The sequence below is a fragment of the Tasmannia lanceolata genome, unplaced genomic scaffold, assembly GCF_043159265.1.
Source record: "Tasmannia lanceolata isolate RefF3 unplaced genomic scaffold, GAP_Taslan_0.1 ptg000016l, whole genome shotgun sequence".
In the NCBI taxonomy this organism is placed as follows: domain Eukaryota; kingdom Viridiplantae; phylum Streptophyta; class Magnoliopsida; order Canellales; family Winteraceae; genus Tasmannia; species Tasmannia lanceolata.
In genome coordinates, this window is record NW_027518693.1 from 15,862,233 (window position 1) to 15,980,629 (window position 118,397).

Here is a 118,397-nt window from a genome sequence, read left to right on the forward strand (position 1 = left end):
TACTACACGACAGAGAAGTGGAGCGCATGTTTATCAAAACACTAGAGCGCAGAAATCATTTCCCTTAATTTAATTCGAATTGAGTGTTTTTTGGGTTGCCAGATCCCATCAGATCACAATAGAACCATGTTAGTGGGCCCAACAATTGATATTTTGATTTATCTGAGTTGTCCATTTGATAGTCCTTGCTTTGGGTTTTCTATGGCCCAAAAATCACGTCGTCATCACTTGTTCAATGATCTATACCGTTCATTTGTTGGTCTCCACTATAGGTAGATCATGCCCTAAAAATGTTTCCCATTTGAATATCAAAACCCATCAAATCTCCATAAATCATAGACTTAGTAAATTAAGCAATTAAAGAGTTGTAGAAATATTTTCACCAACAATTAAACCTTTCATTTCATGATTTTTATGAGGAACTGAAATATAATTTATAAATTCGGAATGGCTATCCTACTTAGATAATTTCATCTTGAAATTACATTGATGTTCACTAATGAGATATTGAGGAATGCTAAACTGAACGGTGCTCTTGCAATAATCAGACGCAAGGACGCCCCCATTTGATCTATATATATCCACCTAGTCAAAATACATTAGTTATTCATTTACTCTTACATGTTTCAGTGCTATTATAAAAACACTCTGATTAAGTTGACCCAAGGGGGTGGTGCCCTTGCAGCTGATTTTTGCAATGACGCCCTTTAGTTTAGCATTCCCCTAAATAATTTATCCAAAAACAATGGATAATGTGAGCAGGGGAGAGCAAGCAAGAGGGCAAAATAACACGTTTCAGTGAGTACATATGCACTGGTGCATGGGCCATCACCATGTATATCATGTACGTGTGTACATGCCTTGGGCCATATGTGAGGGTGACATTTGTAGAAACGTGAAGAACGCCCCAAAGAGAGCTCCTCAATTATTATTGTCAATATTTCTCTTGGACTGCTTTGATTTAAAGCATTTATCCAAATCTTATCTAGCCATTATTTTCCATTATAGTTCTGAGGGATTTGCTACTCAATTTTGCAAAAAGCCATTTCTCCCCTATTTTTGCAAGAGGGAACGGCCACCTCAATGAATTAAATGAATAAGACAAAATCTGCTAAAAACTAAGCCTCTCTCCCGCAAAAGTGAGCCTCAAAATTGCTTTCCGCGAGATGACCTAGCAAATCCCTAGTTATTAGAAGGCTTAGTTATTAGAATTTCCTGCCATTCAAGAAAAAAGTTATTATAGTTGTCGGCATATCCACTTTGGATCGGATCGACCCATATATCTTGGCCATGATTTGGTTGGAATTGGGATCCTTTTTGGTCACTATCTTACTTTATGAGTGTTGATTACTATTTCAAATGGAAGAATCGTCAGAAAATAAGGTAGAAAGATGGAATATTGTGAGTCCTTTTGATTTTGAGTATGGTTATTTAATGCTACGAAAATATCCCTCTAGAGCCTAGACATAAACTAACGAAAGTATGAAGTGTATTTTCATACATTAGTGTAACTCCATTCAGATTTAGGACGCTCCATTAGAATTTATTTTTATTTTTTTGATGGGTAAGCTAGGGTTAGGCAGACCCCTACCAGATATATTAAAATAGATAGAAAAGTACATCATGAAGAGCAAGGAGAACAACCCTCTTAACACATGAAGGGGGATACAAGGACTCAAAAATGAACCGAACTAAAAGGAACATAAACCAATGAAAAACAAAACAACCAAAGAAAAGCAATGCTCCAAGCAACAGCAGCAAGAGAGGTCAAGCCCAAACGAAACCAAAGACCGAGACAGAGGGGCCTAAGAAAGCTTCGGTGCAAAGGGAGACTGCGCGAAGAAGATGCTAAAAGGACCAAGGAGGGGCTTCCTTCTTTGGACTATATGCGAAGGTCTAGGATCAGACGCCATGCCAAGAAATTCAGACTTCTCGGGTTGAGGAAGGTCATTGATGGAGGTGTGATCCAAATCTTGCAAAGCTGAAAAGTTGTTGATATGCACACGGATATGGGGGCTGGCTTCACAACCTTTTCCTTTAGTAATTTCTCTACTGACAATAAGGTTTTTTTCTGGGTATTAGCAACCTCTTTTGAGATTTGAGAGTTGGTTTTGGGCTGAATTGCAACTGAGGCAGCCCCCTCATTTGGAACATTATTAGAAATTCCAAACTTTTCTAACTAAATTATAGGGGCATCAATGGCTGTTGGCTTGGGTTTCCAAACTTGTCTTGGTGGAAAATTAGGATGTTCTGAGAATCTGAGATGAAGTTGCATTTATCAGTCCCATGGCTAAAATCTCTACAGTTTTTGCAAGCCGAAGGCTTCCAATCGTATTCCACTAATTGGATGTGAGTCCCTGTTGGTGTCTCTATTTTGATGGAATCCGGGAGTTTTTTATCCACATTCACCATGACACAAACTCGGGCGAACATTAGACGGGTTGAATTTGCTGTATGGGAGTCCATATACATGGGTCTTCCAAATCTACTAGCAATTTTACTGAAGCCTCTGCGAGTCCAGAATTTTAGATGGAGACCGGGAAACCTTATCCAAATAGGAATTTCAGTCATCTTTACTCCATTAGATGTTGTTGATACTTGTGGTTCACGATCTGAAATAGTTTTGGATCGTATGATATGGATCATCTGAAATAATTTCGGACATTAGGACAATGGACCCGGTTCGGATCCAGTTGTTTTGCCCAAATCCTGTCCTTTAATGTTCGGATCCAGCCTGTAGTCGGCTCAAGAAGAAGGTTATTATCAATTGATTTTGCAGACTCTCACCATCCTCAAATCCAGAGTAAGATCGAACTCTTTCAACATAAAATAACATGTGTTATCTTGGTTTCAGAAAAGGCTAAAATTGAAGAGTAAAATTATCCAGATTTTGAGTGTACTGATGTCTTAAATAGTGTTTGTGAGAAATCCCTAACCAAAGAGTAAGCTGATGCATTAAATGGTTACAACCAGGTCTCAAACTCACATGCACACAAGCTCAAAGGGTGAGAAATCCCCAACGTAAGAGTAAACTGATGCATTAAATGGTGTTTCATCTGGTCTGAAACTCACATGTAGACATCCTCAAAGTTTGAAACTAATGCGATTTTAAGTGTTTAGATGGCTGATTTCTTCTGCATCATCTCGAGAGAAATAAACCTTAAAAGACTTATATTTTTCTAATAAAAATTAATTTTAAATACATAATTTAATTTTAAATCTAATCTATATATATTTATATGTACTTGATTGTGGAAGAGTGGATACCGGGTAGTATTATAGTTGTGTCGCCACTTTCGTCTTCTTTGTTATTTGCTTTATTAGCAAGGGATACATGGGATTTGCTAGGGTCCATCGCAAAAGGCATTTCACGGCTGGTGTGTCGCATGTCAGACCAGCCAACTCGCGAATGAAGACAAACGCTAGCAATTCCCTATTTAGCAAACATAGTCCTAAAGGATATACATAACACAACAACTTATAAAATATTACGTGTGAGAAGGACGTTTTTTTTTTTTTTTTGAAATGGTTAAAAACTTCATTAGAAAAAAGCAGCTAGCCATGACCAAGGCAGTCATTGGGCGGCTGGACATATAAAGCATAGAGAACAACGGAACTACAAAAGAGAGTCCTCAAGGAGGAAGAAAAAAAAAAAACTCCAGGTCCACTCTAGACACTCCTGCATGTGCAAGGCGATCACAACTCCGTTCGCCAACCTTCTAACGTGATGAAATTGAACCAAATGACCCTCAATCCGATCCAAGATCTCATAAAAAAAACTTTGAAAATCTCCATGGGTGAGGAGAACGGCTTCCAACCATCCAAGATCTCATAAAAAAAAAAAACTCTGAAAATCTCCAAGAGTGAGGGAATTGCCCTCCGCTATAAGATTATCCAAATCTCTTGCCGACATAAACTTGATTCCTTAGAGAATATCCCTCACTTCTACTTCATTAGAATATGTAATTCCTATTTGGCATGAGAAAGCCCACTTAGTTATACTTTCCTCGTCTCTAAGAACCCCTCCAATACCCGAGGGCCTTGGATTTCTCAAACTCGAGCCATCGAAACTTAGCTTCAACCATCCAGGCTTTGGGGCATATCATCATAAACCTCTTTTGCTTGTCCTCGACCATTGCTTGTAGGGTAATTATCTAAGTCTCTTATTTGCATAACTGTTGCTATTTTTCTTGAAATTATATTGCTGTCGGTCACTCCAAGTCCACCGCTAACAAACATCCCCCTTCCTTAGCTTCTTAGTGAAACCCTAAACTTAGAAATCAAAAGTTTAGAATTGTTTTCACCAACCAAATCTACAAATCTGATCACATACGTGTGGCAGTTCTTGTGGACCAAAGTTGTAGACTCCATCCTATGAAATAACAACACGTGCCCATGAGTACATGCATGGATGCATGAGGCATCATCATGAATTCATGCACCTGTGAATGCAATGTGGCCCATCTAGAAATACATAAATAAGGGTGAAGCACACTCCTACTATTAGTATTGCCACCATCTCTTGGACTGATTAGATTTAAAACATGTATTGCAAACTTTGCTTCTTCTTTTTTTCCCCTTTTATCCACTTCCAAAAGGTGTAATCCGCACAAAGACATCAATATTTCATCAAACAGAGATACTCTTATCGGCAATTTTTCGGCAACCTTCTCGAGAGACAAGAGAAAACGCATGCTAAGATGTTTGGATATGTAGAAAATCCGTGGAAAAAAAAAATCCAATAGGCATACAGTTTTCTGATTTTAGGGATTTTTTTTCGATTTTGGAAATATTCTTGAAAAATGAGTAAAAAGGCTGGAAATTTTCTATCCCAATAAAAATGAGAAGGGCTTGAGAAACTTGACATGGACTCACCATGTGATGCAAGAAGGCTGCAGGGTCGGGTTCAGCTGGGCTTTTCAAAACCCTAGTCCAACCCTGTTTCCCATTATCTCAGCACTGACCTGCCCTGACCCTAAGCCGGGGCCTAAAAACCTCAATCCAATGCCCACCCTACAGGATATAGCCCAGCCCTTCCTTGTCCTGATTGGCCCTGATTGACACTAGTGAAAAAGAAAATGAAGAGAGACCTATCAATAGAAAACTCCAAACTATATAAAATAAAGTATACGAAGATAAGTTTGACACAGTGTAGACTGGGTCGTGCTGGGCCTGGGCGGGTCAGGGACAAAGTGTAAAGAGGGCCGAGTCGGGCTGGTCCGAGGTATCAACCCTGAGCCCAACCTCGCCCTGGGTCAAGGCCTAAAAAATGAACCCATGCCTGCCCTCAGGGTTGGATTTTCCAACCATGACCATGTTCGGGCTCAGGGGGGCCAAAGTTCACAGGGGCCAAACTTGCACCCCTAGATGCAAGCATGACACGACTGCCTGTGGGGAAAAATTATGGGGGAAAAAAAATCCATTGTCTAGTGGTTTGTAGAAACATGAAAAAAATGTAATTAGAAAGAAAACATTCATGGAAAATGAGTTTACCAAGAAAATTCTTTTTTCATGAAAAAAAAATTATAATAAAAATTTTCCATGCATCTTTAACCATTGGGTCTTTGAGCTTGATTTTCAATCCGTTTTTATCTAGTCCCTACAATCCATATGGAAGCCATTATGGTTTAAGCTATAATCCATATCGACGACATTCAGGCACCTCATTTTCTTCTCACAGTATTATTTCCTTTGAATTTTTATCTATATTTTAAAATTGAGGAATGCTAAATGGAAGGGCGCCCTTGCAAAAACCAGCCGCAAGGGGGTGGTTCCATTGGATCGACATCACCAAAGTGCACTAGTTATTCCTCTACATTTACATTTTTTAGTGCTCATTAATATAAATGAACTTTGATGAAGTGGATTCAATGGGGTGCCCTTGTGGCTGTTTTTTTTTTTTAAGATTACCTTTCATTTTAGCATTCCTCTTTAAACTTTAATTGAGGAAGATTGATAAACTGAAGGGCACCCTCGCAAAAACCTTGAGAAAAGATCTTTTACCATGTAAATCATTTTCATAAAAAACGACAAACAAAAGAGGTGAAAATGCAAAAAAGGGCCATAAATATCATTTCCCCTGGACCTGGCAAACGGGTAACCCGCGCGGGTACATGTACTGGCGGGTACGAGTAAGAAATACTGGCGCAGTTACTGGTAGCCTTTCATGAACCTGGAACCCGCCCGGGTGGGTTGAGCATAACCGTGGGTAACCCGGCAAATTCAAGGTGACTTGAGAGGTTGTCTGCTCAAAGTCAGTCTTCATGCTTAATCGAGGTGACTTGACGGGTTGTTTGCTCAAGTCAGTCTTCATGCTTTGTACATCTCATTTAAGAACAAAAACAATGAACTTGAAAGATAATGAAGCTCAAACTTCAATATAAAATTTTGGAACAAAAAAAAAGAGAGATAAAAATACAACCTGAAGATGGCTTTTGACATGAACAAGAGTAAACCCGTGGGCACCCGGGCCTGACCCGACCCGGCCCGCTGATCACGGGTACGGGCCAGGTACGGGTCGTCGTTTTTTACGGGTATTTTGTACCCGTACCCTTGGATTCCACTACGGGCCGGGTGTACCCGCGGGTATGGGTTTCATTTTGCCAGGTCTAATTTCCCATACGAAGATATGCTGCTAGGAAGACACGGTGGGCACACGAATCATTCCTAGCAAGCCACAAGTACGAACATGTTTTATGACATAAATACCCTCAACTTTGTACTAATATGACCAACATATCTCTACCCTTGTTAAAATGACCATCTACTCCATGGAGGGGTTTGCTGGGCGATTTTGCGGAAAGTCATTGGTGGCTGACTTTTGCAGGAGAGAACAGCCACCTCACATGAATTAAATAAATAAGACAAAATCTGTTAAAAAGTGAGCCATTGTGGCTGTTCTCTTCCGCAAAAGTGAGCTGCAAAATATCTTTCCATGAAATTGCGTATAAAATCGGGGTCAAAAGAATTTTCACGGGATTTGCTAGGCAATTTCGCGGAAAGCCATTTTGCCGATGACTTTGTCTGTCATTTACTATTCGTCTGAGGTGGCTGTTCTTTAATGCAAAAGCTTTCCACGAAATTGCCTAACAAATCCCAAATTACTAATACATACTTGATTAGCGTGCCGTTATGGAAACAAACGAATGCGGATATCAATTCGAAAAGAAGAGAATATCTCGATGAATACATTTTCTCCTGATAAATTGAGATGAGTCAAGCTATCAAGGGTCGGTGTTTAGCTATCTTTGATTGATCTCGCAACAGTTTTTACAAATTCGCGATCTCTCTTCTAGATTATTAAAGGACAATAGTAGAAGAAGATGCCGTGAAGGAAACACAAAGTCTCATACTTTTCTCTTGTTCTTTTTCTTTTGAAAATTCTCTTTTCTAATTCTACTGAAAGCCCAGACCAGAGAAAAGAGTGGTTTTGTTGAATATTAGATTTTGGGATCTGGGTCTTCGTCTATTATTGATTTTTCCTAAGAAAGTTTAGATTTTCGATCTGGGTTTTAGGTTTTTGATCTGGGTCCTCACTTTTTATTGAGTTTTTTAGGGAAATTTAGGTATTTTTATATGGGTTTTCGTTAATTGTCGTGTTTTTTAGGGAAAGGTTAGTTTTTTTTTCGATCTGGGATTAGAAAGGATTACTTTTTTCCGATCTGGGGTTTCTTTCAATTGAGCGTGTGTTGAGATAAAAGCAATTTTTTTATTTTTGACGTTGAGAATGAGGGAAAAGTTTGGGTTTTTGATATGGGTTTTGTTTCTCTGGGGTTATTGTTATGGTAAATTTGTGGTGGAGAAGAATAGCTTGAGAGTGACTTCTCCTGATTCATTGAAGGATGTTTATGAGTGTGCGATTGGGAATTTTGGCGTTCCTCAGTATGGTGGAACGATGGTTGGGACTGTAATGTATCCAAAAGCAAATCAAAAGGCATGTAAGGGCTTTGATGAGGTTGATATCTCTTTTAAATCTAAGCCTGGTGGACTTCCCATCTTTCTTCTTGCTGAAAGAGGAGGTGAGCTTTTTGGGTTTTGTTAATTGATGTTTATTAATGTGTTGCTTCATTTTGTAATTAGGGCAATTTGTATTAGTTTCGGTAATTTAATTATTGTTCTTAATTGATGTTTATATTTGTTGCGTCATTTTGTAATTTGGGCAGTTTGTATTAGTTTGAGTAATTTAAATAGAGGATCTTTTGGAAAATAAATTTTCCTATTCAAAGAGTGCATAACGGCATGGATAAGCTCACACCAACCTGCCAATTTTGGATCCAATTCAGGATTTTTCTTGGGTGGTATTGGGAAGGAATTGGAATGTAATAATATGGATTCATACCGAAGAAAAGTTTCCTTATTGATTTAAACCCAGTACCTGTAGGATAGGGATAGAGGAAGAGGGAAAGAAAACCCGAAGATTTCACATAGTACTTTTGATAGAAAAATCAATCTCATTTATTTCGTACCCTTCTGAACTTTTCAGAAGAGCTGTATCTGTTGTTTTTCTTCTTTTTTCAATGTTGTGATATTCTTTATGCGATTTTTGGTTGTTCTATTATTCCTCTTTGGAAGTGATGGTTGGGTATTTGATGATGTATTTGATATATGGATTTTGGGCATGTGATCGTTATTTCCTTTTTCATATCTTGTTTGCTTAGATGAACTGAGATTGGGTACCAGTGACCACCTTAATATAGTATAGTTTTCTTGTAAGTGAATCCAACAGGAGATATAAGTATAGGATGTGTCCGGTAAGGTTTGTTATTCTTTCCTGACTAAACGGGCAGGAATGGATTAATGAGAATCTTCAAAAGGGATTCTGAGTCGCGCTGAAGAATCTTTTTTTTAGGCGCACAAAAGGCAGAAAGCGGGCAAATGGGCTTTGCGGGTTGGGGTTGCCGAATGTCTTCTTTTTCGCTTTTTTTCCCGCACCTAAAAAGGTGGGGTAAGCCTTTTTAAGAATGATTTCGGAACGCAACCATAGTGTTCATGTAAATTCTGTTAGAAAATTGTATTTTTGTTGGATGTGGGTAACTGATGCAGATCGTAGGTCCAATAAGCGGCATATTTGCACATTAAAATTTTTAGGATTTTTATTTCCATAGTTTAGTTTTTAGGATTATTATTTCCATAGTTTAGTTTTTAGGATTATTATTTCCATAGTTTAGTTTTTAAGGCGTTTATTTTCCGTTGAATATTTACTTTCATTGCCTATATATAGGCCACATGTATTAGAGATTTTCAGATTTTGATGATGAATTAATGAATTGAGACAGAGTTTCTCCCCTATCCCTCTTCTTCTTTCCTTTCCCTTCTTCTTTTCTTCTATTTTTCTTCTCTTCCTCTTCTTCTCCCCCTTTCCCCTCTATCTTCTATTTCTCCCTGCCTGGATCACATCAGTAACTGTTGATTTCTGAATTCAAAAAATATGTTTTAGTGCGTAGTTTATTCTAATGTACCCATTTATGGTCCATTTCAAAAAAAAAAATGTACCCATTTATGGTCAAATTATCCAGTTGTCTGCCTCCAATGACTGATTGCTGAACTGGGATTTCTTTGACTTGATTGTGAAGTGGGCAGCATTTACGAGAAGTTATTTGTTGTGCTATTTGGGGTGACCATGTTTTGATAACAGATATTTGGTAGTAGAGAGCATGCAATTTTGGTTCATTTTTTCAGCAATTCCTTTCAAAGGCTTTTCTTATATCTTATAAATACTAGAATAAATCTTTCAAGGCTATTCATGGCTGCAACTTTTTTTGAGTGGATTTCAGCTAACTGACATGAAAACAATTGAAAACCGATATCCCAGTAAATTAGCTTCTGATAAGCGGCTTTGCTACGCTAACAGATTGTTACTTCACTTTAAAGGCATGGAATGCACAGAAGGCAGGTGCAGCTGCTATCCTTGTTGCAGACAGCAAGATAGAACCTTTAATAACAATGGACACTCCTGAAGAAGAGAATTTCAATGCAGATTATGTACAAAACATCTCTATCCCGTCAGCTCTTATTAGCAAAACCCTTGGGGATGCCATTAAGAAAGCTCTATCAAACAGTGACATGGTTAATATTAATTTAGATTGGAGAGAATCACTTCCACACCCCGATGACCGGGTTGAGTATGAGTTCTGGACAAACAGCAATGATGAGTGTGGGCCCAAGTGTGAAAGTCAGATGGACTTTGTCAAGAATTTCAAAGGAACAGCTCAGATACTTGAGCAGAAGGGCTACACACAGTTCACCCCACATTACATAACTTGGTACTGCCCGGAAGCTTTTATTTTGAGCAAACAATGCAAATCACAGTGCATCAACCACGGGAGATATTGTGCTCCCGATCCTGAACAGGACTTTAGCAAAGGGTATGATGGAAAAGACGTCGTAGTACAAAACTTGCGACAGGCTTGCTTGTTTAAAGTTGCTAATGAAACTGGGAAGCCTTGGCTGTGGTGGGATTACGTCACTGACTTTGCTATTAGATGTCCAATGAAAGGAGAAAAATACACCAAGGAATGTGCAAATCAAGTAATCCAATCTCTGGGTAGGTTTGAAATTCAAAATTCCATGTTTTCTATGTTATGTTTATCTTATTAGTTATTAGGATTGTTATTCGACAATGTTTAAAAACTCACTCATTGACGTGGAACTTTCCAATATTTGCTTATTTGGTTCTCTGGGTGGATTTTAATAGGTGTTGATCTCAAGCAGATAGATAAATGTATTGGAGATCCTGACGCAGATGAAGAGAACCCGGTGCTGAAAGCTGAACAGAATGCACAGGTTGAGTTCGACTCATTCTTTCTCAATGTGTCACGTTGTTACATTATTTTAACGTTTCTCATTTTTTCCATTTTTCTTTTTACTGACCTTGTGGCCATCATCTGAAGCTTTCAATTCTTGATCTCAGATTGGCAAAGGCTCTCGTGGAGATGTGACCATATTGCCAACCCTTGTAATCAACAACAGACAATATCGAGGTTTGCAACTGACTTTAATGATTTTGGTTGCTTGGATGCAGAGTTTTTTATGCATATTCTGGACTGGTTTCAGGTAAGTTGGACAAAGGTGCGGTCCTCAAAGCCATCTGTGCGGGTTTCGAAGAGACGACAGAGCCAACTCTTTGTTTGAGTGATGGTAAGGGATCTTTTTTTTTTTTATTGTTTTTTCTTAATGTAGATGGTAAGGGATTTAACCGACCCCAACTTGTTTGGGACAAAGGCTTAGTTGAGTTGAGTTGAGTTGAGTTGTAGATGGTAAGGGATCTGTACGCATCTCCATCATCATTGTAGCTTGTTTTTGGGAGGACCAGCCTTCATCTTTCGTTCTGAATTACCATTCCAAAAAAAAATAAAAAATCTTTCTTTCTGAATTGACTTATTCAGGAATTGAAACGAATGAGTGCTTGGAAAATAATGGTGGATGTTGGCTGGATAAGGCTGCTGCTAATGTTACTGCTTGCAAGGTATTCATTTAAGTGTGTTTATCTTCTGAAGCTTTTTCCTTAGTGTTCAATGCTGTTTTTGTGCATTCCGTTTGTTATATTCTATTATCTATACATTTGATTGTAGGATACTTTTCGGGGAAGAGTGTGTGAATGCCCTATCGTGGATGGTGTGAAGTTTGTAGGTGATGGGTACACCCATTGTGAAGGTAAAAGTTAAACTTAGAATATTTTATGTTCCAAAAATGAAAAGGAAATGTATGCATGCTGGAACTGTTTTTGCTTTGCTTCTTTCTAGATTATTGCGTATAAAAGATTTGTCAAATATTGAGTTCATGAAATCATTTTTTATGTTAAAAAATATACTAAGAAAGGGGCAAGAGCATAACGACTGAGATAGAGATAGTCATGAACAAAGACTCAAGCAAAATGAAAAAGGAAAAAAAAGGAAACAATAAAAGAGAGAGAGAGAGAGAAAAAACCCAATTTCGTAACACCCTCAATGAGGAATGTGATCTAGTAAAATCGCAATTCTCTCTTTGTTAATACCCAAGCGAGCAAGTGAGTCCGCGCCCGAATTCCGAATTTGCCAATCGTCAGATGTTTTGAATCTCAAAATTGTGTCCCTTATATTGATCTAGAATCTCCTCTATAGTATCAAATGATGGAATAAAAAAATGTTTCAAATCTCAAAAAAATATTGGTTAAATGATGGAAAGAAAGTAACAAATCCGGACAATAATATTTGAAGGTTATGGCATAAAAATATGATCAAATTTTGAAAACTTGAGATTTTTCTTGAGCAACACTAGTCACATCATTGGTCCTCATAAAATCATGCAAGAATTCAAGAATAAAAAAAACTCACAAATCTGAAAAAAAAGCAACTCACAAAGATTCTTTGCTGTTGTATTCTGACCATCTTGGTCCCCCTTTTTAATGAAATTTTAACCATTCAAAAAAAAAACAAGCAACGCACAAAGAACGTGATTCAACCCACATGCAAAAATCTCACCAGGTCTCAAATCTCATAACAATTTACAACGTGCCAATTGTAGAAAAAAAAAATCAGGTTCTCAATTTGGGCATTTGGGTTTCAAAGAAATTGGGAAATTTGGGTTATTTAAAGATTTGGAGAATTAGGTTTGGGAATAGGGATGGAAAAGGATGGTTCAAAATTAGAGATTGTGGATCCTAAGGGGGACATTGTGGATTTGAGATATAGAATTAAGGTTTCCTGAGCGGGAGGAGGAGGAGCCGGGGCGGCGGGGGTGGGGCGTGGGGGGTGTTTGGTGGGTTTGAAATTTGAATATGGGGATGTTGGGCATGGGGTTATGGTGAGGTTTTAGTATCCAGCAAAGGGGAGCTTGAGGATTTTGGTTGAGATAAGGTAGACACAGGGCCTAGGGTGAGATGAGATGGGTGAAACAAGAAGAAAAGTTTTTTTTTTGAGGTTTTAGGCAAGGAGGGGAATATTTACTGCTCCGGCAGATTTTTTGTGGTTTAAGAAACCAAGAAAAGGAAGAGAGAAAATAGGATAATTATAGATTGGAAGTAATGAAGAAACTATAACCTTATCTCAAGGCATCCAACCCAGAGTTTTCCTTAGCATCTCACTAAAGAAGAAGAAGCTTTCCTCCTAAAAAGAAACGTTTTCAATATCCATGTCAAAGTGTGTAGTCTCTTCAAATCTAAAATAAAATATTGATATCAAACATTCACATTTTGAGGCACTGCTAGATACAATGGTTACATGAATTGCAAGCCCATGCATATTATTTGATTGATTAATTGATTGGTACTATTTATTGTTATTATTGTGTTAATTTGGAAAAACATGTACATTGTTAAGATTTCATAATTACTTGCCATTCAAAGAAAAAAATTTCATTATTACATCGAAAGAGAAAGACCAACAGAATATGAAGAAACACAACAATGGCTATTAATTGTTTTGGCGGATTATTTTCTTTAAATGTTTTTTAATATTTTTTTTCCATTAATTTCAAACATGGACAATGTTTTCAACAATTTGCTTCACTTCACCAAAGACCTTATACTTCGTTTCATGTTTCATTTCATCAACGTCGGACTTATAGTATAGTTGCATTAATCTTCTACTAAGGGTGTTGTGCTTTGCTAGCGATCTAGGCAATAAAATATCTTAGGCCCTGTTCGTTTAAGATTATGACAACAGATGGTGAGTGCCAAACTGATTATTGTACTCAATTTAAACGTAATTTTCAGTCCAATAATCAGTTCGACAGTCACAATAGGTTTTTATAATCTTAAACGAACAGGCCTTATTGTCTACTTCTGTCACTCCTGATTACTGTTTGTATGGTAGCTAATGTCTGTCTTCAACTTTTCTTGGTTGGTTGTCTCTTCTGTTTCCTTTCCCGATGTCGAATAGAACCACGGGACTTTGCTCATGTCCTTGATTATCATAGCTCACGTTTGTTTGTTGCATGCCACACCCATGACTACCATTTTGACTTTGGTTTTGTACTGTAATTTGCTGCTGACTGCTCTATGAATTATCTGATTTCTCAATTGGGGGAGTGGAGGGCCTCTACCTATCATGCTTGATTTGTAATATTTTTCTTCTTCTCTAATTCGTATAATTTTCATGTAATTTTACTTGTTTGTCCACCTTGAATTTAATTTGCCTTATACTTGTTCATAACTTCATATGGTCATTATTATGATTTAGGATATTCTGCTTTTAAGTTCTCTATGCTAATGAAAGAGGAATAAAGCTATTTTTTTCACCAACGGCTATGTCGATATTGTCCAATCAGTTTTTTTTTTTGAATGCCAATGTCAGTTTGTACTGGGTTTTGGACATCATTTTTGTCAGTCATAACTGCAAATTTCATTGTTAGGTAGTAGTACTGTTGTGTAGTTGACACCCATTTTTTGTATTTCAGTTTTATACTTCAAATATTTGTATCATGCTAGAATCTTGTATAGTTCACCACATAAATTGCACCCACAAATGCTCCGTTTGGTTGCCGGAAATTTTTTGGTTCTTGGGATTTTTGTGGAACAAAAAACTTCCTGGGAGATTGGTGGGAAAAAAAACTCCCTGGAAGTATCCCGGTAAAATAAAAATCCCATATTTGGTTGACCGGACTATGGTGGGAAAAAAAATGCTTTGTTTGGTTGCTTGAACTGTTGGGAAGAAAAAAAATTCTTTTGCAAGCTTATTTTTGGTTCCTGGGAGTATTTTTTTTCCTTCCTGGGGTTTCGTGCGGGGTTATTTTGGTTCCTGGGATTATTTTGGGCCCACCAACCAAACGTGGGTTTCCTGCCAAAATTCCACAAAAGTCCCAAGAATCAAAAAAATTCCGGCAACCAAATGGAGCATTACTGATCCGAATCATTCCGTAGTGTTTTGATGGAGCAAAAGCTTCTTCTTTATATCATTTTGCTCAATGTTGCCAAACTTCAATTATTTTGATCACTTTTTTCAGTCTTTGGAGCTGACTGCAGTTATTTTGATCACCTTTTACAGCCTCTGGAACTGGACGCTGTGAAATTAATAATGGAGGCTGTTGGAAAAAAACCCAAGATGGAAGGACTTACTCTGCCTGTGTTGTAAGTTCATCAAAGAAGTTCTCTTAATCATTTTTTTTTTTTTTGTTACACTTCAATGAGTCGGTAATCAATCTTGCAGGAGGACCATGCAAAGGGCTGCAAATGCCCACAAGGATTTAAGGGTGACGGGGTGAATACATGTGAAGGTAAGTTTTCAGTTGCATAAAACAAAGAAATCGTCTCCTTTCTCCAGTTTAAGACCTTTTTTTTTTAATGGCAGTTTAAGGCTTCTTAGGCACAGTGTTTTGCATATGGGTCTTGATTAATAATCAATGATGGCAAAAGTTGTCTGTGCGACTGACTCTAACTTCACATGTTTGACCATTTCAGATATAGATGAGTGCAAAGAGAAGGCTGCCTGCCAATGCTCAGAGTGCAAATGCAAGAACACGTGGGGAGGTTATGAGTGCAGTTGTGGTGGTGATCTTCTGTACATGAGAGAGCATGACACATGTATAAGTGAGTATCTAAAAGTATTTTTTTCTTGGTTTAGATGCCAAGGTGCCAAATATTCATGAATTTTTACATGAGAAACTGCTCTTGATATGTCTCATTAATAAGAAAATATTCTACTATTTCGATCTGGCCAATTATTGTCCAGGAATGGAAATTTTCTTTTTCCTTTTTTCTTTGATTGGGTACACAATTTGAAATTTTATATTTCAAAAGAATAAAAAACATTCATGCAACAACCCTTGAAACATGGATATATTATGAATATAGTCGTGAGCATGGTTTTAAATTTCGGTTTTGGCTAAAATTTTGGACTTATCCGAAACCGAAATTTCAGTACACGCGCACGAAACTCTGGATTTTTAGGACGAAATTTCGGTAATTTCGTTCTAAATTCTTCAACGTAATAAAATATTATTATTTTAATATCAATTTCGACCAAATTCTCGAAATTTCCGAAGTTTCGAACAAAATTTGGTAAATTTCAGGAATTTCGGTTTCGGTCCTCACTGAAATCCGAAATTTTGGGTTTCGGTCGAAATTTAAAACCATGGTTGTGAGTGTCCATTCTTGAAATGTGGATATTATGGTACCCTTCTTTCCAATATTTTTGTGTGGCCCTTAGATTTCTCTCGTGGAAATGATGCAGGCAAGAATCCTACCACAGAGATGAGCTGGAACTTTATGTGGGTCATTTTCCTTGGCTTGGTTGCAACCGGAGTTGGAGCCTATGCTTTGTACAAGTACAGAATCCGGGTAAGCTATTGTCTTCTAGTACTCCTAATTTTGGCCAATGGTTCAGTGTTTTTTTTTTTTTTTGAATGACAATGGAATTTTATTAAAGAAGAAAAAACAGCAAACAGACCAAAGGACCTTGATCAAGATGATCAATGCAACAAACAAAAGTTAGAAAGGAGCAAAAAGAGAACGGACAAAAGGAAAGTGATCATAAACCGCTAGTGCTTCTCTATAATCTCCATGAAAATCATTTTCGGTCAGCCATCCATCAAATCACATTTATCCCCCTCCACGATTACTTAGTCAGATCATGATCCACAAGAAAATATTGGTTTTGAGCGACATTCCTTCTGCCCCGGTTCTGTCTACCACAAAAAGTGTCAGAGAATGCAGACCTAACTTTGACATCATAATACCTTAATATACTACCAACACAAGCAGGGTCAGGATTCCCAAAGCTTGAACCTTCGAATTAAATTTCAAGAGGCCCAACGGAGGAGAATACCACCTAAAGAGATAGACAATCACGTGGGATGTGGCTGTCTTTATGAACTCCCCAAGCCAACTGCAAGACACCCCTTTTAACTCCTTTGGACCAATAACCCACCTCACAATTGTCGAGAAAATAGGCGGCACATAGCATAGGGAGATCTGGAATTTCCTTCAAAGTTCTAATTATTCCTCTCCTTCCACACAAGCCACAGAGAGGCCGCAAGAGCAAGTCTCCAAAGCATCCTACTCCAAAAGCTAGGAGCGAACCCCCAACATTCAACCAGCTCCCCAATATGATTGGGGAAAACCAAACTTAAGTAGATTATTGCATCAAACAAGGGACCTTCTTGTTAAGATGAGCGTAGTAAGTGGTTCTCAATACCTTTAAAAAAAGTTAGTGGTTCTAAATGTTACTGTCACTTGGTTTGGGACTTCTCACTTTGTGTAAAACAACCAAACCAATTAGGGTTTTGTCTAATTTTGTATACTTGGGAGTTTGCTGCCTAATTTCATATACTAGAGCATTCGCTCAATTTAGAAGTTGATGGGGACCATCAGGCAGAGAGGAGGTCCAAAGGGCCCATGCCCTTTAGTGTATCTTGTCTGTATCGGCACATATGTGTATATGCATTTATGTGCATATATATTATGTATTGATGGGTTCTGAGTCTACTGACAATCTGTATTTATTCCATTATTGTCTGCATATTTCCACATCCATGAGTCTTGATGTTGATGTACTGTTAGTTTGTTACTGATTGACATTTGTTGTCTACTTCTAGAGACAATGTATCATATTATTTTAGTCTAGCTCTACCCAACACTACTACTGGAAGATGGATATGCGTATTTTATTTTCTACAATCCTTTCACGTTCTTGGGGATTTACACCCTTCAACATCTCATTGGTTTGCATATAATTAAACAAACAGATGTTTAATTATATCTGAAACATCCTCGTCTCGTGTTCATGGTTGTAGTTTTGTTTTCTTTATAAAGTTCACTATTTTTTTCCAAAAAAAAACATCCTCATGTTGTGAATTTGACAGAGATACATGGATTCGGAGATCCGGGCCATCATGGCGCAATACATGCCATTGGACAATCAAGGCGAGTTCCCAAATCACATTCAACATGGAGACGTCTAAGTAGCTTTGAAAGAAGAAAATGACCATCCTTCTTCCATTCCTGAGATCCCCATGTGTATTTGATAATGGGACATGTTTCTATGAGCTATCTCTGATGGTTGCTCTTTTTGCATGAATGTGGACACACAACACTCTCTCTTTATGATTGCTTGTAAATTTGAAGCTATTCCATGCTCCCACATGAGATGAGATCCATCTCTTCTCTCTCTATCTCTCTCACGATATGAAAGTTAAGTCAATGAATTATATGTTTGTATTTGTATTTGGCTGTTGCCCCTCTTTCTCATCTCTTAGACGAAACTCGTCTCTCCCAATTTTTTATTTTTTTAGTTGGTAAGATTTTGGGCTAATCTATTTGAATTTATTTTGAATTCCCCTATAATTAGAAATCTTTCTATGAGAGGATGGGAGTTTTGAAATTCTTAAACAAAAAATTAATATTGAAAGTGCCTTAATGTTTTTTTGAACGGTAAGTGCCTTAACGTTATTAAAACCTTCATTTTACTTTGCCTTCTATTGGTTAAGGGAAAATCCTATATGACATACTTGGCTATTGTCACTGCACTTAATAATTTAAGTATTACATCTCAAAAACTATATGAATTTGCTATAAAAGCTTAAAGCTCAAAGCTTATTAATAGACATTGGGGTTTTGATGTGTTGTAGCTTGTAAGGAGGGCAATCTTTTGGCTCTGATAATAGTGTGATATTACCTGCTATTACATAGTTTGCTGCACCTTTGGTTGACCAGGACCACTCAACTGTTAGGACTATTGGATTTTGGATCTTATTTTTTTTATATGAAATAAAGGGAGAAGATGAAATGTTGTTTGTAGTTTTAAGTAGAATTTTTAAATGTTATAAAAATGCACCTAATGAACAGATTTTTTTTTTTTTGAATGGTGCCTAATGAATAGATTTAAAATAAATAAAACTACAAAGACATGTGGCGCCTTCCCTTCAGATCTAGAACGCTCCATCAGATCTCGAGGTACATCCGGGCCACGATCAAAAATCATTTTGGACCTTTGGATATTTATCCAATGGACATGAGTTGATCAAAAATAATTTTGGACCTTAGGATATTTATCCAATGGACAAGTTTGGATCCAGTTGTGCGCAAATCCTGTACATTATGGAGCCGTTTGGATATGCAGATTTTAGAATCCAGGTTTTAGTTTGAAAATAGTGTAAAGGAGGGTTCATGATCAAGCTGTTGTATGCTGTCCTGACAGCGTTTCTTGGATTTTAAGTAAGAAATTCAGGTTTTAGAAATCTCTCCCCCATGCTAAGATTTCTACAACCTTGAAACATGGGACGATCTCCCACTCTCTTGCTATCGGAAAGAAGAGCAAGAAATCAGAAAACAACGTCTCTTTCTTCTCTCATCTCCCATCTACAATTTTGAGGAAATCCAAGATTCAAAAATCCGCATATCCAAACGGCCCCTAATAATCCTATCCTTTGGATCCATTGGACCGTCCAGTAGGTCCAATGAAAACCCTCTATCAGGTCAATGCTAATACCCAATAATATGTATATTTTGGGCGTTAGATATTAACCACTTTTTAAGTTTTAGTATTGTTCTATGGGTCATTAGAGATCCAACATGACTGATTGTTTGGATCAAATAAAGGTGGCCCACAAGCATAATAGTTGTATTCTAATAAGGTGGTTCTTAATATTGCAAATTATATACATTGATAGGGAATTGACATCCACACTCACAGTTTTAATAATAGCACTCCAATATTTACTTTACACATTTAATTTGTTTTGGAAGGCTTCTACAATGCTGGCCATGCTTGGTTAATAATGTGTGGTATCATTATCAAAACAGAGTGTAGCTATCATTTCCCTAGTGAAAATGGATACAAAATTTGTTTTATGTTCATTTCTACAACATAAAACAAATTTCAACGTAGAGCCTTAAGGATGGAAAGGCAAGTCCATAAATGTGAGGAATACTCTAATCAAAGTAATTATTTCTAATCTTATTGTGACTTTCTCTCTCTTCAATGACTTAAACACCTAAAAACTGGGGAAAATTGCATGAAGATTCTTGTGAACAATCCTTTCAATCTTCAACTGTTTGTAAAGGCAGCTTACAACTTCTTTCTCTGCTTCCCTTGTGGGCCGTTTGGTATGTGGATAAGAATTCTCACTTAAATTCCAACTAGAAGCAGAAAACAAGATCCACTCATAAAATGTGGATAAACAGTAAAACAGTAAAACAGATTTTGTTGGAATGAAATTCACTCACTGAAAGTGCAGATTAGAAGGAACAAAGGGGAAAAAACATTCAAACAATAAAGAACAAAATCAGGCTGGCTTTTGGTTTTCTAAGCCAGCTTATAAGTCCTATCTGCTGCAATTAACAACCATATAAAAAAACGAGTAATAGAACCAGTAACAATATGGATTAGGCCTAAAAAGTGAAAAGCTGAACTTAGTACCATGTTCTCTGGAAAAAAAAAAAGCATCTTCCTCTAAACAAAGGGAGATGTCCCTCCAATATTTCTTGTACTTGCTTCCTGTGAGGCATTCTCAGGGTTTCCAACTGGAGAAGAAAGTGGGTAAGCAACGACATTGAAGGCTTCGCTGAATTCGCCCTACTGCTCGGTTAGTAGAGAGTGTTGTTTATGGCTGGGACTACTGGGGTATCTAAAATTCCATTTGCTCCCGTAGCTTTCGTCAGTGTCAGCAGGTTTTTTTCTTCGAGTGTGAAACCCCAGGACCAGAAGTGGTAGGATTGATTCTCATAATAATAACAATAATGAAATATGTCATTTTTTTTTTGCGAATTTACCGAGCGGAGTGCATAATCCTGATAAATGATACCGATAAGTCAAGCATGGAAAGACCGATCTACAAAGCTTCGCTTCCTTATAGTCCTTAGGCATTCTGGTGTAATAGGAATACTAGTTAGATATTTATCCCTTGATTTGGCAGAGACATGCCTTGTTTTCATTGTCTAGAGAGGCTCGACTGGAACAAAAAAAGTACAAGTGAAAGCAGAATGAAAGCTGATCTGTAGGCATTGATCTTGCAGAGATTTCAACTCCTTTTTGGATCCAATAAATCAGAAAGCCTTCAATATTCAAAGCACAACTACCTGATGCATACAAAGAAACCAGAGATCTCAGAGTGTGCATACCTCTCTACAGAACATTAGTGCCTAACCAGAAAAAAATAGCTAAAATTGCAGAAACCAGTCAAAGGCCTACATTTACAAGGAATGGGTTAAACATATCGAGAAGTGATAAAAGAGGAATCATACGGTACTCAAAACCAAGCAAAATGGTATTATTTCTGTAGGTGTGAACTGTGCAAATGAGACCATCCATAGGTGATCCATTTACAACTAACATGGTGGGCCAAACCATGGCCCAAAATTCACCCCCATAGGAAAATTCTTCCAATCCAGCATTATTGCTGTTGAATCAGACCATGGACTTATTTTTCTTTCCTTTTTTAACAATCCATTAGTTGCAAGATAATATAAATTTAAATAAAAGAAAAACTCAATGCAGTAGAGCAAACTTCAATAGAACAAAATATTATCAAGAAGCCTAACGAACTGATGTTTAATCCAAAACATCCTTTCAATTCTCAAACCGTTAAATGCTTTATCACGGCCGCTATCCAAATTTAGACTGCACTGGGATCATGACTCCAAAAATACCTGCCCAGAGCCATACCGTGAAAATACAAAACGACTAACATGTGCTTATAAGAGTCATTCATCCAGCCACTGTATCTCATTCATAGTATCAATACAAAGCATACATAAGTGAGGTTATCCGTTATCTCCACACATTGTCAAGGGGAAAACGACTAGCACATGCTTATAAAGTTATAAGAGTCATTCATCCAGCCACCGTATCTCATTCATAATATCAAAACAAAGCATACATAAGTGAGGCTATCCGTTATCTCCACACATTGTCAAGGGCATTGACTACTAACCACATATATATCCGTGTGGAGTTAGGGTTAGAAGAGAGGAAGAGGAAGAGGAGTAGAGAAGATGGGAAGTCCCCACTACGGAGCTCCTCGTGTAAATGATGTATATAAAGGCCCGAAATAGGGCATCCAATGTACAATGACTACACCCCTAAGACTACAGGTAATACCTAAACTACCCTTACATGTTATTCAACATAGGGATTTGAAAAAAAAAAAAAGAACAAAAGAACTTATGGATGGAGAAAGGAAGGGCAAGAATATACAAGAGGGGATCTTTTGCTTGTTTTTTTTTTTTTTTTTTTTTTTTTTTTGTGTGTGTGTGTTTTGGAAAAATGAATGGATTTACAAATGGTATTTACAAAAAGGGGGTTGGGGTATAGGGATTCACGGATTTAGAGTTTAGGGAAGATGGAAAAGGGTTTAGGGAAAGGGTTTCACGGATTTAGGATTTAGGGTAGTGGAAAAAGGGTTACGGTTCACAAATTTAGGGTTTTGAGGGTATAGGGAAGATCGAAAAGGATTAGGGTTAGGGAAAAGAAAGAGTATAGAGATAGCCCTCATTTGGATCTACAGAAAAACCCAAATGAGGGCTATATGAGAGAGAGAGAGAGAGAGAGAGAGAGAGAGAGAGAGAGAGAGAGTGGAAAGAAGGTTTCACGGAAAACCCAAAAAGGGTTGCAAGAAAAGAGAGAAAAAACGGGGAGAGAGATGCATGGGAGAGAGATAAATGGAATGGAACGTGGGATCATGACTCCTTCATTCCTTCCTTTTTTCAGGATCTTTGCTCTGATAACATGTTAGAAATTACAGAAGAGGAGAAGAAGAATGAGGGAGAAGATGGTGAGATTCTCCACTAAGGAGCTCTCCCATGTAATATGATGTATATATAGGCCCAAGCTATGGCTACCTAGTACAAAGACTAAAATACCCTCCAATCATACACACAATGACCACAACACCCTTCAACACTCTTCAACAATAACCGTTGGGTTTATGGGTTAAAGACCATTAAAAAGGTTTATGGGTTAAAGATTGAAACGAGGGGTAATCGTGTAGGTGTTTGGATTTGATACATTTTTGAAGTTTGAAATATGGGTTTGTAAGGAAGGGATCGAAGTTTATTGGTGAAAGGAGTAAGGCATAAGTGGTGAGTAGAGGTAAGGGATGAAAAAGGTGATCAGTGGCTTTGGTTGCATGCTAGTAAGAAAAGAAACTAAAAAAGAATGATGGAGGAGAGAGAGAGAGAGAGAGAGAGAGAGAGAGAGAGAGAGCAGGGTCTTCTCCTAAGCAAGGTAACAACACCTATGTTGAGAGCAAAAATCTTCAATCTTCTAATTCATTCTATTCTCAAAAAGGCCAATGGCCTTACATTTATAGACAAAAAGTAAGAGTAGAATCGACCGGCAATTTAAACTTCACTGGAATTTCTTCTGAAACCAAGAGTAGAATCGACCCTTCTATCCCTCCCCTTCTCTGCATGATTTATCGATGGCTAAGACCCTGCCAGTTCTACTACCCACCCTTCTGAAATTCTCGTCCGTCCAAGCATGAGTTGGAATTCCTCGAATCGACCACCATGAAGCAATCAACGAGCCCGAAAATCTTGTGTACCCCGAAAATCTTGTGTACCACATTTCAAACTCCACAAATGGATTGGGTCTTTGATCCACTCGTTTTTGCTTTCCTCCGTATTCATATCTTCATCTAAAATTATAAGAATTTCCAGCTTGTCTGTCTTCTTCAAGGATACCTCACCTTGAACCCTAGCTTGAATCAAATCCTTTATTTTGTGGCATTCTTCAATTGAATCTTTCTTGAGCTTTCCCCATATGCCTCTACTATTAGTACCATGAAGAGATTGAAGTTCAATTCTTTCAATCCAAGATTTGAAGTTGCCGCCCACAACCGAATCCTCCACGGGTACCAGATCTTGATGTTTCGCATCATAATCCTGTGCAAGCTCTATGACCACCTCTTTGATTGGGGTTGCAAAAGCAACCGGCCTCCAAGTGGCTCCATTGGAAGACCTAGGAGGGACCTGCTGATTCGGAATATTCTTGCTGAAACCGGACCAGATCTTACTGCATTTTAGGCATTCTAGGCGTCTCTTTAAGTTTCTGAAATTACATCATGAGCAAACCCACAACTTTGCTCATCTCCATCATATGATTTTTAACCAGCTCCTTCAACTTTTCTAATTTATCAGCCCTAGATGGCCCGATAAACTTATTGCATGGTCCCAAAGAATAAAGGCCGTTCCATGGGTTCCACAATTGCCAACGCAAGGTCCTCAATATACCTATCTCTATACTCCAGTTCCAACTGCCGATAGGGTAGGATCAAATCCTGGACAACATTTAAACCTATGTCTAGAGAGAGTGAGTGATTGGGTTCTCCTTGAAAAAAGGATGTGACAACGTCTAAATCTAGACAAAGTGAAGGATTGGGCTCTCCATGAGAAAGGGGTGTTATATCACTTGACCAAGTAAGAGTTGGATCCTCTACCGTGACCTCTAAAGAAAAAGATTATCAAGAGAGTTAGTTAAGGGATAAATCATTATCTAATAAAAAGTAAATCAAAAAATCACAATTCTCGCAGTATTTTGAGAAAATCTGATATTTGTGACTATGCTTCTGAACATTCAATATCCTTTCCCAATGAAAAAAAAATCCAGTTCCTAAACGCTCAAAAAGAAAGGGAAAAAAAGAAACTAAGAACTGAATCCTTCTGATATGCTAAACCATTGAATAAATTGGAATTCAAATCTACCAAAGCCATCAATTTTCAACAAAAAAAGAGAAGTGAAGTTTGTGCAATTATTAAAACATGAAAGTGCCAATATCAGTATATCAGTAGCCTAAAAAAATCACAAAATTTCAACAACTGATGTTAAAAGCAATCACATTTCATATCCCAATCTATAAGTAAATACACAAAAGATCATTTCCTTATGACATTGCATTCAAACTCCCACCAAATTCAAGAAAGAAAGATAAGGGCCCGTTTGGATACCTCATGCATTTGTATTTTGATTTGGAACTGAGTTTTGGATACAAAACACATCAACATGATCATGTTTTAAGAGAGAGAGAGAGAGAGAGAGAGAGAGAGAGATTGAGGGACGTGGCCTAACAGAAATTATAAATCAACTGGTTGTAAATAAATAGAGCAAAATGAAATCACCTCAATGCAATTAAGATCCGTTCCAATTTCAATCTAATTTAGACCTGTTGAAATCAAATCCCAACCATCTTGAAGAGAAAAAAGCCGAGAAAGCAGAAGAAAATTAAAAGGAAAAGATAATCAAGCAGGATGAAAAAGATGGTAGATCCATGGTTCCTCTTCCTCGCCTCTTCAACTGGTTCAAGTTTCGCCATTGATCGAGATCGAGAGGCCTTTCGAATAATATTTTATAGGTTTAGGGTTTTTCATACCGTTAGTTGCGGAACTGATTCTCGTCCATTTGTTTTCCGACCGTTAAACAAGGGACTCATGTTTTTCACCCCCGTTTTTAGCTGATCATCACTGGGCATCAGATGGGACGTGTTTGATCTAGACCATTGATCCGGTGGGGCCCTTACAAGGCACAACCTCTTCACAATGCCAAATGTACAACTACAAAGCATTTGACTCTACTAAAATTAAGGGTTTAGAATTGTTAAACCAAGGTGGGACCATTGATAATAGGCCGAATTTGTATTTGCCTGTTCGAATATGCAAAACTTATATAAAGATCAAGACTGTTGATCTTGAAGAGAATGGTTATCTTCCACCAAAAATCATGACATACAAATTAAAAAACTAGAGGGTATTTTTTGTCTTTTTCTAATTTAAAATCGTCTTCCCTCTATATTCAATCAAGAGACTACACCTAATTTGATTTGCAATGAAAGGCCAAAATGCATGGGGTGCTTGACCCAAAAGTAGGGCTGCAACTCGAGCCGGGTTTTACCCGACCCGACCCGAAAATAGCCTGGGTTGGGTTCAGGTTTCATGGGTTTCCGGTCGAGCCGGGTTGAGCATTCAAAAGCCCGCATGAATCTCAGGTCGAGCCGGGTTTGAAGGGGCCCGACCCGACCCGACCCGAATTACATAAGTTATAGTATGTACATTTTTTTCTATTGTTGGTTAAAAGTTAAAAGTGAAAACCCACGCACCCACTGTCATTGTATGTGAGTGTAATTTCTACTTCTATGAGTTGAGTTGATTCAAGTGTTTGATTCAGCATTGTTTGATTCAAGTGTAATGTGAGTGTAATTACATCATTGTTTGATTCAAGTGTAATGTGAGTGTAATTTCTGCTTCTATGAGTTGAGTTGCCTTACCAAACAAGAATTTTCCTTAAAAAATTGCGTCAACATGAAAAAACCCGACCCGACCCGAGATTTATCATGGGTAGGGCCGGGTTGGGAATCGTGGGTTTTCCGGAAAAAAAAACCCGACCCGAGATATTTCTCGGGTAGGGTTGGGTTCTCCAAAACCCTACCGACCCGAGTTGCAGCCCTACCCAAAAGCATGGACCGACCCCCTAGGGATTTGGGGTACAGCCCGGGTCCATTTTTTGGAATTTGGGTTGAGTTGTTAGTTGTTACAATAAAATCAGGACGGGTTGGGTTAATTCTAATTCATTTCGTAGCAAAAGCTCAACCAAAATTGCACCCCCTACTAGGGAAGCGATGTTACCCTTATGTACCATTTACCTTCTTCTTAGCCTTTTCCTAGAAAAATGTACATCTAAAGAAATATATGATGCTTTGACAACTAATCGTATCTACCCATCAGTACTAACTACGTAAGCCAAACTATTCATTATAAAGAGAAATGAGATTACAAAATTGATTGCTTAGAATATTATTATTAAACAGGATAGATTCATAACAACATGGGCGCTCACTATGCTGATCCCATCTTTGAATGATTTGAACTCAGGCCTTGCTTTGTATCTTCCTACTATTGCCCAAAAATAGGTCTACGGTCTACCTATTGTTGTTGAATGTGAATAATCGCCTAGTTGTAGTTTTTAACAGGTTCATGATCAATGAGAAAAAAAAAACACATATTCTTGGATATTAGAGAAAGATATTGGCCTTTCCTCTTTCTTTTTTTGCCCGTAGAAATCAACTAGGTTTTATCTTTCAGATGATGAACCTTGTTAAGAGAGCTGAACTCACACCCTGTGAACATGTCCATAGCCAGTTTGGTTGCACATAGTTGCCTTGAAAAGTATCGGTGAAATAGAAATAAAGTGGTCGACATGCATCATAGTAGTGAAATATTCTCCCCGTAGAGTAGTGGTGTTTGGTTGCCAACTGAAGTAACATTGTGGTACGGAGTGTCATTACCAAAATAAGGGGGCAATACGGGTGTCATTAACAATATAAAAAGGAGGAAAGAGTTAAAAACAGGGAGTGCTAAAAACCAAGACTACTACTAGCAAAAAAAACCACCTTCTTTCACGTAGTTTGGTGGGGGACAAAAGTCATTGCCACATGGGCAGACACGAGAGACAAGGCAAGCAGTCTCCTAGTAGTTTGAATCAAAATATGCAACCAAACACTATTAAGAGATAAAATGGACTTGCTGATTCTTTGAAAAAGAAAAAACTACAAAAATACAACAGATCCTTATAACAGTATCGGATAGTCGAGGTTGCTGATAAACAAAGTAAAAGACAACAACATTAATGCCTATTTCACTCAAAACAGATAGAGATATCCTATATTTCTGTACTTCCCTTTCCTGTGGCATTTTGCTAGTTCTCCAGTCATACAAGTGAAACAAGAAGGAAAACTGAGGCATTCACCAGTTTTGTCAAGTAATTCAAGAAACCCTCAACATCCAAAGCTTTAACTACCTGATGCATATAAAAGCACCATAAGATTTTTTTATTAAAATGACAGCACCACACACACACACGCACACACACACATACCTGATGCATACAAAAGCACCATAAGATTTTTTTTGAAAATGACAGCACCACACACACACACACACTGCCTAAATGGGGAGAAAATATCTAAGTTGCAAAAAAAAAAAAAACACATGCTTAACTTGATAGATGTAGCATTTTTGTAAGCGCAAGTAACCTGGCTTGAACACAACCTCATGTTGCCAACACAAGAGACCTTCCATCTGGATCACTTCATAAAGCTTTTATATGGTGCCCAACCGTCATGTACTGTGCTAGCGGTACCGCCCTTGATATTTGATACAAGGGCTGACCACTTTTTAAGAGGCTGTTGTTGGAACAAATATCAAGGATGGTGCTTCCATCATACCTCCTACAAGGGACTTGACGGTCGGCCACCGTATAATAATAGCTTAATATATGTATAAAACAATCAAACAATACATTATGCATATAAATTTAGAAAAATGGTAAAAAAAATAAAAAATAAAACAAATAATATCTGATTTTTTTATTTTTATTTTTTTTGAAAATGAATATCTGAATAAACACCCAAATCTCCTCAAGTCTTGTTGCAAGCATGCACATCTAATAAACTATGCATTTCTTATGCATTACAACTAATCCATAAGAGAGATAGAGATGGGGATAAAGACTTTACATCAAATGGTAAAATCCCAAAATTTTATGGATCTGATTTCGATCCATTGATTCACGCTTCAAATGTTTTTTTTTTTGTTTGCAGTTATATCTACTCTATGCTGATTTAGATCATAGAAGCTTAAATGAAACATGACCCGTTCTAAATTACAAAAAAAAAACAATTCGAAAAAAATGAAGATTGAAAATGGCGCGATACAAAACCCTGTATCGGCCCCATATTCGGCCGTCACATCTCGCATAGTGGCCAATCCGCTTGCATTTTTGAGGCCTTATATGGGTTTTTTTTATGTGGTGTGGGGGAATCCATATTGTATTGGACCCCACGGATACGGATAAACATCAGTATCACGTATTCAACATATCAGTGTCATGTTATGACCGATATTTCTAGCCTTACAGAGCCCTACTGTATGGAAGAAATCTGAGGCCAGGAACTCATCGGCCTATATCGTTCCTTTTTATAAAACGCATTTTTGATATTTTTTTAGTACTACTGGCATAAACTATGAGGAAAAAACAGCAATTGAAAGACTAACCTTTCTCCAGCTCTCCAAGCACTAGTTTTCCAGACCCTGATCCAAGCTTGGACCTTTCTTTCGGCCGTACAATAGGATCCTATATACGTAGAAAAGTACCATTCCACCGCTGCACAGAAAAATCACCAGTAAGATGATTGAAAACTGATCAGAGAAAATAAAAGCCAACTCAGAAAATGAAAGAATAGGAATATCAGAAAATCAAATCAGATTTATCACAAGAGTTCCTGACTGAATGAAATCGTGAGGTCAGATCATAAATTGCAAGGTTTACTTTGTAACAGCACTAGAAACATAAAATACTGACAATGTTAAACAAAATGATGGCCAAGTCAACCATATTTTAACATTCACATCAAATCTTTAGTCAATTTTTGAGATTTCATCGCATTTCTAAGCACTGTTTTTTTTTTTAAAGGTAACAAAATTTTTATATGGTGTAGTCGGAACATATCAGCAGGGACAAGGTGTCCCCCAAATGCATCAACATTTGCATTTTGTTAAGTGTATTTACGACAATTAAGGGCAGATTGGACATTTGTATTATGTTTATATAAGCAAAATCGTGAGGGGAGTATGCGACTTTTGCTTCTCTCTCTCTCTCTCTCTCTCTCTCTCTCTCTCTCTCTCTCTCTCTCTCTCTCTCTCTCATCTTCTCTTCCTACATTCATTCAACCATGTAGAAATCTAACATGGTATCAGATCTAAAGGTGGAAGTCAAGTCATTCTTCCTTGTTAAAGGTACCATTATTATCTTCCTCTTACTTCTTCTTTTTTCTTTTCTCCTTTTCTTTTAAACCCTAGACAAACCTTTTGGGTTTTTCAATAAAACCCTAACTTTTCTTTCCCTCACATCACCCTAACCCTCACCCTCTTCCCAACCGCCCACCCTAAGCTCCCCAAACCCTAGCCGCCGATAACACCCCCACGCTCCCCAAATCCCTTGTTTTCCATCCAAAAACCCAACCGCAGATCCTAGCCGCCCCCCCTATTTACACTCCTTTTGGATTTTCACCCATTCCTATTCCACTTTTTCCCTCTCATAACACACTTTTGAATTTTAACCCTAACCTTAAAAGTTCCCAAATGTAATTTTCCTCTCCAACCTAACCCTAGATCCTCTCTCACATTATTTATATATCCTTCCTGTGTTGCTATCTTCCCTTAACCTTGTGTTTTTCTTCAAATCAGTCCCTAATTCTCCCTTTCTTTATGTTCTAAACCTCTTTCTTATTCTCTTTTATTTTGCTATCGGTTCCGGGACATTGGTTGGTGGTCCCACTTTATTTCTCCTATGTTTGTTAGGTTTTCTTGACCCTTTTTTTTGTCCCGGAACAGCATTTTGATGAATACGAAAGTGGTTATTGGTGGCTTGTGAGGATTTGTGGTAGTTGTTACTTGTTGGTGATTGTTAGTTGTTAGTTATTCGTGGTGATGGTTGATTGTTGTCGGTGGTGGGTTGGCACTTGGTGATTGTTGGTTGGTTGAGATTATTGTTGGTGTTGTTGGTGGTGAGATAGTGGAGATGAAAATTGGTTGGTTAATTGTTTTGTTTGTAACAACAAATCATATACTCATGGGTTTCAATAGGCTAATGAAACACTTCATTCACAGTGAATCTAGTTGTTAGCCCTAGGCTCCCATCAAATCTGGCTAGGTCTTCCATTGTTCAGCCAAATCCACGCACACTAGCACAAGAGCTTGTGGTCCTTGTCAGGATATATTTTTTTTAAAAATTGACAAATATATTCATACCAATAAAATTTACAATGGGGACCAGTAGTCCCACCAGATTTACATAGTATGAATTGCCCAGGAGCATTCTCCTTGTCCCAAAAGAAAACCAATTACGCCTTACATTACCCAATAGCCTCAATTGTATCGAATCCAACAAAAAGTGCCATATTGTAGGGCCCACCAAGTCAAGATCGTGACCTGCCACGTCACGCAGACTTCTCCATCACATTCTGAATTCGATTTTCAAAAATCCCGCTTGAAAGCCCAGAGCTATTGTGCGCCCCTAACCGTGCACGATAGCCAACTACCCAACACCGTCAGATCTCCGATGGCCTCCACCTCGTACCACCACCAAAACCCGGTGGGTCATCCTCCCCGCCGACAACCACCTCCTTCTCCACGGTCACCACCTCCAGTCCCTCCTACATCTCCTCCACAAAAGTCATCTCCACGTGGGATCTCAGCCGCCGCCACCGTCATCAAGAATCCGGCAACCTCCATTGCCACTGGCCATCACGTCCGTCCTCAAGCCACCACCCACGATCTTGTTTCCAAAGACCATAGCCTCCTACGGGCAAACCAAGCAACCCTATTGCTAAATCCGGCAATCCACAGCCCCCCAAGTCCCCACGGCCTCCAGATCCGATAATCCACGGCCTCGAACCGCTTATGGCCAGCCTTCCACGGTCCAGCAACCCAAGGCTTTTCAAGGCCTCCGGCAACCTCTACGGTTTTCCTCGGCTCCAGATCCAGCTTCACGACCTCTATGGCTTCAGATCCGGCCTCCACGGCTCCAGATCCCGCCTCTACGGCCCCAGATCCTGCCACCACAGCCCTAGATCTAGCCACCACGGAAGAGCCATACTCCAGATCTGGCCTCCACGGCTCATCTTTTGCCAGCAATGGGGAGGGACGAGAAAGAGAGGGCGAGACTCAAAAGAACAGCGATGGGGAGAGATGAGGAGGTCAAGATTTAAGAGAGAGAGAGAGAGAGAGAGAGAGAGACCGCCTCCCTCCCTAAGGCTTCCGTCGACCTAGGGAGGGAGCACTTCGAATCTCCTTTTTTCGCCCAAAGACTCAGTTTTTTGTCCTTGTCAAGATATACTTCTCCTTTCTATTTTTATCCATGTTCTTGTCAAGATATACTTCTCCTTTCTATTTTATCAAACCATATTTTATATTATGTTCCACTTAAGTGCTTTACAGTTTACACAGTAGTAACCACCACCAGAAACACACACAAAAAAAAGAGAGTGCACATTGAAATCATCCCTACAATTCATAGAGGGAAAAAAAGAGATGAGATTTTAATATAAGTATATACAGAGAGAGCCATCCAAAAAAAAAGTACATACAATGAAAGATCTTAATGTGCATTTTGAGTTTGACAAAAAAATGGAGCGGTTAATAGCTTAAAGAAAAATATTTTTTCCTGAGCTATAAAGGAAGGAATTCAAACATTTTTAAGAAATTGAGAAATACAGAGGAATAAGAACAGAAAATGAAACTGTATAAAAGAGAGCAAAAGGTCTAGAAGTGTAGGAACCTGATAAGCGTCTTTAAAGAACTTGGAGGTGATGGCCTCTGTGAGGAAAAATAAATGGAGAATCAGAAACTGCTAGATGACACTGATGCGGTCAAAGAAACTTCATTAATAGAACTAGTTCACTAACATATGATTCCATAAAAAAAATATTAATAGACAAAAACCACTTAATAAAGAACCCTTTACCTGAGAAAGCAAGCTAAACTCTCTCACAAAGATTATAACCGCAATAGCTGCAAGCAATACCCAAGTTTTAGTGAAATATGAGTTCCAGACAGTGACACTCAAATATCAATTACAATAAGCTATCTCATATTTGTATCACATTTCCAAAAGCTTTTCTAGTCAAGAATATATAGATACTCTGATACTCAAATATCTAAACCAAAGAAGAGATGGTTGCAAGTTGCAACGCATCTTTATCCAGAAATCGATGCAATACAATTCCATAGACAACCAAAATAACCCTTTTCAATTATAGCTAAATTATTTCTAATATTAGTTTGTCACCATCATTTCTTGCATTGGAGTTAAATGCTAAAAAAATAAGCCACCAAAAGGTGAAAATACACATCATATCCTGTTACCAAAAGGTCACCTACTCCCAGCACATCTTCAAAGAAATTCACATGATAAAAGGCTGAACGTGGTTCTTATGGATGGTTTAACAAAATATGTGCCAGTTAAAAAACCACTTTTTTTCTTAGGTACACTTTTTGTTTTTAGTATTCCTCTTGCTTGTTTTTGGTCCAAAGATAAAATTCTTAACATTGGTTGATTGTATTCACCGATTTTCATGATAGTAGCTTGTTCCACAGCAAGATTAACCATAGTTACCGGAAACCTCCTAGTTGGATGGGAAGCTCACTTCCCCATAATCTAGCTTCAGAAGCCAAGTTCTTCTCATGGTTATAAATTTCCACTGAAACAGACACAAAATGACTGCAATGTTTCTGTTTCCATTCCCAATGAAACCAAAACTGAAAAGACCGAAATGCATAAACCAAAATCATAAGTGTGATTGTGGTATACTATATTAGTGTGCATTACATAATTACATTTCATGCAAAATGTGATACATGCATTATGTAAAAATATTTGTAAGAATTACATGTGAAATTTGGCATGTACTAAATTATTAGACATGCGCGACAATACATGTCATTACGTGTTCGATGTTTTTAAATCATTATGGATGGTTATTTTGTTTATGTGATTGTTTCTAAGTGTGTATTTATGCTTATTCTAGCATTTCCTGAAGTTTTTTTTTTTAAGAACGGGGTTTTTTTCATATGGTATCAACCAAAATACATGCTATCGACAGCTATGCCAAATTCCTACATGAAAGAAACATGCATCACCAGCCCAAAAACCAACTCCCACAAATTGTTTCTAAGTGTGTATTTGTGCTTATTCTAGCATTTCCTGAAGTTTGGGGTTTTATTCTTGGTATCAACCAAAATACATCAAGGGGGGGACGAGGTGTCCCACCTATGCTATTGACAGCTATGCCAAATTCCTACATGAAAGAAACATGCATCACCAGCCCAAAAACCTACTCCCACAATAGGATCAATGGCTACGGAACATAGCTCGCCAAGAAACAGTATCACCCTTGGCAGAATGGACTGAATCCAAGCAGACTAGACGAGAGCCTTTCTCCAATATCCTATCTCCTATAGAAAGAGAAGCTCTTTGTGGATGTGATCATACATTTTCCATAACCTCTACTTGTGTGAACTCCACTCCCGGTTTTGCAAAAATGCCCGCTACTTCGTTTGCCGATCTCCTCATGTGTTGGATTTGAAGATTAGCAATTCGAATAAGGTCAATTTAAAAAAAAAAAAAAAAAACAATCCGAATAAGGTCCCTGATTTCAGCAATGGGACCTTTTGTTTCCTTGGATGCCCATGCTATTACATTTATTGAATCACCCTCAATTAGAATAGGACAAATCTAAGCTTCCACACACCATTTGAGGCCCCATAGTAAGGCCATTGCTTCTGCTTTATCTGAGTCGCATATCTCAGCTCGTCCTGAGTACAACATTATTGTTCTTCCATTTGAGTCACAAATGATTCCACCAATCCCTACTGGCCCCAACTTGCCTCTGGCACTTCCAGCAAAATTCAATTTAAACCACCCGTTTAGAAGTAACTGCCATTTTGGAGAGACCTTGGATCTTGATCAATTTTCTTGCGCTATCACTTGTCACTTTCTCAACATGTTTCCCACTTGATAGCCTGCTCCTGCATTATCTTTTTGCCCCCATGAGATTATATCAATTTTAATATCTAGAAGGATCCTACCCTAACTCTTTCTTGCCCTTGAATATACGATTGTTTCTTACCTACAAAATATGCCATGTGAGAGCATAAGGGACTGCCTTCCAAAGAGATTGTCCCGTTTCACCAAATGGGCCAGCACACCAATTTAAAAAGACTTTACTAATCGATCTTTGAAGCACACATGAAAGCCCGAGCGATGATAAATTCGCACCCTCTGCAGGATAATTCCCACCCCTTTAACGTGAAAAAAACATTAAAGTCTACCACATCAATTCACGTCAAAGGGGTGCGAATTATCCTACAGGCTAAATGGGGTGCGAATTTATCATCACCCTTTATCAAAGCTGGCCACAGACGATAGGAGAAGGGGCATTCCACCATGATGGGATGCAGTGTCTCTTTCAGTTTTCTACAAAAAAGCACACCTTCTTACAATGTGGAATCTTCTTCTTTTGGGCATGTCACGGATGTTGATGTTCCACATAACCATAGGCCATAGCCCAGGTGAAAGCTGTAATTCTTGGAGGTGCTAAGGATTTCCAAATTTTTGCACGTCAAGTAGCTCTCCCATTGCTTGCATTAAACCTATAAAATAAGGAACGAACAGAAAATAATCCTTGAGGGTCTGGGTCCAGACTCTCTCATCAGAAAGGTAGGAGGAGAAATAGGACTGAAGGGACTAGAAGGGCCGCGAAGCTCTTGATTTCCTCATCGTTTAGTTTGCGTCTTGAGTCTAACATCAACTCTCCTAACCATGGCCCATGGGTCTACCCCAAAGTCTCGTACTCTCACCTTTTCCCACCCTATATCTAACAAGGGGTTTATACAAGAATCTTGATGTACAAGTGGACCTCCATGCTCCCAAACCTTTTCCTACCCCGAGGTCCCTACTTTCCCAATCACCCCACCACCCATATTTGTCCCCAATTATCTTGTGCATAGATCATTTTTTTCCACCCCATATCTCCATAGTCATTCCCCCAACAAAGCCTTACTGCACAATCTGATTTGCCGATCCACTGGCCAGCTTGAGATTTAAGCCTACAAACTCAACTCCAATTAGTGAGATGCTTAAGCCTTTTATTTGATTCTTTTCCTTCCCATAAAAAAGTCCCTTTATAGCTTATCTATCCTTTTAGCTACCTTTACAGGAGTTTTGTCCAATGACATAAAGTATACAAGTAAGTTTGCTAACATTGTTTTAATAAGAGTAATTCTTCCCCCAAAGGAAAGATATTTTTTTCTTTCAAGTTCCCAACTTTCTTTCAATTCTTTCTACCACGGGATCTCATAAGAAGGCTCTTGGAATCCCATGCCCAATGAAAGTCCAAGATATGACAAAAGCAATTCTTCTTTCCCACATCCAAGAATAGATATCCAGATCTCCATCTCTTCAGGCCTCAGATTAATACCCAACAAGGAACTTCTTGAGAAGTTGATTTTCAATCCTGAGACAAATTGAAACCATCTGACACACTTTTGAGGTTCGCCATGTACTCCGCCTTTTCTTCTCTAAAGATTAAGGTGTCATTTCAAACTGAAGATGGGTAATAGGAGACGAATTATAAATTATTACTGGGTTTCAAGCCCTTGATGTAGCCTCTTTCTTCGGCTCTTGAGATCAAAAGACTGAGAGCTTCCACTACCATAATGAACAGATAAGGGGAGAGAAGGTCCCCTTGCCTTAAGCCTCTTGAGTTAGTAAAGAACCCTACTGGTGACCCATTCACAAGAATAGAAAATGATGGTGTTGAAATGCAATTTGAGATCCACCTTCTCCATCTACGCCCGAACCCCATCTTCTCTTTAATGAAATCGAGGAATTCCGAATCCACGTGATCGTAGGCCTTTTCTAGGTTGATTTTGCAGACTATTCCTCTTTCACCTTATCTTTTCTTGGTATCCAAGACTTCATTTACTATCAGTATTCCACCCAATATATCTCTCTCATTCACAAATGCTCCCTGAAACTGCAAATATAATGTTTGCCATTACCTCATTGAATCTCCTTGCCATAAGCTTTCCCCGCATTTCCAAGACTTCATTGCTATCAGTATTTCCTTGTGTTTCATCTTCAAATTCTATCATTTGCATATGTTTCCTCGATTTTACAGGATTTCACCAAAATTTCCAACCGAAACATATGTTTCGTTTCCGTGGAGACCGAAACCGAAATGTTTTAATTTTTGTGGAGACCAGAACCGAAATTTAAAACCTTGGTTCTTCTCGCTTCCCAAATTTAACGGAACCATGTTATCTAAACGTTTCCTATGCATTTCCTCTTAATTGATTGTGTGCTTCATATTTAGGTGATTATTTCTTTCTAAATGAATATTTTCTCCTTTTGACAAGGCTGAAGGAGCGTATATAAAACAAGAGTGCATTTAAAACCTGAAAAACTCATCTTAAGTTTCAAATGAAAATTATGTTGATATTTTTCCAAAAACTTAATATTAAATATACACGAATAAAAATGTGAAACTGCAAATTCCTAAAGCTTGTAATTCTAATTAGTCGAGAAGTCTTCTTTCCTATCTATAATCCTTGTCGGTATTAACCCTTCCTCCCTGAACTACTATAATCCTACTATTTGTATGTCCTTGTTTGCTTCCAATGAGGCTTATTATATGCTTCATGTTGACTTTCAATGAAGTTCCCACATTTTCTCTTTGCATCCTTCAAAGTTTTTTATTTCTCACATTTTCTCTTTTCTAAACCCCTCGCTTCTCGCTTCCGGCATCGCTTCTCGCACTCGCTTACCACTCTGACAATTAAGATATTAACAGTATTTTATGTGTTTCGGACATATTTATAGGCAATTACACATTCATTTAAAAAATGACAATGGCACTCAAAATAGCTCATTCTATTCACTATCTATACGGAGAAAGAACGAAAACTAGTTAACAGATTTATTTTTTTTATCAACAATAAATAATAGCGAAAAGGTTTCTTTCTTTCGAAGAAATATAAAATAGATGGAATATATGAAAAATAATGCGATCCTTTAGTACTCATTTTAGCAATAAAGACGTGTCCATGTATCCCCATGAATCAAACAAGACTACGCTATTGCCTATGATTGTCATGGCCCTATTACTTAGCTGGTTGGATTCATAGGAATTCCTTTTGAGTTTTGATCAAGGAGTCATGGATTTTGGTATATTATCAAAATGGTTGACTCCATTGATAAACCTTTTACACCAAAATTCGAACTATTCTGTGGATTGGTATGAAGTTGTGACGAATGCAGTTTTCTAGTCAGTATAGCCATTTTGGAATATTCAGTGCCTCTTTCATATGGGTATTTTTTTTACATCTTATTCATATGGGTATGCTTATCCATCTTTTCTGAATTTGGACTTAATCAGTTTATTTGAAAGAATAGGTCCTACGAGAATTTTCTTAGACCAAATAAGAAATGTGATCTACAAATGGCCACATGATCAGTTACATAGACATTTTTAATGCGACATCCTTAACTAAGGGTATAAGAGGATTAGCCGAACTCACTCATTTTTTGACAGACGAGCCATTGACGGAATTACAAATGGGGTTAGTGTTGAAAGTTTATTTGTAGAAGATGGGATCATGTGTCACTACAGCCTACGTTAATATTTTAGGGCAGATGTGCTTGAGAAGCAAAGTATCATCCGCATATTGGGGATGATAAACGTGGTCTCCCCAATGTAGAAAGCTTCAGTCATGCCGCAAGAGCTTACTTTATACATTATCCTACTGAATACATCATTCATGATTGTGAAAAGGAATGGGGAGAGGGGTCCCTCCCCTGGCATAAACCCTGCAAGTTTTGAAGAGACCTCTAGGCAAACCATTCACTAGGATTGGAGGGAATGCCCATCTACCATTGTCTTCCATGCCTTTCCCTCCAAAGGCCATTTCTCCATTGTCGCTACCTCCTTATAAGATCTACCAAGACCAGGCACAATACAAGTTTGAAGGAAAACATATGGGCGTACATGCAGGTATAGACAATGTAGCACTCAGTTTCACACCCACTTCAAGCAACCATCTCTTGAAGCAGAAAGCCATAAGCCTGCAACCCTAGTAGTGCCAATCAGCTTTTCTCCAACCATGAATCATTTGTGAGAAAAAGATACATCCCCTCCATTTCCTTCCTTCTATGGACCAGAATCCTTTATCTTCCCCGCCATTTTATGCCGTCTTAATTTATAACTAGCACTTCTTGCTTCTCCTGTTACCACTACTGGCTTAAGGAAATTGTTCAAATAATTCTATTCAAAATACCAATGCTTTCTGACATTTTTTAGGGTCCAATTGAAGGATGCTCCATCATAAATCTAGGAGGATTCCACAACTACAACTAAAAATTACATCCCAATGCCATACTCCTCCACAACATCCAAGTCAATGTATTTGAACATCTTGAAATTATCTTGCAACTTAAACAAAACTCAAAAGGTGCACACTCTGTTTTATACACAATCAACAGTTCTGCAGCCAAGAAACATGCAAACCGCTTCAACGGCTCGTGCATGGTTAATACGAACCTGCAGTAGCTACGTTGACTTTATAAATGGTCATGTTGCAGAATCAAAGAAAGAATACCTTATTTCACATCTCAATTGTGATTTATATAATTTACAGTACAATAACCAATTCAAAGGAACATATAGTCTATCAGAACTTTTTAATGATTTTTTTTTTTAAACGTCGAACTTTTTAATGAATTCAAATGCACAAAGACATAATTTTGAATGCAACAATATTTGCTGCTTCATAGAAATTGATAATGGCAGAATTAACATGGTGCAAGAATGTGTATTCAGAAAACTTCTATTCTTTCATTATATCTTTCTTTTATTGAAAGAAAAAAAATGCACATATAGAAAAGAACATGAGCAGCATACCATGTTTGGACATTAAATAGATGTCTGAGATACTATAAAAACATTTCATAGATAATGTTCTGCGACGTGGCAAAACACTAACAATAAACTGAAACTTGAGGGATGCACTGACCTGCTTGGCCTTTCAAAAATGGACCAGCTGATTCTCCACGTTTCCATGATCTTAGACTTGATATACTCAATGCCAAAAGAGCACCACCAAGGATAACACCAAACCGAACCGCAGCAATGCTTCCAGTTAGCATGAAGGAGAGAAAACCACCGATTGAAAGAAGTAACCCTGCACAAAATAAAGAGTTTCAATTGCAACAGAAAGAAGAAAGTCATACGCATCTCCATGCATCAATCTAGACAGTATAAATGCCGGCGAAGCAAAAGTAAAGCCATCAAATAGAAAATAGAGAAACATCAGATATTTGCATAAAACTTCCATGTCTGACATACATACCGTATGGAATCCCAAGGTAGAAGTCACGAACTTCAGAAATTTCTCTCAATTCATCAGCTGGGGAGCTGAAAGTTTCCACAATATCCTTAACTGTCTCGGGGGAATTCTCTACTGCTGTAGAAAGATATTCTTTCCCTTCATCGCTGATTTCTTTCGCCGCTAAATCCAAATCATGTCTAGCTTTCTCTGCCAGAACCTTCAGCTGCACTGATGTTTTCATCAAAACTTTCATTGCTTTTTTGGAGTTGACTTTATATGCTTCTTGTGACATGCCTTGCATCTTGATGGCATATTCTTTCAATGATTCAACGGTCTCTTTCCACGCTTCCGCTGATTCAGCGGCTTCAATTTCAACTTCATTCTTCTCCTTTTCCACTTCAATGTCTGAATGCTTCTGAATAACAGATATAGAATCAAACATCAGCAAACCAAGAGAGAAAAGCATAAAACTAGGAAGGAAAAAAAGTTAGTAGTAGAGGTTATAAATCTAGGGGATTAAAAAAAGTAATGAAACTGGAAATAGAAAGAAGGGAAAGAGATATGAGAGATGAGAGGGATAAGAAGCAAAAGAAAAACAGAGGAAAGGAAAGCGAATGGAAAGAGAGAATCACATATGTGGGTGTTCCACTTCTCCCAACCCCACGATCTTTTTGTTTTACAGCTTACAAGAAATGCCATTATTGAATGGGCCCAATCTATTGTTACATAATGTGACTTAGGGCATGTTTGGCAACCATGAAAAAATAATATTTCATGCAAGTTGTGAGACATGGGCACAGAGGGAGAGACTTGAAAGGGTGGAGTGAAGGGAGCATGAAAGCCCCTGAGAAACCGGGAGGGGAGGAGGGGGCAATTAGAAGTAGGGTAATTTTTTACCCTTTTTTAGGAATTTCTCATGCTCTCTCCAGTCATGATCCAATCCCACCTCTGTTCCTACTTCACAATTGGGCCCATGAATATTCCATGGAATAATTTTTCGCGGTTGCCAAACATCTCTTAAAATGTCCTAAACATAACTTTTTTTTAAAATGGAACTTAAAAATAACTTAAATCCTTAATAAGTGGGCCCAATCCAATATGACTTAATATTCTTCTACACGTTGGAGCATAAATGTCAAATATGTCCAGCTTGGCCCAAATATCATGAAGACGAGCTCTCGTTATATCATCCTACACTAAAATGTATGCAGATAAGTTAGAGCTTATTCGATTTTTTAATCTATTTGTTCTGTTCTGTTGCTGTCAGGTCAGTTCACCCCCACTACCACTACCACCACCCCTCTCTTCTCTCGTTTGTATTCTTCTCTCTCAATAAGCGTAATATTTCTAAAAAAAGTCAAGCATGAAACAGCATGAAACCATCTTGTCAAGTTTTCCAAGGTAGGACCAACTGACACCGAATCACATGTCTAGCTTATATAAGCTTAATCACTACAATTTAACATCCAAAGTCCAAACATTCAATGTATAAGACATCCAAGAAAGAAAATAAACAAACGAATGTTCATATACCACTAATATAAACAAATTTAAAACAGGAAGTTTATAATACGTAGCCCACGAAAGAGGGCCTTTTGCTTGGGCAATCCTAAAGGTGGAAAACCATCGATCGGCTATCCAGATTGTTCATTACATTCCAACATGAGTCCCCCATGTGCAAATATCTCCTCCATCGAACAATGCTAATTGCTAACCAATTAGCCTGAAAAATATAAAGTTAAAGATAATAGCCAATTTTCCACATTCAAAATGAAAACCTCCACCTATTGGATGGCTAAAAATTGACCAATGTAGGAGACTTTTGTGGTACTGCGCATCAATGGTGTGGCGAACCAGATGAATGCTCCAGATCACAAAACAATGGGCTCCACCAGTATGGTTGTTGGTTGTTGGCCCAAGCAAAATGACAGAGATTGTACAATTTCCCACTCGTACCAAAAAAATAGTTACATGAAATATCAAATCTAGACACATTTATAAGGGAATCATTGCAAATGTTCTCAAATCCAAAAAAATTATTGAAAGTAGAGGACGGATTTCAAGCCAGTCTCTTACTTCCAATCGATTCAAAGAATAAATGCTGAGTTGTCTATTTGTCCCCAAAAACTCCATTTCCAATTATCAGCTTAACCTCCTTCAGAAACCCTAATTCTGAGCAGTCAATATCAGCTTTCAATTGAAAAACAAAAAAAATCCATAAAAAAAATTAAAAAATGAAAAAGATTCTAGACATAAATTTCCAAATCACTCGATTTGAACATCTGATGTTGAAAAGGTATAAAATTTCAAGTTCCAATAGACAAAACAAAAATACAAAACACCATTTCCACATTACATTGCATTCAGACACTCGACAAATTCAAGACAAATGAAATTACGATATCGAAGTAAAAACCTAATTATCTCAAATCTGCTTACCGATTCTTCGTGAGACGATGCGAAGGAGACAATACATCGGTTCCGACCGAGCTTTGTACTATGGAATTCGATTCCGAGGAATCGATTTCCCATTCCTTTGGGAGGAACGGAGCATTGCGTCGAATGAAGGAAACGTATGGAAGAAGGCGCAGAACGGTGAGAAAACGCAAGGGACGCTGTTCTCTTCACGGAAAGACTGAGATTAGGGTTAAGGTTAGGGCTAGGGTTTCTGTGCGAAACGAAGCCCTCGAGAGCGGTCATGGCGGCGAACGAAGAGAGAGATAGAGAGATGGGTTTTGTATGTGTTTTTTGTTTGTCTGATTCGAAGTAATACTTCTTATAATACGCCTTGTGCGCAATGTACACGAATTGCTTTTCTTTTTGTTTCCGTGTAAGCAGCAACAGAAATGCACCTGGTGGGTGTAAATTGAGGCCCACAGAGTTGTTATTGTCATTTTGAAAAAGAAAAGAGTAATGATAAATTCGCACCCCTGTAGGATAATTCGCACCCGTGCGAATTTAATTTATCATCTCCCAAAGAAAATTGATAAGAAGACTCTGGCTGTTAGGCTCTTTCCCAATACACACTCTTTGATCTCATGTCCATGTGATTCGATCCTTTAGTCGGACTGGCCATGTCCGAAAACATTTCAATTCTTCCATCAACTCCCAGCCAACAAAAGATAAACAGTTGATTTTATAATCCTTATGTTCGATTTTAGAATTGATGGGTATCATTGATCCTAGTGGCTTGCGTAGTGGTTCTCTTAGAAAAGCTAAAAAGAGAGTATGTTTAGGGAGAAATTATATGATGAATCTCTTAGAAAAGCTAAAAAGAGAGTATGTTTAGGGAGAAATTATATGATGAAGGGCCGTATAAACGCATACCCATCATTTCATCCTTGATATTTGATCCAACAGCAGCTCAGTTATTGACGAGCTGCTGTTGGATCAAATATCAAGGGTGGTACTTCTCCCTCGTACCCCCTTTACATGTTTACATGGGCTTTCATCATATAATTTCCCCATGTTTATGTTATTTCCTAACTCGGGTTTTTTTTTTTTTTGGAACTATATTCAAGGTATTAATAAGAAATTACAAATTCACATTAACGGGGAGAGTAGTACCTTATTTTATTCTATTTTTGTTAAGGCTTACAATAGAAGATAAGCTAAATAGTTGACTTTTGAACCCTATATTACACATCAAGAAAAGCTAAACCGTTGACTTTTCTCAATCATCTATATATATATATATATGACTGAGATGTCTATTGACATTGAACCAAGGTCATATGGTCCTCGGATGATTTTCTACAAGATCAATGTTCTACTGTGCAACCTAAAAATCCGCAGTTTTAGTGGACTGTGTCTGTAGGTGCCCAAAACAGTTAAAGTTAGTGAGTTCCAATGCAATTAATGTTATGTAAGTCCCTAAGCTAGCTAGTGGAGGAGCTTGAACGAATTTTCTTTGGTTTTATTTTATTTACAGAGTTAGAAACCATCTTTAGAGGGGATTTTGAATGTTGATAAACTTATGTAATTGATGGAATATCAATTGGGTTGAGTTTTGCTCCCATTTTCTTCTTCTTCTCTAAGTTGTGTTCTTGTGTTCTAATTTTCTTTTTCTTCCTTCTTAAGCACCCACATTACCAACTCTTTATTTTACACGGGATTTGCAAGGCAATTTCGCATAAATCCATTTCACGGTTGTTCTTTCATGCAGTAGTGAAATGGCTTTATGCGAAATTGCCTAATAAATGTCATTTTATACAATTCACTTTATTTAATTTTACTTTAAATATGGCGGTTTTTGCGATCTTTCGATAAAATTATAAAATCCTAAATTTTTGTTGAGATTCTGGGAAAAAAAAAAGAGATCTGCATTTTTTTTATTTTATCAGGAAAATATAACAAAAAATATCACAATAAATTAATGATATTAGTTATTGATGTATTCGTTTGTTCTTAAATTTTACTTTGTACCCGTGCGAAGTATACATTGGCATTTTGGATTTGTATATTATACTCAACTCAACTCAACTAAGCTTTTGTCCCAAACTAGTTAGGGTTAGCTTAAGAATCCTTACGCAAATTTCCATGAAGACGGTGAAAGAATCTACCCAGCTCAAATTGACTAAGTTTAATCCTGACACTAGTTAGGTTCATCTACATGGATCATTTTCTTCCATTCTCTCTTATCCAAGGTCATGTTTTCTGTTATGTTCCTAGCCATCAAGTCCTTCCTCACTGATTCTACCCGGATTGTTTTCAGCTAATATACATTTGTATATTATATGCAAGAAAAATCTCGTCCAATATGAGGTAACCTTGAGAGTAAAAAAATAGAGGAATCTCAGGTGAGACATAAAACTAGATACCCGATTATATCAATTGTAATTTCTTATTGAGGAATTAACATATTCAATCATCAGGTGGTGGTCGCACTGACGCTAGGAGAGGAGGAAGTAGAATATATAAACGATCAGGTATCCCAATATAGCATATCAATTTTTGTTATTGATTAATGTTTAGAAACTCATCATCGTTTGCTTTATTTGTATGGTAGGAACCCGCATAAACGGCTTCAATAGAGGGGCAAGAAATATTGGGGCACTCCCCTACAACCTCAACATTGCCCAACCTTGATATGGATGAAGACATAGAGAGAGATGGGGATAGTGAGGATGAGGAGGGTGGAAAGGATGAAAGGAAGAGGATATCGTGGATGGGGATAAGAAAGGCAAAGGAGGCACTTAGAAAAGAGAGGGATGACTTTCAAAGGGAGAAGGAGAGATGGAGAAAAATGTTAGAAAAAGTAAGAACACTTATTTTGGAAGAAGACGAAGAAGTTGAAGAAGCCGAAGAAGAATAGGCGCAGGACACTTCGACTGGCTTGAGGCAGTGGAGGAGAAAGAGATGGAAGAAGAGGAGAAAGAGGAGGTAAAAGAGAAGGTAGAAGAGAAAAAAGAGGAGGAGAGGAAAGAAACAACATGTACTGTTACCATTCCTGATAGGAGGGAGAGGAGTAAAAGGAATAATGACCAAAAAAAGGAAGTAGGGAGCATTGAGAGATGCGTGAAGATGGAAGCACGCAATAGGAACCCGAGCTACATCGTGATCAGCCCCTACGGACCACTTTTACCCCAAAAGAGGAAGCTACTAAGGAAGAAGAAGAATGGGAAGAAAGAGGAGGTGAGAGAGGAGGACAAAGATGAGGAGAAAGTTAAGGAGATGGAGGAGGAGAATAAACAAGAGAAGAAAGAGGAGGTGAGAGAGGAGGACAAAGATGAGGAGAAAGTTAAGGAGATGGAGGAGGAGAATAAACAAGATAAGAAAGAGGAGGAAAAAGAAGAGGAGGAGAATGGGAAGGATAGGAGGACTGAATTGATTAAAAAATTGTTAAAGTAGATGCTTAATGTATAACCTTGTTTTGCTTGTAGTTGTGTCATTTTCTAACAATTATAACATTTTGCAGTCGTTGTATCATGAAGGAAGAAGGTATAGCGATATTTGTTGACGACTTAGTATGCCTGTGGAGGCGCAGAAGATACCTCAGTAATAATGTAAGTGACTTTTATTTAAGGGTGATTAGGAAAATATATGCAAGTCAATAACGATAAGAATAATCTTCTCTTGAATTTTTTTATTGAAGGTATTGGATGTATACGAAAAGTTTCTTCAGAACTCCTACAAAAACAGATCAACAAGTCCTCATAGCAAAATTATATTTGTTCCTTCATTGGTACATGTGAGTAAATTTTTGTACATTAAGAATGCTAGTTTTCCTTCATTGGTGGTTCAACCATTTTTTTACAGTCAAGGACTTTCCTTGAACAGGGAAATCTTATTTCTAGACTTCATACCATGGATGGAAAATCATCTTTGCATATTAAAGTTTGATGGGTGCCCAATTTTTTAATTATAATTGATTGGATGATCAAGATTATATCCAATCAGTGAACTTTTTGGGTGGACATGATTGAATCACAATGAGGCCCACCAAATGAACGATCTGAATCACCATACATTTACAAACGGAAAAAATGCTGAAAAATAAAGGCAATTTTGCATTCCTTCGTAAAAGACACTAATTGGGCCCTATCTCTGCCTCATTTGCGCGATCTGATCCGTTGATCTAAACGGGTTCATAAGGCTGGGTAAATGGCACCAAGATGAATGACTCTAGGCTCTTTATCAATCAAGCCTCACTTAGGATAACATTTAGAAAATCTAAACCTTCGATTTTCGTACTCTTTCAACAGCCCGCAAATTGAGGAAAGCTTAAAATAAAGAGAAGGGTGCCAATATCAAGATAAGGGACTGCAAATATCAACCCCCCACCCCCACACCCCGAAGCAACCAAAAAATGAAATAGACTGTAATGTTAAATGCTAAAGCAGATATGATATGCTAAAACGAGAAAACTGGAAGATTATAATCTAGGGAAATGATTTCAACACAAACATGTTTGGATACAAGACACTCATGTTTCTTGTCTTTTTTATATTTAAAGAGCTGTAAAAGGGTTTTTACTGTCCCCATAAAGCACTTACCTGACAATTAAATGCTAAAAGACAAGATACATGAGCGCATGTATCAAAACATAGTTGTGCTGAAATCATCTCCCACAATCTATTGTAAACTTAGGTAAGTGTTGAATAAAGTTTCAAATCAAAAAAAAAACAAGTGCAATAAAGTTTTGAGTTTATTAGAAATGAGAAACATTTCAAAGCTGGTTTGGAAGAAACTTTGGAGTCACTTTTATGAGAAGGGAGTTTCTAACCAAAACCCAGAAAGAGATCAAAGAGTATACCTATTTTATGTGAAGAAATATCACATTTAAATATACTCATGGTTACAGGTTTTCCTCTCTCAAATGATAGAGAGAAGAAATGACTCCGAAAAGAGCAGCCATTGGCTACCAAGGGACAAAAATCCACTTCATGGTCAGTGAATCAGAGTCTGCTTCATACCAATGGATGTTATGGGCATGCAACTCACCATGCATGTCTGATGAACCCATTACATGCATGGCATGACCTATTGAATGTCACGAACCACGGTTCCATGAGTTCCCCCAGCTACCAAGAAAACAGAAACCAAAACTCAAAAGAAAAACCAAACATCGAGCTTGAAAGGAGGCCGACTATTTCATGGTTAAACTGAAAAACAGTGACACTGTCTGCTTCTCACGAACGTAAACTGTTCAGACAAAATGAAGACAGAACGGTAAGCACCATTACCATGTTCACTTGATGGATGCATTGGGGATGGAAGATGTGCATGTGCCGGAAGATGTCATGAATGGTATTCCTTTGTATGTTGCCACACCCTTGTCGTCGGTGTAAAGATGCTGCATCCATGAAAGACCCATCATGACATATATGAGGATGCATCATTCAAACCATATCCAAAGAAAGATGGTAACAGATGCTACAATAGCAGGTGTTAGTAAAGTCAATCCTGGTTTTGTTTCCATGGCTGGAATTGGAAATATATTGAAACCAAGGTTTTAAATTTTGGTTTTAGTTTCGATTTCCGTCGTCACGGAGAAGGAAATATATTGGTTTCGGTTGGAAATTTTGGTGAAAATCTGTAAAATCAAGAAAATGTATGAAAACATACGCAAATGATAGATTTTTAAGATGACACTCCAGGAAATGCGAGAATAAGCACAAAATAACCATCACCTAAGCAAGACAACCATTCATAATGGTTTAACATCGAACACCTAGTGACATGCATTGTGCGCATAACTGATAATTCAATACATACTACATTTCACATGTAATTCATATAAATATTTATACATAATAAATACAACAAATTCCCCATGTAATTACTATAAATATAATTATATGACAAAGTGATGAAGTATACTACTAATACAGTTACGATTTTGTATTAGATATGCATTTCAGTTTCGTTATGTGTTTCAGTGGGGATGTAAATGGAAACATTTCGGTCGTTTTGTTTCATTTCTGTTTCAGTAGAAATTTAAAACCATGACTAAAACCCTCACGAGACCAAATAGATGTCCATCCACTTTACAGGGAAGAATTGCAACAAGTCAATTTGGCTTTACATCAACAAAAACTAACACCGTTTCTATAATCAAGGAGGTATTCTTCAAAGATAAATGAAACAAAAGACCCATAACATGTCAATGGGAAATCAATACATACTGGTGTGATCTTCTCCAGCTGTTTCTTTTTAGGGTTTAAAACATCTTCTGGCTTCCCGTCAAACCTAGAATGGAATAAAGTGTTATCTTACTACAATCTAGAACGCATAAAACAGCGAGATGAAAATAATTGAATATTATTACTGGTTCCCTTTGGTTATAATTGGTGCCTCTTTGTCCAACAAATCTAGTAATTAAATTAATGCATTCACTAAACCCAAGAGCCTATTCAAATGAACTTTGCCAAAGTGATAGGATTTAAGAATACTGGCAAGTGCCAACACGCTTGCCTATTGTCACAAGTTCTTTGGCCATATTTTGTAAAGTTGTGAAAAGTTGTATTAGCAAATTCTTAGTAAAGGATTACACCCTGTTGGCTATGACGTGAGATATAAAGCCATGCCTTTGTACACATACCCTGAAAATAAAACACGCTCTCCAAGTATAGCCCCTTCTGGAGGAAGTAAAGGCTCCACAACAGTATGATCTTGATTAGAAGCACATAAGACCTGAAAGCCAAATGGATCAGAAGTACCAATGGTGATACAATCCCACAATTTTTACAGCTATTTGAAGATAAATCCTACATAAAACTATTGCAATTGAGTCCTACTTTACAGAAACACACATGAATGGTAAAATTGACTAAAAAAATGGAAGCAGAAGGAGTTTCATGGCTGTAAATGGTTTCTAGTTTATCATGTATGTTGAAAGGGGTCAATAAATTTGCAATTTTTTTTCATTCCTCAAAGAAAAATGTAAACTACTTGCAGAAAAGAATAAAGATTACTACTTGCAAGTTCATTCCTGAAAGAAAAATGTAAACTAAGATCAGCCATTGGCCATCAAGGGACAAGAATCTACTTCATGGTTAGTGAATCAAAGTCTACTTCATATCAATGGATGTCATGGGCAAAACGTATCATGAATAATGTTAAATTTTTTGAAACAGATCCACATAAGTTTTATTTGAAAATTAAGTCGAGTTTTTAAAGTTTTAAATACAATCACTTTTTAAATACACTTGTCAACGTTACCAGAAGGGGAAAACAACTTTTTAGGACAAAATAATCACCTAACTAGGAAGCGTACTCCTCATTAATAGGAAGTGTGTAGGAAGCCCACTTTCCCTAAATTTGGGAAGGAAAAAAAATTAGCTTCCAGAGCAAGCTTCCATGAAAGCGAGCTTCCTACCCAACTAGGAAGCTTTTGGTATATATATATTGTGAATCATGGAGGAAAACAGGAAGAAAAAAACGGAGAGAGAAGAATAATGGAGAAGAAATTCATAAGGTTTTTCAATACGAAAACCCCATAGCTTTTCTCCCTTTATAGGCATCTCATCTAAAACATGATAAGCATCGAAATGTGGTGTGTTTATTATGTATAAATATTAATATCAATTAAATGTTTTTTCAAAGGTGATATGAATTAAATGTTGGTGTATGTATAATATAAAGATATTTACAGGAATTGAATATGAAATGCAGTATGTACTGAATTATCATACATACACGACAATATTTGTTCCATGTTAACTATTATGGGTGTTTTTTTACTTATGTGATGGTTTTTTAGGGTATTTGTACTCTTTTTTTGAAAGTTAGTGTGTATTTGTACTTATTCTAGTACTTTAACTTTCATCTTAAATGTCCATGATTTGCATACGTTCCCATACATTTCCGTAATATTCAAGGATTTCAACAAAAAATTTCAGTCGAAACCGACATGTTTCCATTTCCTGCATGGCCGAAATGCATACCGAAACCTGAAATCTTCGCAACAACGGAACCGGAACATTTAACAACACGCAGAAACGAAAGACTTACATGCAACAACATTTACCAAATTTGGGAGCAAGCCCCATGAACCAGACTGGTGTCAGCATAGGGCAGTAACACGCAAGCCCAAGACAGGGAGAAGGAAAAACTTTTCCATACGCCTTCACATCAGCATGTATCTCAACCAACTAATAAGCTTGTTGCACAAAGAAAAGAAGACTAGAATAGAGCATCAATCAAATTGCAACTCTTAAAGATCTGGGGAAAAAAATAAAGGTTTAAGGACACAACGGCGAGAAAAAGAGAGAGAAGAACAGGTTCAGATCAATTGCTCTAATACTATATGAATCATTGAGGGAAAGGGATGGAAGAAGTGAAATGAATAGAGGAGAATAGTGGAGAAGAAGTTCTTAGGGTTTTCAATAGGAAAACCCAACCACCTTTCTCCCTTTATATATCTCATCTAAAACATAATGGGCCCATTCCATTACATGATTGTAAGTTTGTAACACACACACATATAGCTTGAGCTCAGAAACCATTACCTAATATATTATAAGGATGATTAAATCAACCTATTGTTTATAAAACTGGTAAGTTTTTCATTAACTCATCCAAGTTAAACTCAAACCAACTCATGTCCAATTTAAGCCAATTTTTAGAACATTGGACCAACGCTCAATTGGATTTTGCAGGCAGTAACTTAGTTTTCAAAATCAAGAGGGATATCACATATCAGAATTGTAAGAAAACACACACACACACACACACAATGAGAGAGAGAGAGAGAGAGAGAGAGTTGAAAAGAATTAGGACGAATAAAGATGGCCAGTATGACTTATAGACATACCAATCCAGCTGACATCACATCCCGCAGCTTTCCAGGCTTCACATTTGCCACAAGCGCCACACGACGGTTCTGCATGCATGGATTACAGTCTTTCAAATGACTCTATGAACTACACACTCCATAATATAATTAACAATGACCAGCTACCATCGTTTCTAGTTACTAATTCAACAACAAAAGTCGGCTTTAGACCTTTTTTCAATGGTTTTGCTTCAAGTACTATTAGATTTGCAATGAATTTTTTATTGTTAAAAAAGGAATTTATTGCAAATCCAGTGGAGTAAAAATACTGGCACGGTGGCACGCACCCTTATGGTGGGTCCTCTCTTGCATACAGAAATGGAGAAGCTAAACCCAGATATTGACAGACTTATCAGTCAACAACTTTGTTCCTCCACTACCCTAAGTTGAGTACTTGACATAATGAAGAAAATATTTTGATAAATAGCACTTATGTGATGTCAGTATTTAAAACAAGCATATGCATTTGCAAAGAGCTTGACTACCATTCTTACCATTAGCTTTTCTGGGGAGCAATACTTTGCGAGACCACTGACAACTTGACGCAAGTTACCATCTCCCAAATCTATCTCCTCAACAAGTAAACTGTAGGATTTATGAAATCATAAAAACTAATAGGACAGATCCAAAAGATGAAAAAGAACAAGAAAGTTTTCATACATACCTGTCAGCAGACGGATGCTTCCAAGCTTTGCGAATAACACCAACCTGTATATTAAGGACACTAACACTAGCTTCTGTGTCCTTTTCAACGGCTACTTTTTCAGATACTTTCTTCTTCTCCTCGGATACTTTTTCAGATATTTTCTTCTTCTCCACAGTGGATTTACTATCTATTGCCTCCTTTTTCTTAAGTTTCTCAAGAAACCAAGAGACTTTTGTAAGCAAGTAGACATTATGCGAATAAATTAAAAATTGAAAAACATAAAATCCAGACCGACTTAATATAATGAAAGTAGAAACGGAAATATTAAGGAGTTAAATCTCTCTCAGACGTGGTTTTAAATTTCGGATTTCAGTGGGGACTGAAACCGAAATTTGGCGAAATTTCAAATTTCGGCCTTTACCAAATTTCGGCCAAAATTTCGAGAAAATGTAATTTTATTTTTTTTTTAAAAAGAAAGAAATGTTACAAAATTTTGGAATTTCGGTCAAAATTTCGAAATTTCAGGGGTCCGAAACAGGTACCGAAACCGAAATTTTAAGCCGTGCTCTCAGAGTATGTTGGTGTACAAAACTCCAAAAGGTATGAAAGGAAAAACAGATATAGAAATTTTCCAGGGTTAGTTTTCTCATTTCGGTAACACATACTGATCATTCCTCAAAAAATATGATTTTTAAAACGATTGTGTATATGTACGAAAGAGGAAAAAAATAGCATCTGTTATGTAACCCCAAAATGTTGTTTTACACGGAGTGTCAGGTTTTCAAGCAATCGAGTTTTAGCCGACCCCAACTAGCTTGGGACAAAGGCTTTGTTGAGTTGAATTGAGGTTAAGGGGAACTTTATTGATCAAAGGAATCTCAAATAGAGCACGCGCACGCACGCACCCAAAAAAGTATCAAAAAGACAAATTAAAAAGGGAAAACTAGGCGAAGGGAATCAGAGATGACATAATAATACCATCTTAGCCATAAATCTATTATTTCATTATCCTCCTCTGAATGTAGTGGAGTGAAACCTTGAGGGCAAGCCTTAGGTCTCAGATTCATCCAATATGTCAGTACGTTTCTACAAAGAAATTCTTTAAAAGAAAACCATCTAAAAATGTTAATGGAGTTGCCTTCCAGTATTAAAAGGTCCAAAAAACTAATCTGGGAAAATTTAAGGTCTTCCACTATTATTTGGTTAGTGCTTCTAAACAATTATGTGCTAAAATCTGAACACCGAACTAAGAACTAAGATAGATCTTCATTTGCTAACTTTATATAGCCATTACATTATGTCTGTCAGTGAAAGACACCTCTTCTAGTTAGACTGTCAAAACATAAATAAGTAATAAATTGCAATGTAATCTCCTATACCTTCAATATCATATGCACTGGTATGTGTGGCCCCAACCAGTAAGAGAAACAAATGTGAGTTAAAAAAAGGGAATAAAAACTCAAAACTACCCATCTTTTGATTGGTATACAGAAACCTCACTGTGTTATTCAGAGCAGAAAAATACTCCAAGGGTTCATTTTGCCTTCCTTTCTTTTATTTTTCCTTTTCTTTTTTTTTTTCCCATTTTTTGATCAGAAAGTTTAGCTTGAACAATTTGAGAGACTCAGACACATGACTATTGCCACATTAAAAACGAGAGAGATGATTGTGACTTTAGATTGATTAAGACTTTTCTTTTTTATCAGCAACTTTAGCTTGATTAAGACTTTTTCTTTTTGACCATCAACTTTATCTTGACTAAGACATTTTTCTTTTTTGTGTGTGTGCGCAACAGAGGATTGAGACCTTTAGTTCTAACTATTATATAACCTTTGTTGTGTTTCTCTTGATTACTACCTTTCGTTATCTTTCTTCTTTTTAAAATATAAATTATTGATTTTTTTTTCTCAAGACAGTCCATATCATGTTCACAACTTACAATTAATCAGTTAATGTGCTGGCTAGTGTTGAATATTATGTTGACCTGTTGGTTATTGTTGCTCACCCTTTTCCCTTTACCACTGCCTTTTCATTCAAAAATCAGGCAAATATATACATGGATTTAAATTTTGGTTTCAGCCTTGGCCGAAATCCAGTAAGAAAAAAATATTATTTTATTATTTCGGCAATTTTGGAAAAATAATATTTTTTTGAAATCCGAAATTTCGGTCCCAACCGATCTGCCAAAAATTAAAACCATGAATATATCTTAAGAGTACAAAGTAAGAATTGCAGAACAACTTGACAAACAGATTACCTCAGAAGCACTTGTGTTTGACGTTGAACCCACTTCTAACTTATCTGTATTCTTTGAGGCCGGAACACTTCTTTTTGAGTTCGGATCCACTTCTAACTTATTTACACTTTTTGAGACCTGCAAAACGAATCAAGAGAGAAAACAAAAATCCTAGAACCATGAGGATTTTCATATGTATAAAAAGCAATTTCTTATGAACAGAGAAGACAAATACCACTTATATTTTGAAAATCTCCTAATACTAAAAAAAATGAGAAGCATTTTCAAAAAATGAAAACTTCTCGAGAGTTCTGAAGATTTTCGACATGTTCACATTATATGTGAAACTATCCCAATATTTTCACAAGATTTCAATGTTTATTTTTTATTTTATTTTTTTTAATGGTACAAGATTACAATGTTATTTATGTTTATCTAGTAATTTCTAAAATCCATATTGTACTTTTCTTTTGCATGTTTGTTTAGTTTATTTTCCAAAGAGGTTTTCTAATAATATCTCAACAAGAAACCCAAAATCTGAAAATCTTTAAAGAAATTTCCAAACTTAAAAACATCTAAGAATAATATTTTTCATTATTCTTTTGAACAGAATACTTCTGAAATACCCTTCTTAGTCTGTAACTCCAAAACACTCATTTCAGAATAATTCCCGTGTCAATACCAAGAGTTCATTTCAAAACCCGAAACGGAGCACTTCATCAATGGATGATGATGAATAACATTTACTTGGCCAAAAATTGATGTCAGCACCAGCAATTAAGTACAAGGATGATGGCTCAATAAAGATTGGGAAATGAAAGTTCAGAGATACCATTTGAAGTGTGTAAAATACTTGACGGCAAGCATAGAAGTGCCACAGTGGCACCTAATTCGCCCATTCAGCAAGTGATTGAACACATTTTAGCAACAAACTAGCATTATGACATAGAGATTACTTATCATTCAAAAAAAAAGACAGAGATTACTTACATGAAACTCGAATTTAGGCTTCTCCACCAAAATTATCTCAAATAATTCACCGAAGTCTTCTTTGTTCTACACATACGAACAAGAGACACAAAAGCAATGTCACAAGACGACTCCTTGGTAACCACACGGACAATTGGAAACAAGAACACTTGGAAGTTCACAACAACAATACTAATCATTTTATAAGTGGTTGTTGATGATACCATATATATATATAGTTATTTAGTTATATACATATACATATAAATAACAATATATGAAGAAACTTTCAGTCCATGGAACCCAATAATGATCCCATTGACGAGAAGATAGTGGTTGTTCATTTAAAATCAAAGGAGTCCTCTAGAGAACCAATGAAAGAAACAATGGATTTTTAACTCTGAAAACCACAAACAGTAAAATAATTTTACTTTATTGAGAAATTCCAATGAAAATGCTCCTCAAGATTCTTCTGACTGCGACAGTATAAAACAAAAAATGAAGGCACAGATACGGTCCTAATCATGAAAAATAATATCAGTTCAAAATAGGAAACGATGGAAGCATAAATTACTTTTACCAGTACCAGATAGATTAATTTTTACTATTGGTGACCTGATAGGCGAAAGACATGAGGTAAATACAGTAGCCATTAAAAATGGTAAACAACAGATATTCAATGTTAACAGGATGAAGAATATATTTCAACCATTCAAAAAAAGAAGAAGAAGAAGAATATATTTCAACTACAATAAGCAAAGAATCAAATACACACGAAACGAATCAGAATGGAGAGAGTTCACTACGTAACTATCTTTAAGGATCTCACCATGGCTATTAAAGAGTTTCAAGAGGAAATGACGTTAAAACCCCGGATTACTGCTATAATCCGGTAACATTTTTCTCTGAGTGATCTAGTCAAAATGAATTCAATAGGAAGAGTAGAAAAAACAAGGTACAAATAATAACCCCACACAAGAAATTATAACAAATAAATATCTTGTTGTAGAAATTATGAGTAGAAGACCAGTCCTAGAAATTATATATATATATATGAGAAAACGGTTCCTACACATGTGTAGAGAGTTCTCTAAACACTAGCTTAAAATACAGTGGGGGCCCACATTGTTTGGGTGATCCAAGCCATCCATTTTAAAGGCCCTCACATAGATAGGGTGTCTACAAAAAAATCAGATCCATAGGATCATCCCAACCCTACGATTTGTGGAGGTAAAATGGATGTCTTTAAACCTTTACAAATTAGTCCATTTTTTGCCTCCACAGTTCGAATGGTTAGGATGATCCTACGGATCTGATTTTTTGTGTAGGCCCTATCTATGTGAGGGCCTTAAAAATGAATGGTTTGGATCACCCAAATAATGTGGCCCCCACTGTATTTTAAGCTAGTGTGTAGATAACTTATCTACACATATGTGTAGGAACCGTTTTCTCTCTTTCTCTCTCTCTCTCTCTCTCTCTCTCTCTCTCTCTCTATATATATATATATATATATATATATATATATATATATATGAGAAAAGTGTTTCTAAGCACGTGCTTAGATAAACTTATCTAAGTACATGCTCAAAAACACATGTGGCCCACATTTTTTGGGGGATCCAAAGTCATTTGGAAGGCCCTTCCATGGATAGGGGGTGTACCAAAAATCAGCCCAATAGGATCATCCTAACCCAATCAAAGTTGGAGTGGAAAATGGACAGACACTGTGTGTCCATGTTTCTGCCCATTTTCCCCTCCACAAATGGCAGGGTTAGGATGATCCCATAGGGCTGATTTTTGGTACACACCCTATCCATGGAAGGGCCTTCCAAATGAAAGCTTTGGATCCCCCAAAAAATGTGGGCCACATGTGTTTTTGAGCATGTGCTTAGATAAGCTTATCTAAGCATGTGCTTAGAAACACTTTCCTCTCTCTCTCTCTCTCTCTCTCTCTCTCTCTCTCTCTCTCTCTCTCTCTCTTATATATATATATATATTGTTGCAATCAAATATTTTGCCTAGCACCCAAGTGGGTTTACTTCATACCAATGAAGGGAATTGTGCACTTTCTTAAGCAATGTATTATTCAATGAGCTCAAGCAAAAGATGTTGAACTAGAAATACATGAAAAGTTCAAGATTTACATCTACAAACCTGAATGTAATCCATCCATCGCAACACATTTGGAAACTTTTGCTTTTCCAAATTTGAAAGATGGCTCTGCACGTGAAGCACAACTCCAGAACAGTCAAAAATTAGTCCAAGAATAGATTAATTAAGCTATATTTATAGGTCATTTACAGAAGCAATAGCAATTACTCTCTCTTATACTTTAAGGTTTCAAGAAGAAAAGAATGGGAGTTATCTCTTATACCTTTTTCACTTTTCCTCTGAGTTAGGAATGTGGCATAAACTACTACTTCTTTAAACTTCTGGTTAAGGCAGATTCCAAAGTCTATATGCTTCATACTTTCATGAAAGAATACTGAAAGGAAGTGAACCCAAAAACCCAAAATAGGGTCGAGCAATAAAAGAAGTAGTTTTGATAGGAATCAAAAACAGCCCAAGATGTACTAGAGAAGACATCAAGGACCCAACTCCAAAGCCCACAGCTAATTTGACACGAGAATGAAGAAGGAGCGCCCACATGGAAGATTCTTTAGCGAAAGGACCTTTCCTTCTGTTGTAAGGGCAGTTAGGACTTTTGTCATTTAATCGACAGTTGCCAAAGTGGGAATCGAGTGCAAGGTGACTTGTTCAGCTTCTCTAATTGTGTTGTGTTTTGCCTTGACCATCTCGGTCGAGGTTCATTGATCTTTGTATTTCTTTGTTTCCTTTGGTTCATTTAATAAAGTTTGATCCGGATTCAAAAGAAATTGTATGGCCCAATTGTAAGGGCGTGTTTTTAGGGTGCGGTGAATGAGAAATCCCATATATCCCGTTTCATGATGTTCGGTAAACCAACCCACTTAAGGCCCGATTCTTTAGATTCCGACTTTTTTGCTGCTAGGATATACGGAATAATGAGATTTTTCAAAGCGACTATAATCCGCTTATGAAAATTCTCATTATCCCGTTTCCACCCAAATTCTTGGGAGAGAATGGGAAGCCTTGCCGAACACACCCTAAACGTCCAAAAGCACTCATTTAAAATGTTTATCATTGAAAATGAACAAAGATCAGGATCACGTGTAAATGTTGTCATAGACAATAAAATAGATAAGTTGGAACCACCAAAAGGATTGTGTATTAGTACACCGGGGACTTTTTAACAATAAGTCGTTCATAACCCTATTCAAAAACGGATGATAAGAGCCATTCTTAAAAATAAAGATGTATAAGATCCACGGACACACGGACCTATCTTCACAATAGAAAACATGAGAGAAAGGCTTTTCTTGTTTGCTAATTTTGGGTGGCATACATATTTATATGGTTGAACCATATCTCCAATCAAGGAGCACAAAAACATAGCAAATCTCCACATGATACCCTAGACCCGCATGACTACACCACTAGTGAACTTTGACTCAATGCAAGCAACACACTCAAACCTTGACTCGCCTCGTTATTTCCACTCATCCCTTATGCAAACTTGCTTTATCTAATTAGCAGTTTAACTTTTTTTGGGTAGATAACAATATTTCAAGTAATAATCAAAAGAAAATAAAACTAAGCAAACAAATACTTCCATAAAATTACTTACAAAGTCCAAAAGAAACACTCGATAATACAATGGAAGATAAACAATGCAAGAGCATACCCATCTATTCATGATTAGATAAACCAATTGCACAGACTAAACGAGTCATAGTTTACTCATCATGAAATCTTCCCCAAGTACATAATGAATTGGCTTCATCCAAACGGCTTTCTAAAGTGTGCAATTGGCCTGATCAAATCATCCATAGCCTTGATTCTGCATGCCTTAGTAGAAATTAACAAGTTTTGTCCACGTTACAAAGTAAAGAAGGGTTGTCCCATTTCAAAAAATATATACATATACAAAGAAAGGGTTGTCCAGAACACCTAAGTCACCTATGAAACTGGTTGTTTACATAATGGCAGAAATAGGAATCAAGTTTGCACCCTATAGGTAGTGTGGTCTCCACCGTGTGTTGCATGAATGACATGTCGCAGATTAGGCAGGAGATGAGAGTATAATAACCCTGAGTAAGGAATTTCAACATATACTCCACACTATAAAGGTAATCATCAATAGTCTAGAACTAAATGTGTCGTAGATTTCCTAACCTAGCTCGCATAGAGGGCTTTTCCCATAATAACTCAATAAGTGGATATTCTGTAAAGAGTTGAATACTTGAATCTCAGACAACAAATATACAAGGTGATCATGATGATATACTGCATATATATATATATATATATATATATATATATATATATATATATGAGGAAAATGATTGTGAGATTGAAGCTCATATAGCTTATATGAGCTTGAGGGCCCAAACACATGGGTCCCACATTTTTTGTGGTGATCCAAGCCATTCATTTGCAAGGCCCCATCATAGATAGGGTGTGTACCAAAAATCAGCTCCATTGGATCATCCTAACCCGTCCAAAAGCAGAGGGCAAAAATGGGCAGATTTGTGGCAAACAGTGTCTGTCCATTTTGCCCTCCACTTTTGGATGGGTTAGGATGATCCTATGGAGCAGATTTTTTGTACACGTGCTATCTATGTAAGGACCTTTCAAATGAATGCTTTAGATCATCCTAACAATGTGGGCCCACATGTGTTTGGGCCCTCAAGCTCATATAAGCAATATGAGCTTCAAGCTCACAATCATTTTCCTCTATATATATATATATATATATATATATATGAGAAAACTGTTGGTGAGCTTAAGCGCACCATTTTTTTGGTGCACTTAAGTTGTTATAACGCCTCCTATTGGTGCGCTTAAGCGGGACCCAAACATTTAAATGAATCGGAGGCGTTATAACAACTTAAGCGCACCAAAAAAATGGTGAGCTTAAGCGCACCAACAGTTCTCTCTCTCTCTCTCTCTCTCTCTCTCTCTCTCTCTCTCTCTCTCTATATATATATATATATATATTAATATATATATATATATATGATGAGAGACAGCAATAATCAAATTCCATTTTTTTTTTTAAATCTAATTAATGAATGTAGACAACTGATACAAATATCAACACAAAATGACTAAAAAGACTACATAAAAGTATGCTATTAAATCTTTTCACTCTTGATACTTCCCACTTTAACAAAACCTTCTATTTAATTTGCAAAAAAGAAAAAGACTAAAGAGAAACTCTACTATTGGTGTCAAAACTTTAAATAAGTTTAAGCTGAGCAGTTACCAAAAATATTAATTACAGTCATACATGCTTTATTAGACTACAGTTTGAAAAACTATAAGCTTCTAGATGTATATTTCTTTCCTTCATGTAAATGGTGATATGGCTGCACAAAGAAATGGCTTTCACATAAAAAAATGCCGAGACTCGAACTCTCATTTATTGACGCAGTTTAACACATAGGATCAAGACTTCCCTAACTTACGTCATCAACTTTTCTCTAATAATTATCTTATAACTATTGACATTGTAACTTAAAAAATTGTCTAATCAGAAGGATACATGTTTGGGCATGACTATAGTTTTGATAAGAGGTGTGCCAAGAAGCTTTTACAATACTATCTACCAACATGACCAACCAGAAATTATGATTTATTTATTTATTTTTGGACAATGGAACCTGAAAATATGCTTATCATCTTTTTTTTAATGATAATATGTTTATCATCTTCAACTTACATAAATGCAGAATTCATCCTGGAGTTGCAAAATCAAAGCTTGAAACAATTTTAAACTAAGAATTAATATGAAAGGTGGGCATCACATACCACAAAAAAATGTAGGGCTGAAAATACTACAATATCCACTTCTGAGGGCTTGAGTCCATAACCCAAAAGAACAGATCTTTGGGTCAATTTTTCATTAAATTCTTTAAGCATTGCATGACATGTTTCACCTTCTGTGGGAAAACTTTCAGCGAATTCTACCCAGTTCATCACCTATAGCAAAAATTGAAATAGTAAAATGCAATGATATGTGAGATAACGTTAGAAGAATAGAATAATCCAACCTATCATTCCCAAAAAAAAAGAAAAAGAATAATCCAACAACTGAATAACTAAAATTACCTCATCCTTGTTTTCTAGAATGACCCCATTTTCTGATAACTGCAAAATGTTCAGAAACAAGCTCTTAATGTCATCCTGAGTAGAGCTTTCGCTTGAGAAGTTTTTCTGCACAGATTAGTCTCACAATTCAGCACCCAGATTGCAATATCAACATAAAATCTAGATTATTAGTAAGTACAGACTAAAAAATGGAACTAACAATCACCTCCAATTGCAAACAAAACCACGGGCTTGCAGGATTCAAACCGGCCAGCAGAAACAATTTAATGGTTACTTAGAATTCTGATGAATCTCTTACTATTTGGTGGGTATGACTACAAAACATTTGATTTTTTTTTTTTTTACTATAAAGCATATGACAACATTCCCAAAACTACATTCTCAGTTCTTACAGGTCTGTAATTATCTAAAACAGACACTTGTTAGTAATATCATTTGTCCAAAATTCTAAGAATTTCTATCCATGCATTGAACTGCATTTAATTACGCATAAACTGCATTTATATATAAATAAGCTCATATATGCGTATGTGTATATGTGTGTGTGTGTGTATCATTGCCAAAGATAGGGTAATGATAGATGCTTCTGTATATAAATAATGCATTCTAAGGTCGCTGTTGTGCACTGGTGAACCTTTGCCGTTTGAGTGGTATATACATATGTGTGTGTGTGTTACGTGCCTAATTGGCCATAACACAAATAAACAAGGAAATTATAGAAATAGAGAAGGGAAAGAGGTTGATTCGAGGCAACCGGACCTCCTAATGGCTCGATTCAAGAGGAACCATGATTCTCCTAGAACAAATTTTTCCTTTGTTGTAAAATTATCTTCTTCTTTTCATTGAATTGCTACTACATAAATACAAGCAAGAGGGGGTGCCAAATCATAAGCACACTTACCCACTAACAAGACACATCATAACTAACTCCCACTACCCTAAACACATTAGCCACAACTAATGGCCATTACACTAAAACACATACCCACTACTATGTACTAACCCACCCCACATACAACATAAGAAATTACACATAACAGTGTGTGTATCATAGCCAAAGATAGGGTAATGAAGTAGAGGCATCTGTATATTTGTATAAAGAATGCATTATAAGGCCACTGTTGTGTATTGTCTAACTTTGCCTATTGAGTGGTTTCATTTATTCTTCAATATTCTCATATGAGGTTGTAACTTAAAATTTACAGAAGAAAAACAAATGCACTATGTACAGTTACAAGATATTCAGTGGTAAAGGCTTTTGGAGGCCATTATCTTCTTGGAAAACTCTCACTTACTAAATGATGCAATTATATCCACTCACTAGGCAATGGATATGTTTCGGATTGCTAATTGGGGTTATTATTGAAATCACAAGAGTACTAGGCGTCTAGCAGAAAATTTCAATTCCACAAGAACCAATTAGAACAGGACGCATCGCCATTTCATCTAGGCAATGATACCCTCTGGAAAAACAGCCATGTTCTCATGTCAGTGGACGGATAAACAGCAATTATATCTCAACCATAAACCCAAAACCCTAAACCCTAAAAAATTTAAGAGAAACGAGATTGATTCATTAAACCCATATGAGTGACCCAATTAAATGTACATACTGCAACATGCAGTAGACAGCAACAGAAACATGAGTTTTTGCCTGGAGAATTTTCACATATATGCAACCAAATAAAACTAAAAGTTCACTTTCATTCCTCACCCAATCAATATCAAAAGACCCAGTTCAAGAAACTGGTATTGGTAGCAAATGAACACATTTCAACGAACAAAAACGAAGACACGATTAGAAAAATGGTGAAATTGATGAGAACCCATGGAAATTAGCAATGAGAGTTCAAACAAATTATATAAAACATATGCTTAAACGGATGAAATAATCAATGAATTGAAGGAATACTGAGAGATTTTGGGGGGATTTTGGTGCTTACAGGATCCAAAGAGAGGTGTTTGCAGAGAGCATAAACCATAGCTTTATTTCTCTTTGAAACGATGCTTTCAGTCTCAGTACCCTTGGACTCCATCTCCTCTCTCTTCTCTCTTTCTTGCTATCACAACTTCACCCGCAAACTTTTGCGTCTGCCCATATTGCTTGTTGTTTTAGGGTGCGTTTGGATTGCCAAGATCTGGAACTGGAATCGGTATCTGATTCCGATCACACTCCATTCTTGCATTTGGTTTAAGGGTGTCAATTTTGGCTCGGGCTCGGAGGCTCGCTCGAGCTCGGCTCGAATCCTTAACGAGCCGAGCCGGCTCGCCAGGCTCGTTAAGCTTAATGAGCCGAGCCCAATTTAGGCCAGGCTCGGCTCGGCTCGACTCGTTAAGGTCGTTAAGAATTTAATATATTTAAATATATATATTATATATTAATTTATACATTAAAAGGGTTGTCCAGGGAGTGAAAGGGGGGGCAAAATATGTCACTTCATTTTTGGAACCCCATTTGTTACTAGGACCACCCCCATAGTGTAAAAAGGTAGTCAAATTACACTAGTAGGGCTGTCCAGGGAAGATGAGGGGGTGTGAACATAATATAACCCGAGCTCGGTAAGGCTCGCGAGCCGCGCCGAGCCTAACCGAGCCGAGCCGAGCCTGGCCAAGCTCGGCTCGTTTACACCCCTGATTTTGGTTGAATAAAAAGGAATGGAATCAAGGGGGAGGAACTGACAACCCCAAAGAATTTTTATCAGGGGTCTGACAGAGTGAGGGTAAATTCAAGTTGGTATTCCAATTCAAAGAAACCATTTTGTAGTAATCTACTAACTTTGTATTTGGTTTACCCTCGATTTAATTTTAGTTGTTCCAATGTACATGGTAAACTTGGAGGGTATTTGATTTCTAGTGTTCCAAGACTATACATACACAGTAGGGGGTAAATGAATAACTCTTTAAACCATTCGTTTTACGGGATTTGCTAGGGACCATGCCATAAGGCATTTCGTGGGCAGGCTGTTGCACGAGAGAGCAGCGACGTGATATGAATTAAGTGAATAAGACAAAATCTGTTGAAAATGTACCTATGTGGCTGCTCTCTCATGCAACAACCGGTCCGCGAAATGCCGAAATACCTTTTTGCGATAGTCCCTAGCAAATCCCTATCTATAATGTAGAACGCTAAAAAAGTGGTTTAGATCATCAAAATAAGTGGACCCTACTGCCTCATCCATTTCATAGTAATATTAATAGTTATCATCGTATGCATGATCTTGCTTTAAAACAAAGCATGTCATAAACATCAATCACAATATTTCAAAGCAGAACACTCTATAAATACTCATCAACATACTACTAAAGAAAAATCAATGTCAAATATTCTACTAAAATCTAATACAAATTTAAAGAAAAATTAAGTGACCTAATATCAATTGATATATAATCTTATGACATCAATGTTCGATTAAAGAGTCTCCTATCATACGCCGGTCGTTCTCTCTCTCTCTTTGCTCTAAACCTTCGACGTAGTACTTCATTACCGATAAGTAGGTCGTGCAACTTTTTGAGTTCTTCATCGGAGTAACCCACCAACTCCATAACTACATTTTAACGCTTAATATCATTGACATTGTCATAACTGAATTTTTAGTGCCGTAGCTACTTCTTCCTCTTCTCAAACCCCTTCGTTTCTCTCCTTTTCTCTTATTTTTGATGTATAGGATTTTTCCCGATGGAAGAAAAAGAAGTTAAAAAAAGTGTATAAAATATCCCAAGATAGAGTAGGAAGGGGAAAAAAGGAATAAATGAGGACAAAGAAAGACAATGTCAATGATATTGAGCGAAACAAGGGAAGAGTAAGGGAAAAAAAAGCATTTTTTATACAAAAACTCTTGAAATTAGAAGAAGATGAAGGAAAAAACCTCCTAAAAAGGGAAAGAAAAAGAAGGATGGAAGAAAAAAAGGAGAAAAAGACAAGGAATAATAAAAACAGAAAAAAATCCTAAAATAGGAGAAGAAAGAAGAAGAAAATGTGCCGCACTTAAGTTTGATCATCATAAAAATTTAATCTGGCTAACAAATTTTCATGGATGAATTAGTCATCTTGAGTACTGTCCCAAATTGATATAAAATCTCCCTTGATCCAATGGTCGGATCAAAAGTCGTGGCAATTGGAAGATGAGTGTAAGTGTTTCAAATTTCCTGGGGTTCAACCTTCAAATTTACAATTGACCCTTGACATTTTCGAACGACTGTAAACATTCCCACTGGGTATCAACCCTTCTTAATAACCATGGTTTTATCTGTGTAAAACTAGGGTATCTCCTTGAGGTTTATAAGCCTACCATCGTCTGAAACTTTGAAGACCCATACCCTAGAAACCGCAAGATGATACCTTGGTTTTACACATGTAATACCTCCATTAAGAAGGTTCATTAGGGGTGCAACTCCGGTCGAGTTCAACCGAAGAGAAAAAGTAAGGCCAGGTTCGGGTTGAGGGCTTGGGCAACCTGACCCGAGTGAAACTCAACGTTTTTTATCAATTTTTTTCCTTTTATAAGGTTAAAAACTTGGATCCGGTTGGGTTCAAGCTCGCCTCAACCTGACCCTGTAAGAGGCAATAGATCTTGGCGATTGAACATTGAGAAAATTACAGAACAACAGGGATTGAATTGAAATAAAGAAAAACATACCAGAAGTCATGAATTGGGTTTTTCTTTCTCTCTGAGTTTCTCTTCGCTACACAACCGTCGGTGATGGGGACCGGTTACTTTCTCTTCAAGCGTGGATTCGCAAAGATTGAAACGAATTCGTTGTGAGCAAATAGGACCCAAGAGTTCCTTTTTATAAGCGTTTGTGGGAAGAGATGCGACTCCTCATCGCTCCGATCCCTCTCCCCAAACGTCTCTTTTTTTCAAACGTTTATACCTTTTCACACCAAATGATCTTGACCGTCGATCTTGCAACAGCCATATCCACCGTTAGGAAATAATCCTAACAAACCCAACCTGACCCGAGTTGCACCCCTAAGGTTCATGGTTTTGTGAAAATATATGTCACTAAAAAAATTTAAAGGAATGATACCTTAGAAATTCGAAACACTTATACATTCATCTTTCAATCCCCATGACCCAAAATTGTGTATTTTTGTATTTTGTATGAAAACGAGTTGAACGGAAAAAAAAAGGTGGTAGAATCGTCTCATTTCTTTCTCATAAAAATGGTTGGTCCTGACTATCTAGTATCCAGTGCCACTGTTGCTCTACACAACATCAGTCTAAAGTTTGTATTATTGGACCTAGGGTGAGGATCCAATTTGAAATGGATCCTGACCCAAATACCACATATAGGATATGAGTTCTCTTATCTGAACAGATCGCGACCCGTACATCGGCGAATCTGATCCAATTTAAGTCGGGCCATTGATAGGTTAAATGGCCACGATTGTATATTCTGTGATTTATTTTTGCTGTTGGTTGAGGCCCAACTCTTGATTGGTTTCAAGTTGCTCAAGGATCGACAAGGTTCCTCAATCAGCTATAGCTCAAACATTGTAAAAGTAAGACGATCCTAACCATACAATCGCTTAGGTGAGGTAGGAAACAATTTCGCAAAACTAGTATTGTAATCCAATTTAGATTAAGTCTGACAAGGGGACCCCTGCAATCATAGCCCAACAAATAACACTAGTCTTCAATGATTTGACACATTTATTGCATGCCAAAGCGAAAAACATGAAGATTGGGTTGCCAAAATTCGACAGTCGCATTGAGGAAATTCTAATCTACCTTGATGTAGGATAAGCTTTGGAGTGCATTAAGGTTATGGCCAGCATTGTTCTCTACAAGGCGATACCCTCTTTCATCATCCATCAACTTCTTCAATTTATCATTAGACATGATGGTTCACCTGATAATCAAGAAAGGTAAATATATTGAGAATAAATAATACTTTTATTTACTTATAAGACTTAGATTGGGGTGGACACCCATTGTTCGAATCAATCCTAACAATCAACCATTGGGTCTCCCATGATATGTATGTGTAATCAGGATCGTTGATCTAATGGACCATCATGAGGTGACCCGCACGATCAAGTCTCATGTTGAGCAAAATATTCAATCCCTAAGATAAAAGCATATAAAATCAATAAGATAATGAAGTTAGGAATATTCAAATACTTATCAAGTTGGTATTAGCATTTTTCTACTTTTAATAATCGGTTCTTTCCGAGTGGCTCCATCTGATCCGTACAATTATTGATGAACGGGCAATTGCAGTCTGGCCTTTGTTATTTGTGGGTCCAGATCGAGAGAATTTCCCTTTTGTACGGCAAGATGAACCGGTCCCGCTCTGACCGTGATGGGACCCAATTCAAAAGTGACACTTTCGTCAATTGCACAAAATCCGAGGTTATTTCAGTCATTCCATTTGTCCCAAAAAATTCCCGCCAACTTCCTAAATTTTGAATAGCGCGCTCGCCACGGCACGCCACCTTGAATTTCGTAAACGTCAACGACACGGGCAAGTCAATCAGTCGCCTATTAACTCGTTTCGGATCGTGATATGGTGAAAAACTCGGACCATCTAAACTAGTAGTTGACCAAACTACCCCTCCTCTAAGTCTCATTGTGTCTATTTGGGCCATTAGAGGTCTAATGTAGGTCCAACCAAAATGGATGGTCACGATTTATCAAAGATAGGACCCCCCAAATGAGCGTAGAGCTAGACCATTCGAGGCCATGAAGGGAGAGAGAGAAAGGAGCCGGTTATTTGCCGAGGAATTAGTGGGCGGTGAATGTACGGTCACGACATTCTTGGGAAAGCGGTAAAATCGCGGGGGTCTGTGTCGTCTTATTGTTTTTTCTGTTTTTTTTAATAGAACTCACTGACTCATTGGGTTGACTCGGTAGTCGATGAAAAAAGAAATGCAAAGCGATTCCCCTCGAAGGGGATTCGACCGTTGTTCGAGGCCCAAGGAAAGGATTTTCCGATTTTCCCACCATTTTCCAAGAAAAGCGCTGCAGCAAAACCCGTTTTGTTTTTTCCTCTGACTTTTTAGGGAACTGATATATATATATATATATTCTCCCCTTCTCTTTCCCGATCCAGCCTAGTCTAGTGTATTTATGACTACTCTTTTAAACGACAAGGGGGTGGACGGTGAAGATAAGGTGGAGAATATATCATTGCCTCTTTTTTTATTGTTCCACTGACTGACTCTAATCTTCCGCCCATCTCCTCGCATCTCTTCCAACAGCAAAACGACATTGACTTCAAAACAGTGTTACCGCCTACCGTTCTAAGAACTTACAGTAGGAAATGATATCCACACTTGCTGTTTTGATGTAGGCACCTACTCTTTTTTTTAAGCACTATTCTAATTGACTATAGGAGCTGTTCTCAATTGGGCAGCCTTGAGCTTTTTGGGAATTGTAATAGAGCTGGATAAATAATGTAAAACAAGGTTAGTTCGTCCCATTATCAGAATATGACCCTGCGGATACTGGTGCTTTAGTTTTATTACGAAAATTACATCATCATTCCTTAGTTTATTATGGACACTCAATGTTTCAGTGCATGTGGGTTAGACCGCACAAGTTTCTGACCCCATCTAAGGCACACACACAAGGAGTAATAGTCCTGGGGATGCTACCCTCATTGGGTGTCCTCTACTCACTCTCCTTACCATATTGGTTAAGTAGTTTCCTGGTAAAATAGTAGTGGTCTTTAGGTGGTCTTCATGTAGACTTCAAGAGTGTTGTTTGGCTGTCCTGTAACATGCTAGTAGACTACTGCATGAAAGGTGTAATGTATTTCATTTTGTTGAAGGTAAAGTGCTAGTAGAATGCTGAAAATTATAGAACGTTGCATTTAGTTGAGAGTTCAGGGTAGATATATATATGATATTACTGATATGGGATTTGCTAGGGTCCATCGCAAAAGGCATTTCTCATCTGGTCTATCGCACGTCAGACCAGCCACCTCGTGAATGGAGACAAAAGCTGAAATGCCTTCTGCAATGGACGCTAGCAATTCCCAATATGGATTATCAAAACAAGGGAGTTAATATATTTCACTTAATTAATTACTAAAAAGGGTTGTCCTCCCAGAAATCAGCACTCACACTCACTTTACTTTGTTTTAGGTGGGCCCGTATAGTGAGTCTCTTCGATGGGTGCAAACAGTGTGACAAATTACAATTGGGTGGGTGTCCCTACCATTCCCCAAATGGTAGCCAACACGCTGCATAAAGGGTGTCACTTTTATTGTACAAGACTTCCATAATCTCCACCGTACACGGGCTTCAGCCATTTGGTAGTGCCCACTGCGATGAATCACAATCTGAATGTCTCAATTACTTCGCTTCAAATTATTCTTATCCCATACTAATCAAGATTTCATTAAATCCAACACATTGGGTGCATTTGGGTTGCTGGAATTAGGTGTTAAAATCAAGATCTGATTCCAATCCGTCCAATTCTGGGGTTTAGTTCAAATAAAGAATGGAATCAAGGGGGTGGAATTGGCACCAGGGTAGAATTAGAGGGGGAAAGTAGAGATTTAAGGGCAGTGATATCCCCCCCGCCCCCTCTGATGATGGATATCCCCCCCTCCTAACAGATATCGTCAGGGGTGGAGGAGCCACCGTTAACTCCAAAAGGCCTAAAAGTTAACGATTTCTGTTAAAGGAGGGGAAAATATCAGTGCCGAGATTTAATCCTACAAAGATAGAAGAATCTACACATACAATATATCTACGCGAGGTTAATAACACACACAACAAAATAAAAATATAATTTATTTTATAATTAAAATAGGAATTTTTTTCCTAATCAATAGAGGTGCCATTAGATTAGAAATCTAGGGGGGGGGCGTGGATTTATTATCTTTATAAACTTGATCCTTTCTAACCCCTAGCATTTTTATTTTAGAGGTTCAACTCGGTGGGCCACTAGACTACTGATTCAAGGTTCTCCCCAAAGATACAAAGTGGCACCCATGAAAATATTTTCGTGAAATTTTCTTCCTTTCAAAGTTATTTTTCTGAGATCGTTTGCCTCTTTCTTGTGGTAGCGATTCGGATTTAGAAAAAATAAAATTATGGAATTAAAAAATTTCATGAAATTTTTTTTTTTAAAAAATAAAATTCTTAGGCTAGTCGGTTTACAATTTTCCTCAAAAAAAGAAAAAGAAAAAGAAAAACTTTTTAAATTTTGAAAAAAAATTCTATGAAAAAATGAGTTAACCAAACCCCCCAAACCCTAAAAAAATTCATTTTTATTATAAATAAAAGTTTTAGTTGAAACAACGTTTGCCTAAAAGGAAAGCTGCACTTGCCCCTAAGCCGCCTACTGTGACGTGGCCCGCCAGAAGAAAAAGGAATCACTGAGAACAATTTGACCGTTGTTAAACCATGGTTAAAAGGCATTTATGAGAAGCTGGTAAAGGAGTAAAAGCAGCTAACGCCCCGTATTCAATGGAATTTAAAGAATGAAAAAGCAAAAACAGCTACCCCTATTTTCCATATGCACACCCCTACCCTCCTCTCCTGTCACTTTTCTGGATAAAACCGCACAAACTGGCCCTTTCGATCTGAATGATTTACCAAACTACCATTGGTGGATAGTAGATACAAGGCATTTTCGAAATTCAAGGTGCCATCTCAGTAAATTCATTCAATTCCAGGGGTATTTATTAAATAGCTATAACCTATTAAGTGCCACGTCGGCATTTATGTTGGAAGTAATCCACGTGTCATCCACCTCGGATTCCATTTGACCGAAGATATTCTGCCACGTGTACGGCAACGTAATAAAGAGGCCTGAGAGTGCTCTACCTGCTTTTTTTTCGCTGCTAATAAATTTCCAATCCGACAAGCGACTACGAAGGAGGTCGGAGATTTGCAACTTCTCGGCGAGTTTTCCGGCCTAGTTTTCCGGCCTAGTTTTCCGGGGAAAAAGTAGGGTTCCGGTGGAGTTTTTCCTCGATCTATTGCTCGTTTTTCATCTTCTTTCTCAGATTTGACGGCATTTCCGCTTAAAGAAGGGAAGATCGACGAGCTGATGTTCGAAAGCTCGTATTTTGGTGATAATTTTTCCTGATAGGAGATCTGAAATCTAGGAGGCTGTTTTGAAGGCTTTTTGAAGATATTTTTCTGCTGGAGGTTTTGGCACTTTAAGGTTTTCTCTACTCGAAGCGATTTCTTTGGTTTCTTTTTCTCTTTCTGCAAGGAATCTGGTGCCGAATCCAAATGCGAGTGGTTTTTTAGTGATTTCTGTATTCTGCTAACTTTGATTTCAGATTTTGGTGTTTTTTTTGTTACTGGAAGCTCCGATTCAGCTTTATTTGCTCTCATTTCAGTCTGCGAGGCGGTTCCTAGGGTTTGTTTTGTGGAACTTTCTGTTATTCACTGATTTTCTGAAAATGCCAGAGATTTTGTCGAAGTTTTCTTGAAATCCTGCTGAAACCTTGATTTTTCGATTCCTTGTGATATTTTAGAGTCATTCTAGGGTTTTTTTTTAAAGGAACGTTTGGTCATTTTAGGGTTTCTGCGACGAATCTTGTGTTGAATGTATAATGCCAGTGATTTGGTGATGTTTTACTTGAAATTTCTGTAGAGATCTACTTTATTCAAAGTAATCCTACTGTTTCTGTAGCTATCTGTTTTACTCGAAATTTCTGTAGAGATCTACTTTATTTGAAGTAATCCTAATGTTTATGTATCTATCTCCTGCATTTTCGATCTCAGGTAGTAGATATTGAGGTTTTGTCCTTGTGAAGCTGATAATGCAAGCTTCTTCTTTTATACTTTGAACAGAGTCTGTTGAAAATCTTTTGCCAAGAGGCATTTTTCTCTTGAATCTCTGGAACTCGTAAAAGTTGGAAATCGAACGATTAGAGGTTTCTTTGGTTGTATATTTCTACTTCTACACTCATATCATATGATTCTTCCTTGTTTGAACTGTAACCAGATCCTCTAAATACTCAGGGTTTTAGCAAATTAGCCCAAGTTCCGGCCAATCTCTGCAATATTTCCTTCTATTTCTCCTCACCCCTGTTAGACATACACTTTGCCTGGTTCAAGCCCTCCAGTAATATTCTTTGGATCCCTTAATGGTGGCCTAGCATTTTACCTACTGACTAAAATGAGAAAGCTAATAAAGCTATTTGCTTTCCTGTGTGTTCTTCCCGTTTTCATTGAAGCCGTCTATCCGACTCTCAATGATGATGTCCTCGGACTAATCGTCTTCAAAGCTGATCTCCACGATCCGAATTCCAGATTGATATCATGGAATGAGGATGATGATGTTCCCTGTAACTGGGTTGGTGTGAAATGTAATCCTAGAACCAACCGAGTTACAGAAGTAGTCCTCGACGGGTTCTCCCTCTCCGGGCGAATTGGTCGAGGCCTGCTCCAGCTCCGGTTCCTACGCCGATTATCCCTCTCAAAGAACAATTTTACGGGAGCCTTGAACCCCAGTCTGACCTGCCTGGAGAGTCTTCTAACTATTGACTTAAGCGAGAACAACCTTTCTGGAACAATTCCTGACCAGTTCTTTCAACAATGCAAGTCACTGAGAGTGCTTTCACTTTCGAAAAATGGCTTCTCTGGTGTGATACCCCCGAGTTTGAGCTCATGTTCCACGCTCGCAGTTCTTAATTTATCATCAAATCAGCTCTCTGGGCCATTGCCGGATGGTATCTGGTCTCTGAATAATCTTAGATCGCTCGATCTGTCAGATAATTCTCTGGCAGGCAACATTCCGGAAGGGATTGAGCGCTTGTATAATCTGAGAACGATTGACTTGCGGAAAAATCATTTTTCAGGGAAACTTCCAGACAATATTGGAGGATGTTTGCTTTTGAAATCATTGGATTTCAGTGAGAACTCACTGTCAGGGAGCCTTCCAGATTCAATGCAGAAGCTTACCATATGCAGGTCTTTAAGTTTGAGGGCAAACCAGTTAGTTGGGGAATTTCCATCATGGATTGGGCAAATGGGAAGCCTAGAGACTTTGGATCTGTCGGAGAATGGATTTTCTGGCAGGATCCCTGATTCGATTGCGAATCTGACGTTATTAAAGAAGTTGAATTTTTCTGGAAATGGGTTAACTGGGAGCTTGCCCGAGTCTATGAGTAGTTGCAAAAGCCTATTGGCCATGGATTTAAGTCGCAATTCGTTGACTGGTGATCTTCCCTTGTGGTTTTCTCGACTGGGTTTGCAGAGAAGTTCAATTTCATGGAGTGAAATAACTGATGTAGCTGGAAATCCTCCTTTGGGATCGACAAATGCATTGTACCAGAACCTTCAGGTCTTGGACTTATCTGATAACACATTTTCTGGTGGAATTCCATCTGATATGGGGATTTTCAGCAATTTGCAGTTTTTGAATATTTCCCGGAATTCTCTTGTGGGTGCGATTCCTAGTAGCATTGGGGAATTGAAGGCCATTGCTGTTCTTGATTTGAGTGATAATCAACTCAATGGAACCATTCCTTCAGAAATTGGAGGAGCAGTTCCTTTGAAGGAATTGAGATTGGCAAATAACTTCCTTACTGGTGAAATTCCGACCCAGATTGGAAAATGTTCTTCCCTCACTTCATTGTAAGTCTTCTTTCTTCTCTATCTTGCAGTCTTTTATCATTCCTATGGTTTTATTTCATGTATATGGCATTTTGTTTGAAGGTTTAGAGACGAACTTTCTTTCTTTTCTTTTTTGGTCTAGGGTTCTCTTCCATTCTTCACTAGTTTGTCCAACCAAAGCCAATACAAATTCCCTTTTGCGGTCTAATGAACTGTTTTGTCTTAAAAATTTCAGCTTCTCAAATTATCTCTTAGTGATTTTTTTGCTAAATTTCACCTGTAATATGACACCAGCTGAAAATCAAAATGCGCAAAGTGTTCATCTTCCTGTTTTCAACCTAGTTCATGCAACTGATCTTCCTGTTTTTCCCCTTGTGAATTTTGAGGGATATTAAGTGAAATTGCACCAATATTTACAAAGTTCAAGGGACAAATTACATTTTTTTCCCCAAGGAAGCATTAAGTTTTCATTGCTCTAGGAGTGAAAGGTGTATTACCTGTTATAGTTGTTATGACAATTTGGCAAGACCTCATCTTAGTTGTGAAAAAAAACCCATATACATTGCAAAGATGGACCTAGTAGAAAGTATGACAATATAGAAATTCGGTATACATCCGAGCTAGTCGATGGGGCCATAGTCTAAATATTGAACAGATCAATAGCCCGATCTTGTGTCATCCACAAAAATTGGAGGTGAAGTCCCAAAAATTAGTCCATTAATTGGATGGTAGGACCATTTGATCAGTGCAATTTGAGACATGACCCATCACATGGACGTTCAGGATTGATAGGCATGCTAATGGGTTTGATACAGGCATGATTACTTATACACTCAGTTTTAAACCTCTTTGTTTGAATTTTATTTCAACATTCTAATGGTAACATGTTTTTTTTTTCTAATGTTTTCTTCTTTTTTGAATTCTATACAGGATCCTATCAGAAAACCGCCTCACAGGCTCAATCCCCACATCAATTGCCAACCTCACAAACCTCCAAACCCTTGATTTCTCCCTTAACAATCTCACAGGAACCCTTCCCAAGCAGCTTTCCAACCTTGCCCACCTCATCTCCTTCAACATATCCCAAAATCACCTTCAAGGTGAACTCCCCGCCGGCAACTTCTTCAACACCATCTCCCCCTCGTCTGTATCCGGCAACCCGTCTCTCTGTGGGTCCATTGTGAAACGCAACTGCCCCGGCGTCCTTCCAAAACCCATAGTTCTCAACCCAAATTCATCCTCCTCAGATCCTTCCCCTCATACCGGTCCCTTATCATCAAATCAGCACCAAAAGAAAATCATCCTCAGCATCTCTGCCCTCATTGCCATTGGAGCCGCAGCCCTCATTGCCCTGGGCGTTGTTGCCGTAACAGTTCTCAACCTAAGGGTTCGATCCTCAACTTCCCATTCCGCGGTTGCTCTCACCTTATCCGGCGGGGGCGACGACGACTACAGCCATTCCCCTGCCACCGACGCCAACTCCGGCAAGCTCGTCATGTTCTCCGGCGAACCCGACTTCAGTGCTAGTACCCACGCATTGCTCAACAAGAACTGTGAACTTGGACGTGGTGGATTTGGAGCTGTCTACAGAGCCGTCCTCCGGAATGGTCGCCCAGTGGCCATTAAAAAGCTCACAGTCTCAAGCCTAGTAAAATCCCAGGAAGATTTTGAGAGGGAAGTTAAGAAACTCGGAAAGGTAAGGCATCATAATCTTGTTTCCCTTGAAGGGTATTACTGGACGCCCTCTCTACAACTCCTCATTTACGAATTCGTTTCTGGTGGGAGTTTATACAAGCATCTCCATGAGAGCTCTGCTACAAACTTCCTCTCCTGGCATGAGAGATTCAACATAATTCTTGGAACAGCGAAGAGTTTAGCACACTTACACCAGCTAAACATAATTCATTACAATCTGAAGTCTAGCAACATACTAATTGATGGCTCCAGCGAGCCAAAAGTGGGCGATTTTGGCCTAGCGAAACTGTTGCCAATGTTGGATCGTTATGTTTTGAGCAGCAAAATACAAAGTGCACTGGGATATATGGCGCCGGAATTTGCTTGCAGGACGGTGAAGATAACAGAGAAATGCGACGTGTATGGGTTTGGGGTATTGGTTTTGGAAGTGGTGACTGGGAAGAGGCCTGTGGAGTATATGGAGGATGATGTGGTGGTGCTTTGTGACATGGTGAGAGGTGCTTTGGAGGAAGGAAGGGTGGAGCAATGTGTTGATGGGCGGCTCCGGGGGGATTTTCCGGGGGAGGAGGCGATTCCGGTGATGAAATTGGGTTTGATTTGTACTTCACAAGTGCCTTCAAACCGGCCGGATATGGGAGAGGTGGTTAATATATTGGAACTCATCAGATGCCCTTCAGAAAGCCCAGAGGAATTGGGTTGAATTTGAATTCTATTTTTTTTTCTATAGAAGAGGAAGGGAGAGAGTGAAAGAGATGGAATTGTGTTTTCCGGCGAAGAAGAATCCGGTCAGTTTGGCTATGAGAAGAAGAGAAGCGTGTAGGATGTATTTGTTGTTATGTTTTTTTAACTGGTTTGTTTCTGTTGTTTGGTTTGTGTCTTTGTTTTTTTTGAGGGAGTTGTGTTTGTAGGGATTGTTGTTTTTCTTCTCCTGATGTTGGTTATCACCGGATTCCTCTTCACCGGCTTCGGATTTTCAGACCCTTTGGAAATTCATTTCCTTCCTGTATCTTCTACTTGTTGTGGCTTCTCTGAATTTTCTTCTTTTACATTTTTTGTTGTTGTTGTTGTGTTTATTTTGGGCAGAGATTATGAACAACTTCACAGTAAAAAGCACAAACATGCAAGGCCACACTGAAAAATAGTTTCTGAATTTCTTCCCCGCAAAATCAAAGTTTTCGAGGTTCAAAACTTTTTTCAGGTAAACGATTTACATAAAAAATTAAGATACAAACCATACTTGCTGCGTCTTTTTTCCTGGAAAAAGGTATTCCAGGAAATCAGATCAAACCATACCTAGCTACCACGTGTAGCCAAACACTCCATGGAGGGCATGTTCATCTGATCAAAGTGGGGTCAACAGCAGTGGACTAAGAATTGCGTTGTCCCCACTCTCTTATTTTGAAAAGGCCACTTGTCTCTGTGCAACTGCCTTTAACAGCTAGCTACCCAGAAAGAAAAAGAAAAAGTAAAATGAAGAGAGGAGTGTCATTGTTAAAATAAGGGCGATGATATTGTCACCCCCCCTAAATTACGCATTCGCTCCCCTTTTGGCTTGATTTGACGTCAAAAAGCATTAATAAGGGGGGCGAATGCGTACGCAGGGGGGGTGACAATATCATCGCCCTAAAATAAAGGTGAACTGATGTCACTCTCCATTTGCCTCATGTTACGTTATTAAAAGTTTAAAACAGAGGAAAGCATCTTCTTATATGAATTTCAGCCTCATTTTGACTCTCAATCTTCATTTCACTTGATGGGTTTCTTAATTATTTCTGTTTCTTGGACATATCTTGTGTGGAAATGCTGAAAAAAGGGGTGGAAAGATCATTTCCCTTTGCACAAAAAAAAAAAAAACAGAGGAAGCAATGGTGATTATGCTTCTCTATCACATCATTCCAACCACCAATTTCTTTTTTTCATGCTTGCTTATAAAAATAAAAGAAGGCAAGCATGAAAGCATGGCATTATTTATTCCTAGAAGCATATTATCCCAACTCATTATTTAATAGAAAAATGATATGTGTTTTTTCCAAGTCAAAAGGAGTAGAGAGAGTGTTGGGGTGAGGGGACCTTAAGATTCTCCACACTCACCAAAGTAAATAAAATAAAATAAAAAGAGAGTAGAGAATAAAGAAAAGAGTAAATTATCAAAAGAAAAGCCCCATGTCTTACAAAAGAGTGTGTTGGAATGCATAGAATTATAAAAGTATATGATGCTGTCGGAAAGATCTCTCTCTCTCTCTCTCTCTCTCTCTCTCTTGCATTTCCCTTTTATTTACAATGATGTTAGGCACGTGAGCTGCACGTGGAAGAGGGTTGTTTTTGTAGCATGAGTGGGATACTAGTTCATGTTTGGTAATGTTGAAAAAAACATTCCATGGAAAATTTGTGGGGATAGATGTGAGAGATGGGTGGGAGTAAGTGCAGCATGAAGAGCTCCACATAAAATCAGGAAGGGATTTGCTAGCATCCATCGCAGACGGCATTTTACAGATGGTGTGTCGCATGTTAGACTAGCCACCTCGTGAATGATGACAAAATCTGCTGAAAAGTGATCCTCTGTGGCTGGTCTGACATGCGACGGACAATCTGCGAAATGCCCTTTGTGATGGATGCTAGCAAATCCCAATTAGGAAGCAAAAAACCAATTTTAAGCATGTATTTTTGTTTCACTATTTTTTAGGAATTTAATATGCACTCTCCACTTTCTCCTACTCAAGTCTCTCTATCCCTCTCCTTCTCCGTCTCTATCATTCAGTTGGGCCCACAAATATTCCAATTTTTAATGGTTGCCAAACATGGTATACGGACTGTTTGATTACGGGTACGTTTTCATGGATAAGACCTTATCTTTCTTTGGGTGCCTTCTATTTTAGGATAAGTTTTTTTTAATCCGTTATATCTATCCAAGTTTTATCCTTAAAAAACACTCCTATCTTCAAAAAGTAAGGACAACTGTTCCTCAAACTTTTGGTAGGAATCCCACTAATACTCGTTTCATTTAACGATGAAATGCTTTTTTGGGAAAGCCGAAAGCTCTTGTTATGGATAGTTGATAGTTGTGCCAAAAACAATGGATAACTCTTATCTTGAAATACATCATATCTAGGACAATCTATCCTACCATCAAAAGACCTGGGATTTTATGGGTGCTTATTAGTCTTGTGGGTATATGTGAACTTAACAACTGGATTTCTAAATGCATTGGTTAATCGAGGATTAGAGATTAGAGATTTGTGTTTGTAGCCATGGCTCAATGACACAATATTTATCTATTTTTTTGGCGTTTTATTTTGCCCTAGGGAGGTTAAGAAGACAACCTATTCTCATTATGTTAGTTATAATTATTTACCATTTTCCTCTTTATTTAGATAAGATAGGGTCTCATGACATGGAATCATAGTTGTCCATGTTGGTTGGAGACAAAATATTAGGAGACTTAGGTGTTTTAATGGGTGTTTTATTTAGGGCAGTGATAAATCGACTCCCCAAATGGATAAATCGACTCCCCATGTGTCTATCTCTCTCCTCGATTTATCACTCTTCTTTATTTATTATTAAAGTTTTATCGTAGTATGTCATTTATCATAAAAAAAAATATTAGTTAATTAATATCAAATATTGTTGTTAATATCTTTTGTGTACTTTGTCACATATAACATAAAAAAGAATATTATTTACTTGTTATGATTGATGCCCTAAGTTTAGTATATTACTATCCTATAAAGTTATTTAAATTGATGGTGTTGGGCCCAAGCAAACATAATAAATGGCAGGCATCAACCATCACATGGGTCCTAATTAACTTCTTTTTAGAAAGAGAATAGAAGTGGTCTTGATCATGGGAAATGACAAAAAGGTGGCTTTGTTATTTTGTGTATTTTTTTAATATTAAATAAACAAATAATAAAATATATATTTGTGAAATGTGGTTTTGTTGTTTTGTCTATTTTTAATTAAGTAAACAAATAAAGTCCTTATTTGTGAACATGGCACATTTTCAAAGGGAGGTAACATATCTATCTCCACAACAATTTTAGCACCTACTTAAGGGATTTGCTAGGGGCCATCCCAGAAGGCATTTCGCGCCTGGGCTGTTGCATGTGAGAGCAGCCACCTCATCCCCCTACTTAATTACAGCTAAACAATATTTTAAGAACTATAATCATTAAATTTATTTTTTGAACCGGTGGAATTTTATTAGAAAGAAAAGACACCGCATGGCCAAGGCGATCATGAAGATGAAGAATACAAAACAAATAAAACATAGAAAAAAGATAAGGAACTTCTCTTGGGAGAAGGTAATCGAAAACCTCCAAAATCTGTCTACCCTCTAATGTAGAGCAAGGCGATCCGCATCTTCGTTCGCTGACCTCCTAAAGTGCTGAAAGTTGACTATATGTCTCTCAGTTCGATCAAAGATCTCATCAAGGAGCTCCGAAAATTTCCAAGGGTGAGGAGGTCGGCCTTCCAACCATCTGATGACGTTTAGAGAGAATCTCCTTCCACTATGAGATTGTCCAAATCATTTTCTGACGACAATCTTATGCCCTTGAGGATAGCCCTCACTTCTGCTTCATCTGAGAATGTCTATTGGACCTGAGAATGCACACTTTGTGTTGTTGTTTTCATATCTAAGAACACCTCATATTCCCGTTAGAACTAGATTGCCCAAATTAGACCCATTAAAGTTTAGCTTCAATCATCCTGGGTAAGGTGGAGACCATCTAGGAGCCACAACATCTTTACTTTCCCTACTGCTAGAGATCTCCTTCCAATACCTTTTCATATCTAAGGCTGAATACATAGAAAACTTAGGAAGAGCTTTAGCCCATGAAACAACTAGATAGATGATCTTCTAAAAATGAAAGTCGCCAAAAGATGCATAGTAGTGTAGTAATTCTAACAAATGAATCATTTATACAAAAAATTTAACATGCTAATATTTGAAGATTTTCATTATTTTTTATAATTTTTATTTCCCATTTATAATTATCTTACAGAATTTCTTGCTTAACTACAAAAAAAAGAAAAAGAAGACACCCAAATGGTTCAATTTGATCAGGTATTGATTTTAAGTGGGTAGAAGTCACCCCATAAAGCTACCTTTTAAGGGGAGGTTGCCTATTCCCTTATAAGCCCTTCCACATCCACCACCCATTTTTCCGATGTGGGATAATTTGCTTTTTCGTGGAACCCCAACAATCTCCCCCTCCACGGAGAAGCAACGTGGACAACCTCGCCCCTCCATGCGGCGGCAACGTGGCAACCACGAGATCTTCTCCGAGAGACTTTCCCGTCCTTGGAGGCACACCAGGGTTATCGAGATCTTCCCCGAAGGACTTTTTTCCATCCTTGAAGGCAACACAGGGTTACCACGCCCTAGCTATGATACCATTTATAGGGATTTTAACCGCGTAGAACTCGCTTTTAAAAGCTAGCCGTCTAGGGGAGGGTGCCCAAGTCCTTATAAAGTCCATCCACATCCCCCATTTTTCCGATGTGGGATAATTTGCTTTTGCGTGGAACCCCAACAGATCAATTCATATTAATATAATCGGATTGTCCACTTCAGTAATTACAACCTCTAAAATTTCTCTAGAACTATTGCTTGTAAGCGATCTCTTTCCAAACCCTAATATTAACCCTAACCACTAATTTATGGATGATCAACTAAAGGAGGAACAAGAGAAGCAAGAACTAAGAGTAGTGATGATGCCGAAATCCGCTCTACACGATCTAGTAATGATAGAGTTATTCCTGTAAGCAACTTGCACTCACAGAAAGATATTAGTAGTATCGGAATTATGATACTTCAATGTTTAAGCTAGAAATCGGAATCACAAGTGAATTGAAGGGAAGGAAATGGGATTCATGAGCATTACCAACGAAGAAGAGGGGGAGATGATTGTGACTGAACCTGGTCTTCCCAAGCTGCCTACGTACCCCTTTTTTGAGGATCAAGTCTAACGTAGTTCCATTATGAAGGTGATGGTATCCTTTTATAGAGAATAGAGTCCATAATAATTAGAATCTTACTGTTTTAGGAGTCTTCCCTTATTGGCCGACTTTCTCGGAAGATAAGTTCATATCTACTTTCAATAGATATCCTATTTCCTATATCAGTGAGTTACTAACAATGGGACTCCTATGTTCGGAAAATCACCGCCTTAGAGCATATTGTCTCTTTGAGGGACTGTTTCCCAATTATAGATGTTGCTATTTATAAGGAGAGGATAAAGTCTCATTCCCTTATCCTGTAGGTCGGCTTCTAATTACTCGGAAGTACCAAGTGTCGTTCATCGACGGTAGGTGCTGATTTTACCCTTAACATATTGCCCCCCACTTCCTTGAGCCATGGTTGGGTCGAGGAAGTAGTTTAGAGATTTTCTGCTATGTAGGGAGTTAGTTCGGTACCGACGGATTCATGAACTTACTTTTGCAGTGACTAATCCAATTTGCAATACTCGGTCGGTTTTTTCCCAAAATGAAACTGATTCTCATATATGCAATTACCTCTGATTTCATCATTCCTCGCTGTCTAACATGGGGAACCGTCAAATCACTCTTGGTATTCGTAACATCGGCTTTTCTCATAATAACGTGACGGGAGAGGGTCCCTTTATAATAAGCGTCATTTCTTGGGGTCGATGGCGGCGTGCCACGTGGCAAGGAGGTGGGAAAAACTCAAGGGACGCTTTATAGCGTCCAATTTCTTTTTTTTTCTCTTTTCCACTTCTATTTATAGGGGTTTCCCTTTAGATTTTATTCACGAAACCTTTTTAACAGTGACTTGTCTTCTCCCTTTTTCTCGAAGATGTCAAAATCCTACGGTAGCTCTTCTTCAAATAACAAGGGAAAAGGGAAGGAGGCATTTTCCCCCAAGGTTGGGGTCTCCTCCCGCAACTCCAATCCTCAGAAGAGGGTCGTGGAGGACCTTCCTCCTCCACCGGGTTTTCCCCCTCGCCGCCCCCTCGGCACTCACACGAAGAAGAATCCCTGGAGGAGTATGTTGCGTGGAAGCGCTCCCGGTTCTCCTCTGCGCATCGTGAGGGGATGGAGATGTGTGAGAAGATGCTGGCTATGGATAGGGAGATCACATACCTGCGCATTGCCAACCTGAGTCTGAAGGAGCAAGTAGACACACCCAACAAACAACTGGCCGAGTACGAGACAGACTCCTTGGAGACTTTTTCAGAACCGATGCCTAACAACGAGGACTACTCGAACGAGGAGAAATCCTCGTGACTGGTCTGATTAGGCTAGGGAGCAATGGCTATTCCTGCATATGGTTTCCAGAATATCTTTCTTTTTACTTCTCATTTTTCATTTTACGCGTTTTTGGCCACGAAGCCCCTCTCATGTAAACAATTTTGAATTTAATGAAAAAGTCTACTCCTTTACTTGTAATTGTTGTTTACAATATTTTCGTCTTGTTTTTACCACTTGCTTGCTTTGATCCGAGTTGCATGTTTATCGAGTCGTGAACTTAATACCGTATTGTGATACATCACCCAACTCCTAAAAGTATGGCCGAATATGTAGGATCTCATGGTACCGATGGTGGTATGAACTTACTCTAATGATGACCGATCGATTTTGATATGTGATCGGCAAAGTGAAACCGAGTCTCTTATACATGGGCTACTATATTTTTCCCATTTTTCATTGCATATCATTAAGAGCTGTCAAATCATTTTTGATGAGATGACGGTTCTTATCATGATGATACGATGGGAAGGGACTCCTTCATAATGGTCGTCGTTTCTTGGGACAAATGGCAGCGTGCCACGTGGTCAGGAGAGAGAGAAAACTCAAAGGATGGATTTTCACCGCCTTTTGAATTCTATTTATAGAGAGGTTTTCCTGAGCTTTTCATTCGCAAGATCTTTTTGACAGTGACCCATATCTTTTTCTTCTTTCCCTTCTACATTTCCTTGTTTCTTCCATTGCCATAGCTGAAAATCAGGACGTAGATCTCTCCACCCCTGGGCTTTTCAGAGCCCAAATCGTCGACGTCGATGCCATACCGGAGGTTGAGGTCATGATAATGCCCCCACTGGAGTCACCAATAGAACCGGTGGCAAAGAGGACCAGGAGGGCTTCTGGAGGGACCATCTAGGAGCCACGACATCTTTACTTTCCCTACTGCTACAGATCTCCTTCCAACACCTTTTCATAATACATAGAAAACTTAGGAAGAGCTTTAGCCCATGAGACAACTAGATAGCTGATCTTGTAAAAATGAAAGTCGCCAAAAGATGCACAGTAGTGTAGTAATTCTAACAAATGAATCATTTATACAAAAATTTTAACTTGCTAATATTTGAAAATTTTCATTATTTTTTATAATTTTTATTTCCCATTTATAATTATCTTAAAGAATTTCAAAAAGACACCCAAATGGTTCAATTTGATCAGGTAGGGATTTTAAGTGGGTAGAAGTCACCCCATAAAGCTAGCCTTTAAGGGTAGGGTGCTTATTCCATTATAAGCCCTTCCACATCCACCACCCATTTTTCCGATGTGGGATAATTTGCTTTTGCATGGAACCCCCAACAATCTCCCCCTCCACGCAGAAGCAACGTGGACAATCTCGCCCCTCCATGCGGCGGCAACGTGGGAACCACGAGATCTTCTCCGAGAGACTTTCCCATCCTCGGTGGCACACCAGGGTTATCGAGATCTTCCCCGAAGGACTTTTTTCCATCCTTGAAGGCAACACTATGTTACCACGCCCTAGCTATGATACCATTTATAGGGATTTTAACCATGTAGAACTCACCCTTAAAAGCTAGCCGTCAAGGGGAGGGTGCCCAAGTCCTTATAACGCCCATCCACATCACCCATTTTTCCGATGTGGGATAATTTGCTTTTGCGTGGAACCCCAACAAATCAATTCATATTAATAAGATCGGATTGTCCACTTCAGTAATTACAACCTCTAAAATTTCTCTAGAATTATTGCTTGTAAGTGATCTCTTTCCAAACCCTAATATTAACCCTAGCCACTAATTTATGGATGATCAACTAAAGGAGGAACAAGAGAAGCAAGAACTAAGAGTAGCAAATCAATTCGCAATTTCTTTCTTCAAACTAAGACAAGAAAATAACCCCAGCTTTAACCCTAACCCTAACCCTAACCTAATCCTAAGCCAAGTTTCTCTTTCAAGTAAGGGAGCACCGAAAATTAAAGTGGAATAAAAAGAGTGGTAAAGCAAATGCTTACATGTCCTACCTAGGAACAAAAGTCGTGGGGAAACATCAGAAGTGAAGGGTTTGTTCTTGAGATGTGGGGTTGAGTAAGAAATAAGGAGAGCTTTTGTACAACTTGCTTTAACACTAGACAAAATGATACCTCAACCACTTTCACTAAGCACTCTGTGGAATGAGAGCCATACATGATGTTGTTGAAGGCTTATGGGGAACACACAGACAAGGACGCCACCCCACACAACCACTTGAATTTATTATTATGGGATAAAGTTGGCATGGCCCCTCTTTTATTACATCATGGACTAAGGTTCATATGTATAAGTTTAAAGACCAGTCACTGTGAGACTAAATATGTATAAGTTTAAAGACTCCACGTCACCTACTTTTACGTTATTAGTGCCATTATAAATGAGCTAAGGGTGACGTGATCCGATGGAGAAGCCCTTGTGTCCGGATTCTCCAAGGGCTCCTATGAGTTTAGCATTCCTCTATGTTTGAAGGCAACTAGTCAAGTTATTAATTAATTAATACAACTCAACTCAACTCAACTCAACAAAGCCTTTGTCCCAAACGAGTTGGGGTCGGCCAAGCTATTAATTAATTAATCCGCGCTTAAAATCAAATTAAATGAAGAGACTTTCCTTTACTTAATACAAACTTACACAAACTCAACATATCCTCTAATCATCGATACAAAAATCTACCCAATCTTCTATTTTTCCAAAAATTGTGTTTTAATTAACCACAATTTCTATTTCAAGGCAATTCATACTCAAGAAATAGAATGCATCTTCTCAAAGATATCACTTCTTCTATAAGTAAACATTTGGATGAGATTGAAAAATCCTATCAAACTCACAACCCCTTTCATTATTCCAAACTTACATTGAAAGCAACAAATCCAGTGGTCCTTTTTTTTTTTTTTGTATCATTTGCAGGAAAGTTTTCTACACTCAATCTTCATAGCAATTTTGACCAGTAAATATTTGATAAAATATATTGAAAAATCAAAACATCTAAAGAAGCTACTCAAAGCACCAACCCACCACTAAAAGAACTACTCACAACTTTTTGACTTTTTTCAGCATACATCAACTAAATACATGTAAAGAAGGAAAGTGATAGTAAGACCCTAATCCTCTGATCTTTCTTTTATTTTTATTTTTTATTTTTTTATTTTTTATTTTTTTAAATTGACCTTTATTATTCCAAAAAGTGCCAAATAAAGGACAAGTTGTCCTCTAAAGGGCTACAACAGGATTGCCCCCTACATACAACAGAAGTAGCTTACATATCCGTTATATGCTACCCATTACATTACCCATTCCCATTCCTAATCCTCCTCTGATCTATAGAGGACTGAACACTATGGAAACCTATATAGATGGGAGGGTTGGGATCATCCTATAGAAATGATTATCGGGGAACGACCTATTTTCGTTGTGGCCCAACAAATGAACGGTTTGGATCATCCTATGAAGTGGGTCGTATTGTATTTTATGAAAAATGCTATACTACCACACACCCTATAAAATCTCATCTAAGACCAATGCTAGCATTTACTTATCTTTTTTCAGTACAAGGTACTCTATTCCAGTACACTTGGAACATAAGTATGCAATCTAGACCGTCCATGGCGATCCTAACTTTAATAGGACACACAAAAAATCACATTTATCAGCAGTCTTTTTATCCATCCTTTCACAATCCTAAAAAATTGGACAATAAAGTTGATAGACACTCAGGCTCACATGCTCAATGTCATTTTCTGGCTGTGGTTCATCCAGGACCATCAAATGTACGGTCGGGATTACATCAGTGTTTGCAGAGTATACTTGATTCAAGCGCCCAATCTCACGTGAGATCTTTTCTACCATATTCTCCTTTTGAGTAATCAAACCTTTTAGCATCACAAGATTCACAACAAAACCGACAAAGAGAAGAAAACAGAGGAACTGTCAACTGTGAACGTGAGAAACGAAGGAGGGGAAGAAGACAAGGAAAGAATAGACTTCACAGGGGAGGAATGTCAATGGGCTGATATCAGTGTGATCTTGACCGTTCATTTTGTAGGACCCACGAGATGAGCAATATTAGGCATAAATTCGAACAGTCTTATCAATGGCTTGCAGATGGAAACAGAGAAAGAGTTATGGATGATAATTTTTTTGTTAGCATGTTGTTCATGCCAAATGACAAAAATGCCCTTGAAGAAGCTATAAAAAACTACCAAGTTTTCAAAACTTTGTTCCTAAACATCAAACACACAAAAATCCAAATCCTAAAAACCTAAATTTGATTCATGGCTAGAGGGACTTTGAAGAGTGAAATGACAAGAATAGCCCTATCTCAATAGTAAAATTTCTAAAATTGCTGCGTAGCAAAGTGAAATGACAAGAATACCCCTATTTCATGAGTAAATTTTCAAAAAGTACTTTCGCAGTCTTTTTTTATGTCACCTCTGCAAAAAAAAAAGCCCAATTATTGACATAGATAAAAATCCGCTTACCTAAATGGGATTTGCTAGCGTTCATCGCAGAAGGCATTTCACAGATGTATCTTACATCAGCCACCTCGTGAATGAAGACAAAATCTGCTGAAAAGTGATCCTTTGTGGCTGCTGTCAGATGCAACAGACCATCGGCGAAATGCATTCTGCGATGGACGCTAGCAAATCCTTAATCATTCTCAAATTTCCTAAGTACCCCTAAGGTTACAAAACTGACAAGATAAACCCATAAATAGTTTTAGGGATTTGCTAGGGACCATCACAGAAAGGCATTTCTGCAGATGGCTGTTGCATGTGAGAGCAGCCAGCTCAGATAAATTAAATGAATAAGACAAAATCTGCGGAAAGTGAGCCTCTGTGACTGCTCTCACATGGAACGGCCAGCCATGCAATGCCTTTCTACGATGGTCCCCAGCAAATCCTTAATATCAAAGAATAAATGTACTTTACGACACCCTTTAATTTCCCATATAGAAAGAATGAAACATGTTCTCTCTGTTCCTGCAATCAAATTTCCTGAAGTAATTTTCATTTTTTCTCCCTAATATGTATCTTCTCTTCTTCTTCTTTTTCCTCTCTTTACAGAGTAAATTTTTTTACTGTATATTTTGTTTGCAAAAATTCTAATCATCCCACCCTTCCCTATTAGGCAACCTTGATGTGAGGCCATTTACTAAGACATTCCCAACATGTCAGATCTCCGATGGTCTCACCGTCGACTTCTCGACTTCCCAATCATCGTCCCACCCCTGATCCCAGCTGTCCCTAGTGTCTGCTTTCATAGCTGAACTGGAATGTGGCAGCCCCATTTCAAGCTCCTGATAAGGGACTTCGCCATTTTGCCTAGCCGGCCCCTCCGAAACTTGCAGCATGCACAAATCCCTCCCACAATCAGTGGCACCATAGAGAAGGGTTATTAGATTCACATAAGAAGGTAGATTTTGGAGAATTGTCAATGTAGATTTGGGTGGCGGGTCCGTGTGACGAACACAATCTACAACTATTTCGTCTGGACCGTCTCCGGCTTTTAATAAGACATTGATCTGAAAGCATCAGATAACTCAATCAGTAAAGAAACAAAGTCAACTCTGGTTGATGGGCTAGAGTGACAGGTCCAAACTCTAAACTCTGATATGAAGAATAAAATAAATCAGCATAGAGTCTATGGAACCTATTCATTAAAAAAACCTATTATATGGAACCTACTATTAAAAAAGCAGGTGAATTCCTTATTCACTTGTTGGCAAAGTGAATTCAAAACTTTCATTCAAGCAGGTTTTGTAGACTGTTTTTAACCTTAGATTGGGGTTTTATGGGCTTTAACCCATATCCAAGTGTCACTCCTGAGTTTGGGGTGTTGTGGGCTTTAAGCCTTTAACCCATATTCATATTTGAAAAGACTATGATCACATCAACATAAAAATAATAATAGTAGAGATAAAAATAATACCTATGAGCATTTCAATCTTTTTGGGTCATCCAAATGTCAATCCAATAAAGGTAAAATACAGGATGAACTATTTTATCCAGAGTTGAAGAAAACAAGCTAACATTCAGCCTCAATAGCCATGGCAGGACTTAGTTACAAGAAGTGCTTTTAGAGGTGTAGGTGTAAGGCGAGGTGTTTTTTTTCCTCTTGAGCTGTGAGGTTTAAAAGGCGAAGTGCGAATTTTCTGAATTTTAAAATTAAAAAAATAAAAGAATAAAAAAATAAAAAATATATTAAAAAAACAAAAAAAAAGTTAAAATTTCTAGAAAAAAATATTTCGTCCGACAAAATATCATCATTGAATCATCATTAGACTAAGAAAGTAAAGCATCCAACTATCATTACCAAGTTACGAACCAAATAATACAGAGTAGACACGTGGAGACGAGAGTGTTGTACCAGTTTATAATACATTTTCTAATTTTTCATATCAAAAACACAAATACACAAAATCATAACCAATCAAATATAATAATCTATGTCATCCTCATCAATGCCAACATCATACTAATCGTAGTAGCAAATGCCACCCTCATTTCCACCACCAACATCATACTCATCCTCATCAACTAGCAACTGATGATGATGCAATACGAATTTACCTTAAGATTTACCTCCTAAGTTACAAGAAAGTCATCCGTGAAACTATAGGTTTGCATCACATATAAAAATCCAACTATTGAGAAAGAATGAAGTCATTAGAAGATGTACAATCCGAGGATGAACCCTAAACTTAGTAGAGCCTTCCATTGCCTTAAATCTCTATTCCTATCAGAATGGGAAGATGTGTGACTATTTACAGATGATATACCAGAGAGCAAATCAGGCAAGACACTTCTGGATTATCACATCTCTCATCACTCTCAGGGAAATAAGGATAATCAATCCTATTACTCTAGATTTATGAGCCTGTGGATTGAGCACTTCAGACAGTGCCGAACACTACCTATAAAGAGTTAATGAATTATGAAACTACAAGAAGGGAGTAGGGTTAATGCATTTTTTTATGGTCTTTGTCTAGAGTTCGAGACAACAAGGGCCAACATTATCGGCAGAAGGAAGCATCCAGATCTCTAGTATGCTCTGAGTTACTGGAGGAGGAGACAGTGCCTAGCACTGCCTAAAGGAGTTAATGAATTATGAAATTGCAAGAAAGGAGTAGCGTTATGCATTTTTTTATAGTCTTTGTCTAGAGTTCGAGAAAACAAGGGCCAGCATTAACAGCATAAAGAAGCTTCCAGATTTCTAGTATGCTCTATCTTAGTTACTGGATGAGGAGAAAAGTACCCACACACAAGTTACCATTGATGGAGATCCACCATCTTCTTGGGATATGATTTTTATTCCCCAATGTCATAAGGGTAAGCAAAAATTGTGAGCTTAGACGTGTTATGAATGCCAGGAGTATGATAACTTTGCCACTAACTGCAAGAAAGGAACAACTTTTCATATTATATCAGTGTTCGCAATCCAAAGGCCCGCGGAATCTCACCTCATGCTTGTCGTCAAGAAAAGGGGCCTCCATAGGGGGAGGTACACCTCATCACAATTCATCCCAGGTCACTCTGGCACCCACTGTTGAGTATAAATCAATCAACAGCTACTCATCCCACTACACACTACAGAGGCCATTCAAAAGATGATTCAAGGCACTCTTGCAAAAGCTCTTACCAATGCCCTCACCACAAGTCTTTCAGTGACGACCCTGTCAAGTATGTCTAATAGTTCTTCATCCTCTGATCAGGGCGGCCTTACAGGGCATAAGTTTGATCCATCCATCCATCATGGATACGGTGATAGTGGAGGCGGATTCCCTCCATACCATTGGATGGTTGAAGGGTGGTCTACCATTGGCTCAATGAAATTAGGGATCGAGTAGAGGGTTCAAAAATCTCCTTCCAGCAAGTTAAAAGGTCGGCAAAAACAGAGGCTGCCAGGGAAGGAGGAGCTAAAAGGATTTAGAGCTTTTTGATTTTCTTCCCCTCTGAGGGGTATTATATTGTTTTTGTTGTTATTTTCTTTGTTTCACTGATCTCCTCGATCCATGCTGTATCGTTTTCTTCTTGATTAAATATTCATTACCATTCAAAAAAAAAGTTCTTCATCCTCTACCCTTTTGGAGTATCTGGACTAGATTTTGGTGCTTTCAACAATATGACTGGAGCACACAAGAATCTCTCATATACAACACTATAATAGTCACTGGAAGACTGTCAAAGCTAATGTGGACCATTTTCTTATCTCTGGGCTTGGTTATGTATTTTTTTCTATATCCCCCGGTCATTCTTTTCATCTTGATAATGTTCTTTGTGGTTGTGCTCCTAATCTCTGTATTTCCTGGTCATTCTTTTCATCGACATATTTACTATTATACACTTTCATCATTACCTCCTATTTCATTGGTTTATTTTCTCCCTTCATATTTTGATGGTGTTAAGTCTAACATTTCGAAAGTAACTCGTCTAAAGTCCAACATCCTTTAATCACTTATCAACAAAAAAGAAAAGAACTCATCCAACCAACTGTTCCTGCAACCAAAAAAAACAAACAAACTGTTCCTGCACCGGATCTTTCTGCCATGCAAGGTTGCCTTCTCTCTTGTCAGATTCTTCTTCATTTATTTGTATCCCTTGCATAGATCTCTTTGTATTTCCAATCCTCTTGATCGTTTTGGCTTCCTTAATAAAGCTCTCTTAGCAAACTTAGACTCATATTGTACCCCTTTTACTTAAAACCAAGTTACCAATCAAGATTGTTAGAAAAAGGCAAAGAAGGACGAGTTGCATGCATTAGGTGATAATTGTACATGGGACACGGGACACGGGACACGGGATAGGTTCTTTGACATTCAGATGTTTTAGTTTAAGCAGTAAGTGGGTGTATTCCATCAAAGTCATGTTAGATGGGACTTCAGACAAATATCAACAGGAGTATGGAATCGACTATGAAGAGTTATTTGCTTTTGTAGTGAAGATGACTACAATGAACACTCTGATTGCTATAACATCTACTCGTCATTGGCCTTTATATGATACGGAGGTCAAGAGTGCTTTAAAACATGGGGAGCCCCTAGAGACAGTCTACTAAGCCGTCCTCCATGTCTTGACATTTCTTCCATTCCTCTGATATGTGGTCTTAAAGTCCCTTTATGGGTTGAAACAATCTCCTCATGCATGAATTGATAAATTCTGAGTAGCTAGTTGAGATCCTGATTTATTTGATGATGACACGTTGAATCATCTCACATGTTGTTCATATGGTGAGTCAATTCATTGCAGATCCTCGGACATCTCATCTTCTTATGAGGACTTGATTGCTTATGCCAATGTGGATTGGGCTGGTTGCCAGAGACTCGTCATTCAGCCACTGGCTTGTTTATGATTTGGGCAATCATTTGATCTCATGTAAATGTAAGAACAAGGATGTGATTTCAAAGTCATCTGCAAAGGCGAGTACAGATCCTTGTCTTCCACATCAAGCAAGATTGTCTGGCTACTTCCAAATCTGGTATACATCCTATTGATTCAACACCTCTATGCCAACAATAAGAGTGCCATATAGATTGCTACAAATCCATTTTTCCATGAGCAGACTAAACACCGAGGTTGACTGACATATTATCTGTCAATATTTCTCTTGCGAACTGATCAAATTGCCTCATGTTACATCATAGTATCGGTTGATAATTTGTTCATGACAGCTATGACTCAGACTCCCTATGACTTTCTCGTTGGAAAATTGACGCTCTTTGATTTTGTGCATCAATATGAAGGGGAACGGAGAGTGTTGAAGAGTTAGAATAGTACAACAATGCTTACATTGTTGTACTATGTATTTCGTATGCCTCGAACCACCAAAACCATAACGCCCAACATAAACTCTACCCTTACTATAGATATAGAGCACCTAAGACACGAGCAACGCACCTAGCCAACTCCCTAGATTCCCACCCCTAATTCCAGACCCACACTTCTCCAATACAATTTTCCTCCAAAAAGCTTCTTACTTGTCATTTCCGCATGCATGTTGTTTTAACTTAAATCCCTTGTTATTAAACAAAATTGTCTCCTCAATTTGTAAACCTTCTCCCCTTGAAGAGGTATTAAAGTTTACGACTATCGTCTCTCCACACAAAAATATCATTTTGCAATTTCTCCAACCCATTTGACACCACTCCAGGAATTTCGTAAAGTGATACCACCTGCATATTCAACGACAAATTGATAAGAGTCAGTCCTCCACTGGAAGAGAGGTAGAGTTCCTTTTCCATGGTGTCACATTTCTCTTCTTTCTAGCAATAACCAGGCTAACCAGCACCCAAAGCAAATTTGGAGGTACCCCAATCTCAAAGACAAATCGAGATAAGAAATCAGTAGTCCAATTTCCCACCCAACAGCCTTGACAAGTTCTACCTTTTACTCTCCACAGCCCCACCCTTAGCTCCATGTTTTTGCTCAAATTCACCTGTAATCCTACCACTACTTCAAAACACCTCAATTTTGACACTGCCTCAAACCACCCTAATGTAAATATATAATTGTATGGTTTTTTCTTAGTTAATGTCATTGCCATAAGAATTCAAAAAATAAAGATGCAAAATTGAAGAAATGTTAACTCACTCACTCCCCTATACGGCCATACCGAGAGGGATATTGCATAACCTTGCAAGGGTGAATAGCTAAAGCTCCCCGGTTGGGGCATTCATGAGATACGGCTGAACATGGTCGTGGAAACATCTTTACCCGACTAGTGTTTGCTCAATATCTGCCATGCCAGTGGCGAGCAAAAGCAAGGTTATGGATAGCGATGGGAAACCGCATTCTCCTACAAGCATTCAATCATCCCTAATTGTTATGGTGTAGCAATCAACTTGAGCAACATGTGCTTTCTTTGCAAAGGAGAGACTTCACGCTTGCTAAGATGTGCCTTCTTTGCAAATAAGATGAGGAGCACTTGAACCATATTTGTATTCACTGCAAGATGGTGAGCTTGATGTGTCAAAAGTGCAAAGATGGCTTGGCATTGTTAGAATATGTAACGTGCCTAAGGGCATAGTGGCCTTTGTACTTTGCTTCTCTTAATATAAATACATAAGTGAGGGGGAGATCACTCCAACTCACTATCTTCTTCTCTCATTCTCTGCTCTAACATGGTATCAGAGACCTGGGATTTTGATCCCCAAGGGACCACCATTGTCACCCCTCTTCTTCTTCCTTCTCCATCACCTCCATCTCTCTCTTGTCCTACCCCGCCTCCCTCTCCCTCTCAGCCCCTAACCCTAACCTACCCCGCCACCCTCTCTTTGTCTCTCGGCCCTCTCCACGGCAACCCCCTCCCCTCCCCCCCCCTCTCCTTCCATGTGACCCCCACCTCGCTGCCCCTCCACCCCTTCTCTCTCCCTTCCACCCGTTCTCCTCTTTCAATCCCGAGCCTCCCCCCCCCCCCCCCCCACCCGCCGCTCCACTCCCTACGTACGCACTCCTTTGAAAACCCAACACCAAAACAAAAAACCCCAAGACTTCAAGTTCTAAATCCTCTTCTGCCCCTTTTTTTCTTGTGCACGGCTCCGATTTCTTATTTCTCTCTCTCTCTCTCTCTCTCTCTCTCTCTCTCTCTCTCTCTCTCTCTCTCTCTGAGCAGCGATAAGATATTTGGCCCATCTCATTTTGCCCTTCTCTATTGTTTCTTAGCCGATTGTCGAGGTTGTTGTCTTCTCTATATCTTTGTCTTCATGGATCCTCCCGTCATTGAGGATCCCTCCATCGGAATGACCAATGGGTTCCGTGCATCACAACCACATTCGACTCTTCCATCTCCTAGTTACTCTTCTCCTGTGGAGGGCTCATTCCCACAGATGACGACTGTTAAATTGGATGGGACAAATTACTTATCTTGGAAAGTAGCTGTCGAGACATATCTCCTTGCTCGCAGCAAGGTTAGCCTTATTCCCCAAGATCCTCCCTCTTCTATCGATCCTACATATACTTGATGGAAGCAGGAGGATGCGATGATTCGCACACTTCTTTGGTAGAGTATGGATTCATCTATAGCTGCCACGATGATACTTCTTCCCACATCGAAGCGGATCTGGGATCATACTGCACTTCTCTATTATGGGGTCGACAACCTCACCAGCACCTTTGCCACATATTCCGAGTGGAAGCGCTTCCGCAATGGTGATTTGTCTCTGGCTGCACATTATGGCCAGTTTGTCAGTTCATTTCCCTTTGTCAACAGCTTGATCTCTTTATGCCCCCTCACTTCTAACATCACAGTACTTAATCGCTAGCGGGACCAGCTCCGTGTTGTCCACTACCTTGGCAATCTGGGTCCTGAGTTCGTTCATCTACGTCAGCAGATCATTGGTTCCGGATCTATTCCCTCCCTCACAGAGGTCTATTCTGGTGCCTAACAGTGCCTTCTGAGCGCCTCCTCACCAGCTGTTTCTGTTGATAGCACTATCCTGGCAGCCTGTGATGGTGGAGCCGTGGAGGTCGTTCAGGTCATGGTGGTAGTTCTTTTGGGCGTGACAGTGGCCATGTTGGTAGTGGCCGTGGCCGCCCACACTGTACTCATTGTCAGAGAGGATCATCATGTCGACACTTATTATACTCTTCATCCCGAGCTTTGCCAGCCTCGGCCCACACTCAGCACATCTCACTTCTGATGGTTTGCCTACCTCCTCTACTGATGATGGTGGAGGTCGTTCAGGTCGTGGAGGTGGTTCTTTTGGGCGTGGCAGTGGTCGTAGTGGCCACCTGGCCGTGTTGGTAGTGGTCGTGGCCGCCCAAACTGTACTCATTGTCAGAGAGAGGGTCATCATGTCGACACTTGTTATACTCTTCATCCCGAGCTTTGCCAGCCACACTCGTCACATCTCACTGCTGACAGTTCTTCTGATGGTTTGCCTACCTCCTCTACTGATGATGTTCCACCTGCTGATACGTTTTCTTTATCCCAGGCTGACTATGAGGAGTTTCAGCGCCTGCGCATGAGTGCTCGCCCTCCTACTGCGAGCTTTACCCAGCTAAGTAGTTCACCTGCCACACTTCTCTAGAGCTCTGACACCTAGATTAATGATTCGGGGGCCTCGAACCACTTGACTAGTAACTCTTCTCAGTTTAGCTCTTTTCGCCCTTTTCATTCTGTCACTCAGTCCATTACCCTTGCTGATGGGACCACTGCTCCCATATCCTGTGTTGGTAGTATTTCGCCTCATCCTAGCTTTCTGTTATCGTCAGTTTTATGTGTCCATAAGTTTCCCTTTAATTTGCTTTCTGTTAGTCAGCTTACTAAAAGTATTAATTGCTCTGTCTCATTTTATCCCTCTTATTGTCTCTTTCAGGATCCCTCAAATGGGAAGACGATTGGATCGAGACGTGAGGTGGATGGGCTCCACCGTCTGGATTGTCGCCTGCCTGCAGCTGCATTGCATAGTTCTGTTGACACCTATCAGTGGCACTCTTACCTTGGACACCCCTCTCTTTAGCAGCTTCAGCAGACACATATTGTTCCTGGATCAGTTTCTCATTTTCAATGCGAGTCATGTGAACTCGGGAAACACCATTTTGTATCTTTTCCATCCCGAGTAGTCAATAGAGTGTCAAGTCCTTTTTCAGTTAGTTCATTCTGATGTATGGGGACCTTCTAGGGTTGCGTCTTCTTCTGGTTATAAGTGCTTTATTGTGTTTATTGATAACTATTCGTGCATAACATGATTATTTTTACTTAAAGACTGTTCTGAGGTTTTTTCGGCATTTCCCACTTTTCATGCTGAAATTACAAATCAATATAATTGCAATCAAATGTCTCCGTACTGATAATGCTAGGGAATATGGCTCGAATGGGTTTCGGGATTGCCTCTCCACTCATGGTATCCTCCATCAGTCCTCTTGTGTCTACACCTCTCAACAAAATGGTGTTGCTGAGAGAAAACTGCGCTATTTACTTGAGATGGCCCGCACCCTCCTTTTTCAAATGCGGGTACCTAAAATCTATTGGAGTCACTCTTACTACCTGCTTCTTAGCTAACCGTCTCCCTTCATCGGTTCTTCGTGGTGATTCACCCTTCATGGTCATACACCCTCAACGAGACCCTTTCCCACTCACACCCCGGGTATTTGGTTGTGTATGCTTTGTTCACCATCAGGGTCGTGGTCATGATAAGTTGGACTCTCAATTCGAGCGGTGTCTTCCTGGGCTACTCTCGTACCCAGAAGAAATATCGTTGCTACAGCCCTCGTCTCCGCCGGTGGTTTGTGTCTGTTGATGTGACCTTTTTTGAGTCTGATCCTTTCTTCACTCAAGCGCATGAGCCGCGTGCCGATATTTTCAACTCGGAGGTTCCCCTTCCTCTTCTAGTTCTTCCCGACTCAGTTGTGCTCTCACCTCCACCTCTATCTGTGCCAGTGGATCCACGTGCATCGGACCCTACGCCTGCACATGTTTCGGTAGCTCCTTGTCCTCCTGCTACATCGAAGCACTATCAGCGACGTTGACATACAGATCACCACCACCTCCTCTCGAGCCATCATCTTCCCAGCTAGAGATCACGCCCTCTTCTTCTCAGGTATCATCTCTTCCCTCTTCTATGGAGCTTTCTGACTCTCCTATTGCTTCGCGCACTCATTCTCGTTCTACTATGCATCATATTTCTAACTTTATTTCCTATGATAATCTAACCCCTACTTTTCGAGGATTTGTTTCTTCCTTGTCTTCTACTCCTTACTGCAGTCTGTGGCCTGGATGGAATGAAGCCATGGATTTAGAGATGGGTGCTCTTCACACCAATCAGACATGGGATTTAGTTCCACTACTTTCTGGTGCTCGCCCTGTGGGGTGTCGATGGGTGTTCTCTATTAAGTATTTGCCAAATGGGGAGCGCTTGAAGGCGCTTAGTAGCTAAAGGGTATACTCAGACTTATGGGGTAGATTACACCGAGACATTCTCTCATATTGTGAAGATTCCATCTGTTCGTGTCTTACATCTCTGGCAATTAATCATGGTTGGCCGCTTCATCAGTTGGATGTGAAAAATGCCTTTCTCCATGGCGACCTCACTGAGGAGGTGTACATGGAGCAACATCTACGATATGTTGAGCAGGGGGAGATGTCCTCCTCTGTGTGTCGCCTGTGGAAATCTCTCTATGGCTTAAAGCAGTCTCCGCGAGCGTCGTTTGGGAGGTTCAGTGAGGCTGTCGTGTTTTGACATGAAACAATGCGCCATAGATCATTCAATTTTCAGTTATCAATCTACGGTTGGTTGCATATTTTTTATAGTATATGTTGATGACATTATCATACAGTAATTCATGGGGTATACATCAATTGAAGACTTTCTTGCAGAAAGAGTTCTCCACCAAGGATCTAAGTCGCCTAAGGTACTTTCTTGGGATAGAATTCGCATATTCTTCTCGAGGTCTCTCTCTATCACAAAGGAAGTACGTGTTGGATTTATTAGATGAGACGGAAAATCTGGGAGTGAAACCTGCATCTGTTCCCGAGGACCCCAATGTGAAGCTTAGGCCAGAAGAGGGTGACTGTTGGATGACCCTGGTAGATATAGGAGGTTGGTTGGCAGGCTTATATACCTCACAGTTACTCGCCCAGAAATCTCACATGTTGTAGGGGTAGTTAATCAGTATATGAGTTCTCCACGTACCTCTCACTGGGCTATAGTAGTCCATATTCTTAAGTACTTGAAAGGCGCTCCGGGGAGAGGCCTGTTGTTTAAAAGGCATGGTCATTTGAGGATTGGAGGGTTTTCTAATGCAGATTGGGCTGGATTCCCAACAGATAGGAGAGCAACAACTGGGTATTACACCTTTGTAGGAGGTAACTTAGTGTCGTGGCGAAGCAAGAAACAAGACGTCATAGCCAAGTCCGAAGCTAAATACACGGACATACACACTAGCACAGAACTTATCTGGCTACGTTCACTTTTGTCTGAGATTGATAATGTTCCTTCTCTGCCTTCTCGGTTGTATTGTGATAACAAGGCTGCAATACATATTGCTACCAATCTAGTCTTCCATGAAAGAATGAAACACATTGAGGTGGACTGCCATTTTATTCGTTAGAGAATCCAAAAGGGGGAGATATGCACAGTTTTCACTCGATCCATGGATCAGCTGGCTGATATGTTTACAAAGTCTTTACGCAGAGCAAAGTTGAGCGATATTTGTAATAAGCTAGGAATGTATGATACATACATTACATCTTGAGGGAGAGTGTTAGAATATGTAACGTGCCTAAGGGCATAGTGGTTTGTAATTTGCTTCTCTTAATATGAATACATAATTGGTGGGGGGGGATACATACATTCCATCTTGAGGGGGTGTTAGAATATGTAACGCGCCTAAGGGCATAGTGGTTTGTACTTTGCTTCTCTTAATATGAATACATAAGTGGGGGAGAGATCACTCCAACTCACTATCTTATTCTCTCATTCTCTTCTCTAACATGCATGATTTGGTTTATGCCGATGTATGCTCTTGGCCAATGAAGCACGGGTACGGGTAAGGGTACGACATGATACGGGTATGTGGATATGTGATTTTAAAAAAAAAAAGGATACGGGTACATTGGAGATACGCTGAATATAATATATTTTTATATTTTATTATATGTTTATAAAAATTTTTTTTTTTTTTGTTAAGGAATTCAAACAATTTAATTGGAGAACAATCAAATAACAATAACATCACCAAATTCTAATATTACTTCACCAAAATCTAATATTACTTCTAAGTTGTTAGGTTTTTAATTACGGGATATATATATATATATATATATATATATATATATATATATATCGTAGATATTTTGATATATTCACCCCCTATTGTTAATTAGGACAGCACCCTCTATTGTAAATCTGTAATTTTTGATTTAATTCGAACCGGATACGTACCCATACCCCCAAACTGGATTTTCGTTTTGTTTGTTGTTTGGGTGCGTACCCGGTACCCACCCAAAGAGTACCCAAGCGCACATGTACCCAATACACACCCAGTATGGGTGTGTGGGCCCCCGAAGGGTACCCGTGCTTCTTAGCTCTTGGCCTCCTTGTCGTTTGGAGATGCTGCTAGGTCGGTTTAGGGGGCAGAACCTTGTCGTTGATTGCATTCTATGCGCTTATAAGGGCCCTTTCATGCGAGAGGACATTTAGAGCCTTCGAGAACAAGGAGATGTTGGTTAGCCAAGTGCTCCGGAGCAAAGCATCAATTATTGGATGGGCTACAATCCGAGACGAGTTCAAGGGACACAATTTCCAAGATTTCAGAAGAAAGGGGATTGATATCTTAAAAGGTAACAAGCCAAAGAATAAAAAATGACTAAGTGGCTCCTCCGGCCAATGTCATCGAACATAATTTTGGCGGATGCTCAATGGGCAACCCAAGATCTGTTGAAGTTGGAGGTGTGTATCGAGATGTGGAAGAGAACATCTTATATTCCTACTCCATGCTGATCAAGAGAGTGGACTCTAATGAAGTGGAGATTAGAGCTTTGTTGTCCAAGATGAAGATAGTTAGGAGAATTTTCAATGGCCCTTGATTTCAATGTTGATTATCATTTTCAATGTTGATTATCATTTTGTTCATGAGAAACTTCTTGTTGGTGAAATCTCTCCCATTATGATCTTTACAAAAATGCAATCATGATATTGCCACCATCTTTAGTCTCCCAAGCCTTCGGCCCACTCTTTGCTTTATCAGATTGCAAAAGAGGGGTTTTTTTTTTTTTGATGCCAATCCTTTTAATCCTTTATAGCTTACATAAGGGGTAGAATAGTCCTTTATTTTTATTTTCACTCAAATTGATGATTTTTTTATTTTGTCTAAGGGGATTTATTGCCAAAACCCCTACATTACATTGCATTTAATCTTTAGTCAATTGAAGACTAAGAATTGAATCAAGATTTTTCCCCTTTGGTTGATGTCTCTCATAGCTTCATAACCAACCATGAACTATAATAGAAGATAAAACCCTTAAAGTTTATATCACCAAATTCACCACCAAGGCACACACCGTCAAAATTACAAGCCATGAAACTCTTGATCATAAAGCAATAGCCATCATATATCCAAACACTCCATCAGATTTGAAATCCACTCTTTAGAACTTGAAATGTCATGTTTTCAACTCCTCCATGGCAAACTATATGCCATCCCTTGATGTATAATGGGTTACCAATGGCCAATGGGAATTAAGTGAGGGTATAATTATCCATATCGTATATTTCCAAAGATAGTTTCTTTATTTGACTACTTAAGGGTATGTTTGTCACTATTTTATATTCTACATATTAGTACTAATGTAATCATCAATACAGATGAGCATGTAGTGTTGATTTCTTTGAGTTACTCGGAAACCTATCAAGCTAGTACAGTTGGGGTCACTTTGGCACAATTAAAACCTTAGCTGCACTGAAAGAGAAATTTTACTGGCCGAATATGAATAAAGATGTCAACAAGTTCGTACAGAAATGTGGAGCTTGCCAAGCGGGAAAAGGGCAAGCTTTGAACGTAGGTGTGTATATGCCTTTACCAGTTCCTTCCTTTCCTTGGACTGAATATCTATGGATTTTGTATTGGGGTTACCAAGAGAACTCCTAGAGGATTGGATAAGATTTTCATGGCAGTACACAGGTTTTCAACGATGGCACACTTCCTAGCTTCTAAGATCACGATGGACGCTTCTAGGATCTTTGATCTATTCTTTAAAGAGATTGCCAGGAATCATGACATCCCTAAGATTACCGTCTTCTATAGAGATTCCAAATCCGTGAGCCACTTTTGGAGAAATCTATGGAGAAAGCTTGGCGGATGCTCATTGTGCAACTCGAGATCTGTTGTAGTTGGAGGTGTGTATAGAGATGTGGGTGAGAACGTCTTATATTCCTTCTCCAGACCAATCAGGAGAGTGGACTCTAATGAAGCGGAGATTAGAGCTTTGCTGTCCAAGACGAAGATATTCAGGAAAACTTTCAATGGCCCTAGATTTCAAGGTTGATTATCATTTTGTTCATGAGAAACTTCTTGTTGGTGAGATCTCTCTCACTATGATCTTTACAAAAATTTAATCATGGTATTGTCATCATCTTTTGAAGACTGTTTTATTTTGTTTTAGGAGAATCATTGCCAAAACCCTTACATTACATTGCATTTAATCTTTGGTCAATTGACCACTGAGAATTGAATCAAGATTTTCCCCCTTTGGTCGCTGTCTCTCATAGCTTCATAACCAACTATGAACTATAATAGAAGATAATTAAAACCCGTAAAGTTGACATCACCAAATTCACCTCCAAGGCACCAACCGTCAAAATTACAACCACATGCAACTCTTAGTCATATATTCAAACACTTTTCAGATTTGAAATCCACTCTTTAGATCTTGTAATGACATGCTTTCAACTCCTCCATGGCAAACTATATGCTGTCCCTTGATGTATAATGGGTTGCCAATTGGAATTAAGTGGGGGTACAATTGTCCATATTGTAAATTCTCAAAGATATTTTGTTTATTTGACAAACATTTGTCACTATTGTTCAGCATTAGGTAATTTGGTAGGTGAGGCTTGCACCTTCAAGTAGAAGGTCCACAAACTGATTAGCTTAAGGAAAAATGGAAGAACAGACGATGAAATGAAATTCCCTAGTTGGTTTATGAGACTTCACCTCCATTTGTCTGTATGTCCTTATTGTCTAAGTGTTATCTTCTATATCCGCCTAGTAATTGGAAAAAACAAAAAAAAAAAGTGTGTACTTATTGAAGATCTGTGTTAAATCCTAGCTGCAAAGGCAATATCAATCTACTAAAAAAAAGCATGGAGAAAGGATTAAAAGAATACCATTAAAAAAAAAAAAGGATTAAAAGATTAGAAAATGAAATGCACATTATCAAGAGAAACCTAAAATCTAAATGAATTCTTCAGCATTTGAATTTGAAATTTTTTAAAAGAAAATGAAAGAGCCGAGTATTACCCTTTTTTTTTCTATCCATTTCCACAGTTCTCAACCCTCTTGAGTCCAGAAACAAACCCTAATCCCTCCGAAGAGGAGCACCAGAGCTCGCTCCCACTCTGAAATCGAACAAGAACGACATCAAAATCTCCAATTTAGGGTTTCTCTCGGCATTGGAGTAGACAGAGAGAGAGAGAGAGAGGGTTTTAGGGTTTCTTCTTTAGCTACGTATCCAAAAATACCCTAGGATCGAAGTTTAATTAACGAAAATGCCCTCCAATGCCACGCAAGAAAACGATGACAAAGTAATACGGTACAAGTGGCGTGTTGGGGATGGTGTAGATATCTCAAACGAAACGATTTTGATCTAATGGATGAAATTAATTGTTCTCCTTGAGATCTTACGTTACATGTGAAGCAATCTTATGATCGGGAGCAATTTGTACCATGAAACCTAAGATAAAAGATGATAATCAGGTGATACTAGTTTTTCATCACACCCATTTTCCACACGTGCCACTTGGATGCAATCGTGTCTCTAGATCTAACTAGTGAGCAGAGTCCACCCCCATTGCTATTGGTCATCATTTTAATTTTCGGCCGAAATCCGAAATTTCAGATTACAGTTGGGTCCAAAATCATATACATTTTGGTTTCCGCATCAATTTCGGGCCAAAATTAGGTCATTTTGACCGACAGTTTAATAAATTCGGCTGAGATGACTGGAAAAAAAAATTGGTTTCAGTGCCAAAATCAAATTTTAAATCCATGCTATTGATCTTGCCATGATCTTGTCACTTGACCCATCAAGTCTCAGTTAGTTTTTTACTAAATTAGGATGTGAGTTCAATCTCACTACAATGTAGTTTTCAACAATTTTGAATTCCTCACGAAATATGCAAATGATATTTGCAAAATTGAGGATTTATTTATCTCATTCATGTATTTCAACAAATGCAAGAATTTTTAAATTGCATCAAAAAAATTTAAAGTTTAAAATGGCTAACAAATTAATTCAGATTTTGCAAATTATTCCGAGAAATTTCTAACTATAGTACATGGATCTTGTTACTATTAGAGAATAAAATCAGATTAAGATCAAATCTCCTCATATTTGATTTGATTTGCTATATTGAGTAGTTGGGTTAGATTTGGCAACGGAATTTGATTAGGTTTATCTCTTTTCCTTCTTATCATGATCTCTTTCTATGTCTATCCCTATGGGTGTTTTATATAATCACACATTAGGGCTATTTGTAAAGCATGTAAGAAATTTCCGAATAATAGAAATTCTCTAAATTTTATTGAGTAGTTGGGTTAGATTTGGCAACTGCTTTTCGTTCTTATCATGATCTCTTTCTATGTTTGTCCCTATGGGTGTTTTATATAAACACACATTAGGCTCTTTGTAAAGCATGTAAGAAATTCCAGAATAATAGAAATTCTCTAAATTTATCAGTTACATGAGTTGGCATGCCTTGAATTTTAAGTCATTAGGATTGTGAAGATGTTTCATTTTCACCCATTTTCAAATGTAAAATAATGGAAAATGTTAAAACGAAAAGGGCTGTTCTGTTAATTGACATTTATTGGGCTCCGCTTCTTCATTATAAGTGTGATCAGATATGTTGATCTAATCAACACCATGTCTGGCCGATTGTAGATGAGAATACTTTCATTGAATAATCCTAGGCCCATGTGTTTTCTGGATTTTGAGAGACTATTATGAGTCCAAAAATGATTATTGGACTCAAATTTACGTTTTGGACTCACAATCGGTTCTCAAAATCCAAAACAAACAGGGCCAGGGTTCTGCATACGAATGCTAAACCGTTGATTTTCATAGCTATTTATCTTATGAACGAGATGTCTGTTCTGGATGGAATCAAGACCTTGTGGGTTATCTCATGATGTTGTATGAGAATACCGATCTTTATTTTACGTACCGGCGTTTGGATCTACAAAAAAAATCGTGGATTTCTATTTAGTGGGAAACAATATTCGGCTTAAAATAATTCTTAGGTTTAGGAGGATTGTAATTTTCCTTGAAAATAGATAAAATCTTAGGTTTTAAAAATAAAATTACCATAGAAAATGAGTTTACTTAACGCTGAAAAATTCATTTTCCAGGAAAAATTATAATAAAAATTTTCCATGCTTCCAAACAACACTTGTGAAGATGAGTGTGTTAGGTAATTCTAGGGTGAAGAAAGGATTTTCACTAATCTTTTTTTTAACATAATCTGTCACGCCCCGACCCCACTGTGTATATATTGTCCGGTTCTGGTTATAATCAATCCCAATCAATGTTTATATAGACAAAGAAGGATAAAGATAAATGTGGAAAATATCATTCTAATCCAACTAAGTTGCCTAACAATCCAAACTACCTAATCAATCCAACGGTGAGATCTCATCCCAATTCAATTGTGAGATCTCACATATTCTAACATCTAAGGTCTTATTACTTTTTTGGCGTTGTTTTCACATTATTAGAGAAGAAATATCTAGATTCTTAATTATGCCCCTCAAAGTGGGTTTGGTAAGTTGGCAATGTTCATTCAGTGCTCATCGCTATCATACAGTTTATCAGGGAATATGTCCTCAGCTATAATCCATACGAAAATGATATTTCCAGTCCCTTTTCCAGCATTTCAACCCCTCTTGTTTAACCTTTCCTAAAAAATCGGCTGCATTTCCACCCCAACTTTGTTTGTTTTTACGTGAAAATTTCCACCACTCTTATTTAGCCTTTCCTAAAAAAATATGGCTGCATTTCCACCTACCTTAGTTTGTTTTTACGGGAAAATCAAGTCATATTTTTAGTAAAAGATATCATATCCCATATTGATAATATATCCGCATCACTAGGGGTGCAACTTGGGCTGCACTCAACCGAACCCGACACTATCAAACCCATTTTGGCTCTGGTTGAGTTGGCATTCCCTCTGGTTGGGTTGGGTTAGGCCCTTTTTGGATTGCGAGAAAAACATTTTCAAAGGAACTTTTTACTGGGAAACTTTTTTATTTCCACATTTTTGAAGCATTTTTGAAGGAAATGATATGATTTTGGTTAATTTAGAAGGATATTAACATAAATTGAAGGTTCCTAAGTAAAAATTGAATAGAGTAAGTCTAAGTAATTTTTTTTTTATGTGTAAATAAAGTACGAAATTTTAGATATATTTTTCCTTTCCAAACTTTTCCAATAAAATACTTGCAATCCAAAGAGGGTTAGGGATCGAAAAAAGCCAACATGATTTAGTCTTGCAATTTCAAAATCTTAGGGTTAATTCTTTGACTTTTTATATTTTGTTTTTGTTTTTACCCCGGGTCGACCCGAACCCAATTCGCCAACCTGACCCAATCTAGCCCGAGTTGAAAATTCGAGTTCAGCTAGTTGCAGGCTTGCAGCCTCAAGAGGTCTGCACACTTGCAGCCTAATGCAGGCACGTTTCCAAAAACTAAGGACAATATTTTTCGTTAGGCTACTTACATCATGTTTGGAATTGTATTAACTCATCTCGACTTTAATTATTTAAACAGCTGTCTAAGGTTAGCCCAGTTCCCAAAAAGCTCTCATATGCCAATTAAAAAAAGAAAAGACGAGCTGAGTTTGTGCAATTATTAAAAATGTTAGTGACATATCAGTAGCCTATGCACATGATTTGCAGCTGATATCTTATCCGAGCTTCGGAGGCCTGATCCACACTCGTCTTTTGTGGACGGAGTGTTCTGCAGTCTGCTTGGTTGGATGACTCGCACTTATGGGTTGCAACGGGGCAGGGCGGGGCCAGATGTTGAATTCCCCATCCTCGTTCCCACCTCAAGGGAAATTCGCCGTCCCCGCCCCTCCCCGCACATTACGGGGAAAATGCCCTGCCCCATCTCCATCCTTCTATAACAATAATTTCAAAATTTTTAATCAAATCAAATAATTATTATATAAGAATTTAAAGTTCCAAACTAAAATATAGGGGAGTGATAAATCAACTCCCATATATCTTAAATCGATTCCCCATGTGTCTTTCTCTCTCATATCTGGGAAAGACACGTGGGGAGTCGATTTAAGAGGAGAAAGAGGAGATAGAAAGACACATGGGGGTCGATTTAAGATATTTGGGAGTCAATTTGTCATTGCCCAAAACATAACACTTTATGGATGTATTTTCATAATATTAAAGATATATAGGAATATTTATGTAATTTTGTAGATGGGGAATACGGGGCGGGGCGGTATGGGGCCATCCCTGCCCTGCCCCGCCCCCGCTTCAGGGAATTTTTTTAATCCCTTTCTGTTTCCGCTTAAATCGGGGAATTCCCATTTTCGCGGGTTTTAATCGGGGCAGATCCTCGTTTTCACAGGTTTAATTGCCAGCCCTACTTGCGCTCAAAGAACATGGTCAAGAAAGCTACCCTCTGATGCTTGCTACGGACGAGGCAACAATAATATGAATTGAGGAGGAAAGAAAGAGCCCGAGAGTCCTAGGTGCAAGGGGTTTGGTTATGCATACGGAGTGGGGTTTCCCTTTTACAAGCGGAGGTCCCAGGAATCATTGGTTGGCGACGTGACGGCTGGAATGGTCACAGTATGGCCTGCTCGTATGACTTTTCCAAAATTGCGGATCTCAGGATTTCCGGCCGTACTGTCGTACTCCAGGGATATCCGCCACGTTCTGGAATTCTCGTGTGCGACATGTTAGCCTATTGATGTCCCGTGTTTGCAGGCTCAGGTCGGTGCCCAATGGGTTGGACCATTCTGGCTGGCTCATGCAGTTGCTCAAGTAACCTGGACCATTATGGCAGGCTCAAGCGGACTGGGTCATATCGGCTGGACCATTATGGGTGGACCAGGACGTTTGAACCATTCTAGCTGGCTTGGGTCGGCTGGACAATTCTGGCTGGCTCAAGTTGATTAGCCGCTATTGGAAGTCGGATTTTGCCCCAATAGAAACCAAAAAGGCACGTGTCTCAATATTTTCACCTCAATTTTGTTTGTCTTCTCTAAAAGTGACTGCATTTACATGACCATTGTTTCTCCTTGATGAAAAATCTTAAAAAATGATAATTTTTTAACGCATCTCCCATCTGCTTCTCTTTTTTCTAAAATAAAATCATTTTTAAGAAAAGATAAAAAAATGAGTGGAAATGCCGAGATAGGCGTAAAAATATCATTTCTAGTAAAACATATTAGACTTTTAACAAAAAAAAAAGAATATCAATAGCAAAATTCATCCTATCTACACGATCTTGATCATTTCGTTGATCTAGTGGATGACAATTACAGATCTCTAGCATGTTGATTGGATGACAATTATTAATTTCTAGCATGACGATTTTTAGAGATCGAGTTCGGCCATGGCAGTGGATAAGTAGATAAGTGATTGCTCCTAACTGCCGGTACAGGCTTTATTGGCGGATACTTTTACTTTTACCGATGGTTAGGACCACTGGTAATGACCTTATTTCTTGTAGTGACAAGATAAGGTAAGCCATTGTTTTTTTTTTTTTTTTTTCCGTAGGCACTAAAGGTGTGTCAGACAACTATTTTAATTCTTGCAGAATAAACAGGTAGAAATGGGAGAATAAAATTGTTAGTGATTTTGGATTTTCAAAATTATGTCTTTTGCATGTTTTAGTGTTTTGGAAAATGTTTTATCAAAAGTGTTTGGGAAAAAGAAAATGTTTTCTTGGAAAGATTTGCTTTTACAAAAGGATGTAGAAGTGTAGTTGAAAAGATAGTCCCGTACCGGATGAGAGAAAGGAAAGAGAAGGGCTTATAAAGAACTACACTTTTCTAATACTTGTTGATTGCACATTGGGTTGAACCCATGGTTGGACCCGCGGGACGGTGCAACGCACCGTTCGCACACGCGCGCGCGGCGTGGGCAATAGGCGCATAGTGACGCTTTATTGGCGCACTTTGCACGTCGCGATTGGAGCCTTTAATTTTTCCAGATTTGATTTGCACCGTTGGATCAAGATGAAGGTGGACCGGTCGGATGGGTGGGTCAAATGGTTCGTAGGCCCATCAAGCCGAATGGTTCGGTTCGGGCCTAATGGTCGGCCCGTTGGGCCGGTTGGGCCCATAACTCCAACAGTCAAACAGTGTGATCAAATGGGTTGTGTCCCTTCCCCCAACGGTCAAGTGCCAAGGGGGTGCGATCCACACCATAGTTGGTTGATCTAACGATGACTAGGTTGGAGAGAGGTTTTACTCAAACCAACAGTCACCTCTAGGATCGATCAGGACTGTTCAATTTCAATGGGTGTGATCTAATGGTCAAATTTCAAACATTCTGGAGGTGCCCTGTAGAGGTGTTTTTCACACTGAAAAGACACCAGGTGGTCTACAAAATGTGCAGAATTCAGTCATTTCAATATAGAAAAACGAATTGGCAATTCTGACAGACTTTACACTCTCTTCTACACTCCTACAAAATCCTCAAGTATTTCTACATACTGTTCTTCTTTTGTTTACTGTTCTAGATACTGTTTTTCTGCATAAACAGTATCTAGGAATTTCTCTAAGGCTTGAAATTTCGGAAGGGCATTTCGGGTTTGATTCCGCTAGTGCTACGCGTCATCAAACATTAGTAGGGCTTCCCTACTAGGCTTCATTGTATCTTGGAGGCAATTCGTGGATCCCCTTTGCACACTACTAGTGGGGGCGAATCTTGTCTTAAGGAAAATGATATCACGCCTTGAAGCAACAAGTTTCTGTTTTCTATCAACAATAGTATCCTCAATTTTTTCTAACAAATATTGCCTGAAACAAGCTTCGAAAAAATGGGTGGAAATACAATTCTCTCATGCTATTTTGATGAGATTTAGATAATCAGGCTTTGAAGGTCGTATTCGAACATAGTTTTTCATTTTTCACGTTCCCCACATAGAAAAAACATAATAATTTTGGCAGTTATAGTTGTCGAACACAACCTAACATAGTGAATATGATGAAAGCATGTCATGTGACCAAGGCCGTGTATCAACCTTGTAGTAGCTAGCCTAAAAAACAACGATGCACTGAAAAAATATTAGGATTATCTGGTGTGGTACTAGATCTGGGAGGAGGTCTCTTCACGACCTACGAGAGTGACAAAAATTCAAGTCGCTCTTTATTGGTTTGTTGATTATTGATAAGAACTACCTTTTCAGTGAATTTGAGATTACCACAACAATCCGAATTCCACACAAAAAGAATGACCAGAGTTGCCACCTAGGTAAGGGACCTAGGTCCCATAAGTGTCACACTAAACTAGTTTGTGATCCCATATGTGTAGGTCTGTTACCTGGTTACGATAATGGAAGGTGTTAAGCACCATTCTCGCCCAGTAAGCCGGTCTTCAATATCGAAGAATAAATCACCTAAACTTGTTCAAAAAAACTTTGTAAAGTATAATGTACGTGGCATGCAACCTAGATATCTAGTTTGATGTAGTTCTTAAGTGACTTATTTGAATGTTTTAAATTAATTGATTCTGGATGATTTAGCCTACGTGGCATGCAACCCAGAGATCTACTTTTGATGTGGACGCTAAATATCTTTTTTTAGTGAATTATTTGAATTAAGAAATATAAAATAGCTATAACAAATGAGTGCTAAAAATAAAACCTAAAAGCGTGTGTTTTATTTGGAACTTAACTTGAGGGGCCGCCCGAGTTGCCAACGTACCCAAGCCACCTGTGATCAAGATCAACGTAGTTCGGTGTTCTTAGTCTAAGTTACATGCCTATATGTCTAAGACAACTAACTAGACTTAAATAACTGAGATAACGGGGGTTTGAACTTATTGCGACAATTGATATTGATTGGATTGATAGATGATGTTGAAGGTTCCATCTAGAATTCTAATGCCTATATGAAATGCACCTAAACTAATGGAAGTGGGCCCTATCCCTAGGTTCAACTAGGCTTGTCCTACAAGGAGACAGGGCTATCTAGTGAAACCTAAAACTGGGGTTCAGTTGAATTTAGGTACAATTGACCCGAACAAAGGTTCAAAAGTTTTCTAATGCCTAAGGGTTCTTAAAGAGTTTTGGATCTAAGGTCATTAGCAAACAGTTTCCGAGTTTGTTGCCTCTTTTAGGGTTGAAATGACTTTTACTGATTTTAAGATTGATTTTCACTTTAAATATTTACCCATTATGATAATATGATGTAAATTGATATTCTAGTGTTTTTTTGAAATTTTTGGTAATTTTCTTGTACTTTTATGAAATTTTTGGTATTTTTCTTGTACTTTTATGAATTATTAATGATTTCCATGCAATTAAGTCAATTATGACAGCTTAAACTAACTTATTTTCTTTTTTAAGAAATCATTTTGGATAGATTTTACAAATCTATTGGAGCACCACACATTTTTTAAAATAATCACAATAGCTAGATAGATAAACATACCGAATTAACTTAGCAAAACAATAGAAAACAATGTTTTGAGTGTGTATATGTAAACACGAATAAAAAACAAACAAAAGCCAAAACATCCTCGCCTTTCCCTAATTTTACGACGTATGCCACTCCCCTTTTAAGTACCTAAATACCCCCAAACTACTGAGAATGTACAAATTAAATACTATAACTAAGCCCTAAAATCGAGTTCTTCTTTTTCCCAAACGGCCTCTCTGCCCAAATCATTTTTTTGCCAAAAGAATCCTAAAATCTTTCCCCAAATGGGCAAATCTAATCAAATCGTAAATCAATTCCCCAAACGTCCCACCATTTCAGAAAATCCCAATCAAACTTGCTTTCTCCTGAATTGATGACTAGGTTTTTTTTTCCCAAAAACTCACCCAAATTTGATTATAACAAACCTAAAAATCTCCTTGATTAATTCGCCACTACGGCTCTCATTGCCTATTAAATCCCTCTCAAGGGTCCCCTCTAGAGAAGAATCTCTCACAAAAAAAACCTATAGCAAGAAGCTCTCTTCCTTCAAGCATTTTATCCTCTTTTCTTCTCTTTTTCCTAGTTTTTGCCATTTCCAGCGCTGGGATAGCAACGTCCAGCAGCATCCACGCGATTTCACACAAGGCCGCAAAGACTCACCCTGATCTATACTTTTTCTTAGTCCGGACATGAGGCATAAGTTTCGACGATCACCTATGCAAATGGGGAAGGCATGAACTTATTTACTCTTTTCTAGTATGTATTCTCATCCTTCACAATATCTGATTGTATACCTATTTGGTTTCCTATACTTTCTAGACTTCATTAAAATTGAGTTACAATTTGAATACTTCAATTAATCTTAGAAGAGAATATAGTATAAATTTTTAGTAGCCTCTCATTTAAATAGTCTTTGTTAAATTAAATTATCTCAAGATATCCAATTTTTGCTATTAAAAATTTTAAGAATAATAAAGCATTTTGAATTTAATTTCTTCTGTGATAATTCATCTTTTGTCATTGCTTTACTGATTTTATTATAGACCAATGTTAACCCTTTGGGAGCTGATATTTTCACTCCCCCTGCATTACGCATGCGCTCCCCTTATAGGGTGATTTGATGTGAACGGCATGCAACTTTAACACTTTTTGACGTCCACATCAAATCACCCTATAAGGGGAGCGCATGCTTAATGCAGGGGAGTGAAGATATCATCGCCCTAACCTTTTTTTCTCGAATAATGGACTAGTTTTAACCCTTGTCTCTCTAATATTATATTTGAAATGCCAAACTCTATGGGCATTTTCGTCCACCAGTTCTAATTGGTCATAGTTGAAATTTGGGAAATTAAAAGGGTAATTAAGTAAATCCACTCTTAATCTAGGGTTATTGGCTATAAATACCCTATAATCTCCATAAGCTATCACTTTTCCCAGAGAAAACCCTAGAAAGAGAGGGGATTGATGGAGAAACCCTAGAAAGAGAAGAAGTTGTTGCTGAGAGAGATTTTTAGCGAAGGAAGCCCAAATTTAAGGTAAGAAATTGATTTTTTGATCATTAATAGTGATTATTAATGGTGAGCTTTGTTAAAGATCTGTAATCAGTGATATAATGCTAAGATCTTCGATGTATGACCATACTTTTATCGTCGGCATCGATTCAGATGGATTTCCTGCAATCTTCTTAGATTTGTGGGGATCTTTCATTGTAAAGATTCTCTTGAACGATCATTTAGGGTTGCCTCGATGGAGAAAGATGATTAGTATTGAATACATGAATCTTCGGATGATTTTTCATAAAGAAGTCCAAAGGACATATCTCTCCGTTGCGAAAGTGCCTTGAAAGGTGAATTGCGGTACGCGTCAGAAGCGTACCCTGGTACCAAGGAGCACAATCCTGCTCCTCGTCCCCGGAGGACTCTCTCCCTGCATCCCTACTCCCTCATAAGTGGGGCCGTCGCGCCATAGTAGCTGAGAATCAAATATATCTCAAAAACGCAAAGAAGGCCGGAAAAAGAACTGAAATCTTAGAGCGAAAAACGAACTGAAACGAGTTGAAAATGAGAAAAATGAAAGTCGTATGGATATTTATATCCGTACGACAGATGGCCAAAAAAGCAGTTTTCGCCCCCCACGAAATTGAATTTCGCAGGGGGCGAAATTGGGGGAGTATTCCCTCGGTTTCGTTGATTTCACCCCCCGTTTCGGCCCGTTTTATTGTTGTTTTGTCTGCGGATCCTGAAATCTTTCGACGATGGATCAATCAACTCTTTTGAGCGTTCCTCAAAGCTTCCAAGTGCATCTATTCAGTGACCTCCCCCCGCGTCCCCCCCCCCCCCCCCCCGAATTAAACTGTTTGAACTCCTGAATAGCCAAAGATGCATGTATCTTTCCCTACGGAGTCCGTATGAAGCATTCTCAAGGCAGACAATGCCTTTAAAAAATCTTTTCCACCAGGATCCTTGGAGGTAATCCAATATCTCCTAGATCATCCCTGGCAGAGCCCAATCACTCCAAAGGAATCTCCCATCATGTCAAAAGTTAATCCAAGGCACGAAGTTGCCTCGATTTCTCCCTAGCTGAGTGTATCAACATTCACTCACCAATGAAACTATTCCAAGGCAAGTTACTGCCATCCGAAGCCTCTCTAGTAGAGCCCAATGTATTCTCCATCAAGTACAAGGTCACTTAGAGACTCTTAAGAGAGTCCTCACCGTCGTGACATGCACCCAAAAGATTGGTAAACCCTGGTTTATCTGTCGCAAAGTCAAATGCCAAGGTCCTTCTCCCAAGTAGAGTCAAGGACTCAAGGCATACAATTGTCTTTTAGGTGTTCCCTGAATGAGGACCCTTGCCTGTACAATCAAGTTATCAACGGATTTGTCAAAATCCGGTCGAACTCGACCAATTCCGACACTGTTAGTGGATGTTTACCATCCCCTTCACAGTCAATTATTCATTCTGTCGGTATAACATCGACTCCCCCGACATTGCCGGATCCCTCCCCATCAGAATCAATTCCAATTGACTCTGCCGATTTAAGGCGCTCAAGGAACCTTACTAGCTTTGTTCGCTCTTACGGTCTTCCTCACCAGGATCGAGACGACACGTTGTCATAGATCCCATCATCAGCAAACACCTCATATCCTCAGAGAGTCGGTCGTACCCAGTCCTGAACAAAGGACGTGCGTTCCTAGATTCTCCAACATGATATAACCAAACCCCCAACGAAGTCTATAACCAAATCCCCACCGGGGTCATTCAAAAATTATTTTGAGTCATCCCAACCAGTGTGAGTCCCCTGAGGCATCCAAATCAGTGTAAACCCGTTATCACATGGTATCAAATCAGAGCAAATCCGTTATCACACGGTAGCTCTTTCGTAATATGAAATTACCAATCTTGACTAGAAATATATACACACACATTATACACTCTAACATTGAAAACTAGATTGTAATTGAGTTGGAAGAGACCCAACAATTAGATTCAAATTCAAAATTTAAAATCTTCTCTCTAGATGCAAATTCAAAAGTTTAAAATTCTCTCTTCTATTACTAGATTCAAGTTCAAGCATTCAAAATTGTAAACATTTTACTTGTTTTCAGGATCATCCAAACCTACTTCACCGTGGATGAAGAAAGAGAAGGAAGACCTCCATTGCTGGAAGATGACACAAAACCATCAAGGTATGATCCTTCTATTTTGTTTGAAGAAATTCGACTAGGGGGTGTTTGGAGATGGGGAAAAGAAAATTGCAAAAGATAATATTTTCCATGGATAATGTAATTCTAGGGTCTAGTAGGTTTGCAGTTTTCCTGTAAAAGCATGAAAAAAATTTATTTTAGAAAAAATTCTGTGAAAAATGAGTTTACCACTAAAGGATTCATTTTATCTGAAAGAAATTCCCTATATCTAAAGTTAAACAGTCCCTGAAAGTTTATAATCTTAATGAAAGGATTCTATGCATGTCTGTTTGAGATTGGACAGATGGATTTAAGTAATAAAAACTCTCACAAGATTTCCATTCAATTGAAATTTATGTTTCATGGAAGGTTGCTTATTCAAGCTTGCATGATGTCTAAAAGGAACCAACTCTCACTCCTTTTGTTTGCCCATGCCATTTGAATAAATCAATTGGATTCAACTCAAATGATGGGCTGGTCTCATTGGGTTTTATTTGGTAAAAAAAAGAGAGAAAGATTTGAAATGCCAAAAATGACCTTGGGTTAAATTTCTAACAAATGACAGCAGCACCAAAGTCATCCCCAACAACAGAGTGACACCAAGGCCAACTCGAGTCTCCACCTACTCTTTGTTGGCTTGGTACAAAAACTCTATTGGGCATTAGTCCTACGCCGATTTTCCGGATATGGCTAGGCGATCCTTTGAAAATTTAACGTTAAAATGGGGTCAATTTAGTCATTTTAGTTAGACCCTCACAGGTTTTATGCGTTTTCATCTTTTCCATGCACATGTGTCATGCAAAGGTTATCCCATTATATTAACAAGTGATCCTCCTATTAGGGCTGGCAATTTCACCCGAAAAAGAGGGGATCCGCCCCGTTTGGGGCGGGGATTCCCCGATTTGATAGGGGAAGTGGAAGGAGAAGGGGAATTTAAAAATTCCCCGGTGTGGGGAGGGGAAGGGGAAGGGGAAGGGGATGTAGTTGTCCCCGCCCCGCCCCGCTCGCCCCGTTAATCAATGCCATTTTTTTGTATATTTTTAAGTGTTTTTTTTTTTAGGAAAACTACTAGAAACTCTGTGGATCGGCTACAAGATTCCCCCAAACATAAACTTAGCTTGTCTTTTCCTTTTAATTAGCTTCTGAGAGCATTTTGGAAACTATAATAACCTTTTGACAGATGTTGAAATAATAAAGACAAGCTGAGTGTATGCCATTATCAAAAAATCGTAGTGCCAACATCGGTGGCGAAAATAAAATAATAAATTGGATTTTTATTTTGGTTAGGGACTTAGGGTTTCCTTAATTCCTTCCCACGAAAGAAACATTGCTCAGGTTAGGGACACAGTTCACTTTTTGCATTTTGGTGATTCCCAAGCCTCTGAACATTGCTCAGGCATCTATTTGGGTTTATAACGCCTGTTGGTGCGACTGCTGCGAGGACACTCAAGAGTCAAGTCAATACTTCAAGGGATTTTGCTATCTTCTGAAGAGTAAGAAATATATCTCCTTCGTCTACAAGTATGTTAGTTTATAACATTTTTATATATTGAAATTGCATCAAGTTGATTAGGGACACCCATCATCAGTGTATCAATGACTAAAGAGGGGGTGATGTTGGAGCGGGGCGGGGCGGGGATTTTGTCCCCGAAGGATGGCGGTAGGGGAAGGGGATTAGATATTCCCCGCGGGGAGGGGAGGGGGATTCCCCACCATCCCCGCAAAGGGGAAGGGGAAGGGGAAGGGGGAAATTCCTCGCAAAGGGGAAGGGGTAGGGGACCCCAACATCCGGCCCCGACCCGCCCCGTTGCCAGCCCTACCTCCTATCACTTTTTATTTTAATCCAGGCTAAATCTTCTTTTATGATTATAATTTAAAGCTTTAAATCTTAAACTAATCATATTTTGGGAGTTCATTGAACAGAAACAACTCACAAGCAATTAGCTTAACCCATTCCACAAGTAACTCACTTCCGTTAGACTCGCCAAAGTCTCTCTAAAATGACCAATATGCCCTGATCGAATCTAGTCTAGGATGTGAATTATAGAAGCTTGGGTGTTTAAAATTGACTTTATTTTCCATGAATTTTAGAAAGGTCATTTTTCTTGTCAATTCCAACTGGACGAATTGGCAGAAAGTTGGTCAACAAAAGAATTTCCTTGTTCTCTCCGCCTCTTTTTTCTATCTTTCAGAGAAAAGAATTTCTTCTTATGCAAAATGACTTCCACACGTAAGACTGTAAGAGTAATTAAAATGAAAAATGATACTTTTTTAACTCCTCCCCTTAAATACCCTCCCTCCTTTTTTAATCATAAAATCAATGAGGTTAAATGATATTGACACACTCTGTAATTTCACTCCAGTCTTTGCTTATCAATTTCCAATTAACTATAGGAAACTGTTACAGTTCCCAAAAAGCCATCACATTCAAATCAGACTAGTGTTTATGAAAGAATGTGCTGTAGAAGCAAAAGAAGGCCAGTGATACGAACTTTGCTTCAAAAGTGGCTATGCAAGATGAGTTCAATGCCTTACTTTAAAATTACACACGGGTTCTTATCCCTAGCTACTTGCCCAAATTGTAATTTGGAGGGTCGTAAATGGATTTATAAGACCAAACAACAATATGATATTCTGATGGCTTGGTTGAATATTACAAAGCCCGTCTAGTCGCCAAGGGTTTTCACCACACAGGACTTCGACTATGAGGAAATGTTCATCCCTGTTGTCAACTGTCAAGGCCAAGAAAATTCGTCTCATCTTGCTATTGCGTGTTCCAAACAGTTGTCGTTACATCAACTAGATGCGCACATTGTCATTCTACGTGGTCACATGCAAGAAGAGGTATATATTGTTCATCCACAAGGCTTTGTCACTCACCCAGACTATGTTTTTCGACTTAATTAGGAAAGCCTTATGTGGCTAGAGCAGGCTCCCAGTGCCTGGTTTCATCGCTTTGACTTAGGACTACATTAGCATGGATTCTCATATAGTCAATAGGATCATCTTTGTTCATACAACATATGTCTCTTAGTTGCATCTTCCTTCTTCTTTAGGATTCTGTTGGGATCCATGATCTCATCATCTTCCTTGACTTGTACTTTGACATGAAAGACTTGGGACCTCCATTTTTTTCCCTATAATGGAAGTTTCTTCTACTCTTTGAGTCTTTTGCTCACATAAGCCAATTACGCCATAAAGTTTATAGTATGTACATCAATGTGTCAAACCTATCTAGAGATGCATGGCTTCTCCTCCAAGCTCTCCGGCTACGAAGGTGAAACACTACTTGATGCCGCTCCATATTGCGGTATCGTTGGGGCCCTACAATTAAGGGTGCAACTCGGGTCAATTTTTGGGAACTCGGTTTTAGATTTTACCATAAAATTGGATTGTGTTTGGGCTGACTTCAATTCATTTTTTAGAAATTGCTCAACCCGACCTGACCCATGTTTCCAACCCTACCTACACTATCTCACTATAACACATGTTGCCTTGTCTTACGCTGTCAACCAAGTTTGTCATTTTATGCACAAACCAATCGTCTCTCATTTGGATGTCGTCAAGCGTATTTTGAGTTATTAGAAAGTCACCATTGGTGATAGACTAGTGTTTTGGGGACTGACTTCCACTGATATTGTTGCATGTTTTGATACCGACTGGGCTAGATCTCCAGATGATTGCTGATATAGACTGGTGAATGCATCAACCTGGACCCAAATCAATTTCTTTGATGTTCTCGCAAA

General features: G+C 38.4%; 4 protein-coding genes and 2 long non-coding RNA genes across 11 annotated transcripts; 2 read left to right on the forward strand and 4 right to left on the reverse strand.

Moving 5' to 3' along the window:
- Positions 1-7,233: 7,233 nt before the first annotated feature.
- LOC143849155 (vacuolar-sorting receptor 1-like) lies at positions 7,234-18,136 on the forward strand. The gene is made up of 12 exons (XM_077358203.1): positions 7,234-8,018; positions 9,851-10,543; positions 10,694-10,782; positions 10,910-10,979; positions 11,053-11,136; positions 11,385-11,464; positions 11,571-11,652; positions 14,961-15,043; positions 15,123-15,189; positions 15,374-15,502; positions 16,146-16,252; positions 17,776-18,136. The coding sequence occupies exons 1-12, from the start codon at positions 7,727-7,729 to the stop codon at positions 17,872-17,874; spliced, it is 1,875 nt and encodes a 624-aa protein (XP_077214318.1). The 5' UTR covers positions 7,234-7,726; the 3' UTR covers positions 17,875-18,136.
- Positions 18,137-20,296: 2,160 nt separating this feature from the next.
- LOC143848298 (uncharacterized) lies at positions 20,297-25,507 on the reverse strand. The gene is made up of 2 exons (XR_013235363.1): positions 25,028-25,507; positions 20,297-20,989 (listed from the first exon to the last, which is right to left on the reverse strand). It is a non-coding gene; the product is annotated as an uncharacterized LOC143848298 (long non-coding RNA).
- Positions 25,508-27,409: 1,902 nt separating this feature from the next.
- On the reverse strand, positions 27,410-42,608 carry LOC143848371 (protein FATTY ACID EXPORT 3, chloroplastic-like). Of its 3 annotated transcripts, none has more exons than XM_077357299.1 (7): positions 42,284-42,608; positions 39,866-40,259; positions 39,530-39,697; positions 32,424-32,470; positions 32,238-32,275; positions 28,955-29,063; positions 27,410-27,694 (listed from the first exon to the last, which is right to left on the reverse strand). In XM_077357299.1, the coding sequence occupies exons 1-6, from the start codon at positions 42,542-42,544 to the stop codon at positions 28,976-28,978; spliced, it is 996 nt and encodes a 331-aa protein (XP_077213414.1). In that variant the 5' UTR covers positions 42,545-42,608; the 3' UTR covers positions 27,410-27,694; positions 28,955-28,975. The 3 variants fall into 3 exon arrangements, with proteins under 3 accessions (XP_077213414.1, XP_077213413.1, XP_077213415.1); XM_077357298.1 differs by having other exon boundaries at positions 27,410-27,698; positions 42,284-42,607; XM_077357300.1 differs by lacking the exon at positions 27,410-27,694 and adding an exon at positions 27,834-28,128.
- A 4,474-nt stretch (positions 42,609-47,082) lies between these two features.
- Positions 47,083-63,275, reverse strand: LOC143848612 (Nucleic acid-binding, OB-fold-like protein). Of its 4 annotated transcripts, XM_077357588.1 has the most exons (13): positions 63,109-63,271; positions 61,166-61,270; positions 60,866-61,036; positions 57,128-57,193; positions 54,995-55,060; positions 54,026-54,142; positions 51,787-51,971; positions 51,617-51,707; positions 51,102-51,170; positions 48,888-48,979; positions 48,472-48,535; positions 47,530-47,639; positions 47,083-47,367 (listed from the first exon to the last, which is right to left on the reverse strand). In XM_077357588.1, the coding sequence occupies exons 1-12, from the start codon at positions 63,199-63,201 to the stop codon at positions 47,535-47,537; spliced, it is 1,224 nt and encodes a 407-aa protein (XP_077213703.1). In that variant the 5' UTR covers positions 63,202-63,271; the 3' UTR covers positions 47,083-47,367; positions 47,530-47,534. The 4 variants fall into 4 exon arrangements, 3 of the variants coding, with proteins under 3 accessions (XP_077213703.1, XP_077213702.1, XP_077213704.1); XR_013235428.1 differs by lacking the exon at positions 48,472-48,535 and having other exon boundaries at positions 63,109-63,275; XM_077357587.1 differs by lacking the exon at positions 47,083-47,367 and having other exon boundaries at positions 47,412-47,639; positions 63,109-63,270.
- A 7,764-nt stretch (positions 63,276-71,039) lies between these two features.
- On the forward strand, positions 71,040-76,398 carry LOC143848140 (Leucine-rich repeat protein kinase family protein). The gene is made up of 3 exons (XM_077356980.1): positions 71,040-71,292; positions 71,862-73,718; positions 74,628-76,398. The coding sequence occupies exons 2-3, from the start codon at positions 72,259-72,261 to the stop codon at positions 76,090-76,092; spliced, it is 2,925 nt and encodes a 974-aa protein (XP_077213095.1). The 5' UTR covers positions 71,040-71,292; positions 71,862-72,258; the 3' UTR covers positions 76,093-76,398.
- An 11,159-nt stretch (positions 76,399-87,557) lies between these two features.
- On the reverse strand, positions 87,558-102,783 carry LOC143848950 (uncharacterized). The gene is made up of 2 exons (XR_013235508.1): positions 102,595-102,783; positions 87,558-88,160 (listed from the first exon to the last, which is right to left on the reverse strand). It is a non-coding gene; the product is annotated as an uncharacterized LOC143848950 (long non-coding RNA).
- Positions 102,784-118,397: the final 15,614 nt, after the last annotated feature.

Coding starts and splice junctions, on each gene's coding strand:
- LOC143849155 (XM_077358203.1), top strand. CDS start 7,727: ATGAGGGAAAAGTTTGGGTTTTTGATATGGGTTTTGTTTCTCTGGGGT. Junction 8,019..9,850: donor TCTTCTTGCTGAAAGAGGAG/GTGAGCTTTTTG, acceptor CTACGCTAACAG/ATTGTTACTTCACTTTAAAG. Junction 10,783..10,909: donor AAGCTGAACAGAATGCACAG/GTTGAGTTCGAC, acceptor TCTTGATCTCAG/ATTGGCAAAGGCTCTCGTGG.
- LOC143848371 (XM_077357299.1), bottom strand. CDS start 42,544: ATGACCGCTCTCGAGGGCTTCGTTTCGCACAGAAACCCTAGCCCTAAC. Junction 39,698..39,865: donor CTACCTTGGGATTCCATACG/GTATGTATGTCA, acceptor TATTTTGTGCAG/GGTTACTTCTTTCAATCGGT. Junction 32,276..32,423: donor AGTTTAGCTTGCTTTCTCAG/GTAAAGGGTTCT, acceptor TTTTCCTCACAG/AGGCCATCACCTCCAAGTTC.
- LOC143848612 (XM_077357588.1), bottom strand. CDS start 63,201: ATGGAGTCCAAGGGTACTGAGACTGAAAGCATCGTTTCAAAGAGAAAT. Junction 61,037..61,165: donor TTCTAGAAAACAAGGATGAG/GTAATTTTAGTT, acceptor TTTTTGCTATAG/GTGATGAACTGGGTAGAATT. Junction 51,972..54,025: donor CAAACACAAGTGCTTCTGAG/GTAATCTGTTTG, acceptor GAGAAACTTAAG/AAAAAGGAGGCAATAGATAG.
- LOC143848140 (XM_077356980.1), top strand. CDS start 72,259: ATGAGAAAGCTAATAAAGCTATTTGCTTTCCTGTGTGTTCTTCCCGTT. Junction 73,719..74,627: donor TGTTCTTCCCTCACTTCATT/GTAAGTCTTCTT, acceptor AATTCTATACAG/GATCCTATCAGAAAACCGCC.